Below are 144179 nucleotides of genomic sequence, written 5' to 3' on the forward strand. Positions count from 1 at the left end.
CGGGGGATTAACCCCCGCAGCGAAGGGGTTATAGAGACTAGGGGGGTGTGTTTAGAATAAATACATATATTTTATATATACCTGGTGTGGTTCTCCTTTCATTTGGTCATTCACGAGATTATAGACTGGTAAAACAAGCTGCTTTACATTCCTTCAAGACTTAGCCTGAAGGCTGCTCTCCATAGCTACCAATAGGATAGCTTTCTGTAAAGGTTGTCTTATACCTACCATCAACAAGGGTCGTTTGGACTGGTGCAAGGTGCCCACTAGAATAGTGGACATCATATGCCAGGCCAACTTCTCACACTCCTTGAACTGGAACACAAGCAACCCAGGACCGTGTTTTTCCTTGTTAGGACTCATCAGCCCAGGTATGGTACAGGTAAGCCCAGACTTAGGTCCTTTACACACTCTCACTGGTACCACGCTATGCCTAGCTGGAGGGCCCTACCTAGGGCGAAACCAGTCATGGGTTGCTTGTGTTCTTGTTCATCTGTGCCCTCTAGTCCAGCTTCCTCAAGATTGTGGATTAGTGGGTCATGATCAACTGTGTTAAAGAACCATGTGCAGGGCAGCAATCCAGTTCCGGTCTATTACATTTTCAAGGTCATCCCAAATAGAGATTGTGGCTGATTTTGTGCCTTTTCCTGGACGGAATCCAGTTTGGAGATAGGAAAGTATGTAATTGTTTACAAAGCACTGTGATATCTCGTTGAAGGCTGCTGGTTTTTAAACTTTTCACAGGAATGGGCCATTTATGATGATGCTGAGAGTCTTGATTGTCCTGGTTAGTTTTTTTTGTTTTTTTTAACAATGGGCATGTGTGTGTGCCTTTAAGCCTTCTAAGAAATCTCCTGGTAAAGAGTTGTTGATGAGTGGTCTGATTGGGAGGGTGCTTAAGTTGACCATAGAATGTTTTTGGAGATTTGAGGTGGACAAGAAACATAAGGGCAGCTGGCTGACTTGCTTATTTTTACAAGATCCATAAATTCAGTTGGTGATAGCTCTTTGAAGGAGCGCAAGTGGCTTAGTTTGCCGTTCCATGGGGGGTTTTGTTTCAAATGAGTTGGGGGATGCTGTTTTTTTTGTTTTTAAGTAAGAATCTAACATATTTGCTTTAGATGTCTAATGATTTGCCAGTTTGTCACAAGATTCTCGAGAAATTGTATTTCTAACTCCTGTGCATTTTGGCTAACACAATTCTGTGAGTATTTTATAAAATTCTTTGTTGGCACACTTTGCATTGTGGATTCAGCCTCAATATTATTGCTTTTGTGATTGGTGAACTTTATATTCTGTTGTGTTGGTGCAGGCATACCTTGCCTTAAAAGTTGTTTGTTTTGAGCTAGTTGTGTTACAGCTTAGCAGTTAGCTTTTTTGATCTTTTTTAATTTTGCTTTGCTACTGGTAGATATTTTCAAAGGAATTAAGAGAGCAAATGTTTTCTGGAGCCATCAATAGAGTGTTTGTTTCAGAAGGGATTGTAACCAGATATGTGTGTGGAGGTAAGCAGGTTTTAGAGTTCATCCGAATTCAGCTTGTCTAAAGGTCGATAAATAGTTGAGGATATGATCTTAGTTGGGTGAGTTGTAGTGTCTTGTGTTGCCTGATCTTGTGACTGGAGTAATCCTTTGGAATGTGACTAGGTCTGGGTTGGTGAAGATTACATCTAATGTGTATCTAGCGATGTGTGGGGGATTGGGAACGAGTTGCTGTAAGTTGTGTGTTGAGTTGGTTTGCCAAACCATATGTCAAGGTCACTAAGGATGTAAAGGTTTGAGTACATTGTAAAAATGGTTAGAGTTTGCATCTAGCAATGTGTCTGGGAGTGTTGCATTGCTCAGTGGTGGTCTGTTTAATATGACGGCTAAGCTAAACACTCACTGTAATTGTAAATTGCATCGTGGTCTCTTGCACGTGGATGTAAAGGGGTGCCCGCTTATCTAGCATCTGTTCACACTCAAACACTTACTTTAAAAAAAACGTTGGCAAAGTCAATAGGTCTGGCCTTGGCAAACCTGCAATGCAATACATTTATTTTTTCTTTGCAAACATATGAAATAGGCATTAAGGCTGTCTAAAGCTAGGGTGCATATGTTTCCAAAATGTAAGTAAAGCAAGAGCTATCACAAATGCCATCCCAAAACACATTAAAAACATAAAATGAAAGCTGAGATTGGCCTACCAGCCATAGCATTGAAGTGACTTTTTTTGGTACATGTGCAAGAAAAAAATTCTGTTGCTCACAGTAAAGAGTGGCAATGGCTGAACTGGGGTGAATATTGCCCTATTCTGTAGGCTATGGTGGGCGGAAGCAAAAGGAGAATGAAATTACAGAAGAGGAGGTATGAGTGAGTGTGTGTGTATAAAATGGATTTATTTAAAAAAAAACTTGAGGCAGGCTACACAATAAAGAGGTCTCTAGGCCAGACCTAAAAAAGGAACATAGGTATCTCCAAAGTGTTAGTATTTCCAAGAGCGGCCTGAGGCAGCCAAAGTTCACACTGATGGTGGATGCCACATCAACAGAGTAGAATCACGTAAGTTAATGTGATGGAAACGATTAACCAAAAGTCAAATAATAAGGTATCCCTCACAACACTACAGACCTATGCCTTTGGTAGTGGATCACATTTACAATGTGAGTTTTTTCTGCAGGTTCAACACGATCACAAGGATCTACTACACGGTGGTGGTCAGAAAAGAGGCACAGTTGTGCAACGACTGAAGACCCTGGCCTACTTGTGTTTGCCTTCTTTCGCCCTGGAGGTGACCGGAAACAACATTCTTATGAAAGCTACAGACATTTCTGCCTTGGTGCAGGAAGATGAAGGAGGGCGTGAGTCTGGAATCTACTCGCACTGCAATTACGAGCTAAGTAACCATTTGCCGTGACGGCGTGCATGTTTACAATTACTGATGTGTCTGTACATTCTGTCCTTCATTCCTTATTTAGGGTGTGACATTTTCGCCTCTACCCCCCGCCCGAGACCCATGGGGCGTGGATCGCTCACATAACAAGTGAGCATTTCAGCCTTTTAATTTCGTTCATTATGTGGTGATTCGTGTTAGCAGTTGGTAGCAATGCACCTAGGGTCACTGGCCTTTTTCTGGGCCCATTGATCGTCAATCCAACACACCACAAACCACTTTAATCGATTTAATTAGGCGTCCTGGTGCCATAGTGATTACTTATAATATCATTACTCGCGCGCCTTATCTAGCGAGTATTTCTTCAGCTAGACTTACAACCACTGTAAAATAAACATTACAGTACTCCTCTGACCGGATAGGTTATGAATTTCAGAGCCAGAGCACTTCATTGAGCATGGTTATGTATGAATGCAGTACTTAAGCCAATGAACTAACTGTGTGTTATGTTTTTCATGTCTGTATGTCATTTTTTTATTCACAGATTCTAAGGGCACCTCTAATTTACAGGTCACCCCACAGACCCCCTTGGGTTTGCTCACACAATTTTCACAGCTTTTTAACTTTCATGTCCTCTGGTTAGGGTGGGCCTTAGCGTGCCCATACCGCCGAGGTACACTCTCCCATGGTCCTGAAGAATGCCCAGTAAATTAAACACAAAGGGCAGAAACATGTTGACCCCACTCTAAGTGGAAACAACCAAACAATTTATTTAGTAGATTTTCCTCACACATAGTTTTTAATATGTCAGATTGGCCACCGAATAAAAATCTTTTTTGAGACACAATCTGGTCATTTTTAACGATCACCACACTTTCACTGATCCTCACAAATTCCCGCTCCGCAGTAATTCTAGCGTCGCAGCACACCGGGTAAGCATTCGGCTTAACCCGGTGGGGCCCTATGATGAAGCAGGTCACCAACCAGGTTGGTGAGTGAGGGCTTTCCTTACAAATCAACTGGATTTGCATACTGTGTCCTATGCTCTTGAACCACTTCATGAAAGCATACTCTTTCGTTGTTGAAAGCAGGAAGATGAAGCCTAAACATGGCAGCAGAATTAAAGTGCAGTTTTGGCACTGAGCAGATGGTATATTAATCCATTTTGCCTAATTAATCGCTAAGAATAAAATCAGCTATTCATAACAGGTCACATGCACCATACTAAGCCAATGTTACAAAGCATTAACCACTGGTATTTACGGGCCGGGAGGTATAGCACTCAATCTCTTGCGCAACATGGACTGGCTGTTAATTTTCTCGACTGATTTAAGTCTGCTTTGCACTATTAGGAAATTTCTCATAGGAAATGGAAAAGTGGAAATATTGCTGATATTAAAAACATAATTTCATGTTGCAGGCAATCATGGTATACTAGTGCATGAGAATAGTGAAATAAGTTAATTGTGAAACAGAATACCGCTGTTGCCTCCACCAAACACACTTTTAAGAGTTTCCTGGTATTTACTACAATAGAATTTATTCAAATAAAGACAAAATCACAGATCATTGCAAAATCACTCTTTAATCACGTTTCATAATTGATAGATCTGGGTGCCTATGTCAAACAGTTATCTCCTATACTGAATAGATGCAGATCGCTGACATGAAGCAGCTTTTCTTTTCATCCCTTGCTCTCTCTGGCTAAAACAGGAGAATGGCAGGCGAGCGAGCTGCACTGTCCCCCAGGGTGAGGTGAACTGACCCTGGGCTCATGGCTGGTACCAAGGTATGAAAAAGGTTGCACGGAGGGCAAGCACACCCGGCTTTCTCAGGCTTGGGAACCCCACAGATGATGCTGCCAGCTTCTCTGAGCTCTCCTCCCATGAGCTGTTGCTCCAAATCTCAGTGGGGGCTGCAGATTTCAGTTTGCGAGGGGTCCCTTCAATGGTGAGGCCGATTCGCTCTTCATTCGTCTTTCCTCATATCTGTGCTCCAGTGACCTGCAGGGAGCACCCATGGATGTTTATGGAGGAGCATTGAAAGACAAACAATGGCAAAAAGATAGGAACATTACAGGCAAACAAAAAGAGGGCGCACCAACATTAATGGCCACGCAGGTACAAGAAAGGGAGCTTGCTGCAGCATTGCAGGCCATGAAGCAGACAACAGAGGGAACTGCACCATTACACCCCAGATAGGAACAAACAGACGAAGCAGCAGCGTTGCAAGCCACAGAGGAAATAAGAGAGACAAGGCAACATCTTTCCACAACGTCATTCAATTCCTCGATATATCCATTTTGTGGTTTGTCCAAGAACTGTAGTCCCAGATTGGACGCCTTTTAATCTACCTCTATTTTCTAAATGTTATGCCTTGTTAATTTGTTTGCAAAATGTTTTATCAATTTGAAAATATTGTCTATATACATGTGTTTAAGTTGGCATGAATAGGCAGCAAATTTAAATTACCCGGGCTCAGCCTGCTGGCACGGACATACGTTTTAAAGTTGCTGAAGATAATATGGCTTTTAAAATTGCATGCACAAGTTTCTATATGCATGTTTCTCGTCTGCGCTTGTTGTTTTCATAAAATAGATGAAATGGGATTTGTTTCAGGGTGTTGTTTTCTTGTACTGAACAAAAGGCAATTGCTTGTGTGTCTTAAGAGGAAGCCATGTCAATGTTCTAGTATGCTGCAATATTGAAGACCTTTCGCCAAGGTCTGTTCAATGTTTTATTAAGTCTGTGCATTCACTGTAGTTAAGTGTTGTAAAACCATTTCCTTATGAGCTCATTCTTAGTAGGTATGCAAAACAGTCGTCCCCAAATGTTATTTATTTTAAGTATTTTGTTTTTACGAAAGTCATTGGTTGTTGTCACTATTGCTTCACTTTACACCATATTGCATGTGTGGTTGTCAAGGTCTGAAAACCATAAAATGTGTCCTTTCTGGGATGTGTGCAAGACTATTTGCAGGCTTCCTGTTTGCTTTCTCAAAGGCAGGCTCCATGTTAGTTTCTTTGCACATTTATACTTCTAGACTTTTTCCTGCCTATCAAACCGAGCAATCTTTACGTCACACAGTCTGCTGATTTCTATTTTGACCATCTGGCTCCTTCCTTGGAGGCAGACTTCATGTAGGTCCCCTTGCCGACTTATACTAAGACTCTCTATTGACTACTGAGTAGATGTATGCTAGTTCTTTGCTGAACAGTATATTTTGGTTTAAGCTAATTCCCTTATGTTATGACCTCTCACAATTGGCTTATTTTATGCATTATTGGAGATGATTTGACCCCAACTGCTTTTTATTATCCGTAATGACTCTTAAGTTTTTAAAAAACTCTTAGGAGTTGACTTAAGAATATTGTCCAGCGAAGATGTCTGTTCTAATCCTAGAGGCCACAGTCCTGTGGGACTCACACAGCCCTGATCCTGTGTTTCGCTCCTTTAGGTTTAGTAGGGCTAAGCACCGCCAAGTTCAAACATTTGAAACAACAAATTAGCTAATGGCAATGTCATTCCTTACAGCAATCAACAGCTTAAGAAATATACTAATAATGACAATCAGTTGTATTGTGTTGTGATGGTAGCCACAATTGGCTTTATTGCATTTTGAATATTATTTATGCACTAATGCGAACATAAGCGTTTAGCACAATGCATTAGTATCCACTCTAAGATGGCGGCTGCCGATTTTGATTGAAGTCCTATCTTTATGTTTACTACTCGTGCAACGCGGGTGTTTAAATGTAAGTTGATGGAACCTCCCATTGTCTCATTACTGACGAAGGCCGAGTGCCGAAAGCGCTTTGTGTGAGATTAAATACTTTTGTGAATTCTATCCTTGGAGTGCTGCCTCCTGTTTCCCGAACATTGCGGGGAGGGACTGTTGGAGCGGACATTGTTGTCGGGTGCACCCCCGACTGGCAGGCACCCGCCTCTGAGTGCTACAGGCTGGTGCGAGTGGAGCTGTTATTTATAAATCCAGTTGCACAGCGGAACCAACGCTTTGGATATATTAGCGGTTTTTTCCACTACAAGGATGCAGTTTCCCGAGGGCAACAATTGAATTAACGTCCCTGGATTAGACCGGGTAAGAGACTAACCGCTTTTGAACCATACATGTAAAAGTTGGAACACCGCTGGCGGGATAGGTTCACATTTCGTGGTCACGGCTGTAACCACGAGCGTTCAAAATGTTTTGTGAAACGGAGAGACGGAAGGCTGAGGAAGGCATGTTTAAGAATAAGAAAAAAAGCTGCTGGGGCACAGGGGGATGCACCTGATACTACAGACAAAAACGCAACTGACTTGAATGCGAAGTTGATTGCGTTAGAACGTCTCTATGAAAGGGAATGCAGAAAATGGTGGGAAGCAACGTCGCTTCAAAACTATATTGATGTGGATCGTGTGCCTAGGGGGCTGAGGATCTACACCATCCCTGCATACGAAAATCCGGACCCCCAGCTACTGGACGCATGGGCGGAGCATACTGCCCAGTCATGTAAGGGCAGTTTGATGATATTGGTACGCTTTGCCTGGTCTGACAGAGACAAAGCCTTGGCTGAAATCAAAGATATTGAACATGACCTCTCCAAAGAACAAGATCAACCCAAATTGGAAGAAAAACGTGAAGCAATGAAGAAAAGATTGAAAAATATGAAGAGAAAATTAAACTAAGAAAGGAGGAGAAATTTGAGGAGATGAAAAAGACTATCGCATGGGAAGGGTACTTACCTTCTCCAAAAAATATGACCAACCTCGCAAAGAACTGAAAATGAAAAAGAAAAAACAATCTGGGACAAGCATACCTGTGCCTGAAACCTCTGAATCATCGCTAACTGGAGAAGAGGTATCAAACGAGGACGGTCAAGAAGACGCAACTGAGCCCTCGGGTTTTCAGGAGGAGTATCAAGTAATGCGCACAAAACAATATCCAGGGGGGAGGGGCAAACCCCCAGAAAGAAGAGCACAAAGAGGAAGACGAGGAGGGGGGGCTGGAGCCACAAACATCGCAGGCTCGCCACCCGTAACCAGAAGCATGAAGAGTGCCTACAAGAAGAAAACATAGGCATTGAAGACAATCTTACTATTGTAAACTTGACACCCAAAATCCTGACTACCGAGGAACAGAATATCTTAAAATTGGGACTCACTTTTTGCCCTGAAAGAAACTTTGAGTTTACGCAAACACGCATAGACTTGTTCAAGTTCACCCGCAAACTAAAGCTGTATAAATATTTCAAGCAGAAACCTCCCTTACCTAAACCAGCGGCTGCTGGTGACATGGAAGAAAGCACATTGCTATGTAAAGATCTTGCGGGGATTCGATATCTGGAAGAACTGAGAAGGGAGGTAGAGGATGATGATATTGTCAACCTAAGAGACACTCAAATGGTGACACACATGGAAGTGCAGCAAAGAGGCGGTGCAACGAATTTCAAACCGAGTTCCACTTTTATGCCAATAATGGGAACGGATGCGATAGACACTTTTTCTGAAGCTGTGATTCAGGATTTAAAATCTCTCAGATGCAAATATAAATCAGATCATGGAAGGTCTAACTTCACCTATAAGCAACAAACAGCATTAAGGAAGTTATGTGATGATTCGTCCCTGGTGTGTAAACCCTCGGACAAAGGAGGGAACATTGTGTTAACTAAATTGCAGTATGAACGAGAGGCACTGCGACAACTTAATGATCCAAACACGTATATGAGAGTGAACGAATCCACATACAATAAGAGCATCAAAGATTACCACGATATGATATTGAAGTGGTACAATAACAATATGCTGAATGGTGATGAACATTTGTTTTTGAGATGCTTAAATCCAGTGACCCCGACCTTTTACTATCTACCTAAGATACATAAGGATCCGGTGAATCCCCCCGGGAGGCCGATTGTAGCTTCTCAGGGCAGCCTAACTGAAAACTTGTCAATATACGTTGACTCTTTTCTTTCTCCACATGTGGTCAATTTGAAATCCTATCTGAAGGATACTAAACATTTCTTGAACTGTATTGAGAAAACGGATTGGATGGATGGGTATACTATGATGGTCATCGACATTGCTAGCTTGTACACATGTATTGAGCATGATGAAGGACTTCAAGCTATTTCCTGGTTCTTGGAAAGTAGGCCAGTGAAGTACTTTGAACATAACAAAATGTTGATGGAATTTCTAAGATTCTGCCTTATGAACAATATCTTCCTCTTTGGCACGAACCTCTATAAACAGCTAACAGGCGTGGCGATGGGCACTTGCTCAGCCCCTAGCTTCGCGAATTTATTCGTGGGGCATTGGGAGGAGCGGGTGGCTTGGCCCGAAATCAACAACAAGTGGAATGATCTGGTGAAATGTTGGTACCGCTATATAGACGACCTGTTTATTATCATTGAAGGATCAGTTGAACTAGCTGAGGAATACCTGGAGGTACTCAATAATAATGACAACAATTTGAGATTCACAGGAGAAATTAGCCAGAAGGAAGTGAATTATCTTGATTTGACTGTTTTCATTGAAGGTGGTAATCTGCATACTAAGCTCTTTCGCAAGGCAACCGCTGGCAATTCGACATTATATGCGACCAGCGGACATCCTAAGAGCTTGGTCAATAGTATACCGTATGGTGAACTATTGAGGATAAGGAGGAACAACACTAAGGACAATGAGTTTAGAAAAGCAGCCAGCAACTGCATACAAAGGTTCAAAGCGAGGGGATATAATGCTGAAACACTTAAACAAGCTTTAAGTAAAGTGGAGAATCTAGAAAGGAGCAAATTGCTGGAAGACAAAACTCGGAAAAGAAATACGGAAACTGGGCAATTTCGACTCATAACCACTTATTCAAGGAATTCCGGAGACATCAAGCGCATCCTGCGTAGACATTGGAATATCCTCATGACGGATAATGTTATTAAGCAAGATCTGCCCTCCTATCCTCTAATAACATTCAGGAAAGCCAGAGCACTAAAAGACTATTTGGTCCATAGTCACCATGATGAACTGAAACCCAAACCTAAGATTGAACCCATGAAAGGTTTCTTCCCCTGCGGACGATGCAAGGCGTGCAAGGGAAGTAAACGCATTACTCAGTACAACATACCAGGTGTAAAAGAACCAAAGAGAATTCGTAAATTCCTCACATGCACCACGCCTTACGTGGTGTACTGTCTTACATGTCCTTGTGGCAGAAGGTATGTGGGCAGTACAACCAATCCGGTGAAACTAAGAATATTGGAACACCAGAGAGCGATCCAGAATGCAGATGTAAGTTACCCAGTCGCGAGACATTTTGATAAAGAGCATGGACGCAACAGAGAACTACTTACCTTCTTCTGCTTGGATTCTGTCCCTGCGAATGTTAGGGGCGGTGACAGACTCTTAAAGTTAAGGCGATTAGAATCACGATACATTATAGACCTGTTAAGTAAAACGCCAACTGGACTTAACATGCATGAGGATTTAGCTGTGCATCTGGTATGATTAGAGATATCTGAAGTTATCGATGATTTAATTGACTGCATCATTGCTTTATGTTTTCTGTTTGTTTTAACTGGAATGCTGAACTGATCTTTAACAATAATTATATTCCATGAGGGTTGTAGCACGTTGCAGAAATTATGATTGATTGATTTATGCCCATCCAGGGCTTGATAACATGAAGAGATATGGGGATTATGTGCTTAGTGTAAATACTGTAGCCATACGGCTTTTGGGATTATTTGACCCAACTATTACACTATGCTGTGACATTAGTATATTTGAACCCGTTTTAAGATGGCGGATGCCTATTGAATTTGAGTTAACTTATATTTGCCCATTCAGGGCGTAATTCAGCACTAATAATGACAATCAGTTGTATTGTGTTGTGATGGTAGCCACAATTGGCTTTATTGCATTTTGAATATTATTTATGCACTAATGCGAACATAAGCGTTTAGCACAATGCATTAGTATCCACTCTAAGATGGTGGCTGCCGATTTTGATTGAAGTCCTATCTTTATGTTTACTACTCTTGCAACGCGGGTGTTTAAATGTAAGTTGATGGAACCTCCCATTGTCTCATTACTGACGAAGGCAGAGTGCCGAAAGCGCTTTGTGTGAGATTAAATACTTTTGTGAATTCTATCCTTGGAGTGCTGCCTCCTGTTTCCCGAACATTGCGGGGAGGGACTGTTGGAGCATATATATGTATATGTATGTATGTATATGTATATGTATGTATGTATATGTATATGTATGTATGTATATGTATATGTATGTATGTATATGTATATGTATATGTATATGTATATGTATGTATGTATATATATATATATATATATATATATATATATATATATATATATATATATATATATATATATATATATATATATATATATTTTTTTTTTTTTTGCAGGATGATGGCAAGGAACCACTGGTAGGATCTGCTGCCAAAATAGTATGGTATCCTAACGCACTGTGTAATAAGGTTGAAGGAAATTTTTTTTTGTGCTACCCAATAAATATGTGAGAAGAAAGTAACAACATTGGAAACCTTTTATCTTCCATCTGAGGAAATATTTTCTTGCATACCAAAAGCAACAATTATAAATAACCTTCAATGTCCTGCGGCTCACTGTAAAGGGGATAAACAAGACAATAATAACAAAATATTAGCTACACAAGTGACTCCAGGGAGTGGTGTTATCGGGGATTATAGATGGAGCACTGAGTTTACTCTGGGGAATGAGGAAATACCAGGGAATATTGTATTGGCGGTCTGATTGCCCTGTTAAATCTTCATTTTGCTCTCAACCTTCCCTTGAAAATGTGGATGCTTTTAGCAGCCTAAATCTCCAAGTCAAACTAAAGAGATCCTCAATATGTCTCGGATTTCATAATTTCGTTGGAGCTGGTAACTACTGCTGTCGGCTCCACTGGAATTAACTGACCAATCATAGCTAGACCAATTATAGGTTTTTGTTCATTGGTTACACCAAGACATAAGTAAGTATTACATTTGAACTTCAGCAGGAGCTTGGTTGACAACCAGATATGAAGCAGGATTCAGACACAGAACACAAAGACACTAGGCACATCACACCCTAATGACACCAAACGAATATCTGTAATCAAACAGGTCCACCTCAAACAAAGAGGTCAGTGCGTATCTTGATGACCTTGGGATACACACATGTGGTTAAAATACCCCTCACACACCAAAAGGGCCCTTGGTGTCATGCTTCATCATCGGGGGCATGTCGCCCCGAAACATGTCGACCCACACAGGAAAGTAAGCTCATAAACCCGCTTACTCTTTCCGACACCACCTTTTTTTAACAATACCAGCCAGTGCTTATTAAATAGTTTTTTGTATCACTAGGCCAGGTATTTTTTAACATCACTCACCTATCACCCCTGACCCCACTGACACTCACTCCATTCACTCACATAGCACCCACAATTAAAAAGGTGCTCCAGCGTAGTCGCTTGTCGCAGCACTGCCCCGTCCGGCAGCCGGGCGGGAAGACCCCGATGATGAAGCATGACACCAAGGGCCCTTTTGGTGTGTGAGGGGTATTTTAACCACATGTGTGTATCCCAAGGTCATCAAGATACGCACTGACCTCTTTGTTTGAGGTGGACCTGTTTGATTACAGTTACTTTTGCAAGAGGAGGACGTGCCCACCTCGGTGCCACACAGCACCACCTCTTCCTCCCCCTTTTGATTTCCTTACCAAACGAATATCAACATACACAAAGCAGTACACCATACAAGACAGGAAACATTTCCCCTATTTAGAAATGAACATCTGAAACTCTACCCATACATCAACAAGTACACACTATGCAGTCCTGAAACTACAGAAAACACCCTATACCCAAACAGCCAAGTTCCAACCCTCAAGTAAAAGCAGCTATTTTAGTATGTCGCTGCAAAAACTCCTCACTATTAACCAGTTGAATTGTGTGTTCAATGAAAATGATCCTACTCTTTCCACGGGGCCACACAAACATTAACTGTGTTGTACTCTCGCCATAACTTCTTCCTCAAAGACAGGGCCACAAAGTAGCCTAAAAAGGGCAGGTCAGACTGCAACAGTAATACCTCAAACAAATTCACAAAGAGAAAACACTTGCTCCACACTTCGACCACCCTCCACCTACCAGCCGCCACGGTCATGCCCCTCTATGTGCATTTGGTGGCAGGGCCATAGTACTGCAGGGCTGTACTTCATCCATGTAAAGCCTTAGTGCATAACATGAGTCTTCTATAGCCTCCGCTTCACTACTTTCCGGACATACTGCAGCAGGGGCCAATTTAGTACATTAATGCCGAGCTGGTCTGTGGGCAAGCCTTAAAAAAAATAAAAAATTCTGAAAAAAGTGACTAATACGCTTGACCCATAAACTTGTCTCAAATTGAGTGATCCTAGGCAAATATTTAACTTCACATTATGCCTACTTATTCATTATCACACCTTCAAATATGTGAGTTTAGCGTGTCTGCTGTACAAAAAAAACTATTTTGTGACATTTAATAGACTAAATGTTTGCACAATGTATAATAACAATCAAGCCCACATATAGGGGTACACATGACCCCTAAATTGCTACAATTAGTTTTCTATTAATATTGTCAAGAGGCCAGGAATGTTTCTCAGTTCATATTTAAAAATGTTTACTTTTAAATGCATTATTAATGCATGATGTGGTAGTGAACTGTCATTCACAGACATTTTCCATTAAAATGACCACAAACATTCCCACTGACATGCAGTTATACTGATAAAACTAAATGTAAAAGGATAATGTGTGCAAATCGAATTTAGCGAATATTTATCATTTGCCCATCACCAAGTAAAGTGTTTTGATTTGTTTTGATCCTATTGAAACTTTTGTTTGCAACTCACTTCAGGATTACATACAAAAGTGATTTCCTAACTGCTGAAATATAATATATATATATATTCATATGTATATATACATATTCTCAGAAGTACTCGAAACACAGATAAAAGCCTTAAAAGAGGGACTTAAATACAGGGATAAGACAAATGAATGTGCAGTCTGATCTATGTTTTAAATTATATAGCTAGGGAAACAGTCATATTCTGGCATAAGTGAAATTTCAGCCCTAAAAACGAACAGTTCTGCTCAGGCTGGTCTCACTTTGGCAGCAGTAAGGAAGCCTTCCCATACCAAGGAAAAGATAGATGTTCAACTGGTTTTCATCCAAGTTAGAACCACTCGCAGTTGCGCATGGCTGTGGGGCTGATCCTCAAACTAGGCATCAAAAGTACCAGACAATTGAATAAAGAACTCAAATGGGCATTACTAAGGTCAGCCAACCTTAGTAATGGGATCTTCCAAAAAGGCGCAGAGTACAATAATGTAGTCTTGTGGGACATCAGCACCTGGTACAAACTGCACGCAGCTTTGGCAAAAACGTTTCATGGGGAACAGTTTCTGACACCACCGTTAGGTAAGAGCCTACTCACAACTTAGAACATGGGTACAAGATAAAAACATAAGACATTTACATGCCCAAACAGCCCTTTGGCATTATCTACGAATAGAAAATAAATATGATCTATTTTAAAAATAGCTCCAGTAAAAGCTATTTCAGTATTGTTGCTTCTTAGCTGTCCTTACAGTTAAAGCGCGTTGTCTTGTCATAATTTAAAACTAGCCCTACTAAAGCAAGAGGCAGGCTGTTTTCCTAAGCCATTCAATCTTGATTCCAAAGATTAAAAATATTACCGCCCTATATCTCTGTTACGGACTTCTGCTAAAATTCTGGAAAAATGTGAATGGTCAGCTCATGGAATTTACTGAGTAGCATGAACGGTTGGATCCCTCACAATCTGCTTTTCATAGTGGCCATAGTACAGACCCCACCTTGGTCTTTGCAGTAGATAGTATCAGATCACTAGTAGGCCGGGGGAAAGGCAGCGGCACAAATTGTGTTAGATCTGTCCACAGCCTTTGATTAGGTCTCCCAGTTTCTCCTCACTTACTGACTAGCCCAGTTTGGTATTAAAGATCCCACGCTGAATCCTTTGAGGTCTTTCCTGACTGACAGAGTTCAAAGCGTAAGCCGTGGGCAGTTTAGGGTAACATCTTTTTATCTTCCATGCAGGGGAACTCAGGGCTCTTCCCTACATCCATCATTTATAACAAATAAGAAAATTATATTCCTTTTTACCCGACTATCAACCAATGCATTACAATCAAACACACACTGTAAAAAATGCCTATTTATTTGTACACAGTGTGTGGTTGATTGTAATGCATTGGTTGATAGTCGGGTCCAAGGGAATATAGTTTCTTATTTGTTATACATTTTGGCACCCTGTCCCTTGGATAGCAGGGCCTTTCCCTTTACTTTAAATTCTTTGCTACATCCCACATTATTTAAATTTACGTATGCTCATTGGCTAAGCTGATTCTCCATTATGTCATTCAGGTTTTATCTTACACGGATGACACACAGATTATTGTTTCTATTATGGAGGATGTGCACTCAATAGTCATCAGCTTTAACAACTGCATGAAGGCAATTTCTCTCTGGATGAATGATAATTTCCTTAAATTGAATGCAGACAGAGGTCATCTTTGACAGTCATCCCTCGGTCTGGAGTAACAATTGGTGGCCAGATGTTCTCTGACTCCAACATCCCCGGTTAAGTTTCCTAAAAATCTTGGAGTCACTTTTGATCAACAATTCTCTTTAGCTCTTCAGCTGAATCGAATGGCATCCTCATGTTTTATTATTATTAGATCTTTAAGGAAAATGTAAAAGAAGAAACACTACAATTCCGGACCCATCCACTAGATGGCGGAATAATGCACAGCATGTGAACCCAGAAATGATTCACGCTGCAAAAGTGTCCTTATATTCCGTCAACAGCACAGAAAACAGTGGTTCTTGCCATGAACTCATCATAGATCAATTATTTAATCCCCTGTAGTTGAATGTCAAAATGTTTTCGTTGAAACAACTGCAAACTGTCCAAAAGGCAGCTGCTTGGCTCATTTTGGATATTCCCAAACACCAATCAGTCTCGAGTGAGTTAGGGTCTCAATGTGCTGAGGGACAGGTGTGAGCAGCTCCGTTGGGGTCAGTCGAAGAGCCAGCTCTGGAGGTCTTTCCGAAGTGGTGAAGTGTCGGGCTTCGTCGGAACACAATCTTGTGTTGGTTACGAAGTTTCAGAAGGCTAGATGGAGTGGTAGATCTTTTTCAGTAGCCACAGCTAAATTGTGGAACACTCTTCCCCGCCAATTAACAGCCATGGAGAACCAGTTGGCTTTCAGAAAGAGTCTCATAACTTGTCTTTTTGCTTCGTGGGGAATTAAGGTCCTATCGGTTTAGCTGCTCTTGATCTTCCTAGGTTTGGCAATTTTTAGTGGGTACAGTGCCTTGAAGCCTTATAGTATATACACGCACTTTATAAATTTGTTTTCATTTCCAGATAATTAAGGTTAGTCGAATATAATACAGGGGTATTGTGTCTTATCTATATATATATATATAAAAACGAAGGTATGTCTGTTTGTCCTTTATGCATTACTACACCATTCATCCGATCGCCATGAAACTTTGGGAAGTTGTTGAGTACACTCCCGTAAAGGTTTCTGGCAACAAAAAAAAAAATAATAATAATTTGTTAAATATCGGCCCCCAGGGCCCTCAGAATCTTTCCAATACTGAACGTTTACAGTTTCCGGTGCGACTCGCTTTTGCAATGACCATCAACAAAGCACAAGAACAATCGCTGCAAGTGTGGGGACTAGAGTTGGAGAATCCGTGCTTCTCACATGGACAACTATATGTGGCCAGCTCACGCATCGGAAAACCTTCTGATTTATTTGTGTACGCACTACACGGAAAAACAAAAGATACCGTGTAAGCACTCTAATAAATAAACAGAATTAAAACAACACTTTAAAATGTTTTCCATATTAAAATTAATAAGTTTCAATAAAATTGACACAATGTAAATTGAATGTTATCATAACAAGATTCCGTAAATTTACTTTCTTCTGAGATCGCAGCAACGCGCGACGGGTAAGCAAGTTGTTACATACTAAGTAATCATAGCAGAAAGTTCAATGAGCAGCACCCTCTCCTTAACTGTGAGGATGGCATATGCGAGTCTGCACACAGAAAGGGAATGATATAGTCTGTAAAGCGCTAGCAATGTAAGTTTGAAGGGAATAATCAGCAGTAAAAAAATGTTGTAAATGCTTGGCAAACACAGGAATGGAAACAAAAATAGGAGCATGGTGAGCTCCCGGTACGAGTACAGTGCCATAGAATCGTAAGAACCAAAGTTAAATCACAAACCGTATGTCACATGACTGTAATGAACAGAAGAAGCACCCATTGCATTCAGTGATGCAAAGACAAGCAGGGCATGATTCCTAAGGAGTCACCTAGATGTACAAATAGAAGGCCATCCATAAACTGTTACGTATAATTAGAAAACCTAGTACAGGAAGCATCTTTGTCTTGCATTCTCTGCACAGATATGGAAAGAGGAGCCTGGCACGCACGCCCTTTTCCCTCGGCGACAGAAATGAAAGTAGTACCTGAAAAATCACCCTAGATGGCCTATGCTTACTGGGAAGGGACACTGAAAGCTCCCTCAAACTAGGCCACAGCTCTAGAAAAAGAAGAAATCACATGGCAAACTTGCTCAGCAACAGTGTGCTAGTCGAGGGTGATTTTTGCACATTTGTCAAGGAATCTTCAGCCACAGCAAAAGGTGGACCAGATGGGGACAGCATGATGGGGCTGGGTTACCAACATCTGGTCAAATGTTAAGAGAAATCATCACTATCTAGGAATGCGTGACTGTGGTCTGGTCCTGCTCCACTGGGCATCTGTCAACATCAACACACTAAACAGACATTAAGGGCAGAATATGCATGTTGCCTGAAATATGTTCTCGCCTGCCTTAAGAAATTTCATACTTAATGAGGCCAGTGAAGAAGCTTAACCAGCTGCAGGTTCAAAGGTATGTGCACCTATTGCAGTGTGCCACCCTACTCGATTTCATCATTTTCAGTAATACCTGGTATGTTTCCAGTCCAAAACGCTCATATCGAGAGTTCAATGGCCGATGCTTTACATGCTTTTGCTAAGCGAGTTGCTTGTCAGCAGAGCACTTGACTCTGCTGGTAATAAGATCCACAAAAATGGAACTTTAAAAAAAAATATTTTACCACGGGTCGCTACAGGCCGTATACTCGGGCCAGGTCTCAAATACCTGTTGGTGGCAATTTATGAAGTAGTCATGGGGGACCATCCTACAGGCGCTCAAAGTTGAGGAGATTTTGCACTGTTCTACTCCTGTAAATCTGCACAGTCAGTCACTACCAGCTCCCCCTGGCCTCTCCTCCCCGCTCCACGGAGTATGAGAGAGAGTGAAGTGTGTCCAATGAAAGAGGAGCTAGTAAGGGATTGGGGTACCCATATCTTAGAAGCCACAGTACACGTGTATCCTCAAGAAGGTGGGTGTCTTTGACTCGACAGTATAGGTACAGAGATTGCTATTTCCCATGTTCCACTTCACTGCTTACCCTCATCAACATTCTGCTAAGAACAGCGTAATTCAAAGGGTGGGTGCCATGTTCCGATTCACCAAGCTCTCAATGGAATCGGGAGAGATCATCTTTACGCAGAGCCAGGGCAGGGTGAACAAGGAAGATGTGCTGAATGTTCATCGTCACCCCCTCTGGACAACTCCAGCAAAAGATGTCTGAAGGCCTGCAACAAGTAGAGTACCTTCACTCAAACCAGACTTGACTGCGCCATAACCACCAGACCAGGAATGTGACGACAGCATGGGATGTTTGTTTCTAGGATTATGAACTTCTTTTAAAGAAACTTGCATTTTAACCGGATAGGATCCCACCCACATTTGAAGTGCTGCACCCGTTCCAGGCGGTTGTCTGGATTCTTCTTTAGTCTTACTCTGGGATATAGGATGGCCCTATCAACAAAGAAAAACATTCCCCTTTACCTCTCCGACGCTAGCTAGGTATAAGAAGATCGGGTATCACCTCTTCACAAATTTGTAGCTGTCTTGAAAAACTCCAGAGAAGCCAGCTTGCCGAGAACCTACCTTACCACCCTTTACGAAATAAGGTACGTTTGCTTGTGTGACAACAAGAGGATCAATGGCTGAAGTGTGGACTGCTGAAGAGACTGTAGACCCATGCTGCTGTCCAGACCGACTCAAGAAAGCCACTGCTTAGTGTTAGTGCTCCTACCTTTCCCCATTGCACAACTTTTGGTGATGGTTTTCTCTGGTACTCAGAGATCAGGACCCATTGTTGATCATCACACTTTGACCCAAAGGAAGAGAGAAAGCTAGGGAAAACTGACAAAGATAAAAAAGGCAAGGCGAAAATAGAACTTGAAAGTGTGAGATAAAGATACAAGAAGTGTAGGGTTGTTGAAAAAAGAGGCATGAGGTGGAATTAAAATTTGGAAGTCTTGGGAATCAGCAACCCCAGCATTGGGCAGGAGAAAAAACTCTAGCCCCCTAAAGTTATTTTTTTTTTAGCTTTAATTATCTGTTTATTCTGCAAATTGACCACTGCCTTTGATGGTCACCAAGAGTATGAAGAGCTGTAGACTCCAACAGAGTGAACTGCTTTTGCAGCACACCCTCTGAATCCGACATGCTGTGTCTGTGTACCAAATATAGGCCTTCACAGCGACCTCTTTGTGGTGCCCGGATGTTACATGCTGCAAATGTTGGTCGCATTACATGCGAGGCCTTTTTATTCACTGACAAGAAACAAATACACATGAACCACACACTGCTGCCTGGAGAAGTCCAACCATGTGTATCTAAATCAAATGCAGCTAACAGAGACATTCACCAAAAGCACATGAAACTACTGGCCCCACAGACCACCGTTCTAGGGACAATAGTTGACCTCGAGTTCACAAGGCCCAAGACAAGTGGCCTGACACCGGCTATTCATGTGGCTCCATTGTGACTACTTAATGTCCTCAGCCCTGTAAGTGCGTAAACAGGATTCAGGTCAGCAGAAATATACACAAGTATGACGACATCACCAAGCAGAATTTCCAGCATTACTGCTGAAAAGGAGTAGGCTGGAAGAGCTACAGGTGATGAACCAATCTGTTTCTTTGCACTGTTTAACAAAATACCAGCTAAATCACTTTAACACCATGCGCGCTAGCGTTATTCTGCTCGCACGCTGAGATTTGCGAAAACGCACTTTACATGACGAGCTGGGCTCGTCATCAGCGTGTGAGGAGGCTACGCCATGACGAGCCCAGCTCGTCATCAGCGTGGAAGGGGTTAAAAGACAAGGTGTGGATATCTTCAACCTTGTGGAAAATTAAAGGTGCACAATATTAACCCAAAACAATTTCCACATTCAACAGCAGTTGAACACCAAGAAAAAAAGTAAGTATTGTTTCAGGGAGAAAAAAGGGAAACAACGCAGGCACAAATTTTCCAGGTCTTGTGACTAGTTGTTGATGTAGACCATGCACATGTCTTTGTGTCTAAAAAGAAAGTGTGGTACAATATCATAGGTATTCATAGAGAATTTGGCACACAACTGAAACTGCAGTCATTTGAACAGCAGCCTTTTAAACCGCAGCCTCTGTTAACGCGTACTGTAGGCATCCTTTGCATCCCTGAAGCTATGTTATCTGCATCTTTATGTGAAACCTACGACGTTACTAGAGATGCAAATTTAAAAAAGCATTCTGAATATTCTTAGGTCGCAATGCAGAACACTGTGCCCTCTTAAATTGGTCTAATATGTGGCTGCAAATTTATCCTCTGTTAAAACACCTTTATTAATAATGTGCACAATGTTTAAATATAACATATGTTAATTGCTAAATTTGTGGTAGGTAACCATACTTAAATGTTATAGGTCTACACATGAATAAGGTGCTGAATCAAGATAGCCTTGCTGTCAATGCTATGTTAAGTGAAAATAATGCATAAACACTAAAAGGCATTTTTTCACATTGAGTAGTTGTTTGTGCAAAACGTTTTTTTATTCTCTTTGTTGCAGATGCTACTTCAGAAGCTTACTGTTAGCTAGTGAATAGAAAATTGTTTGTAATCAGACAACTAATAGTAAGGCTCTCACCGAAAAGAGCTGAAGGAGTCATTTGGACCACAACAAAAACAACGTTGTATCTTTTCACAGACAAATGTCTGAAAGTATATTATGCTCTGATGAGAAAACGGGGAGTTTGCTTATTCCCAAGAGTTTGTTGATATTCTACTGGAGGATGATGACAACGAAAGAAAATAATGTTCGTTTACATTAGTATGTGTTCCTAGAGCAGTACGCTCAGAACTCGGAACCCCAGATTCTTATCTAGACTCTCTGACTAGGGACTCACTTTTGATTTTCTCTTTCTGGGAGGCTGCCTTACTTAGATTTTACTGGGCTGTCTGCTGATAAATTGTAATGTAAAAAGCAGGGCATAGATTATCTCTCTCTCTCATCAGAACTCTTTATTGGGTTTCTGAAAGGACACCTTTTCTCTCTCTTTAACCCAAAATTAATTTAGAGTAGTTTTTATATTCTTATTAACCTTTTAACAGCTGATTAACCTATTTTATTGCCCAGGAAGCTACACTCGCCTAGATTCAGGATAGCAGGATTTGCAATTATGTCCACAATTAATCCAAGCCTCAGGAGGTACCAGGCAGTCCCAGACACATTGCATAAAATCTTTAGGCTGTAGGAGCCTGCTTCATAGTAAGGAGTCATAGGTTGCTTCATTGGTTATAGTATTGCACAAACCTTTGCACGTTTATACTGTAAATGCCAACTGTTTTATGTATGTTTTATTCTATGGCTTACAGGTGAAATAAAGTTTAAAGCTAATATTATTTAGTATAGGGAATTTCTTTTATAGAACAAGCTTGTTGCATCATTACTATTTTGACTGTGATTTTGAGGAAAATGTTACTTTTTTTAATCAAATATTGATTGATGGATTATATTAAATCTAAAGATGAAAGCCTAAAGAATACATAGATGAAAGACAAAGATCTGAAAATACAACCCTTTAACTCACACTAACTCTCTTTAGTGACTGAATTTCAAGTATTTAATGTTTCATTGATTATGTAGATGATTACTCCTCATTTCTCTTTGTCAACGAACAAAGGCCCATACGACCAGTGGCGGGGATTATTTAATGATACACCCCGAGGCAGATATGGAAACCTAGCTCCCTCAACTGCTCAGTGTATTAGCAAGAGCAGCATTTTGCTTGGAGGATTCCTTTGAGGTACGAGTATGAATGTGCCGCTTGATTCACCAGCTGACCTTTTGGCGCTGTAGCAGCAGAGAACAAGAGACCTCAATGTGTCCCAGTAGCTGCAGTGACCTGGAGTCCTGAGCCTACAGGCTTGGGACTGTGATGCAAGAAGGAAAGGCAAGGGCAGTGGTCACTGATTTGAGAACTGGAAAGGTAAGCAATGGGTACTCGGTGCTGTTGCTTCCTAAAAAGCTTTCCGTATAGGAAAATTCCAGGCTTGTTCTTGCTTAAAGCACTACATAGGGACTTGCTCATGCTTAGCGAGGGAAGACCGCCAGGCTCTTGCGGTCATTGCCTTAGCTGGTAGATTATTCAGTTATTGAAAGCACTGGAGTGAGAGGAGCAGGAGTGCGTTACCGAAATCCAAACAAATGACCCTGGCGGAGCCACATAACGGATGGGGACTGAAGACTGGTAGAAAAGATGAAAAGTGAACAGTCGAGTTTCCCACTCGAACATCTATGGACGATTAAGTTGGGTCGAATGAGCCATAAATCCAGATGATTTAAATGTGACTTGCTTGTGCGGCGAGGACCGTATGTGATAGAGTTGATTGAATTAAGTGGCAAGAAAAGGTATGAGGCAGAATGCAGCATTGTATGCTGTTTTGTTTGTATTGTCTGGATAAACAAGCTACTTCATTAGTACCAGTATAAAACCTGCATACAGCTAACAACAACTGGCTAGTTAACCTTTGTGAAGGGATGGTCACTGTGTGGTATTACATGTGGCGCTTTTTATCAGTAATTTTCAATTTGTTTGAGCTAGAAGCAAAATTACTTTTTCTTGAAATCTGCAACATTTTCAAACTGATGGTAGATCAAGTGGCAAGTGTTGTAATCTATAAGTATGTAGAAAAAGCCAGAGCCACAGAATGGATTAATTCCAGTGGCCCATGTTGTGTCTTCTGAAGTCTAACTTTGTATCTTTACTTGTATGCTAAATGTTCCAATCTTATCTTGTGCCACCGCGAAATTCTGAATTGTGAACACTTAAATGAACCAATCTCATAGGATTGCTACCTTTTTGGGTTAAAGGAGAAAACAAATATTTTTTCATTAAAATACAGGTTTTATACAGATGATCTAAGTAGACCATCCTGAGGAAAACATGTGAGCTTCTATTTTAAGAGAGAGGCATGGGAAGGTGTGTGATATGGAACGATTGTATATATGTGTCATACGATTTGATGGATGAAGGATGTCTTTGGAAAGGTTTGCAGACTGATATACACCCCCACACACAAATCCACACACCTAAGAGATCCACAAACAAGAAGGTTAGCAGACCCCGGGAAGGGGAGAAAAAGAAAGGTTAAAAGTTCACATCACCTATAGTTTAGACTGAAATGCACTACCCAACATTGCAGAGAAGTTGTTGGCAGAAGTCAGCCAGCTTCCTCCGTCCGCCACAAGAGTTGTGCCAGTCACATAGGAGGCTAGGGGGCTGGCTAAGTACAGCGCACTGTGAGCAATTTCTGTCTTGTTTCCAGCCCGTTGCAAAGGGATGCTGTCGAACAGGCTGCCTGCCTCAGCCCATCGGCCCCCTGTAATGAAAAAGTATGGAGGAATTACTATGAGCTCTTGTAGAGCGAGTTAAACAGGAGTAAACATAGGGAAAGCTCAAACCAGCAGCACAATAAAATATAAGAGACTCAACATCTTGTTCTGACGACTAAAGTTAACAGTGGAACAGATAAAAGATTAACACCTTTATTTTTTCAGTTTAAAAAAACAGTGAACATAACAGTCCATGCATATCATCACGTGCAATCAGCATGCCTCACCCCATCCTCCCTGAAACCAGTAATCTGTACAGACAAAGCAATAGTATATACACCAAGGCTACAAGCCGACTCCAAGTATGAATTAGTGTAATCTGTGCTAGGAGACCCCTTTAACTAAACCCAGTGTACCCCTTCATGCACCCCGTTCACTTTGGTAAGTGTCAGAGTCCGGACCCCCATATGTATTAAACTCATCTAACAGCTGCCTCCATGCTGCCACTGCCTCAGCTGCCCTCTCTTCAGTAAGGGAAGAAGTATGTGATGCTCCTCTGAAGTCCCCCATTTCAACACATCATGGACCCACAGGTCCACACTCAGCACCCGGGACTCCATCCAACTTACAGCCACTCAGCGTCTGGCCGGGAGTAATGCTAATAGCAGAAATTTGTAGGATGTCTTGTGTCTCCTGGGCATTTTCACCATCCCTAGTAGACAGGCCTCTGGAGAGTGCAAGAGACAACCAACCCTGCAGCACGTCCCACCCTTGGGACCATCCCCCTCCAAAATCAAAGTACCTGAACACTCTGCCATGCCAGGCGCAGAAAGGAGGCATTTACACCCCAGCAACATGCACATTTCACTACTCCAGTGGGGTCTATTCTATGGATCTGAGAGGGAGTCGTTTATGTGCAATGCAAAAAACAAAGTTTAGCAATTTAAACCTATTATTGCAGGAGACTCCCTTCACCAAGCCACATACAAGATCCCAATCAGAGTCCTTGAATGGGGACACCCAATTCCGTTTCCCAAGCCGTCCTTGTAGGAAGCTGGGTGTCTGTTGCAGTAATGCCCACTTTTTGCCAGATTACTGATGCACTTTAACTTGATGTGTCCTGAGTCCGTGCCAATCAGGTTCCCAAGGACTGTGTTCTTTCCCCAACTGAACCTTGTACCCCCAATTGGCACCTCTCTAGGCACAAGTCAGTCCTTTGTAAAAGGTACCATGGGTACCAAAGGGCACTATGGCCAGGGAAGGCCTCCAAGGTCTGCATCACGTATTGTACCACCCTTAGAGGCCCTGTACCTTTACACACACATATACTGCCCTTGCAGGCTGCATGTTTTGGTGCAGAACAAAGTGAAGAGTCGACTTGGCACACATCCCCACCGCAAGTGTGTTCTTGTAGTCTGAGTGCCTGCCATTTATTGCAGTATTATACTTCTACTTGTATTGTGTACTTTTTTGTAACATGCACACGTCACTTTTCCTCGTGCAATGTATCGTTTGCTACCTCTTGTATTTTGTTTGCCTCTGATACATGCACAATTGTCACTATTGCCTCATGTAATGTAGCGTTTGCTTTTGTAACATGCTCACTTGTAATTTTCTCCTTATGTATAATTTCTGTTCCTATTGTGAAGCGCTCTGACACCTTCGGGTAAAGACCGAGCTATATAAAAACGCAAAAAATAAAAAATAAAAAATGCCTACAACCCACTGTCCTCGCATAGGTCAGTCACTCCTCTAGCTGGGTGCACTATATCAGTGGTGAGGGTACAGGTGCATAAGCCATGTACCCCTTCAGTGTCTAGCCCTTTCTTGGGCGGATGTGGTCAACACCTCCTACAGGCCAGGAAGAGCCCTCTGTGCCAGGAGAGCTTTAAAGGCCTCTTTGTAACACAACCCCCAGCCTCTCCTGCTATCAGGAGCAGACCCCCTTCCTTTTCGTCAGGAAGACAGGCGGGAACAATTAGCAGAGCCCAGAAGGAGAAGCCCACTCTTCAGTGCCTGCCATCTTGCAGACGGCAGGCCCTCTCTAATCAGGATTAGGGATTGTGCCCACTCCCCCACGTGGGGTGAGCACACCAAGGGTGTAGTCACCCTAAGGTCAGTAGCCCATTGACTACTGAACTCGAGACCCCTAAAACAGCCCTTAAATACAGTATTTTGTGGCAGCTCTGAACCAAGAAGAGAGATTCCTCAACCAACGAAAAAGAAGGAGGAGGAAAGAAGATGCCCAGCAGAGGGGTCTGCAGAGAAGAACTGACTTGGCCCCAACCCTCCTGGCCCGTCTGCAGTTTCCAGAGATCCTGCGTCAAAATTCACCTTTTCCCGCAGCCAGCGACCTCCAGAAGACTGGGAGGACTGATTGCTCTCAACAAAGACCGGATCTCCTGTGAACAGTAGCTCTGCTCAAAATAAACTCCCAAAACAGACTCTGAGCCTGCTGAGGACAAAGTAACCCGATGGACCCAACACCTACGGCCCGAATCCGGGTGGCCCATCGGTCCCAGCGAGGTCCCCCAGTGCTCCAGAGGCAGACTCCACTGTGGGTTGACCCCTCCAGGACTCCCTGATGTTGCCTGCAGCCTCAACACACAGACACCTCCAACCGAAGGTGGCCTGGTAAGGTGAAATCCGACCTCAAAACACATCCGTGCATCAGACCTCTTCCGCTTGACATAGTGAAGTAAGTGTCCACGTCCTACGTTGAAAGTGTTTTGTCTGTTCTAAAAAATGAGAAATACTTCCCCCAAGTAAAGGTCCACTGCTACCAATCACCCTCCTCCCCAATCTGTTCATGGAGAAAAGAGCTCAAGGTCCAAGATCTGAAATTCCCTATCAAAGGGGGCACAACATTGTACCTTCTTCACGGTCATCGCCCACACCTGGGCTGTGAGCAGTACCAGGTAGTGGGTCAGCCCATCAGAGCGGCCACTCCTCATCAGTAGGCGTGCCAGGGTATCCTACCTGGTCATGGCCTGTAGCAACAGCATCTCTCAATTATCTGTGTCCCTTAACCATTGAGTAACATGTTGTAGGTGCGCTTCAAAAAAGCGCCTATCCCCCCTCCTCCACATCTCCCTTGAGAACCGAAAGGGCAACCCGACTACGTTTCCCTGCCCACACCAGGGAAATTAACAGACTGTCAAGGTGACAGAAAATAGGTGCTCCCAGTGGGAACAGGGAGTTCTGGACAAAATAAAGACAACAAGGAAGGAAGACCATCTTAGCAATGGCCGCCTTTCCAACCACTGACAGGGGCAGTGCCTTCCAATACTCTATTGACCCATTCAACCCTTCAGCACACTTTCTACAAGCAGGTGCCTATGTGGGTCCTTTGTACGAGTTACTATGAGTCCTAGGTAACGGAAACTCCCTTCCTCCCAGCGGATCCCAAGCTAAGGCAGTTGCTCTGATGGCATTGAGGACAGCCTCCAGAGCGGGAACAGTAAGGTCTTACCAATGTTGTTCCATAGGCCTGAGACTTGACGAAAGCCACCACGTGCCGTAGCAGGGTTGGCACAAATTTGCGTGTGGCGGTAAATAAGGGCATTGTCTGCATATAAGGAAACAATGTGGTTCCGCTCACCCACTTGTATATCTAATGGCTCCAGCTCCCTCTGCAGCAAGATTGACATCGGCTCCACAGACAAGGCAAAAATAAGAGGCAAGAGGGGGCAGCTCTGTTGAGTGCCCTCGCGACAGCCCAGGCCTCCAAGACTGTGCCCTTCTCCCCCACATGGATCTAAGCTGTGGGATTTGTGTAGAGCAACTGTACCAATCCCAGAAACACTGGGCCAAAGCCAATCACCAGCAGTACTGATATGAGATAGGGCCAATTGACAGTATCAAAAGCCTTCTCTAGATCTATCGATCCAAGCGCCATGTGTTGATCAATATCAGTGGTCTCATGTAGTATATGCTTTAGGCACCAGAGATTGTGGGCCGTGTTGCGAGCCGGCAGAAACCTGCATTGGTCCTCGTGGACCATCCCATGCACTACCCCCTGCTAGTGACTCACCAGCAGTTTGCAGAGGACCTTGACATCAGAAATGATCATAGTACATTAGCGGTGCGAGGGGTCAGCATGAGAAAAATAATACCATTGCGCATGGAAGGGGTCAAGGCCCCAAACCCCCACACCTCCCAAAACACCCCTAGGAGTCTTTCTGCCAATGCCATAGAGTACGCCTGCAGGAACTCAGCAGGGAAGCCATCGCCCCCAGGGGCCTTTCCCAAGTTTCCAGCAGTCTAGTACTACACCATTAGTTAGGGATTGACAGCAGATTTGATACAGATGCGGAAAGAGTTCACAACCAAGAACTTGTGTGGCAGTGGGTCCGTAGGGGAACCGGAGGAGATGCCAGCTGCAAAATCATTAAATTCTTCTTGTGAGGGAACCTGGAATTGATCCAAAAGTGTCATATGTTCCCTATCAATTATACCGCCGTTTATCGGAGTGGCAGTACCAATGTGCTGGTGCGCATCATCACCCGTAGAGGATTTTAGCCCAGTTAAGAGTTTATTAATTTTTTCTTCAAAAAAGACTGCTAGGTCATCACACAGTTCTTGTGATGCCGGAATTTTTGATTTTGCGCAGTCTGGGTAGGACAGACCTCTTACTAGGCTAAATAAAGTTTGAGATTTATTAGCTGAATGTAAAATGGTCTCCTCAAGAAATTTAGCCTTGGCTTTGCCAATCGACTTTTTATATATTTATCAGATTTTTTGAGGCTGCTTTATCTGCCTCTAAATAATTCCTCCTCCATTTCCTTTCTGCTTGTTTACAGCTAGTCTTCATCAACCTTAGCTCTTCATTGTAGCAAGGGGCGGATGGCTTTTTACAACTTTTGGCTTTCCTCAGAGGAGCTAGCCGGTCTAAAGAATTGTCATAAAATAAAAACAACTGTCGAAATCCCATCTCACCTGGACAAATCACACTATAACAAACCTGTGTTAGCAAGATCTACATCTTGCTATAAGGACCTACAGCCTAAACCCCCCTTCCCTAGAAAGTCCTACCACTAATACGTGGGAAGAGCTCTCCAGCCCTGCTTTGTGTATTGCAGATATAACGCCCTACCTTGTTGAATACAGTGCCATATGGTCATTGACCTCACTTTTTACAAACCACCCCTCACCACAAGCCCTTCAAGAATCATCGCGTTCAGCTGTGGCGTCCATCGCCACAGCAGACACAGCACCCTGGGAGTTCAACTGCGCCTCAGGAGCTGCCAATGCCATGGTGCCATCCTGCTGAACGATGACTCTGGCAAAGTCCCAGCCCTCGCGGACAGTGTCTATCACAGGGTCAAACCAGGCACTCCAGTCCGAGCGGCACGGGCCGACTTACCTTGTGACCCAGATCTCCAGAAACCTTCACTCTCTCTTGGTACCTTGCTCCACATCTCTATCCATCTCCAGATGTCCTCAGCTGTATCAAAAAAACTGACTTGCCATTAGAAATTACACGCAGCCTGGCTGGATACAGGAGCATATAACGGAGACCCACAGCTGCCTCTTGGCCTCCAGGCAGGATCTGCGTTGAGATTGCGGTTTTTCATGTACAGTCTGGGAATAGAGAGATGTTGTAATTCTCGAATTGGGCCATCTGGAGGAGATAGTCCCAGTAGTTTAGGATTTGTGCTATAATAGTGGGGGGCGGGGGCGGTCTCCTGGGGGCCACCAGGACGTGAAGAGCCCGCTCAATAGCAAAATATTGGGAAAGACCAACTGGTTTCAATGCATCTCGTATCTATGTATACACAAACCTCTCCACCTCACCCCCCTCGGCATGCTCAGGGAAACCCAGAAGGTGAACATAATTACTCCACGGAGCCCCTTTGTTGGTGTTGACCAGGTCCCCAACAGGACATAAGTGAGGGCATCATTGAACAGGAGTGGGGGTACCAATGAGGAGACACCTGGTTGCAGCATTTCTGTCAAGATGTTGGTCTTGACTGCCAGCTTATTACCTCTGTTACAAAATCCCAACTAAAAAGAGATTTTTTTGAATATCTTAAAAGATTATAATTAAAGAATACAAGGAGCACAGCAAAAAGCAGGTCGCTGAGTATTTGCCCCTGATCACGACCGAAGGAATTGAGCCATATCTTTTGTAACCTTTTAGCAATTTAAAATGTTTTTATCTAACCAGATTCAGATTTGGCCCGGTCATCTATTGCTCGTGGTCTTGTATCCGAGCCAAACATATCACAAGGCCCTTCTGGATCCATGCCCCTGTGACTGCAAATCAAACAAGAACATGCTACATTTTCTTTTCTTCTGCGAGTTATATAACAAACCATGCAGAGAACACATTTTTCCACTTTTGAAGGTCCTGAATATTAAAAAATGTAGGCTAGCGCTGTTTTACCTCCGACAACTCCAATCAGAATACATCTGCAAAATGATATATACATTTATTTCTGCTACTATTCGCTTAAGGAGGTTAATTGGAAAATATTAGGTCTTTTTTATTTGAGATTTCGTTTTATCTGTTACTCTCAGACTATTTTTAAATTGATCATCTGCATCTAGTGGAGGATTCTATATTGTATATATCAATGTTTCTGGTACTGTTAATTAAGCATCATTGCACTTCAAGAATGACTAACATTAAGTCAGTATTTATTCATTGGCAGAATTAAAAAAAATCCTGAAAGTCACTGACAATAAGAAAATGAGTGACACTCGATTGAAACCGGTCAGTTTCAGTGGAAAGCTATTATGCACTTTATCTAATGTTTACATGCCCTAGTTTACATACTGTTGTTTAGCCAAGTAAGGTTGCACTACAAAAATGGCACTATGCACTTTGAAAAACAATTGTTTTATTTCTGAAGTCCGGTGTTGCATTTTTATAAAATGGAGAAAAAAAAATAATAAAAAGGAAAATTGTCATGATGCTGCTGAAACTTGATAATGCTCTTTTTATGTGCTGTACCTGGGTTAGCTGCTCATGGTTGGTTTCATGTCTTTCACGCTTTTTTAATTATTTCGCATTTTCATGTTTATGTGTGACATTTACTGTTCATTAAAAAGAGATTATGAATGAACGAATGACAGGCACCGCAAGTCTTAAAACCTGTCTTACAAGATGAAATCTCGGCACACTAGGAGGTAATACCTCAAAAAGATGAGAAAAGGTCGAAAAAAATCAGTAACAAAATGACAGAGGGGCAGCTCTTCTTCGGAACAGCCCTGGCTGGCGTGGAAAGACAGAACAGCCTGAGATCGGCTTGGTGGTACCTATACAGGTGCACAGACGTCATTCTGGCACCGACGATGCCACGTGGTGCCAATCGACACAACCTACTGGCGTGCAGTGGTACTGCTCACAAAAAATGTTCCGGATTCAGTCTGATGCCTTGGGAAATTCAAGGGTAAGGAATCTGTGGCTAAAAATGGCGATCATATAAAATAGTTACTAGTTTTGTATACAGTGCCTTATACATTCCAGTATTCTCAAATGCTGTAAATAACAGAGTCTTATATTATTTGATTTATTAGTAATTAATTAACTAACCTCAGGTGGATGGCAGTCTGAAACAACCTTGCAGAAATTTCACTTGAACTTGTGAAATTTTAGTCACTACAGATTTCTGATGACAAATATTAACTAATGGAGACGTCATCGGCCACCAAATTTAAATGTGTGCCAATAAATCAATCAATCCACCTATGTCAGAGCCATATTATTGATGTAATCATGGGCAGAAAAATCTATCTCTGTACACGGTGTGGTCATTTGCCTCTTTCAATTAAGCATGTATTGCCTAAACAAGTGCCTCAAATGAAATCACTTTCAAATTCAGATAAATCAGTCTGAAGACTCTTGCACCACTTACAGACTGCTACCAAACAGTTACTCCACAGTATACCTTAAAACACTGGATTCTTTGGCCACAAGAATAGAAATTTGTGTTCATCTGTATACACTCTGTTCTGTAGTAGAAAGCTGAGAGGAAAGACTCCTGGACGAAAGCCAGGTGGTGAAATGATGAAAGCAGGCCCATAAAATAGCTGCTTGTATAGCCAACCACAACGAATAACACTACCTTCTAATCCAAGGTATCTTCATTAAATTGTGCCTCCCTGTTGTACACATGTCTCTTTTTGTGAGGATATGTCTGCTGCAGAAGGAGGATTATGGTAAATAGACTGAAGAGAAATCATATGATTCATTTGAGAACGTAAACAGAGTTTTAGAAAGAATGCAAGCGGAGTATAGTGAATTTTTTTAGTTAAGTAAGTTTTCCGTCAGCAACTGGACACAGCCTTCAACCGTCCCCAAAAATTCTTTAAACTGGTGAAACAACAAACTAGTGGGAAACGTAAATCCTCCACATTTGACACTACAGCCCTACTTAATTGTCAAACATTTTCTCCTTTTTTTCTGAGAAAACTAAGTCAATTGACAATGAGCTCCGCATTGCTGCGAATTGTTTAGCGCCTGAAACCCAGTCACAATGCACCTCCACCTCGCTGGAAGTTTTTCCTGGTAACCTTCTCTTTAAAACTAAAAACAATGCTTCGTGGTCCATCTTCCAGACATTTGAGGACGCTAACATCTCAAAACTACTGTCTTCCGCTAAACTTTCCAACCACTTCAATGACCCTCTCCTCTCCAAATTTCTCAAGGAAACTTCCCACCTCCTGATACCCCTATGGACCAGAATTATCAACGCCTCTCTTATGCAAGGCACCATGCCGGACTGTCTAAAAAGTGGACAAGTCACACTTATCCTAAAAAAGCCAGACGCAAACCTCTATGATCCCAACAATTTTCCCATTTCGAGCATCCCAACCATAGCCAAACTCCTGGAAAAATGTGTTCATCAACAACTCTGCAATTACATTGACCAGCACCAACTCCTCGACCACTGCCAATCTGGTTTCAGACCTAGTCACAGTACTGAAACAACCATGGTCCACATTGTCGACTATGCTTTACGCTTTCTCAATCATAATTAGGGCTCCCGGTTTTATGGTATTTATTTTTTTGCCATTTCCGTCTGTATTTATCTGTATTTATTTTTCGGGCATTTTTTCTGTATTTATCCACATTTATTTTTGCCACAAGCAAAAGACGGCGCTACAGCTAGTATTTTTCCACATTTATTTAAATTGAAAACACAGCGAAAATAAAATTCCTTTCTACACTTGAAGTTGAAGGCATTGAGTAAACTTAGTGCTGCACTACTTCTTTAATATGCAAGAAATGCATTGCATCGCAGTATTAATTGATCCAAATTTCGATTGCCATTCTACATACATTAGCTGTATTTGTTTTTGTCCTTACCGGTGCTTTTGTAGCCATAGTTCATTCAGGGCGCCTGTTCCCTTTAATCTGCTTGTCATTGGATTGAAAATAAAATCAAACAGCCCGAAGCACACCGAGTAAGTGCTAAAATCTACAGAGCTCTGTTTGAATCCCGGCTCAGCAGACTCAGGCTTTCATCCTTCTGAGTGCAATAAAATGAGTAAGATATAGTTGGGCGTTAGTGACAGTAGTTATTTGTAGCTCTGCGAAGCTGCAAACCTGAAACGCAAGCGCTATATAAATGAATACATTGTCACATTACACTCTGTGCTGGAAAACGCATCTCTGTACCTTGTGTTTGCCGTGTCTTTGAAGCATTGCAAGGGGTGGAAAGGAGAACGCCTCACTCTCTCACATATATTACTTTCTTTTGTTCAGTTCAGTAAAACTCGTATGGCCGGGTCTGTGCAATGCAGAATTTAAGTACCCACATTTATTAGCAGTAACCTTACCTTACAGGAATTTAATAACAATAACATTTTTTTATGTATAGTGCTTCTACCATAACCAAGGGCCAAAAATAAAAGATGGTATTCGTGCTCAATATAAACGTTCGCCATTCACCAGCCTCAGAATAAAGGAAGGTCGAGTCAGCAGCGCCGGGATTCGAACTCCTGACCTTCAAATGACTGCATTTCATAGAAGTGAGCATCTGAAACAGAAACCATCATGCTGGCTTTTTGGAGCTAGAATTGCACTTCGCACTTCTTTGGAACTCCACGGGATTCAAACGCCCCTCCCCACCTTTGCACAGGCTGTGGACAGCCCATTGTCATTCTGACTGCAGATGATTACCACATTTAGAATGACAATGGGCCGCTGCCTGCCTTTAGAATGTGCACTGCAAGTGTCTTTGAGGCGAGTGACTCGCTTGGCGCCAGAAGATTGCAGCAGGAGTTTAACGTGCGCCTGAGGTGTGCTTCCTCACTGCTTCTTGGAACATGCCAAAAGGTGACCTCATCCATATACCGTTTTACTAGTATTTTTCCATTTTTCCATATAAATACAGACAATGGGAAAATAGTTTTCCGTCTGTATTTATGTGTATAAATCCGTAAAAACGGAAAACCGGGAGCCCTAATCATAATGAATCCTGTCTTTTAATCCTTATTGACCTTTTAGCAGCATTTGACACAAACATGAAACCCTCCTGAACCTTTTAGAACTTAGGATGGGTCTCTCTTAAAATGGTTCTGCTTATCTTACATAACAGATCTCAACGAGTCCTAATCAATCGTGACTTATCCGATCAGACACCAGTCACTATCGGCATTCCCCAAGGTTCTTCACTTTCGCCCACCCTGTTTAATCTTTACAGACCTTGACTGAAATCCTCAAACACTCCAACATCTCCTACCATATGTACGCAGATGATACGCAATTTTACTTGAAGATTACCTCCCCTACGACATCAGCACTCTCAACAACATCTTGAAGAAAAATCAACACTGGTTAACACTTAGCCACCTCAAACTGAACGCCCTCAAAACCGAATTCCAATCAATCCCGCCTCCCAAACCCACCTCTAACATCAAAGACTGGCTCCCACTACTCGTTGCCTTGAACTGTACTCCAAATATCGTTGATTCAGCAAAATCCCTAGGAATAACACTAGACAACAACCTCTCCATGATGAATCACATCAGCTACACAACCAGAGGGGCCAATTTCCATTTCCACGTCTTAAGAAAACTAAAGCTTTTCCTGCCCAATGAAGATCTCAAGATGGTGGTTCAGGCTCTCATGATCTCCAAACTTGACTATGGGCTTGCTACCTTTGTTGGCCTATTGAAAATAAAACTAGCACCACTGAGGGCTACCCTCCATGCGGCTGCACGGCTCATCACAGGTGTAAAGAAAAATGATCACATCACCCCTGCCCTCCACTCTCTGAACTGGCTACCTTATGAATCTAGGATCCACCTAAAAATAGCATGCATGACATACAAAGCCATTCACCACAACAGTCCTCGCTACCTGGCTGAGAAAAAGGTTCTATCCGGAAGGAGTAGAGCTTCTCGTAGTACGTGCTCCCTACTGCTGAAACTCCAAAAATGTCACCAAAAGAAAACCTATAAGAGATCTTTCTCTGGAATTTCCCCAAGAATTTGGAACTCTCTACCCCCAGAGATCAGGACCATCCCTTCATTCTTCTTTTCAAAAACGAAGTAAAAATGAGACTACTGAATAATCTCCTTCCTATCGGAGGAGACTATCCATGCCAATTTGATTTCTTTGCTGGTGTTTTCACTATGTCTCTTTGTAATATATTTTTAAGCTCTATATTCAAGATGTTGCTCCTTGTAATTAATGCAATTTATTAGGTTGCACAGTGCTCTGATACCAAAATGTTGGTCATGTTCGCGCTTTATAAAACTTTATTAAGAAAAAAAGAAAAAAGTAACATTGCATAAGGTATGTGGACAGGCAGGCCCCTGATTTCACTGGTTTATGCAATCACCACCAAAAATGCTACTTCCAAGATCGGTGCTGAAGCTCAGATACGTGTAAACGTTCAAATATAGGGCATATTAATTTAGGAACGACAGTAATATTCCAGAGTAGGTTTTTTTCAGCAAGCCCTAATGGTGTTTAAAAGAACCCTAATGAAGAAAACATAGCCCCAAATTTGGCTAAGTAAAGAGGATAAGCCATTACACTATTGCTTCTTGGTATCTTTTTGGTTGAAACGTCATGACAAGGCAGCAGAACCTGAATATCTTCCATTTGAATGCAAAGGACGATAAGATCATCATTTCCTAGGCTCATTGAGAACATTCTGGAGTAAGATTTAAATATCCTACCATGGTATTCAAGAGAAAGGCTATCAAATTCAGTGTTGGAAGGTTGTTTAGAACCGGAGATCCAGTCTGTGGCTCAACTGACAGATGGAGGTCTGGAAACAAAGCCTGGCTTGGCTAAGCAATTCATCCTCCTTGACGCTATCATTATGAGAACGATTTTCAGCAGAAGAGGAATGGGAGCGGAGAGGAGTGGAAAAGAGATGTGGAAAACCAGCTCATCAAAAATGCTTTCCCTTTGGATTTTGCTTCCAGATACATGGAACACAGTTTTGGCAATTTGTGTGTAAACCCCAGACTGAAAACTTCTTCTAGTCCTTTCTTTTTGAAGACACGTTCATGATGCTTATAGCGGTTTTATAATAAGGAGATGGACTTCTCGAATATTCAGAAGAGAAGACAGTGCCTGGTCATTTGAGCGCCCATCCACAGGCCCTATATCTCATGGCTTCTTGTTCCCTGAGTGTCCTCCCCAGTCCAGAAGCTGAAGTTATTGAAAGAAGAAAAGACTGAAGGGATAGGTGGATTGCCCTCACCTCCAGTAAGGTGAAGTGATAAGTACTTAGATTTTTCTATCACGTCTCAAAAATCATTAGGCTGCCACTGTGTGATGGCATAGAAAGTGAACCTTGAACACACACGCCAGTTGCATGGTCTTCCAATATCAAGAGAGACTGAAGGGCTGAGGAGATCATCCGTTTCATATTCCAAAAGATGAGAAGAGGGTCCTAGAAATGTCCCTCGCACTGTATGTCTGAATAGACCTGAAAGCTGCTTGCTTCCATGAAATTGAAACAGAGTGTAGGCCATACATTGCCCCCAAATCCCCTGTGCATAACATTTCTTTATGTTGCACCCAGAGACCTCCCTCAAACAGGTCTATTTCATTACTTTCTTGTATATTGTTTATTATTGCCTTCTTCTATGCATCATATAAGCATGCAATGAGACTCGTCCTTACCAAGCCGGCGGTAACCTTCGGTTCCAGAAATTGGCCCAGGTGCCAGACTGTTCACTCTTACTTTGCTTGGGCCCCACTCCACTGCCAAGTGCTTCGTCATTGCATCTGACAGAGAGAGGAAACAGGAGGCACAGTCTATTTGTTACCAGAGACCTAGAAAGCGTAATACAATTAGGTGTATCTGGAAAAACAATCAACAGTAGTAAATATAATAAACAAAATACCAGTTCAAGAATCACAAAGGTTTGAGAATGACAAACAAAAATAACTCATACATGTTTACTCTTAGGAAGGAAGATACATTCTACATTTGCGGTCCCTATGCAAAACTGAATAGAGAAATATTGGAAAACTCAAACTGAATTGAATTTGCTGTTATGCAGTCTTGATCTAACCTTGTGTAACAGACACGTGAACTATGTAGTGGTGTTTGAGTATAAGGCAAACCTGGTCAATGTGTGGCACACAACAAAGCAAGACTTTGACAAATTCCATGTCAGATCCTGTGGTGGGTGCAGCTAGGTGACCAACACAGTACTTTCTTCAGAAGAACACTGGTAGCCAACCATTGTCTGTGGATTTCACTGCTGCAAAGGGATTTCAAGCTTTTCGATTCTTGATTTCCACCCCATTGCCCGAGCCAAGGCCAGTTCATCTCGATAGGACAACGATGATAGGTTTGGTAAGGAATTTGGTATAATTTCATTTTCTATTGGGCGTTCCACAAGAGAGAGAGAGATCATAAGACACTACGATTCCTCTCAAGGCCATGAAGCAGAGGCCACCACGATTGGCTCTAGGAGGAGAAAATGGTGGGGTCTTGTTCTAAAACAACGGGGAGGGAAGGCTAGAGACCAGGACAAATTAAGACCACAGAAGCATGCAAATGTGGAGCTTAATAAACTTAACTGCTTATCAGTATATAGGCTGGGGAAGGAGGAAGGCTCAGGACTAACAATATATACAGGAGGAGAGAACAACTAGTTTAGGGAGAACTTACAGCAGAAGAGAACAGGACACCTTTTCATCTGTGGATTCCCGAATAGCTGACCCCGCTTTGGGGGGTAAGTCGACCTATTCAGATCCTTCACAGGCTGAATCTGGGCCCCTACTATCTGTCTTTCCCCAGCTGTCCTGTGAGACTTCGCTTGAGCTGTTATCTCGGCTGCAATCTGGCTCGCCTCTGGATGCCTGTCCGGCGAAATGCTTGGGCAGGGTGGCCTCAGCGTTGAACAGCTTGCTGAACCCCCTGCTTAATCTATCTTTGAGCTCAGGGGTGGTTCCACGACAGTGGAAACACGCACTCATTCTGCCGTTGATTAAGAAGCCTCTGCTCGACCCCCTGCAATGGGCTAACTACAGACCAATCTCCCTCCTCCCTGCTCTGGCGAAGGTGTTGGAGAAACATGTTCAGCATACTCTGTCCACCTTTCTTGAGAACAACAAACTGCTGCATGACTCCCAGTCCGGCTTTCGTGCGAACTACAGCACGGAGACCGCTCTGGTAGAGGTTTCCGACGCCATCAGGGAGACGCTCGATCATGGGGGAAAGGCGATGTTAGTCATGTTGGACCTATCGGCGGCGTTCGACACCGTCCCACACGCAGGTCTCCTCTCAAGACTCAGGGAGATTGGTCTGCGAGGGACGGTGTTGGACTGGTTTCAATCCTTTCTTGCCGACCGCCGACAGGTGATCTGGGCTCCGCCGTTCTCGGCCGAAATGCCTTCGCTGGAGGTGGGGGTGCCTCAAGGTTCTATCTTGAGCCCCACCATTTTCAACATATATATGGCCCCTCTAGCGGAGGTAGCGGAGGCGTTTGGGGCCCGGGTCATCTCATACGCTGATGACACCCAGCTTTTGTTCACCTGCAGGAAGGGAGAGGTCTTCAACGGCGGCAGAATTAAGGACTGTCTGAGTGCAGTCTTTGCGTGGTTCCAGCGGCACAGCCTGAAATGCAACTCAGACAAATCTGAGCTGCTTTTTTTCGGCTGTGCCCCAGACCCGGGTTGGAAGACATGGTGGCCCCAGGACATGTTCCCCCCAGAAAAACCATCTACTCAGGTAAAAAATCTCGGAGTGGTGTTTGACGATGAGCTTTCCTTTCGTCCACACATCCTGGGATTAGCAGGGAAATGTTTCAGCATCCTTAAGATGCTTAGGAAATTTCTTCCTCTGCTTTCACTGCAGTACCGTAGGAATGTAGTCCAGGCGCTTGTGGGATCCCGCCTGGACTATGCAAATGCGCTCTTTGCAGGCCTGCCTAAGTATCTGTTATCCAGACTGCAGATTGTTCAGAATTCGGCGGCCAGAGCCATCTATGGCCTGCCCAGGAGAGCTAGCGCCTCAGTGCTCCTGGCTAGGCTGCACTGGCTGCCAATCTCGGGGAGAATCAGATTTAAACTCCTCACTCTGGCGTTTAAAGCTCTCCATGCGATTGGGCCTAACTATCTGAGGAAGCGTACTGCTTTCTATGTGCCACGTGGGTCATTGCGGTCGGCGGACCTGGCCAAAATGGAGGTGCCTGTGGTCAAACGTGTCCGGATGGGAGGTCGCTCTTTCCAAAACGTGACAGCCTGCTTGTGGAACGAGCTCCCACTCTCCCTTCGGAAAGCGAACAACCTCCTGGCTTTCAGGAAGGAGTTGAAGACTTTGCTCTTCACCAAGTAACTCGCGGTAACTGTAGTGTGTATGCCTTTGGCTTTCCTGTTTCTCTGGGCCTCTTTGCCAAAGCGCCGGGACACCTTTCGGGGTAGCCGTGCGCTCAAAAAGTTCGCCTTACATTAACATTAACAACTAGTTTAGGGAGAACTTACAGCAGAAGAGAACAACTAGTTTAGGGAGAACTACAAGATGACTACCTAACAAACAACATTTCTTCTATCCAGGGATCTTAGTGGTCACAGAAAGATCTCTGTAAAGGTCCGGCCTCAGCAGGCTAGGTATTACCCAAAAGATAAGAGAACAGAATCAAAACCCAGGTCAAGGGAAATATGTTATTTTAAGCATACTGGACGCAGGCACATGGAGAGAATACCCATGTGCCATGCCTAAATCGGTACTTGGCAATTAAGGTTAAAAAACCCGCTCCTGCTGCATCCTTGAAAATATTACACATACCAGACTGCAGTTCTGGAAATCAGAGGTATAATTATCAACAGCTATATACAAACTTCCTCATCTACTTCTGCACTATTTCATGTTAATATGGTTCAAATGACTAATACAATCTGGCCTCAATAGAATACTTTTAAAAGTGGTATTATTTCATTTCTGGTGCAGGTTTGCTTCCCTATAGATCTTCTTCTAAGTTCCTCCAGGTCAAAAACTCGCAAATCCCCGACATGGGCTGTTTAATGGGTATAACCTCACTTTTACAAGGTCAAATTGGGGAAACTTTTCAAAGTGGTCAAATACAAAACTATCCGTTAGATGTACTATAAAGTTATCAACACTGGAGTTCCACCAGTCATTCACAAAACATTAAGGATGTCTAGACATCCAACTATATTAGCAAACAGCACATTACTTAAAAACATTATTTTAAAGCATTAGCGTACCATAGTGCAAAAAAAAACACAAAAAACAAGAATCTCATGAGGCAAATATTTTCAACCACAATTATTTGTAGTTATTTGTAGGTCATTCACCTCTCTGCATTTCTCAGCACCATATAGAGTCCTTTCTGCCGACTAGGCTGGTATGAAACTAGTGGAACTAAAAGTAAGAAAAGTTCCAGCATGTTTTAAAAATCAGACACCTGCATGTGTAGGATGTAGTAATATGTTTTTACCTATCTCTTTGAAAATCCAATCCCTCTTTGGTGCTCAACCGGATGATTACACAATCTAAATGCGAGAAAAAATCCAGGGGCGTCTTGATTGATAAATAGCAAACCTTCTAAGGCGGTGGCATCTTTTTTTGATTTCAGATAATTTTTTATTTGCATTTTGCGCATAACAACAAAACTTATGATCACAAGATTGTTAACAGTTTACAATAGGTATTCAGTATAAAAGCATATAACTGGAACGGGCAGCAGCCTCGTAAGCTATTTATTGTTTCGGCCATCATGGTGAAGGAGTCCACTGGTGGAGTCGCCGTCTAGACAAAATTTGAACAAGAAAGGAAACTTACTAATTCTAATGTTAAGTATTTTTAAGAGTGCACAGGCCTGTACCGAAGGATCACCTTCGCATATATAAATGGAGAGCCAGTGCAACCCTGTTGCAATACTGAACTGTTGGGTAGAAGAGGAACAGGTGGAAATACCTTGTCTTAGTGGATACTTCCAAACCTAATCGTATATAAACTTGAAAAACAAAACAGCCATTTATTTATAGCTATAAAGGAATCAACTCTGGGCACATAACTTTTTGGTCTTATGCCAGAATCCTGCACAAACCATGGCTGCTGCGGACACTGCCCAAAGCTACAGTCAAACTGCGCCCTTTCTGTTGCTGCACACTTCTTTTAATCTTCTGTTTACAGGTAACCACTATGTCACATCACTATTTTGAAACCAAACACTGCCTGAAAAATTTGTTAGCAATTCAAGAATGAATCTTTCTGCTTTTAGTTGCTCTTTTTAAAACCGTGCATAATTACTATGAGACACTTTGTTCAAGACACTGAACAAATCATACACATTTTGGGTACTAAAGTCCTTTTTCATAGGTCTTGTAGTATACTGACAGTGAAACAAACAACTTAAAAAATGAAATATGGAAACAACGTACTTGTAGGACAATATTCCAATTTAATGGGAACCACCTTGGGTTCTAAGATTAGGACAAACCTACAAGTTGCATATTGGGAGCTGCCTTCAGGTGTTACTTGATTAGATCACTACCATCCTCCAAATGCGAAATGACACCAAAGTCTTTAATCAAATACTAAAATTCTCAGTAATGCATAGTCGAAGACGGCTCCCTACGTTGTCCACAAGCAGGGTCTGACTACAAGCATTCTTTTCCCAAGACATAGGACTAACCAATGCAGTTCTCTTTATTGGGGATAGATCAACTGGTCGGCATTAGTGAGACATGTTTTTCCAACATAGCCTTCATCGCGTATTTTTGGCAGCACTGTGTAAGGGAAATTAACGAATAACAAATCTGATCATCGGCTACCTCTGAATCATTAATTCTGGCACAAGAAAGTATAACAGCAGCCCAACAGTTTAACAACAAAACACCAAAAAATACAAGAATCTGCGAGTGGAACGGATTTCACTTCAGGGGGATGGGGGAAGAGCTGCCTTATGTTTGTTTACAGAGTTTGACAGAAATAAGGAAGGAAATGGGCTGCCTGAGGCTAAAGTGCAGATACTAAAAGTGGCGGTATACAATATCATTGTGGTGGCTCCAGTATTGAATTATGAAAATGACCATAATGCCATGGAAATAGCACATATTCCTGTACTGGTAGTAAAGCAGTGATGGACGGTTGGGTCAGTATGATGACGTAAAAGTGTAATTGTATTGGGGTATTGGAGCTCTGGTTCAAGGATGCTACAGGTCAAATTCAAGGTTTCCTCTCAGGGCTGTGCTAGGTCGAGCTGGTTTGTATTGGAGTAAACATGGGTAGAGCTAGGCAAGCGTTGAAGTAATGTAAAAGAGTGCTGCAGGTTAGGACAGAGATCCATTTGCATAACTGTGCTTGAAAAGAAGTACTGACATAATAAGGAAGTTGCAGGTCAGGAAGACTCCTGCCATTGCAATCCCAAAGATGTTGAAAGTATTGGACGGGCAGAAATGTGTTGGTACAGAGTACTGAAACAGGATGAACTGGTGAATACCAATGAGACGGTGCACAAGAAGCACATCATTACTGAAAACCAGACTTCGTTTGTGCAGACGCCAATAGCCATAGGACAAAATGGACACAAACCAGCAGAACTTCAGGAAGCAGCATGCACCTCTTACCTACAGCAGCCTTGGCTGTCCCAGCATGCACCTGCAAGGCCTGGCCTTTATAACTTAAGGTAGCCGTAATGTTCACAATAACACCTCCATGGGCCTGCAATAAGATAGATAAACATAAGGAGCGCTAGGACGGGCTAAATAGAAGGCTACAATTATTAATGTAGCATCTTTCGGAAAATTAAAACGTAAACGAAGGCAGAACCCAGGCCTCCATCTCATTTACTCAAACAGGCTGAAAGCTTTAAATCACAACACCCATGACTATTGGAAACCCTCTGCCTGAATAGAGAACCCGCAAGTGGGAATATGTGAGATCAGACATCCCCTATACATATACTAGAGACTCAATGGCTTTATGATTCCCATAAGTGCAGGAATGCACAGTGAAGAAAGGTGATAAGGAGGCAGATGGCATGAGAGTATTTATACTTCGTGGTAGAAGTGGACACTATCCTTCCACTCAGGCAGGATGTCCTACGATGCAGGAGGCCTACCTGGAAGCACTTTTCGAAAAGCACTTTGGACATGTTAAAGGTGCCCATGGTGTCGATGTCTAGCACGGTCTTGTACGCGTTGAATGACAAAGCGCTGGCTGGACACAAGAAGTTTCCTGCAGCATCTACACAGGTCAACACAATAAAAAGTGAAATAAGGAGATGCTAATCAATTTTTGACGGTCGAAAACCACTGTAGCAGTATTTACATTTACGCAGACTGAAGCAATGGGACTGTTGAAGGATATTCTCGAAAGATATTTGGAGCAATAGTGTTGGGAATCAAAATCAGATCACAAGACGCCCATCTACGCGCTAGATTGACACACAACCTCAACATCTTCCAAATCCACTCATAATTCTAAATTCCCTTAAGGTTTTCCAGCCCCTCGCCCCCCCCCCCGAATACGTACTGTTGACAAGAATATCAATGTGCCCAAACTCTGTCAGTGCCTGGTCCACAGCAGCTATGATAGTCTGAGGCTGACGGACATCCACAGAGAGAGGGAGGCAGCGCTGACCGGTGGCAGTCACCAACTTCTTGGCAGCCTTGGGAACAGAAAAAGAGTTGGGGTAAGAAAATTCTAAGCATTTCAAGTTTGTATGAGCTAGTACGAAAAGGGTTTCCTGTAATCTTGCCGGTTGAATAATATTTACTGTGGCTTGTGGCGTTTTACAGCATAAAAAATGAAGTGAAAAAATTGTTTACTGCACTGTGTACCACTGCCACACATGTTCCTTCTGACATACCCACTGCTGTGAATAAGGAGCCACTGCTGTGAATAAGGAGCCGAGACAGTTTACTTAATACAACATCCTATTCCACACAGAACTAGGGTATATACAATAAATAAAGGGGATTTAGAACACCTCATCTTTCTGTGCCCAATACTCAAGGGGTTCTGGGATAGGGTGTTTGACTTCATAGATAACTCTTTCAAGTGCAAAATTGTAAGACTTCGCTTCTCTCACCACGGCATTCATCCAAACTGATCTCCCCTCAGAGGGTGAGAGAGAGCTAATGGACCTACTTCTAACCGCTGGAGTCAAACTAGTGCGTACGAACTGGAAGGACTCCACCAAAACTACATACAAAGGATGGCTCAACTAGGTCATCCACCTCAGAGGAGCGGACAGTCTGGCACTACGATACTCGCCCTGGAAACTCTCATCCAAGGGCCTGTGGGAAACCCTGGACAACAACCTGATCCTATACGAACCACCATAAGGAACTTGGCATTGTAGCGGGGAAGTAGCCCAAAGAGCCCGGTGGGATGGGATAGAAACCGCCCGGACAACCTGAACTGTATTGTTTGATTTACTCCTGTCCTATCCTTCTCCTACACTTATTCCTATTTTTCTTCTTCTCCTCCTCTCTCTATCCTTTATACTACCATCAACTTATAACCAGCACAAGGGGAACCTGCCGAAATGTATACTATTAGCTTTATACCTAATAACCTCAGGGGCGGGAAGCCCACATAACTTTTAGTTGTATGTATATAAAACCGCAAAAAAAAACAATAATCAACAGGCATAGTTTCAAACAGACTTATTTGCAAAAGAACTTGCATAAACTTTGCCCTAAGGAACACCAAAGTATTTAAATAAAATATACTTACTTTGACGTTACAAAGGTACTCCTCTAATCATATTAGTGAAGTAAAGAGGTTTATTGGTGTATATGCACTATAAAAAAGACCTGCCAGGAAACTTATGCAAATTATTTCACAAACAATTTAATTTAGAAATGTTGTGTTTGTTAAACATAATGCATTGCATAAGCTGAAGCAGACTTACATGTGAATTAACTCATAATGGTTGTTGGTCCAATCAGGGTTCTAAAGATTGTCAATGATCAGAAAAGACAGAAATGTCTCTTGTAAGAAAGTGTTAAATCTGAGCAGAAAAACACATCAAACATTCTCTAATGAAGAAACATATTTATGTGGCCAAAATGTCAAAGTGGTACCATAATACAAATTCTGTAAAGTAAATAACATTGTATCTCTATTAAACACTTTTTTTGGTGAGCTAGCAACCTCAAATATTTCCACTATCATGGCCTTTGTGTTCTGTATTCTTATGGAGAGATCCTGAAAGCTATAGTGTACCTGCTGCGCTTGCCTCAACACTTTTGCTGATCTGCACCTACTTCAAACTTGTGCTTCTCCCACTAACTACCACTGCCTGCACTCCAACACACTTCACTCACTCTACTACTAGTCAGAGCCTCCTATCTTACAGCCCCACTTCACTTAGCTAGGCCTTTGGTGAAGGCCCAACCTGTTCCCTTCATGTTCTATCTTCTTTAAGTTACTGAAGTATCTGCTTTGGTTGAAACTTCATTATCCCCATCTGCAGATACACACTTTTACGCTTACCTGACCCATCTCACATCTCTCAATCTTACCTCTGCCAGTCCCTTTCCTCGCTTCACAAAATACAACCAAGTGTTGCCTTTGCTCAGGCTCTTTAATCTAAACACTGCCACAAACTACTGCCAGGAGACCACATAATACAGCACCCTTCCATCGGGGCTTTTCTTTGAATGCGGTCAGGAGCTGCAACATCCCTCCTCACCTTAAAATACTGCTTGCATCACCCACTCTGCTTCATGAAATGCAGCCAGGAGCTTTGTGACCTCACCCCCCCCCCCCTCCCCTCCCTCTCTAAAGGAGCAGCTATTCTCATACATCGATATATATGCAGAACTCAAAATCCCCCAATGCTTTGGTAAACATTCTGCTGAATAAAGTTAATGAATGCAGGAATCAGGTGTGCTTACTTCCGAGCCCATGAAGAAGGGGCGTGGTGCCCAGAAACGCGTCGGCAAAACTCATTAACTACCAGAGAGGAGAAAGCAGGAAGCACGTGATAGCTGGATGGCCGAGCACTGCAGTGTGCCTTCCTAATGCAAAGGGCAAGTTGTACTTGATATATATATATATATATATATATATATATATATATATACATACACACACACAAACAATACCGTTTCAGGCATAGAGTGACGCATAAATTATGCAAAAAAAGAAGCAGAGAACTCTGGGTAGTTCTCAAGTTTAGGTGGAAGGCAGCACCTGTATAGAGCACCCTCAACACCAGCGACACTCTAATTTTGCTCACCTCAAATGTCTGCTTTTCTATCAAAGTTTTTAAGCATATGATTAGCACAGTGCCATCCACACCAAGATAGAAAGGGACAAAGTCTTTTGCCATTTCTACAGCAAAGTCTTTAACCCCTTCGATGCTCATGACGAGCTCAGCTAGTCATGAGGCACAGTTGAGCTGTGCTGATGACGAGCTGAGCTCGTCATGAACAATGGTAAATCTGGGAATGCAGCGCAGAAGGAAAATATCGCTAGCAGCCAAGGTGTTAAGCGAAGGATTAGCACAGTGCTATCCATGCCGAGCTGTAAAATATATATATATACAAACATATATATATGTGTGTTATACGTTTTATAGAGCACATAGCTGCCCCAGCAAAGGGGCGTCCCAGCGCTAATCGCAAACTGACATAAGGCAGACAGAGTGACTCACAGAAAAACATTATGTAGGAAAGAGATGGGTTTTTATGGCTTTACGGAATAGCTTGTGATTTTGGATGCTTCTGATACACGCAGGGAGGGAATTCCAAAGTTTAGGAGTGAGAGCACGAAAGGAGCACCCTCCTGCCCGTGCTCTCTTGACCCAAGGAACAACCGCCAGGTGCTGGCTAATAAAGCACAACTGGCGGGTGGGTATATGGGGCATAAGATTAGACAAAATGTCGGGTGATTGGAGATTCATGATTCTGTGAGAAATACAGAGTGCTTTCAAATGGATACGTCTCTCAACCGGAAGCCAATGTAATCTGCAGATGGAGTTGGAGGTAGAGCAGGTTCTCGGCAGACCAAGGAGCATCCGAAAAGGAGCATTATGTGCCCCATTGAAGGCGATGTGTATATATCAATAGGACTTGCTTTAAAGGAATATTTCATGGTAATGTGAAGCATTACAAGTACATGGCATGAGAAGAGATATGCATTCGTGTGGAAGCAAAGAACTGTAAAGTAATATTGGTGTTGATGTAAAGTTAAGATGACAGTTGCACTGTTCAAGCTAAGGCTAAACATCCATGTAGGTTAAGGACTTCCCTCCTCGCATTTGTGATGTTGCCAGCGAAAAAACACCATATATTATCTGGTTATCGAAGAAACTTTAATAGCATTACTAGGTCATGTGTGTACCCCTGAAAGTTCAATCTCAGGCATCTAGATAAATAACCAAAATGATCACAGCTGTGTCACAGGCAAGCATTTTTTGTGTGGACGCACACGTTTACCCAATCAAAACATGTACTTCTGGCTCCCAACATGTGAGCGGAGCCAAACGCCCCTCTGTAGTGATGCTAACATAATTCTCTGGTAACAGTTCAACTGCCAAGCCAGACCACAAAAAAGGGGTAGCCCACATTGTTGCTTTTCCCATGTCTATTTTTTACTTTAGATGAACAATTGCAATAGGGCCTAACAATCTCAAGGTTCTCTGCTGAATACAGGGTTCGGCACCATATCCTACTTCGGAGAGCCTACCATTTTCACATTCAATATAAGCAGGGCAAAATGTCTTGACTTTACCTCTGGTACCAACAGAGTGCATGACCCTCTCCTTCTTAGAACTGTCCTTTTCAGACCCAGTACAGGAGGAGAGGGCACCTGTCCCATTGCAATCTACATCCAGCCTCAGCAAAGTGCAGCACCCTACTCCGTTGGTACCAAGTGTGAGAACAGCGCAAGACCAGCTTCCTCTGAGGAAATCTGTGCCCATTTTATATGTGCTATTAACCGTGCACAGCACCAGGTGCTTCTGAGGAGCACCCTGCCAATTTTTATGTCCAGAACAATATGCAGCAATTTTTTTTACCTAAGGCATGCTTTTTTTTTACATAAAACTCACAGGCCACAAGGGTGGAACGCTTGCCATGTTACCACTCGTAGAACTTGGCAGACTTTTATCTCCAGAAATAGCAAAGTTCAGTACCCTATCCTTCATGTCACAGCCTGCCTTTTAGGGTCATACATCAATGGCCAAAGTGACTAGCCTTTCAAAAGAGACTCCCAGCCTTTTAAAGACTAATTCGAACAAAAATGAGATTCACTTTTAAATAGTAGATCTTGGACTATAAAAAATGCTACCGAAGGGCTTGTAGTCAGAGAAACAAAGGTGCACAGCCTAACAATCAACACACTTGATATTGGTTGGCTTATATTAAGTGGTGCAAAGGGTGAGTGGAGAGCCCTTAGAACCACTCAAAAGTGAGTAGTTACAAATACCAACTGGGTGATGATACGTGCTATGAATGCCTGAACTACAACCCCATAGGTCCGCTTACATTGGAGATCAACTCTAAACTCGTGATGTGGAAACAATCAGGACTGATCAATGATGAAGAGTTTCTATATCTGAAGGTTTTCAGACCCTGCTATCCCTGGCTCTACACCTTACCTAAGATACATAAGAATCTTCACTTTCCACCAGGGAGACCTAGTTTCAGGTATAGGGGGTCCCACTGAAAGAATAGCGGAATATGTTGATCTTTTCCTGGGTCCTATGGTTAGAAATTTACCATCCTACCTACAGGATACAAAGCACATTTTAAGCACCCTGGCTGATATACAGTGGCAACCTTGCTCACTACTAGTGACGATGGATGTAGTTTAATTGTACACCAGCATCAATATGGACCTGGGTTTACAGGCAGTCAACAAACTCCTACACAATAGACCTGCGTCAATGTGGCAACACACTGTAATGTTGTCTACTATGATGGAGTTAGTACTTAAAAACAATTTTTCCATGTTTGATCGTACCTGGTATCGCCAAAAGAGAGGTGTCGCTATGGGTTCTATATTTTCATCCTCTTTTTCAAACCTTTTCATGGGTTCACTGGAGTCAGATCTGATTTGGGGTAGCAAAGGTGCACGATATATCGACTCCATCGTCTTTTGGGGTCGGTATATCGATGACTGCATCCTGATATGGTCAGGTTCGGAAGAACTTTTGAACAGTTTCTTTAGACCCTTGAATGATAATTCATGGGAAATTAAATTCACAATGAATTGGAGCAGAACTAATATACATTTTATAGATGTCGAATTTTATGTTGCCTCCAATTGTCTACACAGCAGGCTTTTCAGGAAGTCGACAGCATACAATGCTGTTTTGCATGCATCCACTTCACATCCTCCACATCAGATTAACTCAATACCCTATGGTGAATTTCTTAGGGCAAGAAGGAATTGCAGTGAGGATTTGGAGTTTAGGAAGTGTCTGGACAGTATGAAGGACAGATTTTCTGTAAGAGGCTACTCAACGAATGTGATACATAAAGCTGAGAAAAGAGTTGGTAGAGTAAAGAGATCTAATACCTTAGTGACACACAAGTCTAAATCACCACAAGGTGAAACAATCAGAATGATTACGGACTTTAATTCCCTCCATAGCACTTTACGCAAAAGTATAACTAAACATTGGGTGCTCCTGAAATCGGAAAAGGCACTCGGTAACTGTATTGCTGACAAACCACAGATTTCCTTCAGGAGAGGTAATACACTAAGGTCTAAACTGAGTCCCACTGTTCCTCGTAATATCACTCCAACAACTTGGATGACACAACACAGTTTGGGATTCTTTAAATGTGGTTTCTGTTCAATGTGTAAATAGGCAAAACATGGAACCACTCACTACATGAGTCTAGGTGGTGAATCCTACACCATTAAGACCAACAACAACTGTTCAACGAAATTTGTGGTGTACATTATAGAGTGTAAATGTGGCAAGTACTATGTGGGGAGCACTATTAGACCCCTCAAGGAGAGAATCACAGAACATTTAAGGGCTATACTCAAATGTGACCTGAAATATCCAGTGGCTTTTCATGTCGCAGCCTGCCACAAGGAAGAGACTGGTACACTGGTGAGATTTTTTTGGGATTGACATGGTTCCACCAGGGATCAGAGGAGGGAATCGTGAGCTCAAACTCAGACGCACTGAAGCGTTATGGATAATGCGCTTGCGGACGGTTGAGCATGGACTGAATTATGATCAGGAGATGCAATATTTTCAGGGTGATTGAGAACAGCTCCTTAAAATGTTTGGGGTGTGATTGACAATATCATCCGCATGACTAAGACTACTGAGCTTAAATTCAGCATTTTCTAGGTGACTAAATTCATCTCCTTAAATCATAGATGTTGATTTTCATAATCGTCCGCTATTTTGTTAATACTGAGCATAACTAGCTATCATGACAAATATACTGTAGTAGACTTCTTCTCTAGAAAGATCTACGCTATTGACACATGCCACAAGGAGTGATCTGACAGTAATGACTAACTATGCAGTAGATAACGTCTATTATGTCTTTTCTCTTCTATAATTATACTGTAGCACAATGTGAATGACCCTACAACTGAAAGGATGTATTTTGAACTTTTAATTCACGCTGCTCATTCCTCTAAATACCTATGCATGGATACCTTTGAGTGAGTCATATGTTATATCAGAGGATGACACAATGTTCTTTCTTTGTGGTATACTTTTCCAATGATACATTTTTGTGCTAATTGATGAGACTAATGAAATTGTAGATACAGTTCTTTTGATGCAGCGAATGATATTATGTGAGACCTTTGTAATTTTGGATTCATTCTCTACCATTATTAATGATGAAGTCACGTGTGAGTGGGACCTGCACAGTTATTTTCACCCACCATTAATTGCATGTATGACCAATACTATAGAGACACGTCATCAGCGGCTCACTCTAGGCCTTTTACACTAGCGTTTTCACTGGAGGACATTTCATCACTTTTTCTCATTGAGTGATATGTGTTTTGTGCTTTACTATCGATAATTTTGGCTTACTAGTTTTTGGGTCAATACGTTTTGCCGTATGACCCTCAAGAATGGGGATCCACGTCTACGCCCAATCCTTGAATAAGTACTTCAGTTTTGAGATGTAATCGAGGGACTTCTAGAATGGATAGAATGGTGCTAGTCGGTAATTTGCAGGATTGCTGTGATTGAGGGACTAATTCGACTAAACTTGAATAACTGTAATACAGGATGATTTGCGCTCAAACTTATGTTTATGAGATTTACTCGTTTTGGTAACTAATCATGCTGCATATATTTTCCTCAATGAAACCCGGGATTAGGGTTTTCATACTATTTCGTGCTGCACTGTGTAGTGTTACAATCTCTAGGAGCGGTTAGCGCACTAGTTTTCGTGACACGATTTGAACGCGTCCCCCTTTTTTTTTTAACCGGCCGTATTTCTGGGTCACATGTCCAAACAGGAACACGGCGCGGAGAGATTACACGCTGGTGACCGCACTCGGTTGCAAAAGGCGAGCGTCTGAAGATTAGATCCTCTTTTTAATGAGATGCAGCTTTTCGGTGGGTTTTGGTGGTTCGAGGGCCATACAGTGCTGTTTACACATTCTTTCATATTCCCTCACAGAGTTTGGGCGTTCTCGTAAAAGAATGAAGTCGTACCCGACTGCAGGCTTCCGTGTGTTTGATTGTACACTCGGGTAAGATACATTCTTGATCTTTATGGTTTAGCACATATATTACGAGACGGAGTTTTAATTTTAATTTGACACGTATTTCAGTTGTAGAACACGTCTAAGGAACCAATCGATTTTGAAACACTGTTAAGAACAAAGGAAGTTTCTCCTCACATTCACCTCATATTGGGGTAAGCTTGCTTAATTATTATTTTGTTGAAAGTCAATACTTGTTTAGCTTCCTAAGCTTTAGACACACAATAGGTGCCAACTGAATATTTGCATTTTGGAAAGGTGACAGATAACAAGATTCATCAGATAATATCCCAACAGACTTTTAGGAACTAAGAGATTATAGTGTGGTAACACGCTAGGGTGATGCAATTGTTGTAGGTGCCTATCCTTCAAAGGAAGGCTTGTTGAGTTCTCATTGGCTCTATTGCTTGGATCTTTACAGTGTGGAGACCATTTGTCTTGCAATTCCGCCACTGATGGTCACGGGCCCGGCTGGGTTGGAATTATCACCAGCTGTGCAGTGAGCATTCTTTACCATTCTGATATACACAGTTTCATTGTTCCTTGTTGTCTGGTTATTTATACATAGAACCCTATTGTGATGATGTTTCCTCCTTTTTTGTCATTTGTTTTTGACCTGTATTTAGACCTACTAGTCTCAATACAGCCTTATTAGGTATGTAAGTCCTGGTATGGGAGTCACTTTTGCACGTTATTCCATTTCTTGCACATTACACGCGGCAAGATAGATTTGTGCACATATAGTGGCACCCGAGTACATAGGGACGCTAATTGTTTCTTTTCTACTATGAGACTTTGGACTACGCCGTCCTTGGTCGGATAAATTGTGTAATCCACAATTCACTGATTCATCTGGTTAAACACTCACCTGGTTAATCACTCATCTCAAGAGACGGCGTCGTAGAGGCACTTCGACACAAATGTGTTGGGTTGCACTAAGTTTTAACAGAGTATTTTGCTGTTCTTGTACACTAGTGGTAGCGACACTAGTCTTTTGCATGAAACAATGTAAAACTGTATCATTGTGATTGTACTCTCAGACACAGATTGCCACAGTGTTACTCATTTGTATTTTCAGTCCTGAGGATTCGCAATAGCGATGAAACACGTGTCGGCTGGCTGTTTTACACAATAAAGGACTCCAACGGACAACTCTCCCTCTGGAGATTCCTAAATTTCTTCTGTCGCTTGGTCTTTTTGTACTGAATCGTTTTTTGTTACTTAACAAATGTTTCACTGTTTTGAGTGCATTGGGTAACCCCGTTATAAAAAATGCTACGCTTCAGAAAACTGGGAGACAACTATGGTGTTTCTGCACAGTGGAATGGAACCCAGAAGGAACGCGCACAGATGTACAGTAACTGGTTCTGGCTCCATTCAAGGAAATTATTTACATGCCCGACCATGGTCATGTATGGCTGCTGTTTTATTGCTATGTTGGCATGTCCAGCACATGGAATTCTAAGGTCAAAAAGTTATAATTTTTGTAAAGATATTTACTGTAATCACATTCAAAGTGAAATAACATATCTGTGGGATGCAGGCCAGGGAGTGCCAGATCACTGTGAAATGTAATGTAAAGATACAAGTTCAAGAGTTGCAAAGTGCACCAACATAGAAGATATTCACATGACCAAAAGCCTTCTCAAACAGCTATACAAAATAATCTTGTACGTCACACTAATGCACAGTGGTGAGTTAAATAACCCCAACGTATGTGACTGGCCTCCTTATTAACAGAGGACTGCCACGCCTTCCACACATCAAATAACTGCACTAGTTGGAAACCAAGCTTCAAAGAATACTAATAAGTATAACCAATTGTTTGTAAAAGTATATTTTCTAGCTTTTCCCCAAATAATACATCAAAATCACCTTGTAACTTGGTGCAAAATTGGTCAGTTTTTCACTAAAGAACGAATGGGTACGAAAGATATCATTAAGACTAATCTGTCAACAAAAGGGGAGGCATCAGGGTCAGGAAGCTGGAAACTGAAGGCCAGTATGTCAGATCAGGGCCATCTGGAGGGCATCCTCCCATGTCTCAAAGGACAAGAATGGTCATCTCAACCTCAGGCATTCTGCACTTATAAGATGCGGACTGTAACAAATGTAGTAATTCCCTGCTCTACGAGGAATGTCATAAAACATTCCAAATATAGGAGGAGCCCCACAGTAAAACCCATCAAGAAAGGCTGAAGGAGTTTGCTTGAGACACTCACATTCCTAATAGAAATACATACAGCACAAGAGGTGAGTGATATTCAATCAAAGCTGTTCCAGGAATAGTGGTCAGAAAACAAAAGGAGTAAAAAGTAAATAATGATAACACTACCAGCTAAGCAAAGATCTGCTTCGACAGTGCATCCGGGAGGCTTCTGAAAATGCACCACATTCACATCTTCATTGTAATCTCTGCGTCTCACTCAGTTCAAATTCTCTGGGGTATGTGTCCACTCACCTCAGACACCCGTTGCAGGTTCCTGCTGGCAATAACGGTGTGGCAGCCATGCCTAGAAGAATCAGAGCAAAAAAGCATCACATAAGAGTGTCACTGTGGAAGCCCACCGTTCGCAATATGCTTTCCGGTCTTACAAAGTTCTGTATGTCTTTACTGTGAGAAGTTGGCCCGATATGCAACGTTCGCTATTCTAGCGACCGCTATGTATCGTTCCAACGACCCTTATGGTGTTTGGTTGTAAGTCAACCTATAGACCAGCTATCCTAGTAGCGTGGATACGAGCAGTCTAAGGCTAAAGACTCGAGAGGGCGTGTTAAGCCAGCTGTTTACCACACATGTACCCCTTGAACACCCAGTGAAAGGACACCACACAAGTGTTATGAAAATAAACAGTATATTTATTAAGAATCACAACAGCCCTGTACTCTTTGTGAGGACAGGGTACTAAGCACAAACCAAATCTCTTAGGAAAATACTTCAAGTGCACAATTAAAACAAGTGTCCGAGGACACGGAAAGTTTAAGGTCTCGGGCGGACCCGATAAGGCAAGTCGGAAGCGAGGGACTCGGGACCCTAGAGTAAAGAGGCTATGCAGGCACCGAAATGCCGAGTTACCTAGCCACGAGGGCTGCGGCTGCACAAGTCTTACAGGCGTCGGGGTCTTCGCTGACGAGCCAGGAGCCGGAAGAAAAGGAGTTGCTGGCCGGCGACCAGTGATGAATAGTTCGTAGAGATCCAAGCCTGGATCAGAGATCGTTGACACCTGAAAGCAGAGGGGACCAAGTTCGTACTACTAGCCAGTAGTCAGAGGGTACCAGGAGGGCACCGGTTGGCCGTCACCTCGACTAGGTGAGTGGGCGACGCTAGGCTCTGCAGTCTCACGGACCAGGAGGCGTTGTCGGCGACCACGGTGGAGGTGCGAGCTGTCCCACGAAGGATGATGCTGTCGGCGTCGCTGGGCCCAGGATGGGGCAACAAGCCTTGGCAAATCTCAGGGCCACGTGGTGGGCCTAAGATGGCGTCTTGAGTGGACCAGGAGGGTCCGGGGTGCTTCTCGCAAAGATGGAAGCAAGGGCCAGTCTGGAGCAACCAGACCAGCAGAGTTGTTTGTCGGTCGTCGTCAAGGACGGGCACAAGCCAGCGGCTAGTGACCAGACAACGTGCTGAGCAGCGAGCAGAAGGGCCCCACGCAGATCGTGGAGATGCTGGGAGACTGCACTTCGGTGCTGGAGCGGCTCAGGGTCGGGGCTTCTCGGACCCCAGAGCACTCACCAGAGAGTTACCTCGATGGTCGTGCTGGTTTAAGAGCGTGCAGGTTCTGATGATGGCCGGTCCCTCGAGGTCTCGTCGCACCCACAGATCACAGCTGAGCTGATGACGTGGGTAGAGGTCAGAGGTGCCAGGGAAGCCGGTTCTCGTCGAGCTGGGCCGTCGGATCCTTGAGGAAGGACTTGCAGCAAACCGCAGAGTTCTTAGATGGTGCCCGCTGATGCAGGGTGACTACTCCTTAGTCACAAGGGAGAAATCTTGAGAAGAGTCTTGAAGTCCTTTCGTAGAAAGTATTCTTGATTCAAAGATGATCTAATTTGGAAGGGTCCCCGCTCCGGCCTTTATTCTAAAGAAAGGGGTGGGTACATGACTAGGTCCTGCCCTAAGGGTGGGACCAGGAAGGGGGGTAGTTACACCCCTCTCCCCTGCCGGACTTTCCCCAGGCCAGGGCTGTCGCCCCTGGAACTGGTTCTAACCGGCAGATGCGTAGTGAGCACCGGGGTGCCACTCCGCAGTCACCTTCTCGCAAAAGCCCTACCTACCCAGAATACACAAACCCTGTCTGGGACGGTGCGAACACCGCCCTCGACAGGAAACCCTTTGTCCAAGCTCTCCTCGCTGGAAGGACTCCCAGCAGCAGGAGGTCAGACTCGTGTCTGTGGTGGCAGCACCCATTTTGTGGAGCTGAGGCTTTAGTTAACTTTAACCGGGGTTCACAGTTACGTACATGTCGTGTCCCTCTAGAAGGGTGGAATGCTAACCTCATCGCCAGTATTGGTGAGAGGGCAGCACCCCGATTCGTATGACACCTTACTCGACATGCCTTGATAACGCGACACCGAAGTTACCGATATGGTACGCGTTATCATGGAACAGCCATTGGGTCTTGATTCCGCAAGCTGCAACCGGGCTCGGCTCGGGCCTGAACCTAGCTCACACGAGCCCACGCACTCTGCCTTCAGGATTGTTAAGGCCTGCCATAGGAGTGACTGATAGGAACTCGGGTGTCCATTGTATGGTTAGATATAGAACTACTATACCTAAAGCGAAGGGTGCTTACACGGCTTCGCCCCAGCTGTCGTGCAGCCAGTTGTGTCAAATTTAGGAGGCCAGCCAGGGGTGGCATAATACATGTTGCAGCCCCTGGCGGCCCTGGGTACACCTATGCCCTGTGTTACGGGGTCTGATAAGGTGGCCCAGTACCAATTGGTAAATGCACCTAGGGTACATCTCGTAATTTAGAAAGAGAACAGCCAGGCTGTGGGTCTGATTAGCAGGCCCACAGCCAGAGAAAGTCGTAAACCAGTGAAACAAAAGCGAAAAATCTGGGTGATCATAGGATTGCAGACCCTACTCTCCTACATGATCCCCCCCCAAACGTCGGAACAATAAGCTAACCTTGACCAGGTGAGTCTTCTTGTTCTAAGTGGAAATATCTGGAGAGCCCATCGGCATTGCCATGATCAGTACCAGGTCTATGTTCCACTGTAAAGTCCATCCCCTGTAGGGAAATGGACCACCTAAGCAGTTTGGGGTTTTCACCCTTCATCTGATTTAGCCACAAGAGGGGCTTATGGTCGGTCTGAATCTTGAAGTGAGTGCCAAACAAGTATGGCCTCAGCTTCTTCAGGGCCCAAACCACAGCAAAGGCCTCCCTCTCAATAGCTGACCAATTCTTCTCTCTAGGGGTCAGCCTTCTGCTTATAAAAGCAATGGGCTGGTCTTGACCATCAAAATTCAGTTGAGAAAGAACAGCTCCCACACCCAACTCAGAAGCATCTGTTTGGACAATGAATGGTTTGGAGTAGTCCGGACTCTTGAGGATAGGCGCCGTGCACATGGCCTGCTTTAGGTCATCGAATGCTTTTTGACAGCTCGCTGTCCACTGAACCTTCTTTGGCATTTTCTTACTTGTCAGTTCGTTTAATGGTGTCACAATTGAACCATAGTTCCTGACAAACTTCCTATAGTAACCAGTCAGGCCCAAGAAAGCTCGAACCTGAGTCTGGGTGGTTGGAGGAGCCCAGTCCCTGATTGACTGTATCTTGCTCTCCAGTGGCTGAACCTGGCCTCCACCTACAAGGTGGCCCAGGTATACAACCTGTGTCTGCCCTATCTGGCACTTGGTGGCCTTGATAGTGAGGCCTGCTGCTTGCAGCGCCTCTAACGTCTTCCGCAGGTGGACCAGGTGATCCTCCCAGGTGGAGCTAAAGACAGCAATATCGTCAAGATACGCCGCACAGAAGTCGTCCAGCCCAGTAAGGACTTGATTCACCAACCTTTGGAAGGTGGCAGGTGCATTTTTCAGACCAAAGGGCATCACCACGAACTGATAATGCCCACCAGGGGTTGAAAATGCGGTTTTAGGCTTGGCGTCCTCAGCTAACCTGATTTGCCAATACCCAGCTGTCAGGTCAAACGTACTTAAGTAGTTGGCCGAAGCCAGCCTATCAATAAGCTCGTCTGCCCTTGGTATTGGGTGGGCGTCAGTCTTAGTGACTGCATTGAGACCCCTGTAGTCTACGCAGAACCTCATCTCTCTCTTACCACCCTGGGTGTGAGGTTTCGGCACTAGAACTACGGGACTAGCCCAAGGGCTATCCGAGGGTTCAATGACTCCCAGCTCCAACATTTTCTGCACTTCACTCTTGATGCAGTCTCTAACGTGATCAGGCTGCCTGTAGATTTTACTCTTGACGGGCCAGCTGTCACCAGTGTCAACCTCATGGGTGCACCAATCGGTCTGACTGGGTGTTAGAGAAAACATATGTCGGAACGACTGAAGAACCTGTTTACAGTCGCTCTGTTGATGTTCGGAGAGGCTGCCACAAAAGACAACACCATCTACCGATCCATCGTCAGGATTCTGAGTGAGCAGGTCGGGGAGAGGGTCACTCTCTTCTTCCTGTCCCTCATCTAGGGCCATGAGCAAACTCATGTCCTTCCTGTCGACATATGCTTTTAGCCTGTTGACATGAAGCACCCTGTGGGGGCTCCGGGGAGTTCCCAGGTCGACCAGGTAGGTGACCTCTCCCTTTTTCTCCAGGATGGTGTAGGGCCCGGACCATTTGTCCTTGAGTGCTGCTGGGGCCACTGGCTCCAACACCCACACCTTCTGTCCGGGCTGGTAAACAGTCAAGACAGCCTTTTGGTCATGCCAAGCTTTTTGGAGTTCTTGGCTGGCCTTAAGGTTTTCAGATGCCTTTTCCATGTATTCAGCCATCCGCGAGCGGAGGCCAAGCACATAGTCCACTATGTTGGTTGCAGGCTTTTTGAGAGGTCTCTCCCATCCTTCCTTCACCAAACACAGGGGTCCTCTTACAGGATGCCCGTACAGAAGTTCAAAAGGGCTGTAGCCAACCCCCTTCTGTGGGACTTCTCTGTAGGCGAACAAGAGGCAGGGGATCATGACGTCCCATCTACGCCGAAGCTTTTCCGGTAGTCCATGAATCATCCCTTTTAGGGTCCTGTTGAATCTCTCAACAAGCCCATTGCATTGTGGGTGATAGGGTGTAGTGAATTTGTAGTTGACACCACATTCCTTCCACATAGCAGTTAAGTAGCTCGACATAAAGTTTGCACCTCTGTCGGAGACAACCTCCTTAGGGAAGCCCACTCTGGAGAACACTTCAACTAGGGCTCTTGCCACAACAGGTGCTGTAGTGGTCCTAAGGGGAATAGCTTCAGGATACCTGGTGGCATGATCCACTACCACCAGTATAAACTTGTGCCCTGAGGCTGTCGGTGGTTCCATGGGACCGACGATGTCGATCCCCACCCGTTCAAAGGGCACCCCCACCACAGGCATTGGTATAAGGGGGGCCTTTGTCGTGCCACCTGACTTACCACTGGCTTGGCAGGTGACACAGGAGCGGCAAAACTCCTTGGTATCTTCGTTCATGTGGGGCCAGTGAAAGTGTGAGACAAGCCTGTCCCACGTTTTCGTCTGGCCTAAGTGACCTGCTAAGGGAATCTCGTGGGCCAAGGTAAGTAGGAAACCACGCTGAGACAAGGGTACAACCAGCCTCCTGGTCATGCCAGGCTTGGGGTCTCTTGACTCAGTGTACAGGAGTCCATCTTCCCAGTATACCTTGTGGGTACCTGTGGCGTTCCCAGCAGCCTCAGCAGCAGCCTGCTGTCTGAGGGGTTCAAGAGAAGGGCAGTCTAACTGGTCCTTCCCCAGGTCCTCCCTTGAGGGTCCCCCTGAACCCAAGAATTCAACTTGATCAAGTTCGAACTCCCTAGGCTCAGTTTCCCTCAATTCCTGTAGGTCAGCCTCCTCTGAGACTTGATCCACGACCTGGGGCAAGGGGGAAGGCGCAGCCTTAACCCTACCGCTCTTTTTCTTGGGAGGTGTCTGGTCCGTTGTTCCAGGATCCAGCACCTGTTCAGTGGGGCATTTCCTGACCTGTGACCTAGTCACAGCGAACACATGTGCTGGCAAACCTAACATTTCCATGTGAGTCCGGTGCTCCACTTCTGACCATTGTGATGACTCCAAATCATTGCCCAACAAACAATCCACTGGGAGGTCTGGACTAACTACAACCTTCTTTTGGCCAGTTACCCCTCCCCAGGAGAAAGCTACAATTGCCATACTGTGATTGGTAGTGACATTGCTTGCATTGGTCACCAGGAATTCTGTACCTGGCATGATCTGTCCAGGGTCCACAAAGTTAGGCGTCACCATGGTGACGCTGGCACAAGTGTCCCTATAGGCCTGAGCCATCTTTCCATTTATGAAAGGCGTCTGTCGGTATTTGCCCAGGGTATTGGGACTTACGTCAGGGGACACGTCCGCGTCCCCTGTACTGACAAGGACAGCCTGAGTGAGTGTGCCAACTAAGTTGTCACGCCCCTCAGAACCCAGGGTTAACCCTACTAAACCCTTGGGAGGCGCACTACCACTGCTGACTGTACTAGGGGGCACAGGTGCCTTAGGGGCTGCAGTGGCAGGAGTCTGCCCTCCTCCTTTCTTGGTGCACTCACTAAACCAGTGAGATTTACTTTTACAGTACTGGCACCATCTTTTGGATTGGCCTTCTTTCTTCTTTTGGGGAGCCTGACCCCCACCCTCTTTGGGTTGTTGGGGACCTGTCGAAGACTTCTGGTCATTTTGTTCCCCCTTAGAATCTTTACCCTTTTGGTCTGCTTTCTTCTGACCACCTTGATTCTGGCCCTGGTTCTGTTTAACTCTCGTACGAACCCATCTGTCTGCCTTCTTTCCCAATTCTTGGGGAGAGGTCAGATCCGAGTCGACAAGATGCTGATGCAACAGCTTGTTCTGACAATTGTTTAAAATTTGTTCTCTCATCATCAAATTATACAATCCTTTGTAATCAGTAACCTTACTGCCCAGCAACCAGCCCTCAAAAGCCTTAGTGGCACAATCGACAAAGTCAGACCAATCTTGAGACTGCGTTTTCTGGGTATCCCTGAACAGCACCCTGTACTGCTCAGTGGTTAGGCCGAACCCTTCAACGAGTGTATTTTTCAAGACTTGGTAATCGTTCGCATCCTCCACCCTTGTGGTGAGGAGCTTGTCTCTTCCTTTACCTTCAAAGGAGAGCCACAAGATAGCTGCCCACTGACTCTGGGGAACACCTTGCACCGTGCAGGCCCTCTCCAAAGCAGTAATCCATTTGTGGATGTCGTCCCCTTGTTTAAAGGGGGGCACTATCTTACCAAGGTGTTTCGTATCGAAACTCTTTTCCCTATTGCTAGGTACATTGCTGCCACCAGTGGGGACTGCCCCACTTAACTGTTGCTCTCTAGCAAAGGCAAGCCTTTCTTTGGCCAGGGCAAGTTCTTCCCTTTCGATCCTCAGATTAGCTGCCCTTTCCTTAGCTTCGTACACTCTCCTCTGAGGGGACGTCATCCCTCTCTGAGAAGAGTTGTGAGAGCCATTGGTTCGAAGGGATCCGCCAGAGTCTCTTGACAGAGATCGAGCTCGTCCATTCCCAATGTTAAGCGGACCTGACAGTAGCGCCGGGGGTCCCCCAGTACCACTATCATGTTTGCTTAAGTTGGACCTGCTTAGTCTAACGACTTCTACCTGTCCCTTATCTGCCTCATCCCCAGAGGGATCCTCATCCTCATCATCCTCCACATCTTCGTTCTCAGTTGCGAGGTGGATGAGGTCAGGATCGTCTCTGGTTCCCTCGAGGGGAGGCATGTCTCCTTCTGGATTAGAAGAGCTAAGAAGTTTCTCAGCCCTTCTGGCATCATAAGTCTCCAAGAGACCAATCAGAAAGGACGTTGTGGGGTTAGACCCCTGCTTGATCTTCCTAGAGTGACACAGCTGTCGTAACTCCTTGAAGTTCAGCACAGTATATCCTGAAGGGATGACCTGTGGAGGGTCAACTGACACAAGGGGAGACCCAGAGTTTCCTCCTTTGTCCGACATACTGCTTCTAGTGTGGTGTAAGTGATGCACCTACCTACACTACGTGTTTACCTACTGTTCCCTTGCTAAGAGTTGTAGCCAAGGTGTGCTAAGCCTTGAGGAGCTACAACAGCTGGTTCAGTAGAACTCAGAGTATTCTAAGCTTTAGTTATATGTACTAATAGTACTTGTGCGATCTTTCAACAAGATATTCTTAGGATACGTGTGGTAAAACAACAGCAAGCTCAAATCCCAACCGCTGCTCACCAATGTGAGAAGTTGGCCCGATATGCAACGTTCGCTATTCTAGCGACCGCTATGTATCGTTCCAACGACCCTTATGGTGTTTGGTTGTAAGTCAACCTATAGACCAGCTATCCTAGTAGCGTGGATACGAGCAGTCTAAGGCTAAAGACTCGAGAGGGCGTGTTAAGCCAGCTGTTTACCACACATGTACCCCTTGAACACCCAGTGAAAGGACACCACACAAGTGTTATGAAAATAAACAGTATATTTATTAAGAATCACAACAGCCCTGTACTCTTTGTGAGGACAGGGTACTAAGCACAAACCAAATCTCTTAGGAAAATACTTCAAGTGCACAATTAAAACAAGTGTCCGAGGACACGGAAAGTTTAAGGTCTCGGGCGGACCCGATAAGGCAAGTCGGAAGCGAGGGACTCGGGACCCTAGAGTAAAGAGGCTATGCAGGCACCGAAATGCCGAGTTACCTAGCCACGAGGGCTGCGGCTGCACAAGTCTTACAGGCGTCGGGGTCTTCGCTGACGAGCCAGGAGCCGGAAGAAAAGGAGTTGCTGGCCGGCGACCAGTGATGAATAGTTCGTAGAGATCCAAGCCTGGATCAGAGATCGTTGACACCTGAAAGCAGAGGGGACCAAGTTCGTACTACTAGCCAGTAGTCAGAGGGTACCAGGAGGGCACCGGTTGGCCGTCACCTCGACTAGGTGAGTGGGCGACGCTAGGCTCTGCAGTCTCACGGACCAGGAGGCGTTGTCGGCGACCACGGTGGAGGTGCGAGCTGTCCCACGAAGGATGATGCTGTCGGCGTCGCTGGGCCCAGGATGGGGCAACAAGCCTTGGCAAATCTCAGGGCCACGTGGTGGGCCTAAGATGGCGTCTTGAGTGGACCAGGAGGGTCCGGGGTGCTTCTCGCAAAGATGGAAGCAAGGGCCAGTCTGGAGCAACCAGACCAGCAGAGTTGTTTGTCGGTCGTCGTCAAGGACGGGCACAAGCCAGCGGCTAGTGACCAGACAACGTGCTGAGCAGCGAGCAGAAGGGCCCCACGCAGATCGTGGAGATGCTGGGAGACTGCACTTCGGTGCTGGAGCGGCTCAGGGTCGGGGCTTCTCGGACCCCAGAGCACTCACCAGAGAGTTACCTTGATGGTCGTGCTGGTTTAAGAGCGTGCAGGTTCTGATGATGGCCGGTCCCTCGAGGTCTCGTCGCACCCACAGATCACAGCTGAGCTGATGACGTGGGTAGAGGTCAGAGGTGCCAGGGAAGCCGGTTCTCGTCGAGCTGGGCCGTCGGATCCTTGAGGAAGGACTTGCAGCAAACTGCAGAGTTCTTAGATGGTGCCCGCTGATGCAGGGTGACTACTCCTTAGTCACAAGGGAGAAATCTTGAGAAGAGTCTTGAAGTCCTTTCGTAGAAAGTATTCTTGATTCAAAGATGATCTAATTTGGAAGGGTCCCCGCTCCGGCCTTTATTCTAAAGAAAGGGGTGGGTACATGACTAGGTCCTGCCCTAAGGGTGGGACCAGGAAGGGGGGTAGTTACACCCCTCTCCCCTGCCGGACTTTCCCCAGGCCAGGGCTGTCGCCCCTGGAACTGGTTCTAACCGGCAGATGCGTAGTGAGCACCGGGGTGCCACTCCGCAGTCACCTTCTCGCAAAAGCCCTACCTACCCAGAATACACAAACCCTGTCTGGGACGGTGCGAACACCGCCCTCGACAGGAAACCCTTTGTCCAAGCTCTCCTCGCTGGAAGGACTCCCAGCAGCAGGAGGTCAGACTCGTGTCTGTGGTGGCAGCACCCATTTTGTGGAGCTGAGGCTTTAGTTAACTTTAACCGGGGTTCACAGTTACGTACATGTCGTGTCCCTCTAGAAGGGTGGAATGCTAACCTCATCGCCAGTATTGGTGAGAGGGCAGCACCCCGATTCGTATGACACCTTACTCGACATGCCTTGATAACGCGACACCGAAGTTACCGATATGGTACGCGTTATCATGGAACATCCATTGGGTCTTGATTCCGCAAGCTGCAACCGGGCTCGGCTCGGGCCTGAACCTAGCTCTCACGAGCCCACGCACTCTGCCTTCAGGATTGTTAAGGCCTGCCATAGGAGTGACTGATAGGAACTCGGGTGTCCATTGTATGGTTAGATATAGAACTACTATACCTAAAGCGAAGGGTGCTTACACGGCTTCGCCCCAGCTGTCGTGCAGCCAGTTGTGTCAAATTTAGGAGGCCAGCCAGGGGTGGCATAATACATGCTGCAGCCCCTGGCGGCCCTGGGTACACCTATGCCCTGTGTTACGGGGTCTGATAAGGAGGCCCAGTACCAATTGGTAAATGCACCTAGGGTACATCTCGTAATTTAGAAAGAGAACAGCCAGGCTGTGGGTCTGATTAGCAGGCCCACAGCCAGAGAAAGTCGTAAACCAGTGAAACAAAAGCGAAAAATCTGGGTGATCATAGGATTGCAGACCCTAATCTCCTACATTTACTATGCAGAGAATGTCCACTTATCTCTACCAAAATGGTTGCCTACGCAGATGTGATAACCATCACATGCGTTGTCTAACCGGTCAAGAAACCAATGGCATTGGGCAAACTATCCGATAATACACCAAATTTGGATAGTCCACGTTTCAAGCCACAACATACATTTTCGACACACAATATTTAGCAGCAGCTCAATAACATCCAATAAATATAGTGTAACCAGCCTCCAGGTGAATTTGTAATTCTCTAACACCACCATACTGTGCCACATCCTGTTGGCAACTCTTCTGGTGCCACTGGGTAAACTGTATGGGTCCCCAGGATCACAAGGCACCAAGGTCATCTGAGCTCTGCCACAATCAACGATGTACCAACATTGAAGCATTTTCAGTACCGCTGTGGGGTAATCACAACACTGGAAAAGGAAATAGAAGTCAAGATTATGGCATTTATCCTTACATGTATTGTGTGACAGTTGTGCACAATACTGGGACAGACTGAAGTGTTGCAGGTCATGATGTATTCAAGCATATGCAAGAATCTTGCTGGGTCACAATTCTGGCACTGGGGCTCTGCTGGTCAGAATGAATGTGTGTGTGTCACACATATTGAGGTATTTTTGTCAAATGCAGTAGGACTGAATTGTTGGAACAGAGAGTTGTAGCAGGTACGGATTAATTGCCGGCTCTATTGGACACACTGCTTACTGCCCCGGTAATTATGGCAACAGCCCACCAAGTAGACAAATGGAGTGCTTTACCTCATGAAGATCTCAGCAATGCGAAACCCAATCCCTGAACCTCCACCTGTGATGAACGCCACTTGGTCCCTATTGAGAGGGAAAAGAACAAAGTAAGAGTTTTCAACTTCACAAACCGGCTGCTTGGTGTCTTCAGGCCTTTTTCTACCTGTCACTAACTCCCTGTGCTTCTACCTCAAATACAGTAATCCCTCTGAAACACATTTCACAGAAACTGGGACAGGTATCCAAGAAGGACTTTCACTATAGCAAGATAGAAAAGCAGGAATTCACAAGGCAATGGCGTTAGCGGGTCTGATGAGAGAAGTAGTTCCCTCATGCGCTTCATCTGGAAGAGCAGCGGTGTCTGCAGCTCACTTCGATAGTATGATTATAGGATACGTATCAGGGAGGAAAGTAAGAATGTATTTCATTAAGTACACAAAGATTAAGTTTGAAACATGCACTTGATGAATCATTTATGCTGACAGCTGAAATGTTCAGATTACATCAGTGGACTAAAAGCCTAGAAATCTAATAAAGGAAAAATCAGTGTATCTAGAACACACATTTGGAGTGATTTTGAAGTGCACTCAACAGGTGGATGGTAACTACTATGCTTTCAAAATTGAACACCCTAGCTTTTCTACTACACTTTTATACTAACTTCACTACAGTGGCTAAGAACCTCAGAGTGACGTTTGACAACAACCTGTCCTTCCAATCACAGGTGGTGAGCATAGTTGGGACATGTTTTGGCCTTCCCCGGTTCCTGAGGAAGTACTTGTTCCTTCTTCCAGCCCCTTGCCAGAAGGTGGTAGTCTATGCCCTTATACTTCCCGGTTGGAATATGCCAATGCATTCTACAGGGGGTCTCCTTTTACACCAACTTAAAAGACTCGAGTTGGTGAAGAATGCTACAGTCCAGGTTCTGCTTAACATTCTGAGGAACATTTCTATCCCTGTCCATCTTAAGAATTTGCATTGGCTTTCCATTAGGGCAAGAGTGTAGTTCAAGGGACTGGTGCTAGCCCATAAGGCCTTCTATGGACTAGACCCTAAATAGCTAACTAAGCTACTTCCTCAATTATCATTAATCCAGAACTCTACGTTCTGCTGATGCACTATGCTGGCAGTAGTGCCTAAGTCGTAGAGATGAGGAGGCACCTACTGCTCTGCGCTAGGTACTGCCAGCTGGAATGCTCTTCCCCTGCACCATTGTGCCACTAAGTGTGCAGGCTCTTTTAAACATAGCCTGAAAACCAGTTTTTTAATGATGTCTTTTAGATGATGTCCTTCTTTTGTGAGATCAGCAGTTAACGAGCCTGGACACTCTATTGAGTAGCTGTGTGCTTTATAAGCCCTTTTGATTGTAGACTAGTGAGAACAAACAAGGATTTTTTTTTGCAGCTCATAGATTTCTTTAACATACATTGACAATCATAAGGATTCTTAGAGTACAACTGGTCATGTTTCTTGGCCAGAGAAACTGGTCAGTTGCAGGTGAAAAAGTACTAGGGGAGGAAACCAATCATTTTGGCACTTACTTGAGGATGCCAGGGCTGAACAGGTAATTGTAGCTGGAGAGGCAGTCATCAGTGTCAACATCCTCAGGCGGCTGGGTCGGGGACGGTGTCTGCAACATGGCGACTCCTGCCTAAAAGAGTGAAAAACACATGAGTGACCATCATTATACCCATAAACTCCGACATCTGTATGTATGTTTCTTAGGTTACACTTGCAAACTTTTGGAATTAGCATTATGGCATATGGTTAGAAGTGCCTTAATGTAACAATCAAGACTAGAGGAGGTGGGCATGCAGTGGCACCGTCACAGTCTAGCCGCTCCCTGCTATTGATATGGAGAACTTGGCACAGATATGTCTTCTTTTCAAAAGACCAAGGCAGCAGACCAGGTCAGGCACTACGGATCCTTTAGTTCTAGATTCTGGATGGTGCAAACTTCTTCCTATACCTGCTACCATTAGGTGTATAGATCAGAAATAAACAAAAACGAAATGGAAGGTGCACACAATTAGAGTCAATGATTGACTCTAATTGTGTGCACCTTCCATTTCGTTTTTGTTTATTTCAGATATGTCTTCTAACTGAGTCAGAGGGCCAGCAGTCCAAACCACTGCAGTGGAGTCCATTCTGTCATTCATGCAAATGATTATGACCAAGAAGACCGTGGCCGCTTATGTGCCACAAAGGTATCTGAGTGGATCCCAATTTAAGGAACTGAGGAAAGGGGTGGAGTGAAGCTCATTCGCACAAGACACACTACAGGAAAATAAACAGTGACTCTTGTACATAAAAAGTGAAGGAGAAAACTAATCTGAAAAATTAAGATATGATGGAAAGAATCAGCCCTAAGATTCATAAAGAGCTCCTCGGAAAAACACAAAGAGCAGCCTTGACATCCAATACCAAGCCAAAACGAATTCGCTAATACAATGTACATTTAATCGTGGTAGGTAACTAGCAGTCATAGACAGTCTTCTACATGGTCAGCTTTCACACAGTTCTTAAAAGTTAAAGACTTTGTCTTTTTCTAGACTTGACCTAAACTTCTTGGATGCAGTTGGTGCGGTGATGAATAAAGGCCCTAAGTTACAGATCAAAGAAATGCCATCTATCGAGTCTAGGCTTGCCACCTGCAAACATTAGATCACTGTAAGCGGTTTATGTGGCGGTGTCTCAGCGTTTTACACCAAGACGAGTCTAGAGTCGCCAAAATTGCAGACTTATCAAGGCTTGCTTCTGTTTAAATACCGTAGCGGGTACAGATACGAAGCGTTTCCCATACTAAAGGTCTCCTTTCACTTGCATGCATACGCTCGTTCCTTGAAACACCTCTATTTGGAGCTACGACTTGTCATATACAAAAAAAAAAGAAATTTTTCATTGCTAGCCTTGACAAAGTCCTTTCGGACGAAACATGTGTCAGCTGCCTGTTGCTTATGATTGGATTCTGGCAAGAAAATAATGGATACATAAAAGGAAATAAAGAACACCTTGTGGACTTCTTCTCTTTCATGATGATGGCTAATGCATATTATACAGATTTGGACTGACTTTGGAAGTGCCTCGGCATATGGGTAATACAAACATTAGATCACTGTAAGCGTGCAGCGTTTTCTCTTTCAGCACCTTGAGTCCCTATTGCTTAAGAGCATTTAGGGCCTGAATTAGGGCTTTGTAGACAAAGTAAACTCAGAAAGGGTGGCAGAGGACTTTACGTCCACCACCCTGCCTTTATTCAGCTCCACATTTAGAGATATCGCTAGGCTCAGCAGACATCATTGTACATTGGCAGGAACCACCCTCATGGCAGTTCCAGTCAAGGTAGGAAAAGTTTGACAGGTGCCCTATCAAACAGGACGGCAACAGTCGCATATTTATTTTTCAAAAACAAATTCCCAAAGCACAAGTTTGTTTTTGAAAAATAAAAACAACTAACAATCCCCACACCACAGGAGTATTCTCCCATGGTGTGGGAGTCATCACTCTCCACCCTCTAAATTCGGCAGGAGGACCACAAGTTTGGTGGAGAGGACACTCCATCACGACAAGGCACTCTCTCCATCAAGCTCCAAATCATCCCCCCAGACTTTAGTCAGTGATTTATGGTGCACAGTATAATCTAGTGCCTTTCCTGGAATAGATACGTTTCAGCAATGTGATCAAATTCTCAGTAATGGCCATTGCTGGGTGCCCAGAAAATCGGGAGAACAACTACACCCTTGTTGTCCAAGCAGTAAATAAAATCCCAAAATGTATACAAGACAATGCTCGTACACCACTTAAGGAACATTTAACACCTAAAGTAGTTTATAAAATTTAGTAAGTGAGATACTCGAGATAAAATAAATCGATTTATTTTACTTGTTTGAAATCATTTTTTTCAATACATGCACAAAACGATTACATTTCGGGGCACTGGGCGGAAGAGACTGGGAGGAACAGGAGAAGATGGCGGCTGACTGAAGAGCTCAGTCGTGAGCTCCTTGCCTAAAGGGAATGCAGCACAGTTAATGCCCACCGGGAAATGAGCACGCCAAAGCCAGCAATTGACATGAATAGCCCTGAAGCTCGGAACCCCCGAAGCGTGTGAGCAGCCCCCCCCCAAAAAAAACAAAAAACCTTTTCCACAAGTCTAGAAAGCCTAGAGAGAAAATAGTGGGAGTTGTACGGAATGTACCTGAAGAGACACCCAGCCACCAACAGCAGCCGAGAAAGCGGCCTGAGGGCCAACGCCAGCTGAGCACCTACGGTGTGTCCATCGCCGACTCGCACACGGATGGTCTGAGAGAGGCAGTGGGAGCTGCGGCTCTGATCCTCGGGGATCAGCGCTCAGTGCGCTTGGTGCTCTGAGCCTGCTTACGCCTGCGGAGCATCACTGAGCGGCCGCAGTGGAGGAAGAAGGATTCTGCTCGGGTCATAGGAGGAGGAGGAAGTACAGAACAGGAGACGATCGGGATCAAGAGCGGGGGCACACGACAAGGAGCATCTGGCGGTGCCTGTATACAGCGTACCACCACACAAGTAAGAGCCGCAACTGGGGGAATAGAGGGCGAGCTTTAGGGGAGTGAGAGTGATTCTGTAACAGACACGCGGCAAGGGAAGGAAAGACGGAGCCAACAACAGGTGCCCCCTACACACTAAGGGTCTGGGCCGAAGCGGTCAAGGCACGCCGCAACAATAGAAGAGCGGGGCGCAGAATATCATTTTGTGGCAGGGAAATTGCAGCAGCGGTAGAAAGTGTTTGTAGCGGAGACAGCATATCCTCAGTCTGGGCAGAGTAGAGAGAATTTACTGCCAACGCTGGCGCTGGCGCTGAGAGGAGAGCAGCACAGCAGCAACCGCTAAACCCAGCAAGCTTGACGTCGCTCACGCCCGACCCCTCCCCCCCATCCACCCATCTATCTCCCCAGGTATCCCTGGTTCTTATGTTAGGGGGAAACTGAGGGTAAGACAGAATGCTTTAAAAAACTTAGGAAAACCTCAGATCAACCCCTCTGACATAGTAAAAACCGTTGCTACGGTGTCACAAAACCTGGAAACTACCAAGGCTGCCCTGGGCCCTTAGGCACCCAGCAGAAAGAAGGAAGGTACAACCCACGAGAGAGGGATACAGCCTAAGAAGCAAGGTCTCTGAAGTAAAGGCCAACACCTCACCTAAGGAAAAAAGTAAATCACCAGCTATTACCTCTACCAGGGGAGCAGAAGGGAAAAACAAAAGACACATTTCAGGGCAACCAAGAGCCCCCAGAGCCAGCCTGGTAAGCTTAAAAACTACGGGGCGCAGCACCCTAAAGGTCACCCCGTCACTTTGGACCTACTTTAAAGTCCAGGATAAGAACCTCAACCTAGAAAAAGCCAACACAGAAGCAGCAACCATTCTAACCCTGCCAACACCGGGTAGGGCTCCAGAGGTGAAGATGGCAGAGAAACAGAAAAAGAATGAAGAAACATTCAGCCTAATCGTCAGCAATAAATATCAAGCACTCTCAACCCAGGAATTAGAGCAGGGGGCCGAGTCAACAAGGACGGTGCTGGTAACGGACATCCAAGAACAACCGCTAACACAAACCTCACCCTCCGCAATTACCAGCAGTACTAACATCTCTGAGCAACTTCTTGAGGAAATGATGAAGGAGATGAGGGCTAAGTTCGCAGTCTCTGAAAAAAAATCTGTCTAAAATACAGGATGCCTGTGAAGCTCTCGACCAGAAAATCAATACTCTTAGAGTAACGCATGTGGAAGGCGAAATAGAGGTGCTAAACAAGAAAACAGAGGCAAATCACAAGGAAATAACCAAACTGAGAACCAGGGAGGCTGAGATCAGCGAAAGAATGAAATCACTGGAGAACCACGCCAGGAGAAACATCAACATCATAAATATTCCAGAGGGAATCGAAGGAGAGGACATAAAGGGTTTCATAATTCAGCTACTAGAAGAAAAAATACTCTGGACTAAAACAGTGGACCTTAGTGAAGACATCCAAAAGTTACACCGGGAACCCTTTAAAAAGGGTAAATTTAGAAAAAACCCAAGGAAAGTCTTGATCAACTTTATGACATACTCACTGAAAGAACGAATACTAAGTGAAGGCTTAAAAGCAGTATCTTTTACCAAAGATGATTGGACCTGTAAAATTAGATCGGACATATCTAAAACGACCCAGGATAGACAATGAGAGCTAGGCCAACACATGCCGCAACTGAGGGCACTTGGAGTAAATGTTCAGATGCGCTTTCCTGCCTCACTAAAAATCATGTGGAACAACAAAATGCTCAACATAGGAGAACCAAAAGAATCAGAAAAGCTAATAGAACAAATCAAGTCTTACCAGGAGGATCAATCCCAACCGAAATACAAAACATATCTCACATTTTAGACAGTGGCCGTGAAACTGGTGGGAAAAAAATAGATACATTTGAATGAAACCAAAAGGCAAGGAGCTCAAAAGGGCAGATCAATGCCCAGAAGAAAGAAGATATGGGAGGAGTGTGCGTGTGTGTGTGTGTGGGGGGGGGGTTGGAAAAATGTTCACCATAAAAACTCAAAAAAGAGAAAATCAAACCACATGGTGGGGAGCAAAATGGGGGGGAAAAAGTCCTAAAAGCAAAACAAGAGGAGTACAAAGGCACAGATTCAAGACAAAGAGACCGGACCAAGGATGCTGGCTGGGGGTAAGAGCACTGAAAGGGAGCTCAAAATCCTAACATGGAACACAAATGGACTGAGGATCAAAAAACGGAGAATGAAGATATTGGAGTATCTAAAAAACTGTGATAGTGAACTAATCATAATCCAGGAATCACATCTAACGAAAGAGGAATGGGAGCAGATTTGCAAAACCCATGGGTGGATAGATCATTGTATTTGCACAAACTAAAACTGCAACGTAAAGGGAGTGGCGATCATTTTCAAAAAATCCCTGAGAACGGTGATCGAAAAAACAGAAATAGACAAAAAGGGGAGATGGGTCATAATAAAGGCAAGAATCTATAACAAATCATACACCATGGTGGGTTACTATGGCCCTAACGTGGACGGTCCTGAACCACTTCAGAAGTTATATGCCAACCTCTTAGAAACTAATACACCAATCATAATGGGCGGGGATTTTAATATCATACTAAATCCCAATGAAGACCTGTATCCAGCAAAAAATCCTGCCAAAATGAGAGAATGGGTTGGGCGTTGCAAGAAAAACCTAGGTATTGTAGATGTGTGGAAAGAAAAAGGAAACAAAAATCATAGATTCACATATAAAAACAAAAGGTTAGGACATGCATCTAGAATAAATTTTATTCTCATTAGCAGGAGCTTAGTGGAGCAAACAAAAAAGGTTGAACATATCCCAGCCCACATCTCAGACCATTCAGCAGTACAACTTAGCTTGACTCTAAATACCTCAAACTCTTCCCAGAGGTGGACAGTCGACAGGAGTATTTTTTTATCCAGACCTGCAATGAAAAACTGGCAGAGGAAACAAACCTGTTCTTTGAATTAAATAATGTCGGAACTACAAAATAAATAGCCTGGGATGCATACAAAGCCTTTGTCAGAGGGAAAATCCCAAGTATGGCAGCCCCCAGGAACAAGAAAAAGAAACACTTCATTGAGTTGATTGAAAGGGACCTGTCGTCTCTTGACAGAGCTCAAGAATGCCAAATCCAGCCAAACAATTTCTGAAATAGAATGCAACATAGGAAATAAGAAAACAGAACTTAATGACTTTTTAGATACTATATAACCAGAGAAAAATGGGAAGCCAGCAGACTTTCACATTACGAATACGGAGAAGGTTGCGGGAGAATTCTGGCTTGGAAAGCAAAAACCGAAAGAACCAAAAACACAATCACAAAGGTACAGAGAGAGGGCCGACCAGTATATGCTTCACAAAGCAGCGAGATTAGGCAGGAATTCCAAGGCTTTTTTGAGAATCTCTACACGGAAAAGCTAGTAGACACTGGAAACTAATAACAGAAATTCTTGGAAAAAATCACGACCCCTGCAGCTTCTCAGGAACAGAAGAACGCTCTTAACCAAGAGATAACTAAAGAGGAAGTTAGAGCTGCAAAAAAAAAACTAAAAAGAGGTAAAGCCGCAGGCCCAGACACCCTACCTAGTGAAATCTATCTACAGCTCTGTGAAACTCTATTAACACAGACCTATTAAACTGCATATTCCTAGAAAACCAAAAACTACCAAACTCCTGGAATGACGCAATTGTAAGTCTAATCTTAAAACCGGGGAAAGACCCAACCAAATGTGAGTCATACAGGCCCATTTCCCTCCCAAACGCGGATTACAAAATATACACGCAGATACTGGCAAAAAGACTAGGGAAAGTGGCAGGGTCCCTAATCCACCCAGACCAAAAGGGATTTATCCAAGGTAGGCAAATCCATGAATTGTCACACGAGCTTATTACTGCTATTGATATTGCAACCCACTACACTTTACCCCTATCTCTAATAACCTTCGAAACAGTAAAGGCGTTCAACAGAGTTAACTGGCCTTTCCTGAACGCAAACCTAGTCAAATTTAATCTGGGGGTCAAAATAGAAAACGCAATAACAAACATGTACAAAAATCCTGGTGCAAAGATACTAGTTAATGATGGCCTCAGGGACAGCATACAAATAAAAAGAGGCACAAGGCAAGGGTGCCCCCTTTCCCCCCTCCTATTTAACTTCTAAATAGAACCGTTAGCTTGTCTGCTGAGGGGGGAAAGGGGGATTACGGCCTTTATACACCAAGGCTGGGAGAAAAAAGTCGCACTTTACGCGGATGATCTAATGCTATTCACTAGCAATCTAACCAGTTCCCTCCCCAAAACAGAGGAAAGGATAGGTCAGTGTGGAGCAGTCTCAGGCTATTTGGTTAACCAATCCAAATCGGAAATCCTTGAGTGGAATACCACCTCAGGAAACCCTCTACTTAAAGACAAAATAAAATACCATGGCATAGAATATACAAAGGATCTGGATGAAGTAGCGAGCTTAAACTTCTCCAGGATCCACAAAGAGATAAGGAAACTGCTTAAGGCCTGGTCAGGTCTACAATTAATCTTCCAGGGAAAATCAAACTTAATTAAAATGACCATAGTACCAAAATGTACATACCTATTTAATCCCATCCCGATCAGTTTCAACACAGAGCAAATCAAAAAACTCCAGGGGAAACTATCAAGCTTCATCTAGGCCGCCAAATGGGTCAGGATCGGATGGAGAAAGTTAAGAAGAAACAAAGCGCAAGGGAGACTTGCTAGCCCAGATATTCTGGAATATTGTAGATCTTTCTAGTTTAAGAACATCAGGAGACTATTGGCCAAATGGGAATCCTGGCCCATGCACTTGAAAGCACTTATAGGCCCTGAAGGAGTTCACTATCTATGCAAATTCGGACACCCCAAATTCTTTAAAAAGATTAAACTAAAGACAAAGGCAGCAGCAAGATCTTGGCTGGAAATAAGGAGAATCCTAAAAATACCATATTACAGCAAACATGCGCCAATCTGGGAATCACCAGGCACCCTAGAATGTCTAAAAGACGCCTTAGCGACCCCACTAAGAGAGTGTAACATAAACCACTGGGGACAGCTGATAGAGAATAATCAAATCCTATGGGAAACCCTACATGAAGAGCTGCCAGGGTCGCTATCTAGATTTAAATTCTATCAACTAAGTAGTTGGATAAAAGCCTTAAAGGAAAAATTACAAGGAGATGAGGTTATCGAGCAAAAACTCCCGAACCCTGAATCTTTTAAAAAGGAAGTATCGTACTGATACTGGGCACTCATAAGAGTAGGCGAGTCAGAATATAAAGCTCCACAAGACATCTGGGAAAGAGAGATGCCCGTTTTGGACATCTCAGACTTCTGGCTACCCTCGAATGCAATCATGGGCAGAGTATTAAAGGCTGCCCCTCTGAAGAAAAACCATCTCTTCACGATCCATAGATCTTATTGGACACCTAAAAGGCTATCTAAAATGACCAGTAACGAAGTAAAAAAGTGCCTCAAATGTGGAGAAGAAAGAGCAGACGACCTGCACTTGTTCCGGGGCTGCATAATGTTAAAGGACTACTGGGACCAGATTGGTAAGACTCTCTGTGGCGTGATAAAGCATCACATAGAGGTAAGCACGGAAATGGTTATTTTTGGGATTCAACACACCCCTTATGACATTGTCTAAAGATCAAGAAAACATTCTCTTTATATTGACCCTGCTAGCTAGAAGGGAGATTTGCATTAACTGGGTTAAACAATCTCTACCAAAACACACAGAGTGGTTAAATTCAGTACTAAGGGTGTATAACTTAGAGAAGCAAAGGGAGAGCACTAGGAAAAATAAATTCTGGAGCATCTGGGAAAGATACAACCAGATTAAGCATCAGGGGGTCCAATGATTAAGGCAAAGGAACAACGATTTCAAGTTGGTTCTTGATTAGAGTAGTCATAATGACTAGCTCCCCCACAACCGTAAATCGTGTGCCCTAGGATGGAAAAAGAAGGCCCCAAAGGACAAGGTTAAAAAGTATCCTTCCCAGGGCTAACCTAGACCACCCGCTGCAAAGCACTGAATGGGTACTGGGGCCTTCGACTCCTCCATACCTCAGGGAAACTTGCTTGATGAGGACAAAATAAAAAAAAAATAATAATAAAAAAAAATTAATTTCAATGCCGCTTTCACAATTCACGTTTTCACCCTATTCATGGGTCCCATATTTAAATTGAGACGGTATGACTGATTCCTGAGAATTCAGCACTGGGTTGGCACATTACCCCTAACCTAAACATACGGGTTAATTGGAGGCACTATAAAGATGAAAAGGTAATGCACTTACTTTAGAATGCCATTGCATCCTCTGGTTCTCATGTGGCCTATCTGGCAACATTCTCAGGCTGCTTACTGTCACATAATGCAACCAGTAAGAACGCACGAGTAGGTTTACAAGATATCGCTCACTCAGCTTGTTCGCAAGAATTGTTGTGTTGGTTTTGTATTATAGCAATCAGATACAGAGAACAAAAAAATTCAATTTATGCTAATCAGTGAAAATCTAAAGTTTGCCACTCAGTGGATCATAAAGCATGGCTAGAGAAAATCAGAGTTCTTGGTAAACTTTAGACTCAAAAGCAGCTGTGCTTATCTATCAAATTAAGTATTTTGTAACATGTGAGAACTCTTGCAATCAGCTGGATTGCATCACTACTTACACAACCAGCATAAGTGACATAAGATTTGGTGGAAAACTTTTAAGGTTTTGACATTCCCCCTTCAGCCTGAGTCTGACCCACTGGTGCAAGTTATAGATTTGCTCTTATGTTATGTTAACAAATTCTAGAGCGCACAAATACCCCTGGGTGTCTCGGCGCTGTGGATTGTACGGAAAGAAGTAGAGGGGGACACTTATTGCTCAAATAGCCAGGTGTTTTCTGAAAGATAGCAAAGTGGGACTGGTCTTAATTTGTAGGGGGGGCAAATTCCAGAGTTTAGCCGTGCCCACTATAAATCTTATGTCACCCCAGTTGACTTTCTTTGTTCTGGGAACGATCAGAAGGGTTACATCTGCCGAGCGCAGGGCTCTGCTGGGCGCGTATGCCAGAAAAGCTTTTTTCAGGTATTCAGGTCCTGTACCGTGAACTGCTTTATGGGCAATGCATAGCGCTTTAAATATAGTTATGCTTTTTAAGGGCAGCCAGTGCAGCTGGCGCCCCACACTAGAAATTGATTTGAACTTTGGAGTACCTTACAGTATCCTGGTGGCTGCATTCTGTATCCGTTGCAGCCTGTTCAGAACATTTTCTGGGACATTGATTAAAAGGCCAATGCAGTAGTCGACTTTTGACATAACTAGGGCACTGATGAGTGTTTTTCGGTGCTAGTCGGGAGGAAAGGTAGCAATTTCTTTATCATCCTTAAGACATAAAAGGATGAGGAGATTACTGCGTTGACGTGCTGTTAGAAGGATAGGCTCTACAATGCCTACGTTTCTGGCCTTCTTGACAAGGGGTGGGGAGTGATCCCAGTTCAAATGGCCACCAGGTCGGAGACCATCCAGTGGCAAAGTTACCAAAGACCATTACCTCAGTCTTATCTGAATTTAATTTGAGGCAGTTGTTTGCCATCCATGAGCTACTAGCCAACATGCCATCATGAAAGCTAGCCGCCACTGCCTCCCAGTCTTTGTGCAACGCTAGGACCAATTGCGTGTCTTCGGCATAAAACCTGAGGTCCATTCCAAAGGATTTAATTACTCGTGCTAAGTCCGTCACATATATATTGAACAAAGTTGGACTTCGCGACGATCCCTGCGGAACTCCACAGGGGAGAGAGAAAACTGATGAGTCATATGTGATTTGGCACCTGGTGCTGCTAACAGGGTTCCATGCACAACAGTTTTGACTGCATTACAGCAATATGCATTACATATCTTAATGGTGGGTTTAACCCTATGGGTCCCTTCTCTATACACTCACCCGAGTTAGTCCTAAGAAAACACCTTTAAGTGTCCCAGTACATTGTCTCCCCAACTACTCCAGCTAAAGAGAGGGAAGAGGGGCACATACATAAAAACTATCAATTGCAAAGTATATAAGAACCAACTAGCTGTCAAACAAGCATTTGCAATGCAACAGGTCTCACATTAATCACATTTTGAAGTATTGCATTTGCAAATAGCAATGTTTAATATGTATGAGTTCGCAATCAACTCGAGGTGGGGATCCTGAGGAAATAAAAGCAAAGCAAATACATTCCAGACAAAGTAAACTGCAGCATTTTGTGTGTTCTTTAGAGGAAAGGGGGTGGGAGAGGGAATGGATGGAGAGAAGAGGAAGAGTGAAGAGGATGGGTGGGAAGACAGTGAAGGGGCAGATAGACGGGAAAGAAATATATCAAACAGCTTCCCTGTGCCCAACATTGCAGTGAACCAAGAACCAGGAGGTGGTAAGGAGATTGATTTTGCTGCCTATTTCCTGACATTTTAAAAAGCAATTTTCCTCTACCTGTGAGTGCCTCATTTTCACCTGTTTTGTTTGTGGGCTTGATATTTTAATAACTGAAGTTTTTATCTGCCCATGACTGCTTTAAATGACCTGTTGCATTGTGGGCTTTGTAGTTCAAAATCTACTTTTTAATCTGCCCATGACTGTCTCATTTTAAATTCATTGTTTGTGGTCTTTTGTAGCAGCAAATCTGTTGTTTGAACCAGCCCGTGACTGCTTGAGTTTGCCTCCCAGTGTCTCCCCTAATCTGTGCTCAGACCTGTGGGTCAGCAATCCACCCCAGCTTCCTTTTGTTTTAGCAAGTGAGTGAAACAAGATTACCCAACCCCCGCAAGAAACAGACATACTATACCCAAGCAGAGTGTGCTCTGAGACTGCAGTATCCTGCTCTTAGTCAGTAGCGTCTGCTACCGATCAGGAGTGGTGGGCATAGGGTTGTGGTGATGGGAGTGAAAAAAAAATGAAAAATAAAAAAAAATACTTACCCGCCTCTCCTCCATCCTCTTCTTCCTGTTTCTGCTGGGAGCAGGAAACACCCGGGCTCCCCATAGCCAATTACAATGCTGCAAGACAGGGACTGGGAGGCTTTGCATGTTACTCATCGGGCTGTGCAAAACAAGACTGATGCGGAAGATGCAAAGTGAGCCCGAGAGGACTGGCCATGCAGTCATGCTCACTTAAGGAGAGCAAACCACTCCTCTCCTTGCTCTGGCCCAAGAGCCACTGACTTTAATTTTAAAATGATAGCTATATATTATCATTTTGTTTTCCCTTTTGAGCTGTGGGGAGATGCTCCTCCACCTTCGTTGAGGAGCTGCCACTGCTCTTAGTGTTTTAAACTGTGTTTGTAGATTGATTGTAGTACTCGTTTTTTGGCTAGGAGATTCGTTTTTTCAGCTGTTGGAAAAGCAGTATTGTTGGAGGTCTTGTTTAGGCCCTTACCTGCGGAACTCCAGAGTGTGGATTGAACCTGTCTGCAGGGAGATTCTGAATTGAGGAGATCTCATTCCCCTGCCCAGCAGCCTGTGCCGGAGGTCACACACACACCTTATAGAAGCTGCTATTGGACGTTACAACTGTGCACTGATTGGTGGCTGTATCTCGTGGTTCTATTGGGCTTAGGGATTCCTGTTCTGACTGGATGATCAGTCTAGGGTTCGGATTTGTCCCTGGATCAGTGATTCTATTGTATGTAAAGCTTAGGGTTAGAGTTTAGGTGAAGGGATTTTTGTTTGGTTTCTGATTGGCTGTAAGGGCTTGGTCTCCTTTTGGTTCTAGGGCTTAGGGCTAGTGTTCGGAATGGTTAGTGTTAGAAAAAAACTCCTTAAACTGAAAAGCCCCAAATGCATTCCACACTCACATATTTTCAGTTTTCTCAGAGCCGTGGATCAGTGGATGACTAGGAGCCATCTCAAACTGCATGCTTCAAAAACAGAAATACTTATGTGTGGCGATTGGAAAAATTATGACTCACTCACCACATTGCCTGATGTTCTGGGAACACCGCCTAAAGTATCGAAGGAAGTAAAACACCTCAGAATTACCATGGACTACAAGCCATCAATCAATGTCCAAGTGGCCAAACTAGCAAGATCAAGTTTCGTCTCAATAAAAACTCTGCGATGCATATTCCTTCACATGGGATTTCCACAAAAGGTCCAGGCTACTATTTCTCTTGTTCTTTCGAAACTCATTATCACCAATAGCCTCTACTACACAACTATGAAAAGGCTACAGCAGATTCAGAACTCTGCTGCCAGACTACTCTTTCATATAAAGCCACAAGCCCACATCTCCCCGGCCTTGAAAGCTCTACATTGGTTACTGGTTGCCAGAAGATCCACATTCAAGCTGCTTTTTATCACACACAAAGCAATACATGGAACAGAACCGCTTTTCATCAGGAATGAAATCACAAAATACATTCAACAAATGAACCTTCGCTCTAGATTGGCGACTTTCCTCAAAATCACACCATACAAGAAAAAAAACATAGGTGGCACATCCTTATTTTTCAAGCAGCCAAAATATGGAACTCTTTACCCCCAAAGATAAGACCTACGGATGACTACCTTATCTTTAGTAGACTACTCAAGAGTTGGCTCTTCCCCACATAACCACCATAAATATACAGCATATCCCTCTGTATATAAACACTTATTTGGAGTATGCTTTGTATAAACGTGTATAACAAACGTTTCTAAATATCTATTCGTTAGTTCTGCCTAACAAATGTACATATTACTTATGGTTACATTATCCTATGTCGAACATGTATACAGGTGACTGCACAAATAAATAAATCTTTTATCATATAACTTAATATGAGCAGCCGAATAACGCTTTCCTTGACTTGACTTATGAATCATTGATTCACTATTGAAGTACAAAACAAAATTAATAAAAACAAATACGAATCAGAAGCCAGCATTTACAAAGGACAATGAGAAACCAATGAAAAATATGGTCGGAGAGTGGGTGGAGCTTCACTTCCTTATACGTATACAGCATGCCTCGCAGAACATTGCATGCACTAAACAGGCTCAACCTAATGACAAAATAATGTATTGATCTATTCACAATATGTGCTGCTTTATGCCTTATAATTTACATTTTGTTGCTGAATAGGCCCGCAAAATCTACTGCATGATTTGATCCTCTCTTGCCGCATAATTACAGTGAAGGAAGCAAAATCTGAATGACACTCCAATAGGCCTAATGGATTAACACTGCTGGCTGAAAGTCCCTTTAAATAAGTATATTGTGTGTGTCTGTATGTATATATATATATATAAAAAAAAATTTTTTTTAATCAAACGATCTTGTCTAACACCAGACCTAAAAATAACGTCATTGGCACAAAAACCTTTTGGAAGGGTTCTTTAAGCTTGGCATCAGAACGGATTTCTACGGGTTTTTTAACTTGAGGGAGTTGGTTAATGGTTTGAGCTCTTGGCCATCTCCACATTGAATTCTCTACCCACTTAAGCAAAGAACATGTAGAGAAAAGATACCCATAATTTAAATACCCTGATCTTCCAGAGGTCCTGACAGGCAGAGAAACTGGGCACACAGCTAAATAGTCAGATGGCCCTATAACATCACACACAGCGCACTTTGTGCGCCACACTTGCACTACAGTCGCATCACTGCAAGGGCTTGGTAAATGTATGCATTTAGTCAGCCAATCACAGCACGCTGGAACAGGGCACCTCCTTTCTTCACTACTTTGGGTTATCAAAGCTCAGAGAGGGTGTCACAGTAGCCCATTGGGCTGAGAATCAGCAGAATCTTATTAGTAATAAATTGGACGGTGAATCTTGCTATGGCGTTCGGACAGAGGAGAATACCTGTTTTTATTCCCTGGCTTGTCTGATCTCACTTTTATTCAACCACACTTAAAATACTTGGTATGCGCACTTTACCTTGCTAGCTCTGCTGTAGAGCATACACCCCCCCCCGCCGACACAAACCGCCTGCACTGCTACCACTAAACAATGTACACTACCAATCTGCCAAAACTAATTTGCCCTGCCTATACATTCAAGAACTGCCAAACGTAGGTGTACAGTACTCCTTTCTTTGCTATACGTGAGACATATACCAATTAACCGATAATGTATGAGCCATCCATCGCTGTCTCTCTTCAGTCTTTTCTGAAAATGTGGGGTGTTGATTCTCAATAGTGACAAGCACTGCGGTTTCTCCAAACACCTGCTAAAACTTTTCTTTAGACAAGTATTAAAGCAAGTCAGTCTGGCTTATAAATGAACATACAAGTAAATTCCTATGTATTATGCAGTTCAGTCGAAGGGGTCAGTCACTCTTTTTCGCCTAGCGCATGCGCTGCATCGCTTGGCGAGCCTCTATTGTTGTGGGTTTGGTGAGCGAAGGGAGACAAACCATGTGCACGCACGGACAGGCAATGTGCGAGTGCATGGTGTCTCCTCTCTGCCTCACACGCTCCCACCGCGCGCTCACACTACAAGGCAGCCACACGCTTGTTGCTTACTGAAAAGCGTGACCTTAAGAAACGGTTCACAACCTCTCTTTCCCTCTTTCATTTAGTTGCTTCCCTGTGAAATAGATCCAAAAAAGAAAAACACTTGAGGGAAATGCCCTTTTTCAGAAATGTTTCTATTCCAAATCGCAGCCTCAGGATGGAGAGAAATAAAAAGGTTTTAAATATGAAAAATAAATACACAACTAAATAAAGCAAGACAGAGTGGTTGCAAAGAGGGCCAGATTGGTTTTATTCAGATCCAAACACACCAGCCTATCTCTACAGACTTTGCAGTTAAGTGCTACTTTTGTTTTCTCGTCTTTCTTTGAACAGCATTGTTGTACCCGGGTGGGGAAGTGTACCATTCCTGGATGTATTGCAATACCTGGTTGATGGGTGGATTGGAAAACAAAATGTGTACCATGGCTCTGTGTTTATGGGCGTGGTCTTTTTAAACCATACTGCTTACGTTTTGAAAGGATATAAGCAATGGACATTGAAACGGTTCCCTTCAGGGCCCTGTAGTCATGTCCTTAACTTTTCAGGTAAAACCACTCGCTGATTTCTGAAGAGTGAGTGAGAGATCGTTAAGGTAATCAAGTTGTTTCTGCTTACATTTCACATGCTTTACTTAATCTCTCAATCCCTATGAGTGTTTGCTTCTACTTTTTTTTTAAGGCAGGATAATACTCTTATCAAGTGCATATTTTGAATTGAGCCACATCCAAGTGTCTATAGCGGGCACAATTTGGTTGTAGCTGAAGACAGTGCGAGTTTCTCTCAGTGGGGCAGTTTGGTGTTCAGCGGGGGAGAGGATGTGGCACTATGGCCAGAGCTGTCAAATTTGGAACTGGGGAACCGGGCTCAGCCGTCATGAACAGTCCAACAGACCACTCTACTGAGGGAGCATATTCCCATGCTTGACCTTTGAAGGCCTCGAAAGACCATAGAAGGCCTGATGTCTTAGAACAAGCAGGTCTACCCTAGTGGTGTCAATTGTGGGTTAACCTTGAAGGCCTGTCCACCACAATCCCTACTGAAGTTCATCTCCAGTCTTGTGGGCAGGCCTAGGAAGCAGCATACCCTAGAGCAACAGTGATCAAGTCACTGTGACTGTCACTGAGGTCACATGAACCTTGAGCAGGTTAGGGCGGTGCGAACGGTGTGACCGCACAGGGTACCTATTTCGGGTGGGTGCATAGTGTTTGCAAGTATATTATGGTTTAAAAAAAAACTTGCTGCTTCCTTCCTGGCCTCCAGAAATTTTCAGCAACAATACAAATGTCATGATAACTTCGGTGATTAATGTTCTTCCTCGAGAGAGATCAGAGTTTTGTCTAGTGGGTTGACTCATGTAAAAGTAGCACAGAGGGTTAATGTGCCTGCTTCAAAGATTATGTTTAGGAGGTCAGCCAATGGAGAAGGGGGCGGGGCTTAACCTTGCTAATGATGTTCACTCTACCCCATTAAGTCTCGCCAGTGAGACTGCGCATGTGCGCAGCCTACGCTAGCCGAGACCTAAAAATATGGCTACCTCATTTCAAAACCAGGCACATTACTCCTCTCGGAGAATATTAGGTACAATGCGCACTGCACTTCTCATGTATGCAAAGAACACTTTTATCAGTCTTGATATAATTAAATAGAGCAAGATTTACAATCCCCGAGCTGAGCTTTAATTTCCAAACCACATATAGTTCTTGTTGAGAGTAAAATGCTTCAAGCTGATGTGCTTTATTGCCATTTCTCAGGGGATCGGGCACGAGCTACTCAATTTAGATGACAGTACCAAGTATGGATGCTCCAAGCATCAGGAAGTGTGTTTAATAACAAATACAATGAGGACGCAATACAACAAACTCTTGCCACTTCATCTGTGTCTACTCATTTAAGATCATGTCTTTGAGAAGTCGGTCTTTCATTCAACGAACCAGTTGCCAGTCCTGTCCCAGATGATGACTTCCTCTCCTCTTTTCAATCATGTCCTAATAACCTAAACTGAGGGTTTACATTTGCAGGACATAGCTCCCCGATGTGTGGGCAATACACAGAACAGACAGTTCTATACAATCAACCTACGCAAATTTCATCAAGAGCAACCATGGAGGGTATTCATAGTTTGAAAACAACTGCAATTATAATCAAAATAAGAGTTAATTTCCTACCTTTTTCTTCTGAGTAGACATAGGAATGAACATTTGTAAAATGTAAACGTGGTGTTACTACACATTTAATACGTTGCCTACAAACGGGGGTGAATCAAATAAAATTATCAGAGCAAATCTCTAACCCAGCGAGGCTCCCTTTAACGACTGTACAGTACAAATATTAACTCGATGTAGTATGAAGAGAAAGTGAATCTTTTGGCAGCTAACAGCAATGCACTACAAAACTGTGCAGATACTAAGCCAACAGGTGATTCTGTGGGTAAAACTGGATAAAAGCTATGGTAGATAAAGTATAGATTTGCGCTCTAAGAAAGGGAGCAGGGTCTCTCTACCAGTTGTCTTACATAGTACTTTAGACAATGGGATTCATGCATTCAGTGGGAACATGATTCACAAACTTTAAACAAATAGGAAACCGTCTAAGGGAAACATTGCTGTATGGAATATATTCAGTGGCTTTCCCACCATCAATACAATACGGTTCAATCATTCTCACAGTTTTGGTTATTCAGTACAACTGATACAATGTTAACAGAACCAGGAGGAACAAGATTTGTCCTTGGCCTGGTAGATTCAGGTGTCGGCTCTCCGAGAACATTTTGTGATTGCTTATGTGAAACTATTAAAGTTTATTTTAGCCTCGGAATCAACAATAATATCACGTGACATAGGATAACTTTTACAGTGGCATAGCAAGGGAGGTGCGGGGGCGGCCATTCCCCCACCCATTCTTACCTGCAGTCGTCACAGAGCGGCAAAAGCAGGAATCGTCAGCAGCACTCCCCACCCCCCTGCTCTTACATGCGGACGCAGCAGGGCGGTAAGCGCAGGAGCCGCCATTACCGGCCAAAGGTCTAGCTACGCCACTGAGCATTTAAACAAGATGTAGGGCAATGTAAGCACAGTTCAATGGTAGCATAGCTCAAATATAGCGCATATTTTTATGTATAGAAAATTTAGCACTCTCAGAACTATATCAAATCCAATGTGAAGAAATTAGGTCCAAAGTTCAAAAGAAACAAAGGGTGAAAACCAATACCATTATAAATTTGTTTTTGAATTTCAGTAGTGTTCTAACATGATACTCCTTTCTTGAAAGCTTTTCCAATGCAGCAGTCAGTATTGTAAGCATTTAACATGCAGAGTGATGACCTAGTTATTCTATTAAGCAACTAGACATTGGGATATAGTTCTTAAACAAAAGTAGGAAATGGTCAAGGTATCTTACTTTCAGAATGAAGAGTAGAATTTTTACTTTCTAGTCTCCTTATGTAAATGGCCTGACATATTACATTACAGTCAGTGAAGTGAAATGTCCAATCACAGTCCAGTTCATTCATTGTATAAGCTTTCTTTGCAATTCGCTGAGTGGCTTACTCTGCCTGAACTTTTACAAATTCCGATTTCTCCAAAATTTCAGATATACTTAAATGGTACCCGTCCTCCCATGACCTTTCCTGACAATGAGATATCAGTAGCCTAATACCCTGGAGTTTGGGAGCTTAAACAATGATCATAATGCACAGCCCGCCTTGTTTCTTCCAACACGGCCACATTCATGATCTGGAGCGAGATTCACACACTACCCACAGGGTTCTAGACTTTGCTGCCTTTGTCCGCAGAACAGACTTTTTCCCTAGACAAATTCCTTAGACTACGGAACTTCCCCCTTCAACTTCAAGACACTATTGATTAGAACACTCATCAAAATAAGCATTGGCAAAGCTCACAGGTTTTGCCTTTTCGAGTTCTATTGGTTTTGTCACTGTTTTGTTAGACATGTTACACAGCAGCGCAAGCTACTGTGTTGCACGGCTTAAAGTTAAAAAAAAAGTAAAAGCCCTATGACGGAGGCAAAGCTGGCTGTGACATAGCGCATTTAAAAAAACTTTAAGCCATGTTATACAGCAGTTAGTGCCGCTGTGCAACAGGTTTTAAAAATGAAAGTGTTCCCATATAACGTAAGTGGTGCTCATGTAAAGCACTCAAATATCTTAGAGTCGAGTTGCAACTACATAAATGCGCCCAAACAAATGTATTTAATAAAAATGTAAGTCCCTGAATGGAAATGAAAAGGATATGAGGGAGGAGGATGGGAGACACGAGGAAGGAGGGTGGTGGCCACAAAGGAGGTCACTTGAGCAGATACAAGGACATGGTGGGTTAAAACTAGGGAGAGTCGTTCCAAACAACAGCAGGGGTGGATGGGTGGTGTGTTTAAACATCAGGGTAGATCCCTCCAATACATTTGGGTCGTGTTTGCGCTACAATATGCGTAAAGGGGACTGGAGTCAAATTAAGCTGAGACAGCCGACCCCAGCTGCAGAGTGAAGGCACACAGTATTGGGGGTGTAGGAGCGGCAATTGGGGGGAAGTAACATTGAGTGTGGGGAGGCAGCTAGGACGGAGGATTCACAACAAAGAATGCCGTGAATGGGAAAGAAAAGGGTGCAGAAAACACAGGCTTAGGTAAGGTGTCCATGTGCAATCTAAGTGGGGCACATGTAAAGCACTGCAATACCGTTGGTCGTGTTAAAGTGCAATGTGGTGCAGGAAAATGACAAACATGCACTCGTATGGAGTGCTTGTTTGAACATGATCTTAAAAAGTACCTTTGACAGAGTAGGCAGTGACTGGAAGCTGTACTTCAGCAAAGCTCCATTCCACGGCATGGATGGCAGAGCAGGAAGTGAAAGCAGCCAACATGCAGATAACGTGCTGGCCAATTAGAAGTATGCAAATTAGAGTGACACTGGAATCAACGAATGGTAGGTTTAGGTAAGTATTGGGCAGTTCTGAGCCCCTTTTAAGAATTTTTTAAGGTCTCTCCTAGGCAGCGCTTGCGCTGACACTTCAAACCATACTGTATTCAGGTATGGACTTTAAGCTCAACCCATTTTCCGCCCATCTTTACAATTGGCTCCTCTTCCTATCCTTTGGAAATGGTGGCTTTTGATTTGTCAATAGGCTAGTAGTTCCTCCTTAGTGCCTCCCTGTCTCCTGTTCTTACCTCCCATGAGGACACCCCCACTTACATGTGTCCTTACTCGAAAGCTTTTATTAGCAGTTAGGGAGAACTATTTACTTAATTAGTGTCTTGCTAAAGCAGGCACGACATGCTGTGGGAGCGCATAGTAATATTGGCCGCTTCTTTTATATTTAGCCCCAACACAAAACTGCGTCTTTGAGGCAGTGCTTTAGCCTGGCGTCCAACCCCCCCACCCTCTGCTTGGATTTTCAATACCAAAGTTTTTTTAAAGCAGCCCGGAACCTCGGATATCATCATTAGCATTCGCTTGTTTTTATTTCCAGCGCGTCATGTACACTTTCACAGAAGTGGCCATGCGCCTTTCTTTGTGTGCCGCTCTGCTCGCCGTATTCAACATCTGAGAGTAGTTTGAATTCAGCAGTTCATTATTACTTGGTGGGTTGGTGTTTTACCTTTTCAGTGCAGTTATGTTCTGATGTTTCACCCTCCTCCTCCCGCACCTGGTACCGGACCCGCAACTCCCCTTATGCAGCTTTTTCAAGACCGGCAGGCATTACTTTATCTGTGTGATCTGGTACTCGAGAACTGTCCCAACCAGTCTGGACGTGGACATGCTGCAGCAATAGTAGTCGGATTTCCATGCTCGCCTCCCTATGAACCCTACACTGACAAGTGGCTTCCACTGGCATTGACGCCCGTACACCTATTCAGCAGATTATTTTTTTGGAGTGCATTACCCGCCATGCTGTGCATTAACTTTAAAATGGCACCTATACACCTATTCAGCAGATCATTTTAGTCTTCTTTTGATAAGGATCAGCGAGGCACGCCCCAGTTCGTTTTCGCCCTCTCATCGTGCCGCTTGCACTTTACTTAATCTCCCTGGCTTTCCACAACAACACTTTCCACCCGGAGCTCTGCATATAAAAGCTGCAGGCGTTTACAGCTCTATTTGTAAAGGGCAGCAGCAGCACCTAATTAAATTACTTCTTAAATAAGAGCAATACTCAGGCGGCTCCTTTTTTACCACCATCTGAGACTGCATTGTTTTCCTTTGCCAAACAATTAGCGCAGCATTTAAAAGCATGGTCCTTTCAGGAGGGTTGCTTCAACTTCACTTAATCTTCTCTTACTTTCCTCCAACAATTCCAGCCCGGAGTGTCGTGAGATGGCTGCAGCCATATCGAGCTGTCTGTGTAAAGTTCGGCAGCTCCATGCTACAAGTGAGCTATTAATTAAATAGGAGGGCTGCTTTTCAGCATCTTTGTTTTCCTTCCCCCCTCCACTCGCTGCAGCACCGTTTCCACTTCACATAATCTCCCTGTATCTTCCCCCAGCAACACTTCCCACCCCGGACTATACATATCATTGTAAAATAGCTGCAGGCGTTTCCAGCTCTCTTTCCAAAGAGCGGCAGCTACAGCTAATTAAATTACACATTAAATAGCAGCATTGCTCTTCAGCTGAGCTCTCACACTGGGTGTATTATAATTACCTTAATACTGCCCCTTTGACATGTTTCTATAAGAAAATGTCAGACAGTAATAAAATAAACAAGCAAAAGTGGAAAGTACTCGGGCTAAAAAACATTTGGGGGCAGATTTGCAAGAACTGGCATATCTCTGCTTATTAGCAGAGATGCGCCAGTTAATTTGCAACACGTAAAAACACCCTTGTGCCACGCATCTTTTGGAGTAAGGGCAGCGCATTGCTGGAGTTGTGTTGCAAGCACGACGCAACTCCACCAATGGTCATGGTCAAGAATGCCCATTCCTATCATGTTGCGTCACTTCTTACGTCTGCTTCAAGCAGGCACAAATTTTTGACGCAGTGGTGTCATAAAAGTGACTCAGTGAAATATTGTAGATTTCACTGCCTCACTATTACGAGGCTTTCTTATGTTGGAACGTCCACCATGCATACATTATACCTGACGCATGCATAATGTAGTGCAGGGCTTTACAAAGTGACGCATCTCCCTAGATGCGTCACGTTGTAAATATGTTGCAACGTGGTGCATTGTTTACGACGCCGCTGCGTCACAGAAGTGACACAACGGCGGCGTAAAGTTGTCGCAAGGGGCTTGTAAATCTGCCCCTTATTGATTTGCTAATTTAGTGTTGGTCAGTGCTTAATATGTTTCTTTTAATCGCTTAATAGGGTTAAAGCGTATTTCTACGACTTTAGGCTACGTTTGACATGTAAGCATATTGTACTGCGCTCACTTTTGACCTTTTTAAAAAAAAATTAAATGTTAAATATACAACCACAAATCTGCAATGCCAGAAGAACGTTGAATAGTTTAGTCCTTTTATTGTGAAAGGAAATATCTACGCTATTAAAGAGCACATTAGCATAACTGTTAACATGACTTGATATTTCTTTTACACATAATGCCTTATTGCTGTTTCTGCTGCATTATTATCTATACTACTATTATAAAAGGAAGAACTTTGAACCTTTGAGGCGGGTAAACTCGGGAACCACAGCGCCAATCCACACACCCGATACATCGTTGTAATCGTCAGGGTGTGCAGATGGACATAGGCTATATAAACGTAATAAATATAGGTTATTTAAAAAATTTACCAAAAAAAGAAGTCCCTTGGAAGAAGCGCCGGCCGTGCGTGCCCGACGTGAGGAGCGCAGGGAGGAGCGGCGTCCAGGAGCGCGAGGAGGACCGGCAGACATGGTGCGGGGAGGAGTGGCGGACAGGCGGGGAGGAGCGGCGGACAGGCGGGGAGGAGTGGTGAGCGGCGGATGAGGTAGGTTATTTATTTATTTATTTAGGAGCGGCGGAAAAATTAAGCAAAAATTAAAATCGTGAGCAAGAGGAAGCAAACGGTGCATTACAAAAGTGAGCCAAACGGTGCATTACAGGAGGAAAAAGTTACGTGTGCAGGTAGCAAGAGGAAGCAAACGTAGCATTAAAAAATTGAGCCAAACGGTGCATTACAGGAGGAAAAATTTACGTGTGCAGGTTACTAAAGCGTAGAAAGTAAACAGAGGTATAGGAGGAAAAAGTGACGTGTGCAGGTAGCAAGAGGAAGCAAACGGAGCATTAAAAAAGTGAGCCAAACGGTGCATTACAGGAGGAAAAAGTTATGTGTGCAGGTTACAAAAGCGTACAAAGTAAACATAGAGATATAATACTGCAATATATGGGCGAAGGCTCCGGGGGACCCACGGACAACGTCGGGGCGAGCAGGGGTCCTGAAGCCTAATTGCTCCCGGACAACGTCGGGACGGGCTGCTAGTAAGTTATAATAGGCTTTATTCCCAATTCGTTATTTTTGTTTTTGAAAGACCTCCTTTCCTTTTTTTTGGTGTTAACATTTATTTTTGTGCACATTTGAGGGTGTTGATATATTGCTAGCACAATTATCTTATCACTGCTTCATTGTAGCAGTTGTTTATTACTACATTGTGCTGTTGCCTTCAAAACACAGTTTTGGTTTAACATTAGATTATTTATGGGATTTGGTGCGCAATGAAAGGCAGCACTTATTTAAATATATGTATTTATGTTTAGGAAAAAATACGGAAGTGTTCAATACTTCGGTGTTGATGAAAGGTGAATTATGTGGCATACAGCACATTTTGTGAAGTTTATATTACTTCATGATTTGTTCATTTTACATGTTAACAATGCCTGGCATAAGTATTGTTATTAATATACTCACACATATTGTTTGAAAAGCAATATACTTTTATATTAGAATTTTTATTTTGTTTAAGACATCCCTCTCCATCTTCCTTTCTATCTATTCTATACAGTAGTTCTCACCCATATCTATTCACCATTCCAAATAATTCCACTACGCAAATATACTCCACATCACAAATTTTCACCACACATAATTCCACAACTAACAATTCCAATACAACCCACATAATTCCACTCCATACTTCCACTCCAAACCAAAACAGATCAAATACATTATCATTTACAACGCCAATAGGTCTTCTACAAACGTGAGACCTACTGTATTGCAAATGCTTGTTTTAACATACAAGAGATTTCGCAAGCCCTGAGCAGGCGAAACCTGAAAAATTACTGCACTCGCACACAAACGTGAAAAGAACATTTTTGAAGGCAGTTTTACTTTTTCACATATAAATAATAATTACGCACCCGAAGGCATCTCGGCGCTTGTACGAATACCGCCGAGGAACCCTTCCTGGCCTTTCCCTGTGAGGAGCCCACTCCTGGGCACCCCCAAAGTGAAGATGTATTCAAATGATTGTAATGTCAAATGCAAATAGCGTTACAATGTGTAAATCCAGTGATGGAAGAGTCCGTTCTGGGGAAGGGGGCGCTTCGCTAGGTGAACAAAAAGTCTCATGTGATTTCTCTTGAAAGGGGAGAGGGTGAGACCTAAAAAGGAGAGGGGACAGGGGAGCGAGGACTTAGAACCAAAGTGATTGGGTTGATCTGTTTAGAATGTGTGGGGAGTTACTGTTAACATTTAGTTTAGGTTGAGCGACATAGTGAGTAAGGTCAAAGAGGACCGGGGATGCAAAGTGTGAGCTTTATCTGCCCCAGAACTACTTGTGTACAAATTCATAAGCATTCCCTTTGGGTTGTGCTCGGTCGTCAACCATGTAACATCATCCGATCCCAGAAGAGCCAAGAAGGATGGATCTAGTCGAAAGCGCCTCCTGCTACAGTCTCTGAGCAACAGTAGACGCATTGAATCACAGCTGCTCAGTCCTTTTACCCCCGGAACAGACTAGTAAATGCTGCCAGTGGGGCTGGGAAGAAGCAGGTAGTGTGTTACATTGTAGTGGAATTTCCATAGTGCTTGATACCCTTGATCGGGCTTTGTAGTGGCTTATCGAAGGATATCTGGTGAAGAGAAGGGCCTCCTTGTCATAGTCTAAATTTCAAGTCTGGAGGGGGCACCTCTCAGTCGCTCAATAGTTCTCTCATCTCGCATACACCCTATACCACACACAACCTCCCACACGCTGAACATAACGCACACACCAAACTACACATGAGCGCCCCCAGCCACACACTCTAAAACACAACTCTCCCACACTCTGAACAATACACACACACACCAAACAGCACCAGTGCACCAGTCGCACGCAAAATCGCACACAACTATACACTAGTCCTTACATACACCCAAAAGACCACTAAAACTCACACACCAGCCACACACGCCGAACCACATGCATCAAGACAAACTCACAGCGTCCGTATATAACTCCAAACCACGCACAAATGTATAGACACCAAACTACAAAAAAGACATACACACATGAATCTACACAAAAGGCACACAGAGGCAAGCACACTAGTGCTCACACAGGCGCGCATGCCGATAAACACACATACCCAGACAAGGTATACAGATAAAGGCCCCCCACCCCCCACCACATTTGCTTTCACCCATCATCACCCAGTAGACACATGCATGCCATGCGTACACAAGCAGGCCAACGGAAACACACAGACCGCAATGCACATTTGCGTACAGAAGTACATGGGTGATGTCTGAATTGGAGAGACAGCCCCTTCCTCTGTACTTTTGATAAGCCTGCTTCTCTCTCTCAGATTTTTTTCATTTACACGCACACCTACAAACTAGGGTGACCAACTGGCATTGGTGCAAATTCAGGACGGTGAGTGTAAAAATTCAGGACAAAAGGTCAAAATTCAGGACAAATTCAGGACAGGAGGTCAAAATTCAGGACAAAACTTCAGGACAATTGGATACGTTTTACAGACACATCAGAGGTCGCACAATTGTATATAAGTAAGCCCAGCCATATCTAGACATATTCAGCCATTTGCAAACCTATCCATCATGTATCCTTCCATCTTTCATTTCACTCATCCATCCCTTCATCCATCCTTTCACTCATCCATCCATCCAGCGATTTACCCTTTCACTCAATCCAGCCATCCTTTCACTTACTCATTCATCCACCCAGTCACTGATCCTTCCACCCATCCACCCTTTCAGTCATCCATCATCCTCCCTTTCTCTCTCCATGGACTCTTTCACTTAGCAATCCTTCTATCCATCCATCCATCCACCCACCCTCCTTCCTTCCATCCATTCATCCTCCCATCCATCCATCTATCTACTCATCCGCTCATGAATCCATCCATTGACCCTATCACTCATCCATCCTTTCTCTCATCCATTTATCCTTTCACTCCTTCACTGATCTATTAATCATTTTGTCCATCTACCTTCCCTTTCACTCACTCATCCATCCTTACATCACCCCTTTCACTCATCCGTCCATCCATTCGTCCTTGCACTTATCAATTCATCAATCCATCCATCATTTCACTCATCCATCCACTCACTCATCATCCACCTTTTCACTCATCCATCCTTTCACTCATCCATCCACCCTTTTACCAATCCAGCTACCCTTCCACCCATACATCCAGCTATTTCCATTTTCTCTCTTCCATCCTTCCACTCACTCATCAATCCATCCATCCCCTCCCATTATCCATCTATTCAATCTTTCATTCATCCATTCACCCTTTCACTAATTCATCCAGCCATCCCTTCACTTACTCACTCGCCCACCTTTTCATATTAATTTTGAGCTGAGCCTTTTTGAGAAGAGGCCCATCAAGAACTTTACCCTCGTTGCAGGAGCCATTCCAGGACTGGGACAGAAGCCACTCAGGGCAGAGACAGGATCCACTACAGGAGGGGACAGGAGCCATCACAGGCGGGGGGGGCGACAGGAGCCACCACATGGGGGGGCAAGAGCAATCACTGGAGGGGGAACAGGATCCACCGGGGTGGACACAGGGGTGGGTATGCAGTATTCTAGTATCATCTTGGTCTCTTCCAGGGTGGGGGAGGGCTCCTCACCCCCTCCTGGACAAGACAATGAGAAGACAGGCTCTGTTTCCAAAATGTTAGTTTTGCCCCCCACACTGATGTACAGTACTGAAAGGAGATACTCCAAGAGAACTGATTTAACTGATTGTCCTCCATACTTTGTTAATCAGTGTGGGTGCGATTGTGCCATTTCTCTATTTTATTACAATATAGACTGCATGTTTGAAGAATCGAGGTTTGTTTACAATTTAGTGACAGTAATTAAGCTCTGTGAATTAAACCACTTGCTGCCTCGGTGTAATCAGGGCCGGTTCTAGGATGTTTGGAACCCTGGGCAGAAAGGGAATGTCTCACACCAATTGAAAATACAAGACTCATTCAGTGCGGTTTGCATCTGAATAGATGCCCCTGCTCCGAAGCTGCCGCCCCTCCCTCTGTCACCTTCAAGCACCTCTTAACAGCTCATCAAGGGCTGAAGGTGTGAGGGTTGCCTTTCTCCGCTGTGCCTCGCCAATGCTGATGGGTATCTGAGCTTTTGTACTGCCTTGGAGTCTGTTACACCCGACCTCAGCAGCATCGCAGTCAAGAAGGGAGGTGGGGGCCAGCTGTGCCGGTTGTGCGACCAGTTAAAATTACGGACAAATGGCGTCCGTTAAAGAATCCTTCACGGACAACGGACAGACGGCCGAAATTACGGACTGTCCGTGAAATTTACGGACGGTTGGTCACCCTACTACAAACGCTTATTACTCACCCTATCTTTTTTAACCACACACAGACTCGATCACTCCTCCACCTGTCTTCCATACACACACACACTTTGCTTGCCTCACTCCTCACTTGTCAGTTTCTCGTCTGTTCCCCCCCCCCCTTTCTGGTTCTTTCTCTCGGTCAGCCTTGCCAATGCACAAGCCCACCTCCCACCACCCACCACCCTTCTGCTTACGGCCTTTCCATATCAGCTTCTGTGTAAATATCAGACTCCCGGAAGCTACTATCCTTGGATCTGGGAGTGAAGGTAGCAGATCTCTCATTGATGGGAATCCACCTCCCCTGCCTGGTCATTGTCTGCCTACAGTTGATAGGTTGTGTGATCTTGCCCATATGAATGCATTCCAGTGCGTGGTCCCCCCGTTGTTGATAGCTTGGCTGTGTATGTTTTAGAATTAACCCTTTCGATGCTGATGACGAGCTCAGCTCGTCATGATGCACGGTTGAGCTGTGCTGATGACGAGCTGAGCTCGTCATGAATAATGTAAAATATGAATTTCCAGCACAGGACGGGAAAACTGCTAGCAGCCAAGGTGTTAAATAAATATAGGCCTTTCTGCAGAAGTTTCCCGGGTCTGTGGTACACTGTTAGAAAAACCTTCTTTTTGCCCATAGAGAGGCGGCGTCAAGCGCCCTTTGTCACTGGAAGTTCTTACTAAACCAGAGTCAAAAGATGCCCGCGAGGTAGAGCTTACTGTAACATCTGTGTAAGATAATGCACTGCCTCTATTCCTAAAGACCACCACCAAGGCCCCAGCCCCCATTTCTTTTTAACAAATTGAGCGAACCGTGAGCCTATTGTATTGGTTACATAATTTTGCCTCCCCTCCCCCTGAAAAACCTATCCTGCTGCAATACATTTCAAGGAGTAGGAACCGATTTTCGTTGACTCTAGAGCTGGGTGGGTGAAGGGGAATTAGGTGGTATGGTCGAATAGATGTTCATCCTCCAAAGGTCGATAACATTTGAAATTTGTGCTTTTTGCAGTTTTATATACAATTACAGGGTGTTTAGCCTCCCCACCGGACTTGAAACTGGTTCCCCAACTTTGAGGTCAGCGGTCCTCTGCAGTGTAATAGTGCCCCAGGAGGAGGGTGGAGAAGCTGACTACGGCCACCCAAAAGAGGCTGCAGCGGTTAAACCGGGGAGCCCGGGTGCAAAAGACTTTCATTTCTGGATGCTACGTTTGGGGAGCCTGCCCCTGCCCTTAACAGTTACTTCACGATCTGCAGGAACGCGTGTGTGGGTTAGTTCTAGGTCCCTCTAAGAGAGTGCGGTGAGGCAATGGAGCTCTATGTGTACTCAGCGGATCACCTGTTCCAATCTCGGTAGGTTAATGCGCCGACTGCAGAGCTCTGTGCGAGCCCACGAGGTTAAAGGTTCCAATTCCAGTAAAATTGTAGGTGGGTTAATGCGCCGACCTTGAAGCTCTGTCTATGCCCGGGAAGCTGCAATATCAAAGCACAACAGGGTGGCGATAGATGTATAGCTAAACGTAGCCTCACAAGTTGGTAGGCGTGGCCGGACCACTTGTACTTCCAAAAGAGCACTTCAAGCCACCCACCGAGCTCCGCGGGGACCCGCTGCAGCACCCAGCGAGCTGCCCCCTTGCCCCATTGTGAGCTGCACATTTCAGTTTCATTTCAATCTTTGTTACTATCAGTGGGTGTTAGGAGGTACGCCCACCATCTTTTCAGATATAAAAAAAATTCTGTGCTGAACTTACTGAGTGCATTATATACCGGCAGTTTATTGACCTCAATTATAAAGCAAAGCAAAATCCGGAGACAAACTGGCAATTATTGAGGAAAGAATCAGTATTTCCTAGCATGTCCTAACAAGTGGTGCGATCGGTATTGTAAACAAGTGGTCGGGGAGGGAAACAAAGCGCGTGGCACAATAGCTCCTCGTGCACACATGGTCACGTACTAAGCATGCGTGCTGCCAACCTTGCCTGGGACATGGGCGGGGATGGAGCGCGCGGCAGTGTTCGGGGCTCCTGTGAGCTGAGGGAGCCCCGCGTGTTGCAGCCTGCGTGAAGGAGCGCACCCCGCCAAGAGAAGTCCCACTGTAGCCCACCCCGCCCGGTAAGTGGGGCATGCTGTACGTGTGGAGCGTGCGTGGGTATTAAAAAAAATGCAATTGCAGGAGGCAGACTTGCCTCGGAAGCGGGACATGAGATGTGCACAGCACGTGGCTGTACGTGCGTGTGCACCTGCTCAAATCGCCAAAAGCTCTGCGCATGCCCATCTCCAGTCCCACTTCCGAGGCAAGTCCACAACAATAAGCCTCGCTGGTGACAGCGCTTCGCGCTGCGTATGCCAGGCTCGACCTAAAAATGTGAGCAGACACGTGGTGAGGAACAAGGTAATGAAACAAACACATTTTAGCATCCCTGGCCTCTGGCTAAAGGGGAACAGAGTCAATCCTCTAAAAATAGTGGGTAGACTGTAAACCTGCGTCCATCCCTGACTTGTGACCTGGACAACACCTACCACACAAGGCTTGCTTCTATGCTGTGATGTACGGATGTCCAGCAGTACTTAACTTATTCAGTGACAATACCTGGCATGTTCTGGGCTCAGCTATATCTTTTGAACAAAAACAGACAGGCAGTTCTTGGGTTGTAAAGTATTATTTAGCAAGAACAATACACAGCCTGTCCCTTTGCTCGCCAGCATCTTGCACTTCTGACCATACCTGGTGTGTCTCTGAAGTACTGCAGAACGTAGGTTCCGCAGTACGGTACCCACATTCAGTGGAAATACTTGTCACCCGGTCTGAGGCTCTACAATACCACAAGCAGTGGTACTACTTCACCTGTCCTGAGGCTCTGCAATATCTTTAGGGGGTGACAAGTCCAGACCTGTCCCTGACCAGCATAGGATTGGGAAGGCTGGCAGTCAGGCATAGGGCCGGTGCCTAAGGGTCACCTGTGGACCGGTTTTTGTCAGTAGCACTGTCCACCCGCCCACGGAGCCTTACTGTCTCTTCCCTGCCAGGGCAATGTAATGTGGGGCCAGCATCATGAGCAGGAAGGCTCGGAGTGGGTGGTTTGAAGCAACTTTGCTAGGCCAGTATTGGTGTGGCTGCTGCAGTCTTAGCTTGGCCCTTTTGGGGCCAGAGCAGACACCGAGAAGCAGTGTCCCACTCCCCTGCTGTGGTGTTAAACTGAGGCGCCAGACTGGGGCAGGTTATGTGACCATAGGGCCATGAGCACCTCAGCTGCGCTGGAGCAGCAGCTCTGTGCTTTTCTTCACCCCTCCACTGCCAGGCCATCGCCCTGAGGCTATAGGCTGGGAAGAGTAAGTGAAGCGACTTCGCTGACGGCCTGTTGCTGGCACATCAGTACTAGAGTCTTTCAGGCCTTGGTAGAAAGGGGTGTATGTTTGTATGGGCCTCACAATGAGGCACCTTTCCCAGAGAGGAAAATTGAGAGATTCTAATGTTAGAGCTGCTGATTTTGAACCTATGGAAAATGGTTCAAGTCCCAGCCTCAGCTCAACATTCTGCGATTCTGGCAAAATGACTTAATTATCAAAGGCTAAAATAAAAATGAATTTGATCTTCTGTAATGCGATTGGTGCTCATATAATCGCTGCCCTTCGGCTGAGTTCTCGCTACAACAAACTACAATATAAAATAACCTGTTTGCTCAATTTTTAAGAGTATGCAAAGGCTGGAAGATAATTAGAGCTCCAGTTTTAGTATTCATTTTTGTTTAATATTTCCGAATGTATTTATCCATATTTATTTTGTGAATAATTGTATATATCGACATTTAACTCATAAACATGCACTCCTACTATGAAGCCTGTCGTGTTGTAGCAAATTAAGCAGCCAAATAGAACAGAACACTGCTCCCACAGGTACATTTTGGCATTATGTTGACATATGCCATTTTTTTAAAACTCTTTATTTGCGACTGACATATGCCATTTGATAAGGAAACTTCATCCTGGATTTTTAATACTGTGTCATCTATCTATCTATTCAGCTGTTGGCCTGGAATTTCATGAAAGACAACACGAACAGTAACTTTAAAGAATCCCAATTTTACTACACTTTTCGATGTTAAAAAATAGATGCAGAAAGAAAGACCCTGTTTTTGGTCTTTATTTGTAAAATATCATTAAAAACTGGGAACCTTGATTATAATGAAAGAGGATTCCTTAAACAGTAATGAAAACATCTGTATTTCTTCGTAACAATGCTTTTCTGCCTTTGTTTAGTTGAATTATCCGGCTGGGATCATTAAAGCAGCTTTAGACTACATTTCAAACTGTGTTCACCCTTTGTTTACTCTTTAAAGTACATATTGATCAGAGAAAAAAATACCAGCTTTAGGTGATTTTCCAAATTTTCCTACCGCCCAGGACATTAAAATACTGGTAATGCTGGTTAAAAAAAAACAGCCAGGTGGCAAACATAGCCACACCAGTAGTTGTGGTCTTTAGGCTCTTTTATTTCACCTCACTCGCCCAGCCAAAACATAGTGCTTCTAGTTTTCACTAATGTTCCTGCCTCAACGAGCCTTTAAATACATAATTTATCAAACATTCTCTAAAAATGAGCCCAGTGAGATAAGTGATCCCGAATTATGGGCCACTTTTACGGGGGGTGCCCGGGCCAAATTGAAAACCCAATCCGATCCTGCCCTGACCCTGAAGCACCCAACACCACAGTCGGTGCCAGGCATGGGGCTGACATTACCGAGGCTCTGGGTAGCTTCCTGCAGTTACAATACTAGCAAAGCCTGTTCTGGAGCTCTGCTACTCTTAACGTCACTAATCAGCCTGCCCTCCGGCTGTGTACTAGTATGGAGCGGGGACAAAAAAGCACATCCTGTCCCTGGGCTCTGCAGTACCCTACCAGCGTGGCAAAACATGTATAATATCCCATATAGATAGAGGCGAGAGGGAGAAGGGCAAACTGGGGTGGGTCGAGGAGAAACAAATGCAAGAGAGTCTGAAAAAGAGAAGGAGCATGCAAGAAGAACAACTGCAGAAGTGGAGGAGTAAAGACGAAAGCACACACCGACAGGCAGGCAAGAGGTCGGAGAGAGGGGCAAGAGAGAGGTTAGGAAGCACATATAATACAGTCAAAGAAAAGACGGAACAGCGAGGGGTGAAGGGGTGCTCCGGGAGAAGTGATTTACAGACTGCGGGAAAACAGTAGGTGCACAGCAAGCAGCACGAATGGTAACAAACAGAAGGTAGAGCTACATTTCGACACGGCTACAATCATCAGCTTTAAACGCCATAATCCCCAAACCTCAGCCCCAGGCCCCATAAGTCTGCCATCCCTCAAAGCTCCCTCTCACCTCCATTCTCCGTACCTGGTCAAATGCGTCCGAGGACTTTGAAACTCCCCGCACTGCGCATGCGCGTCAGAGGCGCGCACAAGGCACGCTGGGAGATGGAGTACAGCTCGATTTCGGTCGGACTTCTGGGAACTTTAGTTTCATAAGTGTTTCATTAGAATTATACCGGTAGAAATACGCACCCACGTCATCGCATCTCACTTCATCAGGGATACCAAAAGAGCCGCGTTCAGGAGGCACCCCTCTTATTGGGTTTCCCCCATTCTACATTAATTAATCAGAAAGCTCCGGCACAAGTTCCGCACTCTCCCCAGAACTCATTTTGAGTATCCTAATTCGACCAGGCAGAAAGAGTTCAAGGCAAACGTTCACCCTGATACAAAACAATAGTGTGAAAGAGAGATACCTGGGCTCGAATCGATCCCTGCTTCATCACTTAACCAAATTGTGTAATTATAGGCATATATTTTATTTCACATTGCCTCTCTTCTCGTCATAATTTCACACAAGAGCTCCTGAGCACCTTGACACAGCTCAGTTAAGATTGTGCCCTGTACAAAAACCTCTTTTGTATTTAATTTAATCAGCTATAAACTTGCTCCATGTGAAATGAGTATCTGGGCCACATTCAGGGTGCCCTTGAAAACTGACTTGTCTCTTAGATCTCTAATAGCATTTGTCTCCGGGGCGGAGTGCTTATTGGTTCAGGATTAAAAACTATCATAGTAAATTCAGTGAGGTAATATAATGTGCTAAAGTCAGAGTTTTAGTGGGTTGAAAAAAAGTAAGTGTCCCTGAAAGGGTTTGGGGCCTGTACAACAAATGGAGTGGCTTAAACATATGCACTAAAATTTGCATTGAATCACAACTGCAACTGGCATAGGTTTCCTACTGTGCGGCAACGGTGGTGCAGGATGGGTTTAAGTATTTAGGCATCAATATCACCTGCGATTCACAGGAATTTCTCCACCTCAATGTGCTCCTCAATTGGACAGGTTACAAGAGAACGTGGTCCACTGACAAAGCTTGCCTTTCTCATTGGCGGGGAGAACGTCACTTTATAGGATGATGACTCTTCTGCAATTACTGTACATATGGCAAAACACACAAGATGATGGACGGAATGTTGCACAATGGCAAAACATTCACCCCCAATTCTCAGATCTGGGTTTAATCCATTGTTATTTTGCTCACCAAGCCACCCCAGTTCAGACATGGCCATGCAAATCAGCCTTGACCCTGTACCTCATGGAAACAGTCCAGACCGAACTGCCAAGCCATGTCTTCCCTGGACCGGAATCAAGCATTCTAGGACCGGTTTCTGGCTATCAGCCGTCTTCAGCCAGGATTGCTTGACACCAGTGGCATAGTGAGCACGGGACCCACGTTTGGGCATACCCTTCTCACATGGGGTGAACAGAAAAACAGACAAGATGATGGACGGAATGTTGCACAATGGCAAAACATTCACCCCCAGTCACAGATCTGGGTTTAATCCATCGTTATTTTGCTCACCAAGCCACCCCAGTTCTGACATGGCCATATGCAAGTTAGCCTTGACCCCCTGCTCACTACACCACTGGAGTCAAGCTATCCTGGCTGTTGTTTTGCATATGGCCATTCTTTAAATCAATGGTGATATTTCAGACAATTGGGGAGAGGATGTGGCCGAACGGCTAGGGTGGTCGACATTGAATCTGAGGAACCGGGTTCGACTCTCGGCAACAACGCTCAACATCCTGTGATTCTAGGCAAATCATTTAATCTCCCCGTGCCTAATAAAAATTAATGTGTCTGTCTGTAACACAACTGGTGCTCATGTAAAGGACTCTGATACCTTCGGGTCGAGTTCGAGCAATATAAAACTCAGGAAAAAAAATAGATCAGGAAATTCGTACACTACTCTGGAATGGCTCCACCCCAGGATTGCACTGAGTAAATTGCAGAGGGGAGTATATGGGGGAGGTTTTGGTGTCCCTGATATCCAGCTGTATAATTGGGCAAGACAATTAATGGTGATTAACAATAGGGCCTTCTCCATTCAACAGGAACCTACCTACCACACAGATAGGTATGTGATGGGCCAAAGGGAATACTGTAATAATCTTATTCTCCTTTCTAACTTCTTAGTCCCCTTTCCACATAGCTCCCATTATGTAATTTCCATAACAACAGAATGTTGATGTTTGAATGTTCACTACCTGTGATTACCTGCCAGTTTCCTGGGAGCTGTGGAGGCTAACGGTCAATAAAGTATATGTCTCCTTTCCTTGATGTCTTATTACTAAATACTTCAATTTGGCGACAAGGGCTAACCGTTGGCACCTCCACCCATGTGTGCAGCTTCTTCAATTGTGCTCATGAAAAACCCTCTGTCAGTATTGGATGATTCTGCGTTGTTTGGAGGTCGTTGGCACAAAGCTTGAAAAGATATTCAAATTAGTACATACCGATGGGATCTGGGTTCTCGGTGTACCTGTGAAGAAGCTCTGAAAACTCGGTTTACACTGAACAAACAAAGGCTCTGAGAACTCCGTTTTCACTGAAGAAACAAATGAATATGTTCCTGTCTGTACGGAGGAGCTGAGCCCTGAAGGACTATCCTCGCTACAAAGTGAGTTGCCTGTTTGGTCACTCTCTGCCTGAAGATTTTGACGTATAAGAGACTGTCTGGAGTGTGACACTACCCTTTTGTGGTCTGCTGTTCCCGCTGTACCCTGAAGTTTCCTGGTCCGGAGGTAGCAAGCAAATGATGACATTGTCGAATCCTCCGTGATATCGGCGATTGTTGTCTACGTCTGCTGTGAATGTTGGCTACGTCAGTGTTGGTGCTCCTGGACGCAAGTATAATTCTAGTCTTCGAGAGACATTGAGGTGCACGTCAAAGGAAATACGTCTTTCCGACTGGACGCAGGCTAAGTTACAATCCTGCACATGCGGAAAGGTGTCGGAACAGTCTGTGACACGTATGTGTTTCAACTACTGAGCATGCGTTTCATTTAAGTGTGGAGATCAAAGAACAAAGGACGCGTGAAGTGTTCAACTACTTTTATTCTCGGAGCGCCGGGAATACACAACCGTTACACAGGAACGGTCGGCGCCAATGCCCTAAGATGGCCGCCTTCCAGTTCCGCTGCTGCTCCTTCCTGTTCCGCCTAGCGGAACACTAGAGCGCTACTAAGAAATCATTACCACATATCTCCCCCCTTTAATCATTGCAATTTAACAGTATAAGTTCTTACTTCCAGTCCATGTTAAAGTCCTTAAATCTTTCTGGCGTCTTCACCTCTCTCCCAGCTCTGGTTCTCACTTTCATCGTACTCTCATTGCATTCGTGTTCCCTTCTTGCTGCATGTTCCACTTCTCTCTCACCATCTTTGTCTGTTACTTCCTCACACCTCTCTTCATTGTCTCTACTTCTCTGCTCTGCTCTCACGCCTGCTGCATCTTCACCCTCTTCTACTTTCTGCATGCCCTCTTCTACATTCTCACTTCTCCTTCTGCTACTTCCCTCTTCTCCATCTTCCACTACGTTCTCTGATCCTTCTTCCACTTCACTTTCCCATTTGATGATCTTGCTGCATTTGGCCATCCTGTCTTGTGACCATACCTTTCCATCGCTAAGCAAGGCCGATCGGGCATACGGCTCAAGGACTTGTAAAGGTGGTGAGAACTTGCTTTCGCCCTTCTTCTTGAGAACCGCTAGTTTGACTCTCACCCAGTCCCCTTTCTCTAGTTCCGTTCTCCTAACATTATGATTTCTGTTGAAGTGTGTCGTGTAGATCTCTTGTGCTCTTGCCAGGTTTCTCTTCACCACTGCTGGAGACCACTTGCTCTGTATCACCAGCTTCCTCCACGCCTGGTTATCCTTGGTGAAAGCTTCTCTCCCTCTCAAAACCTTAAAGGGGCTATATCCGGTACTTCCTGGTGTGAACCTGTATGCCCAAATCATTCTTTCCAGTTCCTTCTCCCAGTCTAAACCATTGTTGATGGCAGCTTGGATTGTTCCCATGATCACGCGGTTAAACCGCTCCACTTGGCCATTTCCTGAAGGATGATATATTGGTGGGTGCTTCACCTCAATTCCATTTCTCTCTGTGAAGGCTGTCCATTTTGCCGAGGTGAACTGAGGTCCATTGTCGCTGATGATGATCTTCGGAATTCCTTCTCTTATGAAGGTGGATTGTAGGAAGTTCACCACTGCTTCCGTGTCCATGATTTCTTGTACTTCAATTTCAGGCCACTTGGAGAATTTATCTACTAGGGCCACTACATACTTCTGTGTCCCTGCTCTATTCAGGACTGGCCCCAAAATGTCTACCAACAGCATTTCCCAAGGTCCATCTGGTATCGGAAATTTTCCCAGCGGGGGTCTGATTAGGCTTTGTGACTTGTCCGCCCTGGCGCATGATTCGCATTGCCTCACATGTCTCTCGACTTGCATGTCTATGGCCGGCCACCAGTAGGCTTGTCTGGCAAGGGCCTTGGTTTTTGAGATGCCCTGATGTCCTTCGTGCAGCACAGCCATTAGATGTTCTAAAATGCCCTGGGGTGGTACTACTTTGTCCCCTCTCAACAGGAAGAGGGGGTTCTCGGCCAACGATAGTTCCTCTCTCACTTCCCAATATTTTCGGAGGTCTTCCTTTAAGTGCCTCTTCTCTGGCCATCCGTGGATGACATATCCTTTGACAGCCTCTATATCTACGTCCTCCTTGTATGCTTCTTCCCACTCTTGCATGCTTATCGCCCTTTCAGCTTCTTGGATCGTGGCAACCACATAACCTTCCCACTTCTGTTCTTCGTGGTCATTCGCATCTTCCATGGCTGCCGCTCTGCTGAGAAAATCAGCCACTTTGTTCTGTGGTCCAGGGATGTGTTCCACCTCGTACACGAAGTCCAAGAGGCGAAGTGTCATCTTTGCTATCCGGGGTGTGGCGTGTGCATGGCCACTCGACGTTAACACTCTGACCAATGGCTTGTGGTCCGTCCTCACTAGGAACTTCGCTCCCCACAGGTACTGGCGGAATCGTTCCATAGCCCACACGACGGCCAGCATCTCTTTCTCGACCACGCTGAACTTTTCTTCATTGGGGGCTAGGGATCTGGAGGCGAAGCTGACAGTTTGTAGTTCTCCCGTCTCTGAACGTTGCATTAAGACTGCCCCTAGGCCCCGGTCACTGGCGTCCGTCGTGAGTATGGACTCTGCACTGGGATCGAATCCTTTTAGGGGAATGGTGGCACTCATTTCTTTCTTCAGTGATTCAAATTCCGCTTGTTCTTCCTGACCCCATAGGAATTTGTTCTTCTCCTTGAGCAATTGACGTAGGTGGTGCGTCTTGGATGCAAAGTGGGGCACAAACTTACTGTAGTATTCGGCCATTCCCAAGAATGACCGAACATCTTCCTTCTTGCTCGGGGTGGGGGCATCTTGAATAGCCTTCATGTTGGCAGTTTTGGGTTTGATTCCTTCTTCACTTACTTCATGGCCCAGATACGTGACTGATGTTACTCCCAATTTGCACTTCGACCATTCCGCTGTCAACCCATTGTCCTGTAGGATCTTGAGTACCTTATGAAGCTTTTCGTTGTGGTCATGCATGGACTTTCCCATCACCAAGATGTCATCTTGAAAAAACTGGACGTCCTCCACACCCTTCAGCAACTTGTGCATCATCTTCTGGAAGACCGCGGCTGCAGATGCTAGGCCGAACGGCATCCTCACGAATTCATAACAGCCGAATGGAGTGATGAACAAAGTGAGGTGGTTGCACGAGGGGTGTAACTTTACTTGGTGATAGGCCGATGATAGGTCCACTGTGGAGAACCACTTGATGTTCTTGGTTTTTGACAGCATTTCGTTGATGCGCGGTAGGGGGAACTTGTCGATGATAATGTTTTTATTTAACTCTCTCAGGTCCACGCATAGCCGGACTTTGCCATTCGGTTTCTGGGCCACTACTAACGGGGAAAGCCATTCCGCGCTCTCTATGGCTCTGATGACCCCTTCCTTTTCGAGTCTGTCCAGCTCTTGCTGTACCGCTTCTCTACTCCGGAACGGGATATTTCTCACTTTATGCACTATAGGAGTCGCTCCCTCCTTCAACTTGATTAGATGTTTGTATCTGGATAGCTCCCCTATTTGGCCATTGAATACTCTTGGGTACGCTCGTTTCCATGAGTCGATGTCATCTCTCCTGTCCATATCCATAAGGAGGATTTTTTCGATTCCTTCCGGGTTGAGTTGAATGCCTAAGGCGCCCTGGTCTCTCCAACTTAACACCGAAGGGCCTTTTTCTGCTATGTACAGCTTGCACGTGGCTTGGCGGCCTCTGAACTCAAATGATAGAGGACAATACCCCAACATCGGGATTTTCTGTCCTGTGTATGTGACGGGACGCAAGTCCATGGGGCACAGGTTCCCACCGTGCTTTGCTACAAACAGGTCCTCCCATACTTTCCTTTGAATTATGGAGATTGGGGCACCGCTGTCCGCTATCATTTCCAATGGTATTCCCCCAATGTGCATGTCTAAACGGGGCTTGTTGCTTCCAGACACTTCCATTTCCAGTACCTGGACGTCTATGTACAGTATTTCCTCCAGTTCTTCTGTCTCCTCTGATTCTGTGGTTTCGCCCTGTAGCTCTTGGTCCACGTATTTGACTGCTGTTCCTTTCGGTTTCCGGCGGCACACTTTTTCGTAGTGGCCAAATATACCGCAATACGAACATTTAGCCCGGAATTCTGGGCATACCTTGTCATTTCCTAGGTGCGTGGCACTCCCGCATCTGTAGCAGCTCTGACGTCCTCCTTTGCTCATCCTCTGATCTGTCGAGTGGTTGGATTTTGGGCGTTTGCTGTCCTGGTTTCTCTGGGGCTCTCTTGGCTTGAGACGCTCTCCTCTTACTTGTGTCGTTATCTTGCACACGGTCTGAGAGCCACCCGTTTCCTTTTTGGCGGCTTGTGCGCATCGTTTGGATAGCTCTACCTTTTTAACCATCGCCCAAATTTCTTTGAGGGGGGCATCTCCGTTCACCCATAGCTTCTCCTGGACATGGGTGCTCGATGTATGCATGATGATCTGGTCCCTGATAAGGTCATCATGTAGTGTCCCAAACTTGCATGTGAGCGCCAGTTTTTGCAGGGCTACCACATATTCATCTACAGTCTTGTTGCTCTTTTGTTTCCTTTGGAAAAAATTATAATGGTCAATAGCTACACATACCACTGGCCTGAAGTGTGCATCTAGGTCGGCGATGGCGTGGCTGAATACATCCGTGTCCGTAGCATCTCTTTCTACTTTCACGATGGTGTCGTAGATTCTGATCCCCTCCGGGCCCAGGTTGTGTAGCAAGATCTTCTTTCTTCTTTTGCTGGAGTATGGCGCGCCTGCCTCCTCCTCCAAAGCGTCGAGGTAGTTGAGGAAATATCTCTTCCAGTCCTCCCATAGCCTCTCTGGCTCCCCTGGATTGGTTAGGAAAGCACGAGTTGAGTGAGGGACGACGATGGCACCGCCATTTTGGCCGCTCTCCGTCTGGCAGGCTGGATGGAAACTGTCCTCCCGGGGGGGCTACCTGGCGCGTTCTGCCCTGCCCGGTCCCTTTCCTCCAAGTCACTGTCACTGTCTTCTGCTTGTACTGCGTGCTCGGGAGCAGGTATAGCTTGTGTTACTTCCTCTCCCCTTGCCTGTGGGCTTGCTACCTCTCCTGGGCGAGCGTTGGATGACTCCCCTCTGCCCTCACCCAGTTCCGCCAGCTTGCCCGGCTGGGTTGCTTCACACCAGGGTCGGTGCTCCTCTCCGCCCTCGGTCCGCCTCCCCGCTGCGCGGGCACTATCGCTATGCTCGCTGGTGTAGAGGCAATTGGGTTCGTGACCGTGGACAAATGCCCCGTTATGCGCTGTGACTGGGGTGCCTGCAGGCCTACCTCTACTGCCTGTTTCTTCTGTGCACCGCAGACTGAGGGGCGTGCTGTGTGCTGTTCGTTGTGGCCCTCTGCCACGCTCCTTCGTGAACACAAGTGCTGATCGCGTCAGTCCGTCCGAAAATGCAGCCTCTCCAGGACCTGCACATCCGGTGCTGCACGCTGTTCGTGGGTCGGCTATGCCAGCAGCCTCATCGCCATTGTGGAGATCAAAGAACAGAGGACGCGTGAAGTGTTCAACTACTTTTATTCTCGGAGCGCCGGGAATACACAACCGTTACACAGGAACGGTCGGCGCCAATGCCCTAAGATGGCCGCCTTCCGGTTCCGCTGCTGCTCCTTCCTGTTCCGCCTAGCGGAACACTAGAGCGCTACTAAGAAATCATTACCACATTAAGGAGCAAGAACATAAGCTCTTTGTCTTTTTGTGTATAAATTTGACAGCTACCTAAAGTGTATACTCATTGGACACAATGAGATTGACATCAGTGTTGTCAACAGCTGGCATTCGTTTCAAGAGGTGAGAATCACAGTTTAAATGCCGGCATCCGTTTCAAGAGGTGAGAAGCACAGTTTAAATTTGACAGCTACTTAAAGTAAATGTACTTTGGACACCTGAAGAAAGTTATCAGAATTGACGCAAGAGAGAAGAATTTTTTTTATCTTCTTCTGAAAACAACAAATTTGACCTTCATTTTCGTTGGTGATGACATTTTCAACATTTTGACGTAGTTCAAAGACAACAGCCAGAGAAAATTAATCAAAAAAATGTTTTTGTTGTAATCTGTTTACACTGTGTATAATAACTTTTGCTTTTTAGGTGGTATTGATGCATTTATTATCCTACATCTCTTATTCAATCAACATTCACATCTACTAGTTTTGCATGGTTAGCTTAATTTTGAGCGCTCATTAGAGTGTATTTTAAATATGCAGAACGTACAAGCCCCTCCTCCATTTTTACAGCTTTCAGGTGATCCACCATCAGGTGGAAGGTATGGTTCAGAGCTTTTGAAAAATATTTAGGGGCAATGGGAGGCAGTAGGTTTAGCTCACAGAGGAAACGTTTTATTTTGGAACACAATTTAGATTTTGAGGGTCAAGCTGTTTTAGAGCATCTTCCCCCTCTTGAGGTAGTTGAGGGTCAGAATTAGTTAGATGAATTTCAACAAGCTGTTAAAATGTTGCATAAACAATTTGATGTAGAAAGCAGTCTTGTTGTGGCTAGACATAAGTTTTTTACTAGAGAACAGGAAAAGGATGGGAGCATTGTTGCTTATGTTGCAGCCCTTCGCATACTTGCATCTGAATGTGAATGTGAGTTTGAACATTTTACATCACAACTTATTCGTGATCAGATTGTTGTTAATACTAATGATGGAAAAGTGTAGGAGAAGTTGCTTACTCTTAAAATTCCCTCTTCACAAGAAAACATTTCTAGAGCGAAGAGTATTGAATTGTCTCAAAAGTCAAAAAAGGAGTTGAAATCAGACAAGAATCTGGTTGGAGCCGTTAAGGATGTTGGGGAAAGAAATTTAAAAGTTCAAGCTTCATCGATCAAACCACCAAATGAATCAAAAGGTTCTAGATATGTATCTAACAAATATGAAAAAAACCTAGTGTCTCAAAGAATGTGTTCCGTAAATGTGGTTTTGCTGCTCATTTTCCTAATTCAAGAATCTGTCCAGCTAGGGGTTGCGTTATGTCACAAATGTGGGAAACAGAATCATTTTGCAAAAGTTTGCAATTGCAAGGGAAGTGTGAGTGTTGTATACGATGAAGATGATAAGTCAAATGAGGCAGAATGTGAGGTTGTTAGTTCTTTATCCGATTTAGTTGTTGTTGTCAAGGAAGATTCTCAAGATTGTGTTGATCATGTGGTTGAGATTATAGTGGATAATAAACCTCTCCACCTTTTAGTTGATTCGGGGCGTGCATGACAATGATTACAGACAAACTGTTTGAGAAGACTTGGAGTGAAAAACCACTTAGTCCGCCGGATAGGAGTCCAGTTTCCTATGAGGGTAGAAAAATGGAATTATCTGGTTTTTTAAAACGTCTCTGGTATTCAAGAACAAACACATCCAAGGAAAAGTGTATGTAGCTAAAAAAAAAAGGGCTCAACATTTTAGGGTGGTACCATCAAGGGTTATTTGGCATGACACTTAGGCCAGGCATTAAAGAACAAGTTTCTGTTGTGGAATAACACAGTGTTGATGAAACCTCTACGTCTTGGTTTTGCAAGTTTCCCAAAGTTTTTGGAAATAACTTAGGATGTATTAGTGGATTCAAACATTTTATTAAAGTGAAAGAAGGTGCAACTCCAATTAACCACAAGTTAGGCAATGTGCCTTTTAGTGTTAGAGATGATCTTTCAGTTGAACTCCGCGAAATGTGTGAATCAGGCGTTATTGAACCTATTGAGTCATCTCTTCGGTTGTCTTCCTTAGTTGTGGCACGTAAAAAAATGGAAGTCTTAAGATCTGTATTGACTTACGCAGTGTAAATAGAGAAATGTGGGTTGATTTCCACCCTCTCCCTCGCATTGATGATATTTTGTCTAAGTTTGCTGGTGCAAATTTTTTTTCAAAAATCGATCTAGCATCGGCTTACCACCAAATTGAGTTAGACCCGGCAATCAAACATGTTACAGCATTTGTGTCACCAATAGGTACATTTCAATTCAGGAGGATGCCGTTCGGGCTGACTTCGGCGGCATCCGTCTTTCAACACATAATATTGTTGTTTACCAGGATGACATCTTAGTGGCAGGAAATTGTAAAGAGTCACATGACAAAAATCTTTATTGTGTTTTGAAAAGGCTAGAATCGAGAGGTATTGTGGCAAATAAACTCAAATGTGTTTTAGGTTTATAATCCATTGAGTGGACATCACATTTCGGAAGAAGGAATTGTACCCAGGGAGGGTCTTATTCAGGCCATTGTTAATGCTCCCAGTCCTTCCTCAAAAGAACTTGTCTCCTCATTTTTGGGTATGTGTGAGTTTTATTCTAAGTTTATCCCAAATTTTTCAATGAAAACTGTACACATGAGAGAGTTACTTATGAAAAGAGCCATTTTTAAGTGGGATGAAGTTTGTCAAAATGAATTTACTTGCTTAAAGAGGGAGTTGGGGTCTTGTAAAATTCTCACACCCTTTGATCCCAGTTTAAAATGTACTCTGTCGGTTGATGCAAGTTTATATGGCCTGTGGGGCATGATTTCCCAAGTTAAACAGGGGAAAGAATATACAGTGGGGTTTGCCTCATGGGCTTTGCGACCAAGTGAAAAAAGCTATTCAGTAATTGAACGTGAGTTGTTAGCATGTTGATGGGCCGTTGAGAGGTTCACATGTTTTTTGTGGGGGAAAAGTTGTAATCTTCTTACAGATCATAAACCACTTGTCCCCATTCTTTAAGGAAAAGTGGTGAAAGATCATACTCCAAGGATTGCCAGACTTAGTTCTAAGTTATTGCAGTACACTTTTGATGTAGCACCCATACCAGGAGGCAAGAACACGAGGGCTGATTTTCTATCTAGGTTTCCTCTTCCTCTTTCTACACATGATTTGGAAGAAAATGTTGATGAGGAATGTTTAATTGCTGCAGTAGATGCTTGTTCTTTAGGGTGTTTTACTGAACATGAATGGTTTTGTGCTATAGAGTCTGATCTTATTCTTAAGGGTTTAAAAGATTATATTGTTTTGAGAGTCGCTTTCATCCTTTTGCAAAAATTGCTGATGAGCTCACCTTGGTGGAGGGTGGGATGATCATGAGAGGTGACAAGTTTGTTCCACCTGAGTCATTGAGAAATATGGATTGTCAGATTAATGATGTGGTAGAAGGTTGCTTGACATGTAGCTCAAGTGACAAGGTTGTAAAAATAGTCTCACCTCCTCTCCAAGAAGTCATGGTCCCTGATGGTCCTTGGTTGAAACTGGCTGTAGATTTTGTTGGACCATTTAATATTCTGCCAAGAAAGTACACATTGCTCTTGTAGTAGCTGACTATTTTATTAAATGGTGGGAGGTTCATTTTGTGTCTTACCCAAATTCAATGGAAGTTATAAAAAAAATTCAGAGTTTATTTGCAAGAGAAGGATTTCCTAAAGAAATGGTCTCAGACAATGGAGTACAATTTACTTCAAGAGAAATGTCTGAATTTCTATCTCAATCTGGTATTATTCGCAAACGTGTGTCTCTTTATCACCCACAGGCAAATGGTTTCATTGAGCGCACCAACCGCATTCTTGTGGAATGTATTCAATGGGCTGTATCCTCGAAAATCGATATCAGGAAGCGGTTCAAAGTATATTGTGGGCACATCGAACAACGCCAAGTGCTATCACTGGTTCTAGTCCATTTAAACTACTTAGAGGTAGAGAAGCTTCATTTCATTTGTGTCCTGCTTGGATTAAAAAATGGGGCTCTTTTACCAAGAGGAGGGTTTCACCCGAAAGGTGTGGTTCTTCTAGTCAGTCTAATTTGACTAACCTTAAAGATTTTAATTAAAAAATGTGTGTACGTGATTGGGTAAAAATCAAGTCTCCTCACAATTTGCCTGAAGGTTTATCGAAGTTTGGTTCTCCTGTAAGAATTGATGGTCCTGCTTGGTGTGCTGTAAGAGTTAATGGAGAGAATTGGTGGAGCCTCTCAAGAGTTTATAAGCTTCCTGAGACGGTTGTCTCAACTTGGTCTTACGGTTGTTAATATAGAAGATGGTTCCATATAGAAGATGGTTCCACATTTTCAACAGAAAAAGATCTAAACTTAACTGATGCAACTTTGAAATATATTCCACCGCAAAGGAGTGGTAGGATTTGTGTTTCACCTGATCGTATGGATCTTTGATGTGGTTAAGTTACATCTGTAATGTAACTTGGTTTTGTATTCACCTGATTGTATAAATCTGTAATGTTGAGATATCTGTAAGGTAATTTGGTTTTGCATTCACCTGATTATATATATCTGTAATGTTATTAAGTTTTGTAATTCATTTTTTATTTATTTAATTCCATTCTTTAAGTTTAGGGGAAGAAGGGAGATGTTGTAGTAATCTTATTCTCCTTTCTAACTTCTCAGTCCCCTTTCCACATAGCTCCCATTATGTAATTTCCATAACAACAGAACGTTGATGTTTGAATGTTCACCACCTGTGATTACCTGCCAGTTTCCTGGGAGCTGTGGAGGCTACGGTCAATAAAGTACATGTCTCCTTTCCTTGCTGTCTTATTACTGATTACTTCAAACACATAAGTATCCTTTACCAGCGACGAAAAGAGCGAAACCTGCCACCCTATATACAGGGGGTTGTCTGGGCCTGGAGGGAGGCGACACAATTCTTGGGGTGGCGATGAAGAAATCAAAACTCCTGCTTAGGGGTCCCACTGATACCTGGTCCTTTTAAACCAACAAAGAATATATTGGCACAGAAGCTAAAATATAAAAGATCATTTTTATTAAACTCAAATGAGTGAGACTACGTCACAAAGAAGCCTTAGCAACTGAATGAGGCAGTCTAAGGAGTACAGAAAACTGGGGCGTTATTTATATGTTTAGAGTTACATAGAAAGCATAAATGCAAGGGGTAGGCCTGGCTCATGTAAGTGCTACAGCGGGACTCCAAAACATATTTTAAATCATCATGGCCATTTCTCTAAAATCTCAGAAACATGCATAACATTCAACGGTGGGGCCCATTGCAATGCATACTTACTTTGTTCATTTAATTCAGCTCAGAGATTTGGCCATCAACCTAGGAGTCTCACTATAACATTGGCAGAGTGACTAAACCTATTTAACTATTTATTATTATTACACCTGCAGTTTAAAACATTGTTACCATGATTTCTTTAATTCACTATTTTATTCAGACACACCACCATAATGGCAATGGATCTGCTAGAACGAAAATTAGGCGTAGGAAGAATCAAAGACCAGCTTTTACCTCTTCATTTAATCTAATTTTTATTCAAATGTCCGACATTTAGGCATTTATTATTTCTTTATTCAATAAGAATTCTTTAACTTTATTTTCAAAATTGATAATTTATTTAAAAGCTCAGGAATAGACATTTATTTGAAAGTTCAGTAAAGTTTTGGCAAAGAACAGATAGTTCCAAATTCATTCTCTCCTAACATCCCTAGCTAACACCCCCATCTTATCCTAACAGACCTGCAAAGAAAAATAATTAGTCAGAAAACAAAGTTCTTACATCCAGGAATAATCGATCTTCAGTCCGACAACATCACCAGAGGAAATCGAAAGAGCGACCCCTTCTAAGCTAAATCAGGGGTTTTTATACACTAAATCCCTAATTTAATCTATCTAAAAAGTAACTAACAACGCCAATCCGAGTTCTGATTGGACAATTTTGGGGTAGATGAGCGCTTCCTCATCATTACAGCATGTTTTTCATGGTGATTCAGCAAAAAATAAAGGTTCTTTGTTTAGGACAGTTCGTGGCCTAGGCGCTTACTTGCATTCGAAACATGCATCAACTTTCCCAGGATCTGGGCACTACATCGTCCATGCATGGCACCCATCCTAGGTTTCGGGGTAAGGTGGCCTTGAACTTCCCATCAAGCACAATCAGCTCACTCGTGCTGGCAGAAATGTTTGATGCGCATGCGTAGACCAATACTCGCTCGCAGTGACTCAAAGCGGCCATTTTCAGCCAAGGCCTCACAGGCCACATTTTGGAACTATTATAGAAACAAACACAAATTCATGTTAATTATAGTAATGAAACCCTTCTGTTTACCTCCCACCATTCTAATATTTCCCTATTAGTTGTTACCTAGCGAATAAGCCACATAAATGCGTTTTATACTTACATATCCAGCGATCTTTTAGCACAAAACGTTTACAATAAGCACATTTAAATTGCATTTGTTTATAATTAAGCTGCACATTAATTCACATCACAATGACAACATGTATTAATTAATTATTTCACTCCATGCAAGCAAGATTAGTACTTCCCATGTGTTCGTGAATGCATATTACTCGAAGGTTGGTTATTTAAACACATCACACCATTAGTACATGTTAACGTTATGGAACATTCATTTCACGAGGGGTACACAAAATTTTGCATTTACCACCTCGCTCCATCAATTCCCTCATCTGGTGATCCTATCACCAATTATTCTCTCAAAATTTTGGAAAAGTTAGCAGAACATGTTTCAAGTTCTTCATATTAGTATGATCTATACTCTAGTATCCTTCTCCTTTATTTCTTTAAAAATTTTCTCTCTGACTTCTTCCATTTCTATATCATTCTTTTCTCTTTCTCTTGCTTTTCTTTCTTGAATTGTCTTCTTTATTGATTTTCTAAAATCTCTTCTACTTTTGCATATACATCTTATCAGAAAAATCACTATTACTATTATTGTTATTAGTATTTTACCTACTATAGAACTACCTATTTCTTGAAACCAATGCTTAATTGCTGTAAGACTTCTACCTAATTTCTCAAGAGCACATTCAACCTCCAGTGGTTCAATCTCTTTATGTAAATTTGTAATGTTTGTAATATACTTCTCTAAATTCTGACTTTTATCTGGAATATAAATACAACAATGTTGCACTTTCAATATTCCACAGACTCCTCCCTCTTTTGCTAAGAGTATATTAAGGGCAAGTCGATTTTGCATTACCATTGCTCTCATGGCAACCATTTCAGTATCAACCATCAGGAAACCCCCTGCAGAATCTGTTGACAACCAATCAACTATCGTAGACAATTTTCAGATTCTATTTGCATTGAATGAAATTCCCACTGCTGGTATCAGTGCTCCAAAAACATCACCTATTATTTCTAATACACTCTCTCTTTTCTTTCTACTAAGAACTTTGCCTATCTCATGTTTACCATTAGTACCTCTATCTACATGAACATTTTTTGGAAAGACAAAACCCACATAACAAGTTCCATACCAATGGTCAGGTAACTTATAATAAGCTCTATTCCCACAAATAAAATAAACACCCGGAAAAACAGGATCTTTTCCTCCTTTAAATCCCCAGCCCCCTATAATTCTATAGGTGTCTTTATATTGACTTGCACCCACAAAAAATTGTCATACACAGTATTGTCTCTTCTTATACAACATTTCCCTAACATTGGTGTATCTATGTTTATGGCCACATTCACATTCTTATCATCCAGATTTTCATCATCAAATGTCCAATATTTAGCATTTTCATGTTTAACTTTCTCACTTCTTTTATAAGCAACTCTTCTCTCTTCAACCATATCTAGAAAAGTCCTTTCCTCCATTCTCAATTTACATGTCAAATTATGTTTAAAAGCTTACTCATGGAGACAATTCCTCCATTTGTAAAAAAAATATTCTCCCATAACTTTTCCAGGTCTCTTTTTGTTCAATGAATTATCAATCTTTCATTTAGCAAAAATCTCATCTGTATTGGAATAATGGTATTCCAATCTTCAAAGCTGATAAAACAAACTTGCACTCACACTACAGGTTACTCCATATGTAAGAGGAAGGTGATGATATGTCACACCTTCTGACACTGATGCAGGCAATTTTACACAAACATAACAATCGTCAACATTCATGGTGTTAATATACTCAAGGAATAGCTTCGAAAATGTGTTTTGTGAATAATCACTGATTGACCTATCTTGATGCATCTCTAGTTTATACACATGAGTCTCATGAACTTCTACTTTCTCATTTGGCTTATTCAAACTCACATTTGATTTTGATTTTGTTAAATTATCCTGGATAGGAATAACAATAGCTAAAATTATCCATATTATTATCAATAATCCCATACAAATGGAACAACATCTGCACCATTTTCTAAAAATAGAACACTTTGTTTTATGGTTATTTATCGGCATTTTCCCTAACACAATTTTCTTCAACCTTGTGTCACCTATAGATTCTATAATATCAGTTCACTAACAGAGTTTCTTTGACCTTGTGTCAATTCTATTCTAATCTATATTATAAATTATTTCTCTAACAAGTTTTCTTCGACCTTGTGTCAACTCCGACCTCTTCTATATTTACAATATTCGTCTCACAGGACTACAGACTTTAACTTGATATCATATACTTTGATTACCAATCAATTTTATCTTAAGTTGACTTCTTTACTCACTTTTCCCAATTTCTTTTGGGCAGTACAAATTTTCCTGACTGCTATTAACTTCAGCAATGGGTGGTAGGACTATATAAGTCCACTCAGGTGATTTGTATTTTTAATTTGGTCGTCTTACTCTCTTTGGCCTTTGTACAACTTCTATTTTCTTTCCCAATGTTTCTCTCTGGCTAGGGATCTCATTCACCTGCTCTTCTGTCTCTTTTGCTTTGTTTACAAGCTTAAATTTCAGTCCACCAGTTTCTTTAGTCCAATTATCTCCCTTACAGATTCTCTTGGTCTTTGGCTCTATTGTGTTATGCTCCACTCTCCAAGCTCTTTTCCTTGGACTTTTTCTTAACACAATTTCATCTGAACTGTCATCAGTTTCACTTTCTGTATCTTCAACTGTGTCATTGATTATGATTTTCACAACGTTTTTATTCTTCATCAGATTCAGCTTTCTTTTCTGTTACTTTGTTAGGAACACCTTCATAACTGGTTCTTGGAATCTCATCCTTTTCGTGAGTCACTTCCTCTTCTCCAGTTTCAGGATTTCCGTTCCTGCCTTCAGAGCTTTCAGATTTCTCTTCAGCTTTTTCCACTTCAATGACTTTGTCTTCACTTGTTTTTGTGTCTTTACTGGTGTCTCGTCTTTACCGATTCTCGACCTTCAAGTTGATCTTCGGAATCTGGTATCTCCACAATCTCCCTTTCACCTTCACCTTCAGACGCAGAACTGGCTTCTTATACTTCCAGATGTTGACATTCCTGTCGATCTTCAGTATCTGGATTCTCTTCGGATTCAGCTTCAGAATCAGAGTCAGTTGTACTTTCACCGTTGTATGGGCATTCAGGTGCAGGCACACGGATGGTGTGGCTGGCATGTACCCACCTCTTCAATCCAGCACACTTGACTGCAGTAGTACTGACCAAGATTACCTGTCGTGGCTTCTGCCACCGAGGTACCAAACAGTTTCTTCTGCGATGTACTTTCACTCGAACCCAGTCTCCAGGGACTAGATCATGAGCTGGATTTTTCTCTTTAGAATTTGACTCAGTTCCCACCTGGTGGACCACAGAGGTTACCACATCAGAGAGATTTCTGCAGTAGTCCAATATGATATCATCATTTATGGTTAGCAATTTATTAACAGGTACATAAGCTTGTCTCATAACCCTGCCCATCAAAATATCATGTGGACTTAGTCCAGTTTTCCTGTCAGGAATACTTCTCAATGTCATCAAAACAAGTGGCAAAGCATCTGGCCACTTAAGTCCTGTTGCCAAGCACATCTTTGCAATCCTATTTTTAATAGTTCTATTTACCTGTTCTACTACCCCTGAAGCCTCAGGTCTGTAAGCACAATGCAGCTTCTGGCGAATGTCCAGAGCTTCACAGATCATTTGCATCAACTCATTTTGAAAATGTGGTCAGCGGTCTGATTCAATGGACAATGAGAAACCAAATTGTGGTATTATTTCTCATGAAAACAATTTAGCAACAGTTATTCCATCATTCCTCCTTGTGGGGAATGCTTCAACCCATCGTGAGAACAAACAGATTATCACAAGAACATATCTAAGTCTGTTGCATGGAGGCAATTCCACAAAATCCATTTGAACTATTGTGAATGGACTACCCTCCTGTCCTATGGTTCCCAAACACACAACCGTTCTTCCGTTTGGATTGAATTGTTGGCACACTAGACATCTTTGACACAAACTCTCAGCAATCATCCTAAATTTAGGATTATACCAAGTTTGTCTGAAAAGACGAATCATGGCATCTCTTCCAATATGGGCTTGACCATGGTACATTCGGGCCATGTCTGAAATCATGCAATCAGGCATTACTGGTCTTTCATCTTTGTAAACCCAAATTTCATCTTCATCTCGCTGTCTACATCCTTGAGCCAAATATCTTTTTCTTCTGGTTCTGCCTCCTCCTGTATCTGCTTCACTTCCTGCCATGTCTCAACTACAGTAGTTAGCATTAAAGGACTCGGAACATGTTCTTTTGATTTGTCTCGATTGATTGAAATTTGATTTTTCGCACAATGCTTAGCAATGGCATCCGCATAATTTTTAGAAATATAATCCTCATTCTTTTTATGTGCTGTACACTTTACCACAGCTATTCTTGCAGGAAGCTGAATTACATCATCCAGTGTCTTCACAAACTCAGCATTCCGAATGGGTGTTCCCGCAGAAGTTAAATAACCTCTTTGAGACCAAAGTTGTCCATAATCATGAACAACTCTATAACCATATTGACTATCAGTCACTATGGTTACTTTCACCTCTTTTTCCAGTTCACATGCTCGTATCAAAGCAATCAACTCCGCTATTTGAGCAGAATGAATTCCTTTCAAACAAGATGATTTCAACACTTCTGCTACTGTGCAAATGGCACAAGCAGCACTCAAAATGCCACTCTCTGTTCACAAACACGATCCATCTACAAACATCACATAATCTGATTCAGGTAATGGTTCATCCTTAATGTCCGACCTTGGTAATGTGCAATACTCAAGAACATCCAGACATTTATGATCAAGTTCACCTTTCTCTTCTGCTTCAATAGTGTCAGGTAACAATGTAGAAGGATTAACATTCACACACCTGCCAATAGTCACATTTTCAGCTCCCAACATTACCTTTTCATAACGGGTCATTCTGCTGTTGGTCATATATTGTGTCTTCACTCTTGTGAGGAGAATCTCCATTGAATGAGATACATACACCCTCACAGGAAATCCCATCACAATTCCCTCACTCTGTTCCAGACTTACACTGGTTGCTGCTACTGCTTTCAGACATCCTGGCAAAGCCTTTGCAACAGGGTCCAAAACAGCTGAGAAATACGCAATTGGTTTTCTCATTTTTCCATGTCTCTGAATTAATACTGACAATGCACATCCTTCCCGCTCACTGCAGTATAATTCAAACTCTTTTTCATAATCAGGCATTCACAATGATGGTGCTTCACACAATTTTGTTTTCAGTTGTTCAAATGCTTCCATTTCAGTTTTGGTTAAAACTATTGGGTCTCTGATGTCTGCCTTTGTCCATCTCTGTGATGGTTTTGCAATCAATAAAAATCCACTAATCCACTGTCTACAATAACCTACCATTCCCAGGAACATTCTCACTTGTCTTTGGGTTTTGGGTGGTTGCATTCCTTGTATCATTCTGATTCTTTCTATCGTGACTTGTCTAATTCCTTTTGCAATCTTATGGCCTAAATATTGTACTTCTTTCTGACAAAACTGTAATTTTGACGGAGACACTTTTTGTCCTTCTTCTGCCAAATGATTTAACAATGCTACTGTGTCATTTACACATGCATCTTTTGTTTTTGATGCAATCAAAAGATCATCTATGTATTGTACTAATACAGACTCTCCAGGCATGTTCAGACTTTCTAATGATTTCTTTAGCAACTGGTTAAAAATCGATGGACTCTCAGTGTACCCTCGTGGAATTCTACACCATGCTAGAATACGATTCTGGAATCGGAGCGCAAAAATTGGCTGACTTTCTGTATGTAATGGGACAGTAAAGAAAGCATTGCATAGGTCAATTACTGTATACAACTCTGCATCATGAGGAATTTGGTACAAAATCACTGCTGGATTTGAAACAATCGGGCAGCATGGGACAACAATTTTATTAACCTTTCTAAGGTCCTGAACAATTATAAATGTTCCGTTTGGCTTTTTCAGTCCCATGATCGGTGAGTTACAAGGGCTGCTTTCTATTTCTCTAAGAATTTCTTGCACAATCATTTTATCAATCACTGGAGTGATTCCCTCAATTATTTCTGCAGTCATCTTATACCGAGGTATATTTGGGTAACTTGCACCTTCTTTCACTGTAACTTTTACAGGATCAACTCCTTTCATTAATCCTATATCCTTTCCAGTAAAATCCCATACTTCCTCTTTCACTACTTCTTTTAATTCAGCAGGAATCTTTTCTCGATCAAAAACAGGAAATAGCTTGCTCTGCTCTGCCTCAATCATGAGCATCGTCATTTTATACAAACTGTCTTCATCTGGGGTTTGCAATTCTATGCCATCTGGTGAGCAATATATGGCACAATTCATTTTACACAGTATATCCCTACCTAACAGATTAACAGGACTACTGTCACACACCGTAAATCGATGCATATCTTTGTAACTTCCAATTTCTACTTCAACTGGTTCTGTCAAAGGGGTTTGTATCTGTCTATTTGCTACACCTACAACTTGGATGGTCTCTCCCGAGAGAGGTAGATTTTGAATTTCCACTGATCTTACAGTAGAACGGGTAGCACCAGTGTCCACTAGGAAAGTTATTTCTACATCATTCACCTTTCCGTTCACAAATGGACCAGACTGATCTACCTCAAGAGTGGCTCCAAGCACACACTCTTCTCCCTCTCTCAGGCACCGTCATAAACTTTCATCCGACTCACTGCCACCTTCTTCTTGTAACCAATACTGAGGACAGGCATTCACTCTTTGCGATCTTTTTACCTTGTTACGTCAGCTGAATCCTGTCTCTGCACTATATCTCTGCTGGTTTACACTGTTTGGCGGTGGCGGTTGTGGCATCTGACTTTGCTGATTTGCTATCTGCTGTTGTTGTGTGGATTTATCTCAAACTGCACTTGCAAATTCAATGAATTATTTTCTGCATTAACTCTCGGCGGACATTTACACTCTTTCTTCCAGTGCCCTAACTCGCCGCAATTAAAACAAGGATGTTTCTTCTTTAATTCATCTATGTTTCCCACTAATTTTGGCTTATTCTGAAAATTTCCTTGATTCCCTGCATTTTTATGTTCCATCTGCACCACTTGTTGTTCCTCTACTATTACCTGTGCCCACATGGCTTTCTCTTTTAACTTTTTCTGTTTTGCATCAATCTCTTCACTGCAATATTTTGCTTTTCTCAAAACATCATCCACAGTTCCTGACTGCCAACCTATCATGTTGTGTCGAATCATGTCGCTAATCTCTGGTCTTAATCCATACACAAATCTGTATATGAAGTTGCTCATATCCTTCTCATTTAATTCCTCATAACCACTATATTGTTTAAAGACTAACAACAATCGTTCATAAAATGAATGTACTGATTCTTTTGGCTCCTGTGTAGTCCTATCTATTTTTACATCTGGTGATGGAGCTCCTGTAACTTTTTCTCTGGCAAATTCTTCCCTTGGCCAATCTATAGCTATTTTGCATTCTGTCCATAAATCTGCTGGCACTACTATGTCAAACAATCCATCAAGATCAATCCACAGAACTTTTGACACTTTCACAAATCTGTCTACTTGTCGATACCATTCTACTGGTTTCTCTCTCCATCTTGGGAAATCATTAGTAAATGACAATATTCCTGTCTGCTCCAAGGAACATGTACATATCCTCCTCCAGGTATCTCTCTCATAGGAAACTCAGTTGTTACTGCCTCTTTTTCCCTGACCGGAAAAGCTAATGTGGATTTATCACAATTTTCTTTTTCTTCTTTGCCCACTTATGTCTCCATTTACGTACATCTCCCCATTTTCGCAACAGCACAATTAGCTCTTTTATTTGCAACAATCTACCTGCAGTATTCATGTTTTCAATGTCCCTTTCTGCAAAATCCACTCTGTATGATTTCTGCAATGATTTGAATTTTGAAAATTCCACTCCCAATTCGTTTGCTAATTCCTCCAAACTGATCATATACTGATTTAGCTCTCCATGTAATGCTTTTACACATAAACATAAGTTCATCATCCTGATACATTTTCAGTCTATCTGTACTAATCGTTCCAATAATTAATTCTTCCATATCCACTTTTAGTTTTGCTACATCCAATATTTTAGGTTCATTCTCCTTCAATTTTAAAGTTTTAATCCAGTCAATCAACTCCCTATCTGACGGTCCTACAGGGGTTTGTAATAAATCTATTTTATCTAGACTTTTCTCTGATGTTGCAGAGTTAGATTCTGCACCAATCGGGTATTTGCACAATGAACTTTGATTAAAAGTCAATTCAGGTGGATTCACATTAACAATTCGCTTTATTTCTGACAAATCAGGATAAATATTCTCTCTTGCTTTTTGCAAACTTTGTTGTAACGGAATTGTCAAGCTTGGTTCTTTTATTTTCTGATTTTCAAATACTGGTATTACCGGTCCTATCGTTACAGGAACAGTCACTGCTTCAATGTTTTTAGTAAGGTTCTGAATTAATTAATGGGTAGAACGTTCATAATCAGAAATACTTGGTTGCACATCATTTCTATTTCTATTTTCACTACTTTGCACACTTCTATGTGAACCATTCTTTGATACAGGAGTACCTGTAATTCTAGCTTCCGCAACAGGTGTACTTGGAGTATATCTAACCTCTACTCTATCTGGCACATCTTTTAAACTTGAATATGGTCTTGGGGTTTCATAATTTTTCATATATTGTTGGAGCATATGATGGCGGTCTCCTATTTAATATTTCTTCTAATACAGCATCTTCTGTTTCACTGTCACCATAACTTTGATTCACTGTCTCTATATTCTTTTTCTTTTCTATACATTTGCGACCCTCATATTCATCCACTAATCTAACTGGATACATACCATCAAACATATTACTGTCTCTCCATCTACGCATTCTGCTTTCATGAGCTTCACCCCAAAAATTTCGACCTCTACCTCTTGGTCTGATATGTCTGCATAGCCTCTCACTCTCTTGCGCATGCATCTCATCTTCCCATTCAACTAAAGCTTCAAATAGTGTCGGTCTAGGTCTCTGCTCAAGCTTCATCATTTTGTCTCTCAAATTTCTCAAAACTGCCGCATCAAGCGATCCTTCTTCAGGAAAAGCTAACACACCATCATCCTGAGTATATGTTGCCCAGTTCTCTAACCAAACACATGTATGATAACCATATTTTGATAACATGTAAGAAGCTGGCGTTTTCGGTGGAGGAAGTGATTTTCCCTCTCTAGTCACAATTTCTTTGTCTTTTGAAAAGGCATTCTTTAATTTCTTAAACCATGAAGGTTTCTTTTTCTCTTCTTCGTAATAATAAGACATTTCTCTGATAATTCTCTGCTTTACAAAAGATCGCGCACTTCCCTGTTTGCTTTTCCGTACACCAACCTATAGCAGCGCGGTTCACACTAACGCACCAATTAGAACACAATACGTTTTTCTAAGTGCTTAACCAATTGTTTTGCTGCTTTTTCGTGATGAACCTATCAGCTCCTACTCTGTCTTGGTCACGTGAACCAATCCCAGCGCGGCTCTTTTGACGTCACCAGCGCTCCGGCTTCTGCAGCACCGACTGACCCCTCCTTTACAGGGCTTTTTCACGAAGCCGTATTTACAAGATATTTTACAAAAATCAGTTAGTAACTTACAGAAAACAATTCCATTTGCCTGTTTCGCTAATAAAGTGATAGAATTTTCAATCGCATAAGTATTCTGTAACCGGAGTAGACGACGCTTATCTCCTCAGAATTTTAGACTTGCCGATAAAGCAACACTACTGGCCTTACCCTTCTATCAGGCAATAACAAACTTGTTTCTCTAGGAAAGCACATAGAGATCTTTTTCACCTCCTTAGAGAAAATCCCAGAGTTTCACTTGAACGCGTATTGCAATTACATTTGCACACGTTCATTCAGAAAACCCTATTCATATATACATGAACTCCGTATCGCCAGTAGGCAGCGCTTCTAGCTAACCCACCACAGAATTCCTCTATCGTTAGTAAAGTAGACGCCACTCCTTTACCCTTCTATCAAGCTCGGGTTAAGTCCTACTATTTTCTTCAGCGATAAGTTTTAGTCAGGATACGCAATGATCCCAATGCTTGAAAGCTGAGATTTCATAGACTGTCCTCACTATACATTTATCCTTTTACACCTAATGTCCCTAAACAGTGATATACGACGATACCACCGCAGTATATGACAATACTACTTCTTTGAAACAGACCAATGCACTGTGCGACTTTACTTGCCACACTTCCTCTGCTTGCAGACAGAGGCACTAGCTTCACACAACACTTGGAAGCTTTTTCTGAACTACATATAACGTAATACGAACTCAACAGGTGTTAGTCATAATTCTGTACAATTTAAACTCTATATAGTGCTTTATACATAATCCTAGCTAATTTCCTTAGCAACCACTACTCTGCTACCAAGTAATAACTGATACAGCGGGACTCCAAAACATAGTTTAAATCATCATGGCCATTTCTCTAAAATCTCAGAAACATGCATAACATTCAACAGTGGGGCCCATTGCACTGCATACTTACTTTGTTCATTTAATTCAGCTCAGAGATTCGGCCATCAACCTAGGAGTCTCACTATAACATTGGTGGAGTGTCTAAACCTATTTTACTATTTATTATTTACACCTGCAGTTTAAAACATTGTTACCATGATTTCTTTAATTCACCATTTTATTCAGACACACCACCATAATGGCAATGGATCTGCTAGAACGAAAATTAGGCGTAGGAAGAATCAAAGACCAGCTTTTAACTCTTCATTTAATCTAATTTTTATTCAAAGCATACTTTAGTATGTCCAACATTTAGGCATTTATTATTTCTTTATTCAATAAGAATTATTTAACTTTATTTTCAAAATTGATCATTTATTTAAAAGCTCAGGAATAGACATTTATGTTAAAGTTCAGTAAAGTTTTAGCAAAGAACAGATAGTTCCAAATTCATTCTCTCCTAACATCCCTAGCTAACACCCTCATCTTATCCTAACAGACCTGCAAAGAAAAATAATTAGTCAGAAAACAAAGTTCTTACATCCAGGAATAATCGATCTTCAGTCCGACACCATCTCCAGAGGAAATCGAAAGAGCGACCCCTCCTAAGCAAAATCAGGGTTTTTTATAGACTAAATCCCTAACTTAATCTATCTAAAAAGGAACTAACATCACCAATCCGAGTTCTGATTGGACAATTTCGGGGTAAATGAGCGCTTCCTCATCAGTTCAGCATGTTTTTCTTGGTGATTCAGCAAAAAATAAAGGTTCTTTGTTTTGGACAGTTCGTGGCCTAGGCGCTTACTTGCATTCGAAACATGCATCAACTTTCCCAGGTTCTGGGCACTACATCGTCCATGCTTGGGACCCATCCTAGGTTCCGGGGTAAGGTGGCCTTGAACTTCCCATCAAGCATAGTCAGCTCACTCGCGCTGGCAGAAATTTTTGTTGCGCATGCGTAGACCAATACTCGCTCGCAGTGACTCAAATCGGCCATTTTCAGCCTAGGCCTCACAGGCCACATTTTGGAACTATCATAGAAACAAACTCAAATTCATGTTAATTATAGTAATGAAACCCTTCTGTTTACCTCCCACCATTCTAATATTTCCCTATTAGTTGTTACCTAGCGAATAAGCCACATAAATGCATTTTATACTTACATATCCAGCGATCTTTTAGCACAAAACGTTTACAATAAGCACATTTAAATTGCATTTGTTTATAATTAAGCTGCACATTAATTCACATCACAATGACAACATGTATTAATTCATTATTTCACTCCAAGCAAGCAAGATTAGTACTTCCCATGTGTTCGTGAATGCATATTACTCTAAGGTTGGTTATTTAAACACATCACACTTTAGTACTAACCAGTGAAGTAGTGTGGCTCACTGGTTAGAGGCGGCAGACCCGAGAGCAGAGGACGGCCCGGGACCAGGGTTCGATTCCCGGCGCGGCAGGTTTCTGGACCAGGGTCAGCAGACTTGATAATTCTCTCGCCTCGGTGCCCACTCTGATCAGCGATCACACTCGGCAACTCTGGGCATTAGCTTGCCTCATCTTCACTAACGGCCCCACCAGACCGCCGGGGATGCCTGGTCTCACCCTGGAGATACCCATTAAGGGACCATCCCTCAGGGAAGCCAGGAAGGGTTTCGCAGCGGTCGAAGCGCCTTGGGACCCTACGGGTAAGTAGTGCGCTATATAAATGCCAATACATTTACATGTTAACGTTATGGAACATTAATTTCACGAGGGGTACACAAAAGTTTGCATTTACCACCTCGCTCATCATAAGCATGCAACATGACTAAGTTGGGCATACAAGATCTACTTGCTCAACAAAGTGGGAGGAGAGTTACTTCTCCATACAGCAGCAAAAATAGCCTGACAGTTATACTAGAGAAGCAGGTGCATTCTACTAGCTAGGCCCTTCTGGGCATGTGCGAAGTGGAGGATGCTGAATATAGTTTGTCTCTAGGCATATTTCAAGAGCAGTTAACACTGAGGGAGGACAGAGCACATGGCAAACAAAATGGCTGCCAGAAATACAAAATGGCTTTCAGCTCATGCTAACAAATCTGTCCAATATTTAAAAGCGAGGTAAATTAACAGCTCAGACCCTATTGTGGCACAGTGACCTGCTGAAAGAGGTGGGAGGCCTTAAACGCTTCTAAAGGTGGGAACTAATTGGGATAGAACATCTTGGGGATGCATGGAGGGGACAGGCCTTAATATCCTTTGCAGACCTATGTCAGGAATATGACATGGTCGAAACTGAGCATTACGGATACCTGCAACTGGGCTGTGCTATGAGATGCCACCTTCAGTCAGGGGATGGGTTACCAGGCAAAAGTATCTTGTTGGTCTCCAGGAAGCTGCTTAATAACTCCCCAAACTTATTGATAAAATTAAGAGATAATTGGTCAGGTGACTTAGATGACATTGACGATGAGGAATGGACCGAGGCATTACAAAGTCCCAGAAAAATTGCTATCAGGACCAGATTTTGTCTGGTCCATTTGCAGATCTCACATAGATCCTATTATTCTAAGACGGTCCTCTTTAGGGCCGGAAAGCAGTGACCCCATTTTGTTTGCGAGGTTGTGGCCAGGAAGGTACATTTTTCCATATCTTATGAGACTGCCCTCAGATTCAAGCCTACTGAAAGCAGGTAACAGAGTGATGACTCGAGTAACATCTAGCACAATTCTGATGAATGCAAAAGAGCTCCTACTGAATATATCAGGAGAAGTACCTAGGCCTAAGTAGCAAAACATCTGGCTGACAATGGCGGCTGGAGTGGCCAAGCAAAATATCGCCTAGGCATGGGGCGCGATAGAACCCCCGTCCATAGGAGATTGAATGTCTGTCCTGGACTTGTGTCAGAGAGCAGAGTAGGTGGTGTACCAGGAAAGGGGATGCCCCAAAAATGAGAAAGGGGATGGGAGGATTTTTGAGGTTTCTACAGATTAGTCAGGAAATGGGTAAAAGGGGATAATTATTATGCTTTGGGGGTTCCTTAGCTTGAGTCATTTATGTGGGGATGCATGAAGAATCATAAAATGCTGGAAAATGTTTCACCTACTTATGCCTTCAAACTGTTAATCTGCTCTGTATTGAGTACAATATGTATCAATGAACGGTATATGCTATATAATGCAAAAGTTAATAAAAAGACTTGTAAAAAAAAAAAAAAAATTTTCACAACTTGGCTTGTGGACATACACTTTGAGCCAAACCAGACTCTTGGCTCTGCCCTGGCTTGGTCCCCCTGTTAATTTGTTAGCTCACCCACCTCTACTCAAAATGTGGGTCCTGAGTAAAACATAAAAAACAAATGCAGTGTAAAAACAAAACAAAAAACAAGTGCCTTCTATGCACAATGCATTTGTGAGATAAAGGAATTGTCCAAACCATGAACAGGATCGACCTGCTCTAGTGTGCACTGTGCCTATTGAACTAAATGTTCACAATTTTTCAAACATTAATTATTTTCAAACATAATCATAATACCACGATATTGATATATTGCATATCAGCGTTTACTCATTATTTCATTACACAAATTCCTTACTTATTCATATACATGTTCATAAATCATTTATATGTTATTTCATCACATATGATAACTGTCCAACTTTTTTACAAATACCACTTCTTATTTCAGTACATGAACATTTTCAAATTTCTACGTTGATTCCATAATTGCTACTGAACCATATTTAATCTCTGGCCCAATGCATTTCGGAACGCTGGTTCCTTCCTCAGGGGCTGTGTTCTGCAAATAAAGATTTACAATTACTCTACATATATACAGTCATCACTACGTGCAATCGACTAGTTTACTCCTATGGTTCGCTATTCTGAACAAGTGCTACCTCGATCTCATTTTACTGATAATTGAAGAGTTATCAAAAACCATACGTGAACTGGAGGAGGAAATTTTTAACATCAAGAAAGATCTGGAACGACAACTAGAAACCTCAGTCTGGAGTACAACACTAGAAGAGATGAATGGGAGATTGGACAAATACAGTAAAGAGCTTCAAGAGGGAAAGATCAGGAAGTATCGGAGAGATACTGTAGATTATAAGCTTAATGAGGTGTATACCTGGGCGAAATTTACGCTAAAAAACGATTCACTCAGAATAAGAAAACCACATCGTCATCAGAGGAAAGCATAGCGACGGACCAGGATGCATCTATGAATAGACCACCAGCAATTAAAGTCACTGGCCAACCAGCTAAATCGAATGTAGGGAAAGAAGGAACTGCTTTACAACAAAGTTCAAGTGAGATAACAGCTACGACTTTGTCTTCTTTTTTGTTACAGGCCACAGATCGAGGGCAATCTCCCTCGAGTCCCCCAAGACTAACACTGAGTCCACCAAGAACAACAGGTCCAGCACCTCCAAAACCAGGAGAGGACAAGGCAGGAAAACAATTAAGAAGCGGCAAGAATCTAGTTTAATTATTAACATTTCGTCTGTTCCATTAACTACTCAAGAATTGGCAATCCTTAACAAAGGGAGAACATTTGTACCTACTGCCACTAAAACGGATAAAGGAGGGGCATGGGTAGCAATGGATACCGAGTACTATGAGAGAAAAGTGAATGAACACGTATCGAACATTGACACATACATACTACTTGAAGAAGATCCGACTCAGAAGCTGCAATCTATGCTTCAAGAAATTTTGAATCATGCAGAGGGGGAAGGAACCATCGACACGAATTTGAAAAGTTGTTTAACATCACATAATCCAAGAAGGCCATGTATTTACATGACTCCAAAGATACACAAGAACCCCACAGATCCGCCATTCAGACCAATAGTGTCAGCCTGCAACTCAATTTTTGAACCATTGAGTAAATACTTAGATTATTTCCTTCAAAAATTTGTACAAAGCTGGTGCACATATGTGAAAGATACGACAGATTTTCTTACCAAATTGCACACTATTGAATTTCTGGTTCAAGAAAATTGGTTACTTTGTACTATAGACGTCACAGCCTTGTACACCTCCATAGCACATGCACATGGGATGGAAGCGGTGGAATGGGCACTACTAAAGATGGACTTAACACAAGATCACAACATTTTTCTGTTACAGCTATTATTCTTTTGTTTGCACAACAGCTATTTTCAGTGGAAGGATGATTTTTTTGGTCAACTCACAGGAACTTCAATGGGTTTTTCGGGGGCACCTGCCTACGCGAATATTTACATGGCAAAGTTTGAGAATGACCACATCTTATCACACAAGGAATGGACACAAGGAATAGCTCAATACTGTCGATATATCAACGATATTTTCTTGATTTGGACCCGCTCACAAGAAACACTTGAACAACTAATTGAGGAACTTAATAATAGAGAACCAAGAATTAAGTTCACCTACTCTATTAGTCAAGATAAAGTCAATTATTTGGACGTCTTAATCAAGAAACAGCAAAATAAAATAAGTACAGAAATCTTCACAAAACCAACTGATAGGAACAGCACGCTGATGCACTCTAGTTTTCATCCGAGGAGCCTTGTGGAAAATCTCCTTTATTAGAGCGGTAAGGGATCTTGGGACGTGATAGAGGGGAATTGCATAAAAAGGCTCTTATCACTTCCCCAATCTGCTATGATACAAGCCATCAGAACAGAAATAGGCACAAAGTCCTGGGTGATACTAACCCAGATGGCTGTGATCAGATTCTGGAAGAGATTAGAAGACCCTGAAAGTAAAAAAGTAGCATACTGGTGTCGCAAAGAAATTCAGAAAAGCGAGCTAAAATGGGCAAAGGCCAGTAGGGAAAAATTGAAGGGAATCTGTAATTCTTTAGAGATCGACTTGGACCTGAGATCATACCAAATCCCTAGTTCCAAAGGTGATCTGAAGCAAAGGGGTAAAGAAGTCTCGAAATTGCTTGATATAGGCTATTTAACAAAGAAAAAATCAGTGGCGCATATGTTAAATGCGTGGTCCCATGAAAACTGGTTCCCCTACCTTGATAGATTACCCAATCGTGGATTCAGGCAAGAGATCCTGAGGCTTCGAATTGGAATCAACCCATGGCTAATAAATAGAGACCTTAAAATAAAAATTTTAGATCAGGAAGGTTGCTGCAGGTGTAATTTGGGAACTAAGGGAGACCTGCTGCATATCCTGTTAGATTGTCTGACACTCCTAGAACATAGGAAACTTTGGCTGCGTCCAATCTTCATAAAATATGATGTAAAAACAAGGTCACAGGCGGCCAGCCTCTTAACAGAAATCCCCTACATCGATATTGTAATTGCCCTCTGGAAATTCATAAAGGTGGCCCTGAGTACGCTGAGAGCCAAAGAATAACATGTAGTACTGTATGGTTTTTAGCGGAATTAAATTGTTTGGAGTGTTAAGAATGTGAATAGGTTTTAATATGCAAAATAAGTTTTAAGATAATTGTAATTTTTACTGATTTTAGTACTTTTGATAATGGTGCGTATGATCTTTTTAATGGACAAGCTTTCAAAAAATAAGTGTATGAATTTATGGTGCATACTCCATTCTGCGTTATGTTCACTGTATTGTTTAAAGACTATGATCACAATAAACATATATTTTGACTTTGACTTAGTCTAGATAAAGTCAATTATTTGGACGTCTTAATCAAGAAACAGCAAAATAAAATGAGTACAGAAATCTTCACAAAACCAACTGATAGGAACAGCACGCTGATGCACTCTAGTTTTCATCCGAGGAGCCTTGTGGAAAATCTCCCTTACTCACAGTTTACCAGGATAAAAAGAATATGTTCGGATCTTGAAGTTGCAGAACAGAAAATTACAGAATTCAAGGATAGATTTGTGAACAGAGGATATCCAGAAACAACACTGCAGAAGAACATGCTCAGAATCCAAATGAAAGATAGGGAACAACTCTTCACAAAGAAAGTGAGAAGACAATCTAAAACCCGACTTTTGTCTCAAAATGTTCCAATAAGTCAGCTCAGATTAAGAAAATCATTAAGAATAGATGGGAGCTGTTGGTCAATGAACCTGAGTTTAATGGGATTTTCAGCCAACCGCCTACCTTTGCATATAGGAGGGCAAGAAACCTCCAAGAACTTATACAGACAGGAGCAGGTAAAGTAAAAAATATAGAGTACAAAGGAACCCAGAAGTGCTATAATTGCATACACTGTAATAATATCATAATTGGCAAAACCCTAACACCCAATAACAGGAGCTAAAATTAAATTGAGGCATACTTCTGACTGCAATACATCGAACATTGTTTACTGTCTAAAATGTCCATGCGGAAAGGCGTATATAGGAAAGACTGAGAGAAAATTCAAACTGAGGTTAACAGAACATAAAAGTACTATAAGACTCAAAAACACAACATCAGGGGTAGCTACACACTGGACTGAGGAAAAACATACAATAGCACAACTACGGGCACAAATAGTTGAAGTGGTTATGAAAGTTGAGGGAATTGACAATAGCCAGAGACTTTTACAGAGAGAAGTGTTTTGGATTGAATTTTTGCAAACCATGCAGCCGAAGGGTTTAAATGATAAAATTGATATGAGTTGTTTCTTGTAATTGATTATATGTTAACAGATTCTACAGTGCTCTGATGATTTGCATGTAAAATAATTAGATTAAATGTCATATTATGGCATTAGAGAACTTGTTCCAACTGTAAATTCCCATGAGGATAAAATGTTAAAGACTGTTAAAAATCATATTGCAGATCATGTTTCACTTGATATAAACGGAGTAATGATACACTTTTAACTAATACCAACGTTTATAGAATTATATGACAGTTTTGGAAGTATTCACTGTGAATAAGGATTGACTTTATGTAAATCATATAATGAATGGGAACATTGTTTCAGGAATTTATAGACCATCAACCTTTTGTGTATAGTTTAGTGATAATTTTGTCTATAGAGGAAAGTATCAACACGTAGGGTTATTTATTTGAGAAATGTATTGATTGTGACAATATCACATAAGTACAGAGAGTATTACATACACGATCTATTATTGTGCTCTATCCCAGTAAACACGAGGTATTAGTGGGTAGTATTAGCATGATAGACACAAGGGTTATGAATTATGGGCATAATCGGGGCCAGATATATGGTCTACACATCATACATAGTCTTAAACTACATATCCCAGCATCCTCTAGTCACGTGATGTTGCACGTAGATTAATTGGCCGCAATGGAGTCACTGGCGTTTGGCGCGAATACCAGGAAACAGCGGAGTACTGGCAACAGTTATCGCTAGGCACGGCAAACGTTTAGAAGAGCCGCGCAACACTTTAAAGTAAGTGCGAGTACATACGAGGTGATACGAGACTAATAATTAGAAACGGATGACAGGGCGTTGTAACAAGCGGCTCTTTGTTTATTTTTAGCGGCAGTGTATTCGGAACCAAAGCTGCATATTCTGATCATCTGTTACCAAGGGCGTATGCATATTGAAAAGGGTCCCGCTATATTTAAGTAAGTCGAGACAGAATTATTGACCGCAATGCCATTATTCAACCACGTCTTAGTATAATAAGCGGTCCTTTGTTTACTTTTAGCATCGGACTACATAAAACCAAGTCTCGAATCCGGAGTAGTTTAACAGCCATAGGAAGTGTCACCGTTTACATTCACAACGGGTGAGTGCGTAGTTTAAAATAAAACGCTATTAGTAACAATATAATTTGCAAGCAGACTAATGGCAACTGTGTATCTAGTTGCAGATACTAAAGATTTATCGACCCGACTTTCCTTTTTACACACATTCTCACGGAAGAGATTCCTGTTGATCGAAGCGGCGGTGAGTTCTAGATTTTTGTAGTCGCATAATGGCAGAGGAAGGCTTTAAGGTGTAGAAAAAGTGGAGCTTTGACATGAGTAAATAACAGGCTATGTCATTTACATAGAGAGTTATTGAGATTTATTAAAAGCTGGACTTTACGTAGCATTCATGAGAGCCACACACAGCATATGAAGTGATGTAAATGTCATTTTATGAACTTTAGCCTCCAGTATATACAGCAGATGTAAGCACGGTTGGCGATTTCATCTAAAATTTGAATAATCATAGGAACCTTCAGGTGGATGACACAATATAGGTAATGCCTTGAGATAGTATCGCACATCATTGTACTGTATGACATATTTAGAACAAAATTGATTGCTGTGGTAGACCCCATAGGAGTAAACTAGTCGATTGCACGTAGCGATGACTGTATATATGTAGAGTAATTGTAAATCTTTATTTGCAGAACACAGCCCCTGAGGAAGGAACCAGCGTTCCGAAATGCATTGGGCCAGAGATTAAATATGGTTCAGTAGCAATTATGGAATCAACGTAGAAATTTGAAAATGTTCATGTACTGAAATAAGAAGTGGTATTCGTCAAAAAGTTGGACAGTTATCATTTGTGATGAAATAACATATAAATGATTTATGAACATGTATATGAATAAGTAAGGAATTTGTGTAATGAAATAATGAGTAAACACTGATATGCAATATATCAATATCGTGGTATTATGATTATGTTTGAAAATAATTAATGTTTGAAAAATTGTGAACATTTAGTTCAATAGGCACAGTGCACACTAGAGCAGGTCGATCCTGTTCATGGTTTGAATAGTAGTATTTATATGGAGCCAACACATGACTATAGTGTAGCACCCTTGTTTATACATAGGTAGAGTGAAAATATAGAGTTAAGATTGAGTGCGCCTCTCACCCAGTTGTGGGTATTAATCTTAAAGGAATTGTCCCCCAGATGTATCAGTTTGTTGGTGTCTGCTCCCACTCACCTCAAGCCCCAAAATCACGTACGGCTCTGGAAACCCCTAAAACTCCCAGTAAAGTTTCTCAGACTCAGGGAGTCCTGGACTGCAGACTCGGGGGGAAACATAACGGACGGGGAGTGGAAGATTATTTTAGGCCATCATAGACGGGTGTCTAGGAATGTTAAGTTTCAGTTCATACAGGCCATGGTTCTCCACAGAGCTTACCTTACACCCCAGAGGCTGCATCGGATGTTCCCTGCCACCGCACACTGCTGCCCGAGGTGTCACCAGGATGAGGCACATATTCTCCACATGCTATGGACGTGCCCGAAATTACACTCTTATTGGGGAACGATCAAACATACACTACACTCCATAACAACACTCCAAATCCCTGAGGGAGCGTTACCATGCCTACTGGGGAACAGGAAGCGGCCCAAGACATGCAAGGCACAGCTGAGATTTACGGACCTGGCGCTGGTGCTGGCGATCAGGGTGCTCACCATGAGATGGAAGTCACCCAGGGCCCCGCAGATAGAAATGTGGCGCAGCGACTTGCTGAAATGGGGCAAGGCAGAATCCGCGGCGCTGCGAGACGAGGAGAGCAAGGGCCTGCGCAAATATCCTATAGCTCAGGACTGGGACTTAATGATGATAGATCTGGAGGAGATAGACCTGGACTGCTCGGGAGGCCCGGTGGGATGAACTCACAATGTGGCGGGAGAGGGACGAGGTTCAAAGGGCACCACTGTGACTCACAGGGGCTAGACCAGACCTACGGTTTTTACCACTTCAGACATACATAGTGCCACCTTGACCCGGGATGTGGAGTGTACGAGTGAGAACGACCAGGAGACAGGGGGTGGGTGGGTGGCTGGGGAGGAAGGGACAGTTGGGGTATGCTACTTATGACGGACACGATTCTGGAGGGTACGGAGTACATATGGGAATCATCCTGGGGATGCTCTGATAAGCAATTTGTAACTGACATGCACTGTTCCCACAAGTTTCTGGGTTTGAAAACGGAAAAGACTGATGTATGTTGTGATAAGAAAATGTACAGAAATGTATGCCATCCTGTAACAGTCACGAATAAAGAGTTTAAAAAAAAAAAAAAGTTTCTCAGACTCTAAATATGAGGGAGCTCGATTCCCAAAATACAGGCATCAGTGGGCATTTAGTATTGCTGAACACCTGACCCTTAAACGTTGTTTGTTGATTACAATTTGGGCTCCTGGTTTTATGGTATTTATATTTTTTAAATTTTCGTCTGTATTTATCCATATTTATTTTTTGCTAATTTACCTGTATTTATCCATATTTTTGGGGGGTTTTGTGAAAAAATGAAGCTGAAATGTGTATATTTCTCTTTATTTAACCAGTTAATGTATGTTTGGGCCTGAAAACCTGACAGGTTTCAATTTATGTATTTATTTATAAAGTTTTATATAGCATGTGATATATACACATATGCAGTTATAAGAAAATACGTTTTAGCATCAAGGTTGTGCAAATCTACTGCGGTTTAAAACTATTTATTAAAATTCCTTTATTTTTATAATTCCCTTGACTGTCAATCCCCACTGCTATTGGCCTACTTGTCATGATTGATAGCATTTAGAAGCACTCAAAAACAACCCGTTTTCCGTTTTTATCCACATTTACAAATAAATACAGACAGGAAAATAAATGGTTTTGTGTCAGTATTTATCTGTAAAAATCAGTAAAAACGGAAAACAGGTAGCATTAATTACAATTAATATGACATTCTTTGATCTTCTCTCTGTATGTCTAAGTTCTGCACTAATAATTAAAGTAATACAAAGTTCGAATGATGATACCATAGAATGTTACAGCCACCGACAATAAGCTACGAGTTACACAATTATATGATTGCCTGTCACGCGAATAATGCAAAACCAATGAACAGATTTTTAAAAATGCATTTTTGGGATAATTTGTTTTATGTGTCATGATTCAGAGTAAATTTGGGATGGTAAAGTAGAACCTCGTGCATTGCAATGCAAGCACTCTCGCAGTGGAATGATATACCAAACTGCCAACTGCAGGAGATGAGACAAAAATATTGCATGGGCGGGGCCAAATCCATGTATTAGTTTGTAAAGATAAAATGAGGCACTGTGTTGTATTGTATTGTATTGCAGCATTTGTATAACACTTACTACCCCCATGTGTGGCACTGAAGCACTTGCCCACATGGATAGCAAGCCACACTGTGCATGGCGTGTGACTGGCAGTGTTGTTTTTGTTTGGAGACTATGTTGGAAGTGTTTTCATGTGGTGCATGATGGCCACCAGAATGCACTTATCGTGTTAATGGATGAAACACATGACAGCGAGGTGGGTGAGTATATATGAGAGAGAGACATTGTCAAAATGACTAAAACGTATGACAAAATACACAGCAACAGCCTGTCCTAAAGGGCAACAGGATGCTGAGTGTGTACACTAAGAAAGAGCGAGTAATCAGAGACGGGCTAGTAATCCATAGGACAGCATGTACCTTGCAGAGATGGTGTTGAATGAGTGAAAGGAAGGCAAAAGAGCAATAATTCAAATTGTTGACAGGAGAGTTAGCCATGCAACTATATATATATATATATATATATATATATATATATATATATATATATATATAACGTAGTATGGTTCTATGTAGATTGTATAGATGAGGTCCCAATAGTTACACTTATATTATTTATTCTTTTTAGACTTCCCTGATGAAGGCTTAACGCCGAAATGCATTGGAAGGATTGATGTGATTTATGATGATGCAAATGAAGATTTGAAAAAATATATTCATATGAAAACCAAATGAAAATTTATGAAATCTGATTTCAAGTATGAATAAAATACTTTGGAAACAAAACTTTGAATACTCATAAAAAACTTTATTGAATAACGTGTAGCTGGATACACAGCACCCACGTCAGTGCCTAGGAGACACCCTCACATCAAGTGGCGGTGCAACTCCCACTGATAGTATTTAACAAGCCAGTAGTCGGCATCCAAAGCACTTGAAAGAAAGCATTCCATATGGAGAATTATTAAGACTAAAAAGAATTTGTAGTTCCTCCATTGAATTTGACAAATGTGCCAAGGAATTGATGGTGAGATTAAGATCAAGAGGATACGGTCAGAAAACTCTATCTAGGGCCCTAATTAGCGCACAAGAAAGATCTAGAGAAACCTTGCTAATGCCAAATAATCCCAAAGAGGATTCCCCGGCTCATTACAACTTTCTGCAGTCAGGAAAGACAGATGAAGTAAATTATCAATAAAAATTGGCCAATTGTCCTTACTGATGGGGTTTTGGGCAGCAGATTACCAGAAATGCCCTTCATTACGTATAGGAAAGCTAGGTCCATGCGTAGTCAACTGGTAAAAGAAAGTTCTGAAACGGGCATTAGCAACACATGGTTAAGACCTAAAGAAGTGCTCATCCTGCCGAGCATGTAAATTCGGCAAAAACACGACCCAGTACAGCACACCATTTTCTCAATGCGAGATAGCCATCAAGGGAAACTATGGCTGTAGAACAGAGTTTGCTGTATATGTTCTGGTGTGCACCTGTGGCTTACGTTATGTTGGTAGCACAAAGTTGCAGGTGCACGTCAGGATTTTGCAACACCCCAGGGCGATCGTCAACAATGATAGTTCATATCCGGTCGCCTGGCATTTTAGAGCTATTCATGGTAATGATTTGGGATGCCTCTTGTATTTTGTAATCGATGCAGTGGCACCCCCTAGGCGGGGAAGCAATCGAGAAAAATTACTGAGGAAACTGGAAACACGTTATATCCTGGAATTGGACAGTAAATGCCAAATGGGTTAAACACAACAGAAGATTTACATCATTTCCTGTAATTAATTAATACCAAGAGCCCCTACACTAGAGAAAAATATTTAAAACATTTATGTTTCTGGATAGTTATAAACTATGTCCCTTTGAGAACTCTTATATTATGGCCGTATATATATTTATTGTGTTGATGGCAAATGTATCTGATAAAATCAGACAAACAGCTATTATGAATAATGAACATTAGATGATGAGAAGCTTCCCAATTGCAAACACTTTCAAATCTTTTTTACATTATGTACACACTGTGGGTTTTAGAAAATAGTTGTGGTTTTAGGGTTTATTTTATATTGGTAAATACATAGATTTTATGAACAATTTTGAATATATTGAGTACTGTGTAGCACTTTAAGCACTTTTTTTAGTATGGATCTCATTGTTTGCCCATAGATGATGATAGATATACTCACGCCTTGAGGCCGAATAGAATGACAAATGGATATTTGCCTATTCTTGCATTTAAGCAGTTTAAAGAAATTGGTATTGTATAGTTAAGTGTTTATCATGCAGTGGTGCAATGACTAAGAGATGTCCTCAAGAGGATATAAACAAAAAGTAGTAAAAATGATTTTATACGGACCATTTATACTGCTGGAATTTGCACATTGAGCATAATTTGCACAAAATCTGCACAACAGCATTTTTGCACGAATATATTGATTTCTAGTGTATAGGGTAAAAGGTTAACATTTTTATAAACAATTTTATTGCATTTTAAAGGATTTTTTGAAATGTGGTATCAAACAACTTGTATATAAATGACCGTGTGAGATATATATATGAAATATATATATTTTTTATATACATTTATTACAAAGTCATTGCACTTGCCACTTTACTAAATTACAAGCATTGAAGCTGCAACAAGTGATGTAAATGTTGAAATATTCAATATGTTTTAATATTTAAGAAGCACGTCTATCAAAGACTTGATGGAAAACATGTAAAGCCTTTAATGAGTATGTTTTCTATGTCCATACATGCGATCATGTGACTCACAGGGGAGTGGAACACTAAGCAAATACATAAAAAAGAATGGCTGTTGCGTTTACCGCTGTGTGAGCAAAGGCACTTGGTGCTCGAAACGCTTAACATAGGAAAGATCAAATAAAGAAGAACTACTTGCCAAATCCACTGGGTCCGTGTCTCATTTCGCCTGCCAAGGAAGTGATGAGATGATCTTTAGTTGATATATAAATATATATATTTCAAAATTGCTAAGTCCTCGTAAGTAAGGATGACCAGGCTCCCAGAGTGCTGCAAAATATCCAATTTAATGGCAATCAACGAAGCGTTTCGGACTTCTCCTTCATCACGGTCATGTAATCAATTCCCAAAGTGCACTTTTAAAATATAATACATCAAAACAGAGAAGGGACTATGTTCGTCACTTGCTCGTCCACAGAACCTGACTGTGGCGGCAATAGAAAATTTGCTAACATTCGTGCCAAGAATTTTCAATTCTATTAAGGACAGGAGGCGAGGATTATGCTTTCTCAATTCCTTTACTGAAACAGCAGCCAATCAGTACAGTAAAGAAAAAACTCAGACTACATTACCCATAAACCCTGGGTAACCATAGAGTCCACATAAGTATAAATAAGGAGATAGAGGTTACAACTTCCTCTTTCTTTGTCAATAACAGTAAGTAAAAAGTTCAAACAGTAAGATCCAGAGGCCAAAGTCGTCCAACGGAGAGGTCATCTTCAGGCAGAAGAGTCTGGAACCTCCCAGAGCCAAAGGAACAGCAAAAGACCAACCAACAGGATAAATTCGGAGCACATCTCATTTAAGGTCGGAGCCTGAAAGGAGTAAGAACAAAGCCGTAAAGACTATTCCCAAATGGAAAAATAGAAACCACAACAGGGCGGGAAAACAGTATATGCACAAATAGTATCATGATGCAGCAGAAATGTACAAAAACAATTCATCAACATTAATGTACAAGGGTGGGATAATCCTCGCCTCCTGTCCTTAATAGAATTGAAAATTCTTGGGACGAATGTTAGCAAATTTTCTATTCTATGGCAGGACGGAGGCTCCGATTATGCTTTTTTAAAGCTCAGCCACCACAACAGATGCAACATCAACAATAGGCTTAAAATTAAAGGTTTTGAACACAGACTCAGATGACCAATCAGCAGCCTTCATGATTTCCTGAAGGCTGGCACCCATGGAAAAGGCTTTAGAAGCCATGGCTCCTCTAGCAGAATGAGCACCAAACAGAGAAGTGTCAATGCCCGCTTCCTGCATGAGCCAACGTAACCAACGTGCCAATGTTGCCGGAGTTACCGGCTTGAAAGGTTTCTGCAAAGCAATAAGCAATTGTCCCTGTAAATCATGCCTAAAAGGTGCAGTGCTTACCTCGTAATCTTTAATATATTGGACTACACACAATTGAGGGTTGTGGGGAAAAGAAGGGTAAGAAACGGAGGATGTATTACACTTCGTCCTTCTTGAAATAACAAAGGTAACACCTTCAGGGGAGAAAAAAAACGACCAGCGAGATCCAAAGCACGCACATCAGATACTCTTTTGCACGAGACCAAACACAAAAGCATAGTGAGCTTGGCTGAAAGTTGTTTGCGTGTCAAGAGAGAGTTAGAAGGCCAGGCTAACAGAAAACGCAAAACAACTGAGACATCCCAAAGGGCAACATATTTGGGACAAGGAGGTTTTACCATCCGGATGCCCCGTAACAATTTAGATATCAAGGGATGTTCTCCAGCTGGTTTACCATCAACAGGCACATGGCCTGCAGAAATTGCAGAACGAAAGTTATTAACTGTTCTGTAAGCTAGCCCAGAGGATGCTAGAGATGCCAGAAAATTTACGATTAAAGCGAGATCCGCTGAAACAGGATCCACCGACCGCTGTGAGCACCAATCACACCAGCGCTTCCAACTTGATGCATAACGCTTGTGTGTGTTGGGTGCCCAAGCCTCATTGATAAATCTGGTAGCGTCTCCCGATAAGCCTTGGACTTTCCAGAGCCCCCCGAAATTCTCCATGCTACCAGAAGGAGCTGGCCTGACAGCACCAGGGGGTGCGGATCGCGAAGAGGATCCAACAGCAGGTTCCACATGTGAGGAAGTAGAAATGGCGTCTAGCAGCTCATCTCCAGAAGAACTGGAAACCACACTTGAGCTCTCCAAAGAGGGGTGATTAGAACAAGTTCCGACGAGAACAGACGTGCTCGGGCCAGAACCCGGGGAATCATGAGGAATGGCGGAATGGCATAGCACAGGTGATGAGGCCAGATTTGGAGAAATGCGTCTGTGGCCAGAGCTTCTGGATCCGGACGCCAGCTGTAGAATAGGGGAACTTGGGTGTTGAGACGGGAGGCAAAGAGATCCAGATGACAAGTCCCCCAAAAGCGGGACAGCTTGCGAAATACACGAGGGTGAAGCCTCCAATCGCTGTAGTCTCTCAGGTGACAAGAGTTCCAGTCCGCGATCAGATTGCGAGAACTCGGCAGGTATTCTGCAATAATCGTGATCTTGCGCTCCAAACAAAGGTGCCAGAAGTCCTTTGCAATCTCCGAGAGAAGCTTGGACCTGGTACCCCCCAGTTTGTTCACATAACGAACCGCAGAGATATTGTCCATTCGGAGAAGAATGCAACAATTTGTTTTCTGTGGGGTGAGACACCGAATCGCGAAGGAGCCCGCCAACAGCTCCAGGCAATTGATGTGCAGGGACAATTCCTCTGGGGACCAACGACCCCCTGTTGACACCGAACCGCAACGGGCTCCCCAGCCCCAAAGGCTGGCATCGGACTCTATCACAACGTCGGGAGTCTTCCCAAACAGAGTACGGCCGTTCCAGGATTCCATGTGGTCCAACCACCACATCATTTCCGTCCGGGCATCCTCCGAAAGGAGGATGTGATCGGAATACCGAAGACCCTTCTGCAAGTGACATCTTTTGAGGAGCTGAAGAGCTCGATAATGCAGAGGGCCCGGAAAGATCGCCTGGATGGAAGAGGATAAATGACCTACAATCCTGGCCACTGACCTTAACGAGACAGTCTGTTGGGCGAGAAACGACCTCAAGTCTCTCTTGATGGATCTTATTTTCTGACCTGGAAGAAGGAGTTGACAAGAGACAGAGTCTATTTGAAAGCCCAGGAAATCCATCGACCGAGATGGAGAAAAGTCGGACTTCAGGGGATTGATGAGAAAACCCAAAGATTGCAAAAGATCTATGGACCAGTGTAACTGAGATTGAAGAAGAACAGGGCATTGAGCCAAAAGGAGAATGTCGTCTAGATAGACTATAAGACGCACTCCGCGTGACCTCAAAGACCCAATCACCGGACGAAGGAGCTTTGTGAAGCACCATGGAGCGGAGGACAGGCCGAAAGGAAGAACCTTGTACTTGTACCAACTGTCCATCCATTGGAATTGAAGGTACCGACGATGAGGAGCATAAATCGGGACCGACAGATAAGCATCTTTTAGGTCCAGTCGAACCATCTAATCGCCTTCCTGAAGAAGGTCTCGCAGAAGATGAATGCCCTCCATTTTGAAGTGGCGATAAACCACGCCGCCGTTGAATTCCTTTAAGTTGAGGACTAAACGAGACCCTCCCCCTTTTTTCTCCACGAGAAAAAC

General features: G+C 43.1%; 1 protein-coding gene across 9 annotated transcripts; it reads right to left on the reverse strand.

Moving 5' to 3' along the window:
* Positions 1 to 4439: 4439 nt before the first annotated feature.
* Positions 4440 to 103262, reverse strand: DECR2 (2,4-dienoyl-CoA reductase 2). Of its 9 annotated transcripts, none has more exons than XM_086941178.1 (10): positions 103242 to 103262; positions 66989 to 67098; positions 65463 to 65531; positions 54298 to 54349; positions 43650 to 43785; positions 43237 to 43361; positions 42743 to 42836; positions 36818 to 36922; positions 23577 to 23765; positions 4440 to 4874 (listed from the first exon to the last, which is right to left on the reverse strand). In XM_086941178.1, exons 2-10 carry the CDS (start codon positions 67084 to 67086, stop codon positions 4840 to 4842), a joined length of 903 nt encoding a protein of 300 aa, XP_086797304.1. In that variant the 5' UTR covers positions 67087 to 67098; positions 103242 to 103262; the 3' UTR covers positions 4440 to 4839. The 9 variants fall into 9 exon arrangements, with proteins under 9 accessions (XP_086797304.1, XP_086797305.1, XP_086797306.1 ...); XM_086941179.1 differs by having other exon boundaries at positions 23551 to 23765; XM_086941180.1 differs by lacking the exon at positions 103242 to 103262 and adding an exon at positions 100555 to 100672.
* Positions 103263 to 144179: the final 40917 nt, after the last annotated feature.

Source organism: Lissotriton vulgaris, chromosome 10 (genome assembly GCF_964263255.1).
Source record: "Lissotriton vulgaris chromosome 10, aLisVul1.2, whole genome shotgun sequence".
NCBI lineage: Eukaryota > Metazoa > Chordata > Amphibia > Caudata > Salamandridae > Lissotriton > Lissotriton vulgaris.

Coding starts and splice junctions, on each gene's coding strand:
- DECR2 (XM_086941180.1), bottom strand. Junction 54,350..65,462: donor ATTGCTGAGATCTTCATGAG/GTAAAGCACTCC, acceptor TGATTCTTCTAG/GCATGGCTGCCACACCGTTA. Junction 23,766..36,817: donor CGAAGGTTACCGCCGGCTTG/GTAAGGACGAGT, acceptor TTTTCATTACAG/GGGGCCGATGGGCTGAGGCA.